Below are 121896 nucleotides of genomic sequence, written 5' to 3'. Positions count from 1 at the left end.
GCCATCTGGTGGTTTAGTAGCCCCACAGCAACACCGGCTAATGCCAAAACCTACAGAAACTGGAAATTAACTGATGCATTTTTGAAATTTTTCTACTGCATTTTACACATTAAATCCATCATTTTCATTGCTGTACAAGTCTGCACAGATCCTCATTCATGCACATTAAGCATGGACTATGCCCCAATTTCGTCTGCCAGGGCCCCATATTATCAATGCAGGCAAGCCATTTTTCAGGAAGACTATGACAGGATAATCCTTTGGAACAGCTGATGGGCATTTTGATGTCCCTAGTGAGTGTATCATTAACACAATTACTGAAGCCCCTACAGCAGCTCCGTCCGGTCCCCTGAAACGTCTTTGACTTGTCTGGTCATGCCACACATTCTGGTAACCACCACCACAAACGTAAATCTCGTGTCGTACAGGGTCCACGCTGGCGCGAACTGCGCGTGGGTAACGTGCAGACTCCTCAGAGGGAACAACTTTCTCGTCAGCACAGGAAGGAGAATAATATTCGATGAGAAACCCTGCACGGCCTGTGCTGGGGGGGCAGCTTTCCTTTTAACCAGTTTTGCTGGGAACAAGTGGCTGGGCAGATTGGATCTTGTATCGTTTGTGCGGCTCAGGCTACAGAGGTCCGCAGGCCCAGTTCAATAACTCTAAAGCACAAATCAATCTGACAGGTGGACCCTGGGGCTTTATCCAGTGAGAGGATGCAAGGGTTTGAAGCCTGTTTAGGTGAAAAGTGCTTTGGGACGGGATTAAACCGTCATGGCTGGGGGTTATGAGACAGGAGGAGCATCTCCGGCCTTACTTACACATGACGAGGCACGGTGCAGGAACACGCTACTAACTTTCATCTCCTCACTTTCTAAAATCCACCTGGCATCAGGGCTCGCTTTGAGGCTTGCATTCAGTCTCTGTAGGATTACATCTTCTTGTATTCCACAATAAAGCTACTGAACGGGTTTGGGCTTTCTTGATGTGCACAGGGAAATGCGAGGTGTATCCTAGTCCTGTAAACAGGAAGGAGGAGTACCGGGGGGGGGGGTGAGACAAGGGCCACGAGCCTGCTCTGACCAGCTCTCTGCTGCTGGGCCAGGACCATACCGAGCCGCCACAGGAAAAGATGATGCAAGCCCCCGCCCTGGCTACTGGTCCCAAATGCTTCCTGCAGGCAGGTTTCAGTGACCGCTGAATATACAATAACTGTGTGACCCTGCTGAAGGCCAGGACGAGGCAGCATGATCATATAAAGCTTCCCTGTTGTTATCACTCGAGTTTTAGTGACCTTACCTTTGGGCGTGTGGTTTCAGCTGCACGACAGTTACAGCCTTACTCAGGCATGGATGTGCCTTCCATAGAAAGCAGCTTTGCACGTATCCCAAAGGTGAACACTACAAAGAATATGGAAAATGCTTGGATTTCCTCACTGCCTCTGGCTGCCGAACTAACAGGGCCACATCACTGACCATTAAAATGCATTTATCGCAAACCAAAACTGTCAGGAACTAGTCACCATTTGAATCATGCGGCACGCTATTAGCATGACTGTCGCAAGATCACCACGTAGACGTGACGTGATGAAACGCCCGTACACCACTGACTCGGGACCTGCAGCTCACGTCTGCCCTGTTTCATGGGTCCAAAGCCAGTTTTTCTTATCCGTTCATCTACTGCAGAAGGAAAATGGCATAGAAAGCGCGGGATGAGTCCTGGAACATGGGTGATAATCCTGCTGGTTGATGGCATAAGCCTTCTTGGGGACTCCCCTGCGATCTCTCTTCAGCCAGTTTGCACTGCAGCAAAAATAAACTTTCTGTAATCTGGCCAGAGCGGGAAAATGTTAACAACACATAGCGCAAGGCAAGCTCTGCATCACAGTGGTCAGCACCAAATCTTTATAAAAGATTCATAAAGTCAGCACTACACACAGAAAGTGCAATGTGCACCGTGGAGACAGAAGTGGGTAAGCGTGTGTACATCATTTAAAAGAATAAAATGTATACAAAGATAGGTTCAAACTGATAATGAATGTTCCCTGTACGTACCCAGACCAGTCCAGACCGTGGGTTATGCCTCCCTGCCAGCAGATGGAGACAGAGAAAAACTTGAAGGGCGCCCTTAGTTAACCTGGTGTGCTCACTGTATCCCTTCAGTCTCTCTCTGTCTCCAGCAGGAGGTGGTGCAAACCTGCAGTTTTACCCTGATTTAGGGTTGAGGCGTAATCCCTTAAAAAAAAAAAAAAAGTATAGCTTTAATTATTTCTTGCTCTCAGGCTCCTACAACGAATCAAGCTTTAAAAAAACAAACAAACAAAAAAATAAAGAAAGAGTCACAATGATTTCAGGAGATCCTCCCAGTGGGTAGTTAGGTTCTTTCAGCCATCCCTCCTGGTAGTAGGTTTGGGAGCCGGGGTTGGTTACCCCATGGGGCTCCTCACAGGTAAGACGCTGACGGTGAAACCGGTGGTCCGGTCCCTCTCCTTCCTTGCGCCCCCGATCGAGTTCTGTTAAAAAAAACAACAAACAAAAACCCACTGAAGCAGCCTGCCGGTTTCTTTTTCTTCACGGCTGCGCTGCGTTTTACTTCTGGGGCTGTCTGGGCGTCAGCAGAGCTTCTCGGGCACCCTGTCTCGCTGCTTCTGCCGGGTTTTTCACACACCTCCCCCCCCCCGAAACCATGCCGCGGCCATCATCCTGTATAGCCTGCGAGGAGTCTGTTTCCAGACTCTCCCGCGCAGGCCTTTGCCTGCAATGTATTTCGGGGGGGAAGGCAGCTCCTTTCAGGATACCAGCAGCTTTACTGAGCCCCGAGGTGCAGTAAAAATTACAGCACCTTGGGAGGTCCGGGCCAATCCATTCCCTCTCAGCGCGGGAGCGGCGACCATTTTTAAGACTTTTGCCAACGCTGAAGCAAGGGCTATGGGGGAAGGGGAGCTCCCTCCCGATCTTTCCCCAGTACATGCAAGCCCTGGGGATATTTATTTATTATTATTATATACCAACATTTGATCTGAGATATCACACTGGTTTACGTTCAGGTACTGTAGGTATTTCTCTATCCCTGGAAGGCTTATAATCTAAGTTTTTGTACCTGAGGCAATGTAGGGTAAAGTGACTTGCCCAAGGTCACAAGGAGCAACAGCAGGACTTGAACCTTGGTCTCCTGGTTCATAGTCCACTGCTCTAACCACTAGGCTATTCCTCCTCCAGGATGTGTTACAGGATGGCCCCGATCCCCTGGAGGGAGAGGGAGCTGGGTCCACAGTTTTTCGTTTGGACTTTGTGCTTCTTATGCACAAAGCCTTTCTGGCTACTCAGCTCAGCAGGGCTCATCCTAGTCCTCTGGCTCAGCCCCCCCGCTAAGCTTGCTAAACATATGGAGAACCCGGCGTCTCTGCGGGTCGCCAAATTACAGGGTTTGTCCATGGCTGGCGCCTCGGCTCCTGCTACTGGCACGGACAGCGGGGCTGCGGACACTTTGGCTACTCCCTTGTCCGCTGCGGGGGCAGAGGAGAACCTGGTGAAGCAGGCCCCCTTAGATGGTGATGACCCTAAAGTGGTCCGCCTGTTTCACAGGTAAGAGCTAGACCCACTAATTCCCTCTGTGTTATCCGAACTTGGGGTGGATTTCCCCCAGGATACTCTTCCACAGGACTCCGGTTTTAGTGGGCTTGCGAGCCCCTGCTAAGGCTTTTCTCTTTCATCCCATGCTCCAACAGCTAATGACTCGGGAGTGGGACGTACCAGATGCCGGATTACGAGTGGGAAGAGCTATAGATAATCTTTATCCCCTGCTAGATGATTCTCTGGAGCTGCTGAAGTCCCCTAAGGTGGACGCATCAGTGTCGGCTGTAACAAAGCAAACTATTCCCGTCGCAGGGGCGGCAGCCCTCAAGGATCTGCAGGATAGAAATCTGGAGGTGCTTCTCAAACGGATTTTCGAAGTGTCAGCTTTGGGAATCCGAGCGGCGGTCTGCAGCAGTTATGAGCTGCGGGCGAGCCTCCGCTGGGTACAACAATTGCTAACTTCCAGAGAGCTACCACCGGGAGAGGCGGAACAGGCCGGGCGCTTGGAAGCGGCGGTGGCGTACGGAGCGGATGCCCTCTATGATCTCCTGCGGACCTCCTCTTGTACTATGTCTTCCGCGGTTTCTGCGCGACGGCTCCTGTGGCTCCGTAACTGGTCGGCAGATGTTTCATCCAAGGCTCAGTTAGGGGCATTGCCGTTCAAAGGAAATTTTCTTTTCGGTGATGATTTGGAGCGGTTGATAAAGTCCCTGGGTGAGAATAAGGTCCACAAGCTCCCAGAGGACTGACCGAAACCTTCCAGAGGGTTTCCTTCCACTCTCTCCATGGGCAGCGGAGGTTCCGGCAGAGAAGAACTCAACCTGCGGTGCAAAGGCAGCCTCCAGGTCGTCAACAATTCTGGAACTCTTCCTTTCGGGAATGCAGAACCACTCGCGAAGCAGGTTCAGCAATGTCCCTTGCCTCCAAATCTTCTCAATGAAATCAGGCAGACCTATCCCTTGGTTCCTCGGGTAGGGGGGCTTTTAGCCTGGTTTCACAAGGCATGGGTCAGAATAACCTCCGATCAGTGGGTCCTAAACATCATCGAACACGGCTACGCTTTGGAATTTGCTCAGCCACTCCAAGACTTCTTTCTGGTTTCCCCCTGCGGTTCACGGACCAAGGCTCAGATCGTTCAGCAAACTCTCGACTGTTTCCTTGCTCTCAGAGCGATAAAGGAGGTGCCCCACGAGGATCGGAAGTTGGGATGCTATTCCATTTACTTTGTGGTCTCCAAAAAGGAGGGCTCCTTCCGGCTTATTCTGGACCTGAAGAAGGTAAATAAAGCCCTCAAGATACCTCACTTCTGTATGGAAACCTTACGTTTCGTAATCGCTGCGGTTCGCAAGGGCGAGTTTCTGGCGTCCCTAGATCTGTTGCAAGCATATACCCATTCATGAAGATCATCAGAAATTTCTTTGATTCATGATTCTAGGCAGATATTTCCAATTCTGCGCACTGCCGTTCGGTCTGGCTACAGCTCCTCGCACTTCTCATTCATCCCTACTTGGACGACTGTCTCATTCGAGCAAAGTCAAGAGACCTCTGCACTCAAGCAGTCAGCACAATGGACACTCTTCTGGAATCGCTGGGATGGGTTGTTAATCAAGCCAAAAGCAACCTCGTACCCTCACAGGCGATGGACTTCCTAGGGGCCCGGATCGACACCAGGCTGAGGGTCTCTTTCACCGGACCGAATGTCCAAGCTACAGGAACAGGTTCGTCGCTTGTTAGCGCTGCTAATCCCCAAAGCCTGGGACTACCTTCAGGTCCTCAGCTCCATGGCGTCCACTCTGGAGATAGTTCCCTGGGCCTTTGCTCATTTGAGACCGTTACAACGAGCATTGCTTTCCCGTTGGGATCCCAAATCGGGGGATTTCCAGTTCCCTCTGCCTCTCACCGATCACACCAGGTCCAGTCTTGGCTGGTGGCTTTGCCCCCACAACCTGACTCGCGGAGTAGACCTCGAGATCCCAGATTGGATCGTGGTGACCACGGATGCCAGCCTCTCTGGGTGGGGAGCGGCCTGTCAATCCCACTCACTTCAGGGTACCTGGTCCATGGAAGAATCCAGTTGGACGATCAATCGCGTGGAAACCAGGGCAGTTCGGTTAGCTTTGCAACACTTCCTCCCATTGTTACACAACTGGGTGGGTCAGAGTCCTCTCCGACAATGCGACGACGGTGGCCTACATCAACTGCCAAGGCGGAACCAAAAGTCAAGCGGTGGCTGAAGAAGCAGAGCAGCTCATGGTTTGGGGAGAAAAGCATCTTGCTCTACTGGCGATGTCACACATCCTGGATCCAACAACATTCAGGTGGATTTTCTCAGTCGGAAGCGGATAGATCCAGGGGAGTGGGAACTGTCGGACCTAGCAATGGACCTCATTGTGCAAAGGTGGGGCACTCCCCACATGGACTTGATGGCGACAAAGGACAATGCCAAGGTTCCTTGTTTCTACAGCCACAGAAGAGATCACGGAGCAGAACTGGGTCGACGAGTTGGTTCTCCCATGGCCGGCCTCAGTTCTCCTGTATGTTTCCACCTTAGCCTCTGGTGGGCAAAGTTCTTTGCAGGATAGAAGTTCATCCAGGAACCGTAATCCTAGTGGCTCCAGAGTGGCCCCAACGTCCATGGTTCGCGGATCTAATCAATCTTGCAGTGAACGGGCTCCTGAGGCTCGGACACCTTCCCAATCTGCTTCGTCAGGGCCCTATATTTTTTGACCAGGCAGATCGCTTTTGTCTAGCGACTTGGCTTTTGAGACGAGGAGATTGAGGAAGAAAGGTTATTCAGAAGAAGTGATTTCTACTCTAGTGCGAGCTTGAAAAACTTCTACATCACTATCCTATGCCAGGGTCTGGCGAGTTTGAGACGTGGTGTCGTGGCCATGGCATTCTCCCCAAGCAGTCTTCGGTGGCTCATATTTTAGCATTTTTGCAGGACGGTTTAGCGAAGGGCTTGTCTTTTAATTCCCTCCGGGTACAAGTGGCAGCCTTGGGTTCCCTGGTAGGTAGCTCCTTGGCATCGTTTGAATCCGCCCATCCGTCCAGTATGTCCCTCCTGGAACCTTAATTTGGTACTTAGAGTCTTGTGTGATCCCCCATTTGAACCTCTTAGAAAGGCAACATTAAAGGATCTCACTTTAAAAATTGTGTTCTTGATCGCTGTATGCTCCGCTCGTAAGATCTCAGAGCTACAAGCCTGTCTTGTAGAGAGCCCTTCTTGAGAATCTCGGAGTTAGGCATGTCTCTTCGCACAGTTCCTTTGTTTTTGCCAAAGGTGGTTTCAAGTTTTCATTCTGTTTGTTTTATGGAGTGGACCTAAGAAGGGTCAGAAAGCTTCTAAATCAACAATTGCCCGATGGTTGAAATAGGCTATTGTTTCCACTTACATTTGCAAAGGTAGCCTATTTCCGAGGGGCTGAAGGCCCATTCCATTCATTGACAGTGGGCTGAGTGCCAGCTGGTAGCCCCCCAAGAAATATGTAAAGCGGCTACCTGGAAGATGCTCCATACATTTGTTTGTCACTACCGTTTGGATGTTCAAACCCCAGATGTCGGTAATTTTGGCAGTGGGGTTCTTCGCGCGGGACTCTCATCGTACCACCCTGTTTAGGGAAGCTATGTTACATCCCACAGTCTGGACTGATCCGGGTACGTACAGGGAAAAGAAAATTGGGTCTTATCTGTTAAGTTTTGTTCCCGTAGTACCATGGATCAGTTCAGACACCCACCCATGAGGGGGTTTCTTTTTGTCGAGTCCACGCTTGTTATGAAACTGACAGTGGACCCTTAGTCCGAGGTAGAGTAGATGTTACTTAAAGGAGAATAAACTCTCTTAGGTCCCTACCGTTGGAAGGCAAGGCTAGATAATCCAACGTTGAACAGTTACTTCGCCACTGGAAGCCCACGGTCCCCCCAGGAGGAGCCTGTAGGGACCCGAGCCGCTTGGACTTAGGAGACTTCTTGAAGACTGAAGATAGGTCTGGATGCAGGCGCCTCCTGCAGGTCATGGAGTCCAGGCCGCTGGCACTTCCAGCAGGTCATAATGCAATCCGGAAGTCGAAGCCAAGGAAAGGTCGGAAGCCAGCCCAGTGGTTGAAGCCAAGAGAAGGGTCGAAAGCCGGTCCAGTGGTCGAAGCCAGGAGAAGGGTCGGAAGCCAGTCCAGTGATCGAAGCCAGAAGAGTTCGTCCAACAATAGGAGAAGCAGGAACTAGGACCAGAAGGTCAACACCACGGAACACAAGAAGCGGAGTCAAGCTACAGGAAACGGGAACTCAGGAACACCACCAACCAGGAGCCAGAATACCAAGGCAAGGTCTGAGGGGCAGACCTTGCCTTTAAATAGTGAACCAGCAGGGGAGTTCCCTGGAAGAAGCTTAAATCAATATCCGGTAGTGGTCCCTTTAAGAATCCTGCTTAGCCGCGCACGCGGCTCTAAGCAGGCTTGGAGGGGGAGGAGTCAGCAGCAGAGAATGTCAGCAGGGATGCGGCCAGGTCTCAGCAGTAGCCATGGCCGCGCGTCGAGCATCGGAGCTGGCTGCCTGCTCCCGCGGGCGCCCTGGGAGCGTCCCGATGCCGCGGGTGAGTGGCTGTCCCCGGTCACGGCGGTCCACGACCGGCGGCCATAACGATGCTCATATTCCTGTTTATTGCAGATAGCTACAGAAGAGGAAGAAACCTACAGTTTGCTTATTCACAAAGTTGACTTTAATACAGTTATTGCTTGATTCGTTGTTATAGTTAATATTTTACTTTCTGCTTTGATATTCTTAAGACTGAAGGGATACAGTGGGCACACCAGGTTAACTAAGGGCGCCCTTCAAGTTTTTCTCTGTCTCCATCTGCTGGAAGGGAAGCATAACCCACAGTCTGGACTGATCCGTGGTACTACAGGAACAAGAATTAACAGGCAAGACCCAATTTTCTTTCAACCATCGAAGAGACTGCCAATTCCCAACTACATAAAATCATATAACTTCTACAGAAACACAGGGCGTCTCTCTCCCGCACCGTAGCAAGGAAAAAAGTTAGCTCCTATGTTGGATCTTTTAATTTCAGGCTGAATCTACTTAGTCTGAGGAACACCCGGATTCTGCTTAACTGCAGGAACAGAAGAGATTACTACTAGGTGCCAGCAGATAGCGAGTAATGGGATTATTAAGTTCCACTTGTGTTCTCCCTGCTCACAGTGATGTCGAGAGAAGGGACACGTCAGCAATAAAGTGCACAGTACTAGAAGTAGGAAAAGCTTAAATACAGCCTCAGCTTTACATCGGAATGTGCAAGGTACAGCTGAAGGTGACTGGGCAAGACGGAGTATAAGGAGAACCTGTGCCCACCCCCCCCCCCACAGGAGGGAAGGATCAGAAGCCGCCATCTCTGCGTACATGGGGCTTGAGGCTGGGGAAGCATGGAGAACACTGAATACCCCGAACGTGAGCGGTCCCTGGCCTGACGCTGCACGGGTGGGGGCGATCAGTGTCAGGCACAGCAGAATAAAAAGCCAGGTTCTGTTTCTACAGACAAGCAATGGGAGGAAATGTGCCAAGCAGCGATACAATACACTGCTCTCGCAAGGGTGGACAATGAAAGCCCCGACTTCCCCTTCCGCCCTCAGCGCTTAAAAAATACACAGCTCCTGCTTCAAACTTAACATTTTGTTAGGAGACGTCATTCTCCTCCTTGGACTGTGACAGGACACAAGGAATGAGACAAAGGGCTGCCACAGTCGGCTTTGTCCCTCAGCTTCTGGCAGGTGCATGGCTTATTTGGGGACCCATGGAAGGCGAGTGAGGGGAGCTCCTAGTGAAAAGTCTGCATGCGCCCAGGTAAAACAAGCATGCGATGTGATTCTGGGGAGATGCTCTGCGTCGCCTTACAGCAGACCTGAACACGGACAAATCCACAGCTCTCACGTGCAGGAGGCTGAAACTTTTCCCTTTTTTTCACCCATGTAAGGGTGGTCCGAGGATTATTACCCCTCCCTCCAGAGCCAGCCACAGCCTCCTGCCTCGTTCTAGCAGCCAGCACTGTAGCAGGCTATCCTCCCCCTCCACAAAACGCTTGCAGCTGGCTGGTGTCTGATCTATATACTCGTGATAATGCCCAGGAGGCAGTCCATGTTGGCAGAAACATTTCTGGACTCCTATGAGCTTCACTAAGAGGTGATGATAATGGCACAAGGTGGCACCTTCCAGCAGCTGCTGCTCCGTCTCCAAGCATGCAGCTCTGTTGGTGTTTCACTGTGCTGAATTTTTATTTTTAGAGAATGCCAGTAGTTTGTTAGGGTGAAGTTGCGGCACCCGCTCTGCTATCTCTTTAACATAGTATTGAGGTGGGATCTGCCATATCCTAATTTGTTTATTTTCAGAAACCGACATAGAAAACAGAGACAAACCACGGGAGCAGTAGGGATTGTTTTATGGTACCAGAGGGTTCCCGAGTCATCAAACATCCCTAGGGCAGGAGCTCACGTGCCACGTCTTCATTCCCGTGCCTGCCAGCTCAGCCTGCTAGCAAAGAGCCAAGTTCTACTCCAACTGTTACTGCAGAGTGAAGGCGGCATTAAAAATAAATCTCACAGCTTTCTGCACTTAGTGGTTATCACCTGATGACCGTTTGGCTTCTCAACATGGACCCCCAGCTTCGGAGCACATCCCTGGCCCAGCTTCCAGGCCCATTTCCCCAGTGCATCAATCAATCGAGTACTTAAAAAAACAAAAAAAAAACCCAAGCCACAAAACGTAACGGCTAGCGAAAGAAGTGAGCAGAGATCATGATGGAGTCATGCACATGCAGTCCGGAGCCGTGGTGCTCTCTTTTTCAATGCAGAGAGAGGTTTCCCCTGCGAGAAAGACACCAAGTACTACCGGACTGCAGTGGTCTGAAGCCAGTCCAAAGGCACAGGTGAACGCGGCCTCTCGCTCTCTCTTTCAACATCTTAATTCAGGTATGTGAGTATTTAGCTGTTTATTGTAACAGCAAGAGTCAGCTTATTCTCCGACAAGGGATCCAACTTTACACAAATATTATTTATCTTAGCACGGCAAGCCCCAACAGCTCTCAAGAAAACTCAATTAGGTATTCTGGATAGATCTGGTTTGCATCGAAAATGACGAAAATGTTGGGATTCCAGGTATTGTCCACGCAGCTGTCGTACAGGTTCACAAAGCTGCCGTCCTTGGAAGGAGGCCTCATGTACTTGCCGTCCCCGTTGATGTAGTCGCCCACCAGCACTCTGGCCAGGAACATGGCCTTGCAGTAGTGAAAGATGCGCCGTTGCTCCACGCTGACCCCGTGGATCTGAAACGTGTCCCCGTGCTTCCCGTCGTTCCGGCAGTAGCGGCTGGAGTACAGGGCGTCTCTCGCAAAATACGTCCCTTGGGCAGGGGGATTGGGAAGGAAGAAAGAAAGACAAGAGTACGGCATTACAACCCAAAAGCGCTGGTGGGCGGGGGGCTCTGCAATGAGATGGAAGTCTCAGCTTCCCAGGGCCGGAAGCGAAGGCGCGGGGGGAGACTCAACTCCTCTCCCAAACCAGGAGGAGAACCCTTTTCAACAGGGCAGACGCAGGCCAGTAGGACGGCTGAGGGAAGCTTGCACTGCTGCTGAAGTGGCACTCGAAGGGGAAGGGTGGGCGAGAGAACGTAAAGGTTGTCCATGTTCACTGTTGTGTTTTTTGTGGCTGCATGGAGTGGGTTTTTATTGCACCCCGCCCTGAACTATGGAAGGGAGGGTAGGAAACCTTTTAAATAAATACATTTTAAAAAGCCTACAGTCGCACAAGTGCAAGCTCTGAGAAGTCAGGCGGGTGAAGTGCTGAACGGGAGAGCTCCTTACAAATGTAAGGGGCGACGGGGGAAGGGCGCATGGCGTGGAGGGAAAGCATGCTGCCCCCCTCCCAGCATGTTCTCAGCGGGCGCCAGGCCGGTGACTCTTCTGTTTTCTGGACATTTAACCAAGCTTCTGCCTCCTTTCTGGACATTCAATGGCATTTCCACACATCAAACCTTGCTTTATGCATGTAAAAGGCTTTGGAACATTGCCTGGGGGTGTGGAGGGGGATGACTGGATATAGAATGGAGTGAGGGGGGAGCAGCCACTCCGGGTGACCTCTGGCTACTCACTTTACCCTCCATTGCCTCTGGGGACAGGGAAATACCTACAGTGCCAGACAAAGTGAAATATATATTTAAAAAAAAAAAAAAGCGAATGCATGGAGGAGATTCCATAGGTAATTTTATGGGCTTTCCGAGGGGGAGGGGACACACGCGTGACATGCGTGTAACTCTGCTTGCTCACGTTTACATGCGCTACCTCCTGGGAAAATGGAAGATGGATGAGTGCCACTGCAAAGGTATTAGGTGCCCTAGGCAAACCTTACAGCCTTGCCCCCAGCCCTCACCACACACAATTAAAAATCATGCACATATAGTAAAGCAGAGTTGCTTACCTGTAACAGGTGTTCTCCAAGGACAGAAAGTTATTAGCCCTCACACATGGGTGATATCATCAGAAGGAGCCAGGCATGGAAAACTTTTGTCAAAGCGTCTAGAAACTTTGACTGGCACACTGAGCATGGCACTATCCACGCTGGGTCCCTCTTCAGTCTCGTAATATAGAATTAAGAAGAAATAAAATAAACTAGGAGAAAACCTAACTCTGTGGGGTGGCGGGCGGGTTTCCAGAGGACTAACATCCTGCTGTCCTAGGAGAACACCTGTTACAGGTAAGTAATTTTGCTTTCTCCTACGACAAGCAGGATGGTAGTCCTCTCAAGTGGGTGAATACCTAACTACGGCCTGTTCCCGAAGCAAGAAGAGCAACAGTCACCTAACCAGGTGTCAATGGGCACAACAACCAGGGTGCTATTGGTAAGAGAGGGAGATAGCCTGAACCCGAATAATGGGCCTGAGGCAGGAAGAGTTGGGTTTTACATCTGAAAGAGATTCTGGAGGACAGACTGGCTGAAATTGCTATCGCATTGGCCAACCCTGTCCAGACAGTAGTGCGAGGCAAAGGTGTGGAGGGAACACCATGTTGCCACCTTGCAGATCTCATCCACGGGAACTGCTCACAAGTGGGCCACCAAAACTGCCATGGCTTGAACAGAGTGAGCCCCGACATGGCCCCCCAGCTGTAGTCCTGCCTGCGCATAGCAGAAAGAGATACAATCCGCCAGCCAGTTGGACAATGTAGATTTTACTTACCTGATAATCTCCTTTTCCTTAGTGTATGCAGATGGACTCAGAACAAGTGGGGTATAGTGTGCTCGGGCTAGCAGTTGGAGACGGATCTGACGTCAGCAGGGGGACATATACCCCCACAGGAAGTGAAGCAACTCAGTAATCTTCCTTGCAAAAGCTGTTATGGATATATGTGTACTGACCGATCAATGAATTAGTGAAACAGGATTCCCCTGACCGATTGATAGTATCCGGAGACCGCCAGCGTTCCCAACCGGAAGATGTCGACACCTGGTGGAGTGGACGTTCTCGTGTAAGAAAATACATGCCTTACCTTGAATTGATGAAACCCCATGTACACTGGCAGCCGGGCGGGATGGTGAGTCCATCTGCATACACTAAGGAAAAGGAGATTATCAGGTAAGTAATCTCAACATTTCCTAGCGTGTAGCAGATGGACTCAGAACAAGTGGGATGTACAAAAGCTACTCCCGGACTGGGTGGGAGGCTGCCTGAGGACCGCGTAGGACTGCCCTCGCAAATGCTGTGTCCTCCCTGGCCTGGACATCCAGACGGTAAAACCTGGAGAAGGTATGGAGGGAGGACCACGTCGCCGCTTTACATATCTCTGCGGGCGACAGCATCCTAGATTCTGCCCAAGAGGCCGCCTGCGCTCTGGTAGAATGAGCCTTGACCTGCAGAGGCGGTGACTTCCCGGCCTCTACATAGGCTGCTCTGATAACTTCTTTGATCCAGTGGGCGATGGTGGGCCGTGAGGCCGCTTCTCCTTGCTTCTTCCTGCTGTGAAGGACGAACAGATGGTCCGTCTTTCGTACTGCTTCTGTCATTTCCAGGTATCTGGGCAGCAATCTGCCGATGTCGAGATGGCGTAGCAAATGCCCTTCTTCTGATTTCTTCAAATCATCCGTGGTTGGCAAGGATATGGTTTGGTTGAGGTGAAATTGTGAGACTACTTTAGGTAAAAAGGAGGGAACCGTGCGAAGATGGATAGCCGCAGGAGTGATTCTGAGAAAGGGATCCCGGCAGGACAGCACTTGTAGCTCTGAGATACGGCGTGCGGAACACACTGCCAGCAAGAACACCATCTTCAAGGTCAATGAACGGAGAGACAGGCCCCGGAGGGGTCTGAAGGTGGATCCCGCGAGGAAATCCAAAACTAGGTTGAGGTTCCACAGGGGCACTGGCCACTTCAGCGGCGGACGAATGTGCTTAACTCCTTTCAGGAAGCGTGAAACATCTGGGTGCATGGCAATGGACTTGCCATCCCTCCTTGGACCGTAACAGGACAGCGCAGCCACCTGAACCTTGATGGAGCTTAGGGAGAGACCCTTCTGAAGTCCATCCTGCAGGAAATCCAGAACAATAGGGATTGTGGCCGCATGTGGATTGGTGCCATGAATGTCGCACCAGGCTTCAAATACTCTCCAGATCCTTATGTAGGTGAGGGATGTGGAAAACATGCGGGCTCGGAGGAGTGTATTGATCACCGGCTCCGAGTAACCTCTTTTCCTCAGTCTAGCCCTCTCAATGGCCAGACCGTAAGAGAGAATTGAGCCGGATCCTCGTGGAGGATGGGACCTTGACATAGCAGGTCCCTGTGAGGTAGAAAGTAGTATTGGAAAACACGTTCAGCGAACGTGCAGGCGCTCCAAACTGCTTTGGAGATGGAAATTACTGAGTTGCTTCACTTCCTGTGGGGATATATGTACCCGTGCTGACGTCAGATCCGTCTCCAACTGCTAGCACGAGCACACTATACCCCACTTGTTCTGAGTCCATCTGCTACACGCTAGGAAATGTCTACTTGGCTACTGCAACTCCCAATTGATTTCTGTCAAAAGAGAGAAAGAGTTGCATAGTTGGTTCAGATGGAAATCCATTACCACCTTCAGCAAGAACTTAGGATGTGAATGCAGGACCACCCTATCGTGAAAGAACTTCATGTAAGGTGGGTATGACATCAAAGCTTGAAGTTCGCTGACTCTGAGCACCGAGGTGACCGGCACTAGGAAGATGATCTTCCAGGTCAAGAACTTTAGGTCACAGGAGCACAGAGGCTCAAAAGGAGCCTTCATAATTTGGGCCAGGACTACTCTGAGGTCCCAGAACACCACAGGAGGGCCTCAGGGGAGGCTTCAGTTGAAACAGACCCCGCATAAAGTGACCCATGATAGGGTATACCGAGAAGGGCACACCATCCTCCTCCTGGTGGTAAGCCCCATTAGCAATAAGATACACCCTGAGTTGGTTTTTAGACCAGACTCCGAGAGGTGTAGCAAGTAGTCCAGCAACTTCTTTTGATACCATATTTCTAGCTTTTGATTCTTACACAGACTATATTATTGATTCTTGGACATCTCCGCAGCCTTTGACACGGTTGATCATCAGATTCTCACCTTTGGACTCAAATCTATAGGTATCTCTGGCACAGTTTTACAGTGGTTTTCTTCATTTCTCACAGATCACACTCAGCAAGTCAATATAGGTAATCACTCTTCTGATCCTTCCACAATTGCTTCAGGTGTTCCTCAGGGTTCTTCATTATCTCCTATTCTTTTCAACATCTATTTGTTACCACTCTGCCGTATTCTATCTTCTTTAAACGTACAGTTCAAAATCTATGCTGATGATTTACAGTTCATGGTTCCATATAATACTTCATGGTCAGACACTCTCTCTTTAGTTTCCTTATATCTAACAACCATTAACACATGGCTATCACACAACCGATTAAAACTAAATCCAGTAAAAACCAAAATTGTTCAACTCACCTCTATCTCAGAATCTTCTATTGGTCCCCCCTCTCATTTTCTCTTCAATGGTACCTCTATTCCAATTTCTAATCATGCAAAAAATGTAGGTGTAACTATCAATACAGACCTAACCATGAAACAACACAATTCAACTTTCTATAAACTACAACTTCTGTTCTTTTGGGATTTCCCTACTATCCTTCAATCTCTTATTTTTTCAGGTCTCGATTACTGCAATTCTCTTTATCTAGGTCTCCACGATAATACCATCCAACCATTACAATTAGCCCAGAATGTGGCAGCACATATCCTATCAGGTACTTCTATTAGAAATCACATCACTCCAATACTTCAGACTTATCATTGGTTACCAATAAAATTTAGAATACAGTACAAAATCCTTACCATTATCCATTTACTTATCCACAACTTTTCTTCCACTTGGCTTTGCTCTCTACTCCGTATTTACAAACTCACTAGACATTTGAGATCGCTAACAAAAAACTTCTTAGACACTCCTTCACCTCAGCAAGCACAATTAGATATCACAAGAAAAAGGGCCTTTTCAGTAGCAGGTCCCATCCTTTGGAATGCATTGCCAGATTCATTAAGATTACTATCCAATCCAATTCACGTCAAGAAATCCTTAAAAACCCACCTGTTTCAGATTGCTTTCAAAATTACTTCAAATACACATTAACCACTTTACACACCACATAACCATCCATTTTTCAGTTTTCCCCTCACATACCGCTATAATGTAGAAGATGGCACTTATCTTGTTTTTGTTAGGATTTAATAATTTATGAACTTGTTTTATTGTATTTTTATTTTATTATAAGATTTGTGTAATTTTTAATTATGTTATTTTATTTTTATGATTTGTATCTTTTGTACTCCGCTTTGACTAAACCTTGTTTGGAAAAGCGGTATAGAAACATTTTAAAATAAATAAATAAATAATAGAGCAAGAGAACGGATATAAACCGTGACTCGTACAAGCGGAGTACCTCTTCTACTTCAGGTCATATAGACGTCCTAGTAGATGGCCTCCTGGGCTCCAACACGACCCAAGAGAAGTCCAAGGGCTGTAAAATCAGCCATTCAACATCCACACCACGAGGGATAAGGCTTGGGGTTTGGGATGATGCAAGGTGCTTTCTTGATTTCCCACAGTGTTCGGCCCGATCTTTCCCTACCGCCGAGGGAGATGGAGATGACTCGGCCCTGGAACGAGAAGAAATGGAAGTAGGCCGGTCCCCAGTGTCCATTTTGACCTGGGGGTCAGGTGCAAGAGAAGACAGCATGGGGCTGGCAGCTACCGGCTCCCTTTTCCCTAAAAGTGTCAATGCCGAGGAACCAGACATCCCTGGGGCCAAACAGCTTCTTCATTTTGTCAAGGCACACGTGGTGACCCTTGGGGGTCATTTGGGTACAAAAGTAATACCCACTGACATTGTGCGATGCTCCCAGGCACAAGATACAGACCTCGTGAGGGTCTGTAGTGGACATGGTCTGGGGGCACCGGCAAAACCCCGATGATGCTATTTAAAAAATTAACCGACGAGAGGTCGATGGTCGGCGGTCACCGGAAACCAGCACTGTTGGGGATCGACCGCAAGGAATGCAAAACTCACCGCAACGCCCACTAACTAGGGCCAAGACTATGTCGAGGGACTCTGCGCAGGAACAGAACCAAGAACGCGAGCTCCATGTCTGCGAGGCGACAGCTCTGTGGAAGAGAGACTGAAGAGGGACCCCGCGTGGACGTGCTCAGTCTGCCACTCATACGTTTCTAGAAAATTTGACAAATGTTTTCCGTGCCAGGCTCCATCTGATGATGTCACCCACTCGTGAGGACTCACATCCTGTTTGTCCTGGGAGAGCAAATTTTACATGAAAAAGGTCATTCAAAGTGCAGGCTTCTGAAGTAAAAATATAGTTTACAACGATATGCATATTATAATTACATGCACTGCTGTGATGCCAGTGAGGAAGCCCTACAAAAAAAACCCCCCTTGGACCCATATGGAATTAAGCCTATTTAACCCTCAGAAAGCCATGAATAAAATGACCTGCAAATTACAAATACAGTAAACCTCCCATGCTGAAACAGCACTAACTGCCAGCACTCAACCAGTAACAATCCCTCCTATGAAAAGACAGCACTGCAAATATTTCAATTCATTTTTATATAATCACCTTTACCACCAAAACATGGGACTCAAAGCAGTTTACAGAAAACATTAATCTATATTTATATCTATATCTATACACACATACGGTACATATACGATATATCTATCTATCTATATACACACATTTACGGTATATATACGATATATCTATCTATATACACACATAAGGCTTGTGTCAGTTGGTCTGTCATAGTGTGGCACTCTGGCCAGTAGATAGCATACGAATATTGGAAATTGTTTAGACTGAATATAGCTTATAATGTTAAAATATGGAATTTTCCAGCTTTAAGGGTCAAGTAGAGAGCATAGAAAACTGTGCTAGGCCCTAAAACACCAATACACATCCTATTAGGAAAAAACAGAACAAATCAGGCTGCTATAGATCCCTACACAGAAATTACATGGTAGCAGAATATCTCACCTTGATCACACATGCAGAACACAGACCCTCACCAAATACAGAATAAACAAGCTGATACAATACAGCACGCTCAGCTGAGCACACTGTTTAACCAGCGGTTGGACGCACATGTACATCCCCTTATACTATATGGGGATCAGCATGTCCAAAACGCGCAACCAAACCTTCACGAAACTAATAGCGCTCATCACATGCAAATGCATGTTGATGAGGCAATTACCTATTCCCCCCAAATACAAAAAAAAAAAAGTGCGTCCAATCTGCACATTTTTACATCAGAAATTAATGCCCGAGAGCAGGCAATTTCTGAGCAGCCAAAAAAAAGTGTATAGAAAAGAAGAAAATACTGCTTTTCTGTACGTCCTCTGACTTAATACTGTGGCAATATTAAGTCGGAGGAATCAAAAAATTAAAAAAAACAAAAATGTGCTGGCAGTCAGGTTAGGAAAAGGGATGCTCAATTAATGAGCGTCCATTTTCCTAACTGGCTGACAGCCACCTCTCCTGGGCATCCACTGCCAAGGAGGCGCTAGGGGTGCACATTTGTCCCTAGCGCCTCCTTTTTAGCGCAACCCCTCATTTAAATATTCCATCGCGTGCCTAGGGGAGGTGGCTGGGTGCACGTTAGGAAAGTGGACACTCAACACTGAGTGCCCGTTTTCCACGCGGGATTATTATATCGGCCTGAAAGAATCATAAAGTAGAAATAGAAACTGCAACAAGCCAGACTCTGCATGCAGTGCAACAATGGAAAAACAGATAGATCATCATTACTCATAAAACAATAATAAAATCAGGAAATATAAAACATCATTCACAACAGTAAAACCATATTAATAAAAAGAATAAATATTTCAACACAACTGATGAATTGAAAAATATTCAATAATTAAGCTCATATACATATCTTTTAAAGTTCCCAAAAATAAAAATTTCAAAACAGCAGACACATTAAATAACATACAATAATAGTCATTAAAATTAATAAAAGGTTTCTTGCTCTCCATACCTGGAATCTTTTGATTTCCAGTCACCCTGAGATTGCCCTGGAGTGGGGGGGGGGGGGGGGGGCTGCAGACAAACTTTGCCCATGCTCTCTCTCCTATACACACATTAACACCATAGGTTCCTTCTCTCATACACACACTAACACATAGGTTCCTTCTCTCATACGCACACTGTGTTAGTGTGTGTATGAGAGAAGGAACCTAACACAGTGTGTGTATTAGAGAAGGAACCTATGTGTTAGTGTGTGTATGAGAGAAGAACCTGTGTTAGTGTGTGTATGAGAGAAGGAACCTATGTGTGTTAGTGTGCATATAAGAGAAGGAACCTATGTTTTAGTGTGCATATAAGAGAAGGAACCTATGTGTGTTAGTATGTGTAAAGGGAGAAGGAACCTAACACACATAGGTTCTTTCTCTCATACACACACTAACACATACCGGTAGGTACCTTCTCTCATGCACACACTAACACACATAGGTTCCTTCTCTCATACACACACTAACACATAGGTTCAGGAAAATTAGTTCTTACCTGTTAATTTTCATTCCTGTAGTACCACGGATCAGTCCAGACCGTGGGTTGAGCCTCCTGTCCAGCAGATGGAGACAGACCAAAACTGAAGGGTATCCTATATCAGGACAGAGCCTACCCTGCATCCCTTCAGTCAAAGCAGAAAAGTATAAGGACAACGAGTATAAGGTCAAGCAAGTAACGAGATAACCAATAAAATTGTTAAGTGAGCAATAGAATAATTGAATGAACTCTGTAAATTAGCACTCTTGTATCCAGTGTCATCTTAAGAGATGCTTCCGGGGCCATTAAAGAGAATCCAAGAAAAGAACTTTCAAGAGAACCTGTAAGGACAAGAAGAAAACTTCGAGCGGAAAGTAAAGACGGGAGGGCGTCTGGACTGATCTGTGGTACCACAGGAACAAAAATTAACAGGTAAGAACTAATTTTCCTTTCCCTTTACGTACCCGGATCAGTTCAGACCAAGGGATGTACCAAAGCTTCCCTGCATAGGGTGGGATCAAGACAGTCCCACTCGAAGGACCTGCTGTCCAAAGGACGCAAATACTGGTGCCCGAACATCCAGACGGAAAAGACTAACAAAGTATGGAGGGGCTTCCACGTAGCTGCCCTGCATATCTCCTGAGATCACCAGACTCTCCGCCCATGACGTAGCCTAAGAATGCAAAGAATGAGCCTGAAAACCATCCGGAATCGCTCGGCCATGACAGATATCGCTTCCTGCAATCAACGAGCAATCGCGGTCTTGGCAGCCTAGATGCCCCTATTGAGCCCTCTCCAGAGGACCAAGAGCTGAGCCATGACTCGGGACACATTGGTAACCGGAATAAAAGGCCAAAGAGCCCGCTGCACAACAAGACACCTAAGAACAACCCCCGACGTACCCGCTATATCATCAGGAGGAAACTGGGAGGTCCACCGACTGAGTTACATGGAAAGAAGAAACAACCTTGGGCAAGAAGGAAGGTACCGGCTAGGGAGAAGGAAACCAGAAACGCAGCCTTAAGCATCAAATCCTAAGGAGTAGGCCAGCGGAGAGCTTCGAAAAGGTGCCTCACAAGGAGCCCGAAGAATCAAGTGAAGACTCCACGAAAGACAAGAAGCCCGAACCATCGGATGTAAGCGTTTTGCCCCTTGGAGGAACGAACGACACCCGGGTGAGCCGACACTGAACAACCAACAATGCTGCCTAAGTGGGAGCCGAGGGTGGACACTTGGACTCACAGGGAGCTGAAAAACAACCGTTAGATAGGTCCTTAAGAAGAAGAAAGACAAAAACCTGGAGTATCGGGGCTTTACAAGCTGGTATGCCAGAGTCTGCACATGCAGTCTCGAAAGCTTCCAGACCCGGTCATAAGCGAGAGAAGTAGATGGCTTCCAAGCCAGCAGCAGAGTGGAAATAACTTCCTCTTTGTACCCCTTCTTCCTCAATCTCCGCCGTACCCACCAGGCAGAAGCGATCCACCTGGTCAAAAAATACGGGACCCTGCCGGAGTAGGCATGGAAGATGGACGAGCCAGAGAGGACTATCTGCTGCCAGGTTTATCAGGTCCACGAACCATGGTCTGAAGGGTCACTCGAGTGCTACAAGAATGACCGGACCCCTATGAAGCTATATTCTTCTGAGAACGGTGCCCACTAGCGGCCACGGAGGAAACGGGTACAGAAGGATGTCGTGAGGCCACGGAAGGCTCAGGGCATCCATTCCCTCCAAGCAGTGCTCCCTCCGGCAGCTGAAGAACCTGGGAGCTTTGGCATTGCGCAAGATAGCCATGAGGTCCAGGCGAGGAGGATCCCACCTGCGAACAATTTGATCCATTGCTCCGTCTGATGACTCCCACACGCCGGGATCGAGGCGGTGACGACAGAGGCAATCGGCTTGCCCATTACTCTTGCCTGCCCTGTGGAAGGCTGTCAGACGACCCAGGTGCCGTTCCGCCCCCGGCGAAGAGGTTGCCAGTTGTGAGAGCCACCAGGCAACTCTTGGGGCCCCCCTGCCGATTGATTATAGAGCACCGTGGTGGAATTGTCTGAGGGAACGCGCACTGTATGTGGCGGATCAGAGGAAGAAAAACCGTGAGGGCCAGAAGCACCGCTCAAGCCTCCAGGCGATTGATGCGCCGGGGGACTGGACTGGGGACCAGTATCTCTGCGTAGCCTGGGAGAGGCCGACTTCGCTCCACCCTAAGAGGCTGACATCCATGGTGACTTTGAGTAAAGGCCTGTCCTTGAAGAGGGGCGCTAGCAACAGCCACCACTGTATGTCAGCGATGGTAGAGTCGGGAAGTGGTAGCACCGTCTGAAAACCATTCAGACACGGGCTTCAAGTGGGAGAGCGAGGCATTCTGTAATGGTCTCATATGCGCAAAGCTCAGGGGACCAGGCCGAGAACGGAGGCCATGGTCCCCAGAACCTGGAGATACTCCCCTGCCATGGAAAATGGGAGCGAGAGAAGGTTGAGCACATGGTCCATACGATTAAGCGCCCGGGCGTCCGGGAGGAATACCATACTGACTCGGGTATCAAAGCGTGCCCCCAAAACTTCCTGGACCTGGGAGGGATGAAGGTTGCTCTAGGAAAATTGCCTATCCCCGCAAGGGAGGAAAGAAGAGCAAGGAACCGGTCGACCGCCATTCCAGAGAGACAACTACCTTGCCCGCACAAGCCAATCGACCAGGCAGGGATGGACTAAGATTCCGGCTCGGTATTCCTTCCAGAATAAAACAAGCTTTTTTTTTTTTTTTGGCTTACAAAAAGCATAGTTGAAGGCACTGATGAGAACTGAACTCAGGACCCCTGGTTTACAAGAGCAGTGCTCTAACTGGAGAACGGCCACCAATACCATCATGACCTTTGTAAAGATGCGCGGAGCGGTGGCGAGTCCGAAGAGTAGGTCCCGGAACTGGAAGTGTTGGCCCAGAATGTGGAAGCGGAGATACTTCTGGTGCTTGCGTTGAATGGGTATGTGGAGATAAGACTCCGGCAAAACGAGGGAGACCAGATATTCGCCTGGGCGAACCGCTGCTATCACCGCCCTCAGGGTTTCCAGGCAGAGACGGGGTACCCTGAGGGCCCAATTGACCCTCCTGAGATCCAAAATGGGACGGAAGAACTGTCCTTCCTGGGCCCGACGAAGAAGATGAAATACTGGCCGACGCCTTGTTCCTCCACCGGAACAGGGACTACGGCTCCCAGATCCTGGAGCCTGGTGAGAGTCTGGCAGATAGCCGCCTGCTTCCAATGCCTGCCAGGAGAGATGATGTGCAAATCCGGCAGAACTCGAGCAAGCTCCGAAAGCATAAATCTTCTCTATGACCTCGAGGACCCACTGGTCCGATGTGATCTTTGACCCACTCCTGCAAAAAACGGGAGAGATGTCCACCGGAGGCTGGCCGGATCTCATTGGGAAGCGGGCTTTGCGGAAGAATGTGCAGGAAGAAAGATCCTGCTGAGGGCGGTCCTCCGACAGCTTATGGAGCAAATACTCACCCCAGGATTCAATAAGCTGCTCCAGGTCCTCACCAAAAGCAACTTACCTTTGGAAGGAAGTGTGCCCAATTGAGACTGGAAAAGGGGGTCCGCCGACCAGTTGCGCGGCCAGAAGAGGCCTGTGGCTGACACAGGGAGACCATTGCTTTGGAAAGTACACGGAGGTCGTAGAGAGCGTCCGCCCCATACGCCACAGCACCCGCCAGTCGTTCAGCCTGCTCCGCCTCTGCAGACGGGAGGTTCTGGGTGCCGAGCAATTGTTGAGCCCACCTAAGGCTTGCCTGCTGCATGAGACTGCTGCAGATCGTCATCCAGAAGCCCAGAACGAAGACTTCGAAGATTCGCCTGAGGAAAATTCAGGCGTCCGGTCTTGGCCATCGTTAAGAGCGGTGGAGCCTACCACCTGGATAGTGGTGGGCTCGGTGACCGCAGAGATGGAAGAATACACCTTAGGAATTTTAAGCATCTCCAGGCAGTTGCCGGGAAGAGGATAGAGCTAGTCCATAGCCCTCCCCACGCGGAACCCCATCTTGGGAGCTTCCCATCCCAGAGGAGCAGCAGCTTGTGCATGGGATGGAACCGGAAGGTACGTGGAGGCGCCCTGAGTCCCGCCAGGACCGGACCCACATGAGCTGGCATCGTGACTGAACCGCCGCATCTGGAGGGACCTCGACATCCTGTTCCATTAGTAGAAAAGGAAGGAGGGGCTACAGCTCCACCCCTTGAAACCAATGGAGCACCCGGGGAGTCATCCCCTCAGAGGGGGACCCGGGAGAGATAAATCCGCATCCGGATCCTGGCCCGGAGCTGAGGCGGATCTGGGGGGGGGGTGTACCCCCGGAACCAGCCTAATCCTGACTGAGCTTGGCGCATCCGGCCCCACCGTAGCGAGCGGAGTGGGCATTCGTGGAATCTGTTCTGGTCAAGATGGTGAGACGGACAGTGAAATGCTAAGAGAAATTAGGGAAGCTAACCAAATTGGTAGTGCAGTAATAATGGGAGACTTCAATTACCCCAATATTGACTGGGTAAATGTACCATCAGGACATGCTAGAGAGAAGCGTTGAAGACGCCATTAGCATCTCAGTAAACTACCTAAAATCGATCAAAATATTTCTGAACCAAGTAAAGCTATGCTTAAATATGAACAAAACTGAATGGATCCTAATAAAAAGAAACCACTCAGAACAATCTTCTCAAATGCCCTACATTCAAATTGACAACATTAACACTCAAATGAAGAATCCAATAAAAGATCTAGGTATTTGGCTAGATAATGAACTGAACCTCAAAAAATGCATAGCAATAAAAACGAGAGAAGGCTTTCACAAACTCCAGATTCTCAAACATCTCAAACCTCTTCTGTACCCGAACGATTTTAGAACTGTTCTACAAACTCTCATTTTCTCTAGCCTTGATTATTGCAACGCACTTTTCATTGGGCTACCTAAATCCACACTGAAACCTTTACAATTACTGCAGAATGCCGCTGCTCAAGTTCTCACTGGCAAGAGGAGATATGATCACATCTCACCAACCCTAAAAAACCTACATTGGCTACATAATGAAATTTACAAAGGTAACAATTCTTCCCTGGATAATATGATCGCAATTCACAAATCACCCCGCTCAACAAGGACTAATGACAAATTGCAATTAATCATTCCCCTCCTATCATCTGCGAAACTTGCCATTACGAGAAATAGAGCCTTCTCCATAGCAGGTCCTAAAGAATGGAACTCTATTCCATCTTACCTAAGTTCTATCAGAGACTCCAAATCATTCAAAAAAGAACTCAAAACATGGTTGTTTAGACAATCATTCACAGTCTGATCTGGATAACCTTAGCCTTTATCATTTTGTATCCCAAACCTTCCTTACTAAGAACCATCTAAATTGATTTGTAAATTGTTATCTACTAATCTGTTATTCTCTGCCTTTACAGAGATGTTAACTAACACTTATTTGTACTGACGTTACAACATGTTTCATGTACGAAGTTGTTTTGCTGTAAACCGGGGTGAAGGCACTCTGCTATACTTCGGCATAAAAAAAGAATCTAAATAAATAAATAAATAAATAACGTTCCTGGATAGAATAAATGATAGCTTTATGGAGCAATTGGTTCAGGAACCGACGAGAGAGGGAGCAATTTTAGATCTAATTCTCAGTGGAGCACAGGACTTGGTGAGAGAGGTAATGGTGGTGGGGCCGCTTGGCAATAGTGATCATAATATGATCAGATTTGAATTAATGACTGGAAAAGGAACAGTATGCAAATCCACGGCTCTCGTGCTAAACTTTCAAAAGGGAAACTTTGATAAAATGAGAAAAATTGTTAGAAAAAACTGAAAGGAGCAGCTACAAAAGTAAAAAATGTCCAAGAGGTGTGGTCATTGTTAAAAAATACCATTCTAGAAGCACAGTCCAGATGTATTCCACACATTAAGAAAGGTGGAAAGAAGACAAAACGATTACCGGCATGGTTAAAAGGGGAGGTGAAAGAAGCTATTTTAGCCAAAAGATATTCATTCAAAAACTGAAAGAAGGATCCAACAGAAGAAAATAGGATAATGCATAAACGTTGGCAAGTTAAATGTAAGACATTGATAAGACAGGCTAAGAGAGAATTTGAAAAGAAGTTGGCTGTAGAGACAAAAACTCAGTGTAAAAACTTTTTAAATATATCCGAAGCAGAAAGCCTGTGAGGGAGTCAGTTGGACCGTTAGATGATCGAGGGGTTAAAGGAGCACTTAGAGAAGATAAGGCCATCGCGGAAAGATTAAATGATTTCCGCGATTGACAAACTGAAGAGCAGTAAATCACCTGGACGGGATGGTATATACCCCAGAGTTCTGAAGGAACTAAAAAATGAAATTTCAGACCTATTAGTAAAAATTTGTAACCTATCATTAAAATCATCCATTGTACCCGAAGACTGGAGGATAGCAAATGTAACCCCAATATTTAAAAAGGGCTCCAGGGGTGATCCGGGAAATTACAGACCAGTTAGCCTGACTTCAGTGCCAGGAAAAATAGTGGAAAGTGTTCTAAACATTAAAATCACAGAACATATAGAAAGACATGGTTTAATGGAACAAAGTCAGCATGGCTTTACCCAAGGCAAGTCTTGCCTCACAAATCTGCTTCACTTTTTTGAAGGAGTTAATAAACACGTGGATAAAGGTGAACCGGTAGATGTAGTATACTTGGATTTTGAGAAGGCATTTGACAAAGTTCCTCATGAGAGGCTTCTAGGAAAAGTAAAAAGTCATGGGATAGGTGGCGATGTCCTTTCGTGGATTGCAAACTGGCTAAAAGACAGGAAACAGAGAGTAGGATTAAATGGACAATTTTCTCAGTGGAAGAGAGTGGACAGTGGAGTGCCTCAGGGATCTGTATTGGGACCCTTACTTTTCAATATATTTATAAATGATCTGGAAAGAAATACGACGAGTGAGATAATCAAATATGCAGATGACACAAAATTGTTCAGAGTAGCTAAATCACAAGCAGATTGTGATAAATTGCAGGAAGACCTTGTGAGACTGGAAAATTGGGCATCCAAATGGCAGATGAAATTTAATGTGGACAAGTGCAAGGTGATGCATATAGGGAAAAATAACCCATGCTATAATTACACAATGTTGGGTTTCATATTAGGTGCTACAACCCAAGAAAGAGATCTAGGCGTCATAGTGGATAACACATTGAAATCGTCGGTTCAGTGTGCTGCGGCAGTCAAAAAAGCAAACAATGTTGGGAATTATTAGAAAGGGAATGGTGAATAAAACGGAAAATGTCATAATGCCTCTGTATTGCTCCATGGTGAGACCGCACCTTGAATACTGTGTACAATTCTGGTCGCCGCATCTCAAAAAAGATATAATTGCGATGGAGAAGGTACAGAGAAGGGCAACCAAAATGATAAGGGGAATGGAACAGCTCCCCTATGAGGAAAGACTAAAGAGGTTAGGACTTTTCAGCTTGGAGAAGAGACAGCTGAGGGGGGATATGATAGCGATGTTTAAAATTATGAGAGGTCTAGAACGGGTAGATGTGAATTGGTTATTTACTCTTTCGGATAGTAGAAAGACTAGGGGGCACTCCATGAAGTTAGCATGGGGCACATTTAAAACTAATCGGAGAAAGTTCTTTTTTACTCAACGCACAATTAAACTCTGGAATTTGTTGCCAGAGGATGTGGTTAGTGCAGTTAGTATAGCTGTGTTTAAAAAAGGATTGGATAAGTTCTTGGAGGAGAAGTCCATTACCTGCTATTAAGTTCACTTAGGGGCGGATTTTAAGAGCCCTGCTCGCGTAAATCCGCCCGGATTTACGCGAGCAGGGCCCTGCGCGCCGGTAAGCCTATTTTACATAGGCCTACCGGCGCGCGCAGACCCCGGGACTCGCGTACGTCCCGGGGTTTTCGGAGGGGGGCGTGTCGGGGGGCGGGCCCGGTCGTCGTGGCGTTTCGGGGGCGTGTCGGGAGCGTTTTGGGGGCGGGTACGGAGGCGTGGCTACGGCCCGGGGCGGTCCGGGGGCGCGGCCGCGCCCTCCGTACCCGCCCCCATGTTGCGGCCCGGCGTGCAGGAGGCCCTCTGGCGCGCGGGGATTTACGTCTCCCTCCGGGAGGCGTAAATCCCCCGACAAAGGTAAGGGGGGGGTTTAGACAGGGCCGGGCGGGTGGGTTAGGTAGGGGAAGGGAGGGGAAGGTGAGGGGAGGGCAAAGGAAAGTTCCCTCCGAGGCCGCTCCGATTTCGGAGCGGCCTTGGAGGGAACGGGTTAGGCAGCGCGGCTCGGCGCGCGCCGGCTATACAAAATCAATAGCCTTGCGCGCGCCGATCCAGGGATTTTAGTGGATACGCGCGGCTCCGCGCGTATCTACTAAAATCCAGCGTACTTTTGCTTGAGTCTGATGCGCAAGCAAAAGTAGGCTGATCGCGCTTCTTTTAAAATCTACCCCTTAGAGAATAGCCACTGCCATTAGCAATGGTTACATGGAATAGACTTAGTTTTTGGGTACTTGCCAGGTTCTTATGGCCTGGATTGGCCACTGTTGGAAACAGGATGCTGGGCTTGATGGACCCTTGGTCTGACCCAGTATGGCATGTTCTTATGTTCTAGGGGAGGGTCCTCATCCTTGTGAAAAATTAGCCAGAGGAGCTTTGTGCAGCAACAGCACAAAATCCTTAAGAAAAAACATGGCCTTAGTTTCCTAGGAGGGGGGGGGGGGTGGTGTCAGGGTCCTCATTAGGAGGGCATCGGACTCAAATTGGCTAGGGAAACTTACAAATCAGAATCCCCTCCCCCCTGCAGCACCAAATCGGGAGTTGCACGAAAAACTAAAATGTCCGCGGTTTGCTGAGACGGGAACGGCCTGGCCATGCGACAAAAGAAACGCCTCAGGTCACTGACTGACTCTGTGCCATGGAGGGACCCTCCCCGCACGGCAGGCAACCAGCACAAACCCCCTCGCGGAGGAGCCGTAGCGAAAGCTCCCCGCGGGATAAACAGGAAAGAGCTTGCGGCATGACTGACAGGGCCGAGCCGCGGGAAAATGCCGAGCAGGGGAAAACAGCTGAGCAGTGCTGGAGAGAGGAGCGAGTGCAGGCGATCGAACCCTGCCCGCTCCCTTCTCTGACTGAACCAGAGGTAAACCATCTGCCTTCTGTTACACTTAAAGATCTCAACTTAGAGTTTCTCTTTTTTTTTTTTTTGTAAGACAGGGGAATGAGCTTCTCTGTTAGTGCTGCCGGGGAATTAAAATGTCCCGGAGCCAAGGCAGGTATTTAGGGGGAGTGACTGGACCACCAGTACTGCCCCAATTACACTGGTCACCGGGAAGGGAGCCTAGACTGAGGTAACTCAAGGGGCAAGCCCATCTAGGCCCCGCCAAAGCGAGGAGACAGCGCTATCCGGGCCAGGATCCGGATGCGGATTTCTCTCTCCTGGGTCCCCCTCTAAGGGGATGACTCTCCGGGTGCTCCTTTGGTTTCAAGGGGTGGAGCTGGAGCCCCTCCTTCCTTTTCTCCTAATGGAACTGGGGGTCGAGGTCCCTCCAGATGCGGCGGTTACAGTCGCGAAACCAGCTCATGTGTTTTAAGACTTCAGAAAAAAACATTTTTTTTTAAATATAAAAATATAAGTTAAATATAAATGAGAAGAATACTTGCTTGAGCAATATAGAGAAATAAACCCCGCAGGGTAAAGATAAAGTAATGAAGAAAAGGAACCGCAAGGTGAGCTGCCTACATCTGCTGGAGACAGATAAATACTGAAGGGATGCAGGGTAGGCTCTGTCCTAATATAGGATACCCTTTTAGTTTTGGTCTGTCTCCATCTGCTGGACAGGAGGCTCAACCCACGGTCTGGACTGATCCGGGTACGTACAGGGAACTTCTCTAATACACACACTAACACACATAGCGGTAGGTTCCTTCTCTCTAACACACATAGGTTCCTTCTCTCATACACACACTAACACATAGGTTCCTTCTCTCATATGCACACACCAACATACATAGGTTCCTTCTCTCATACACACATTAAGACACATAGGTTCCTTCCACATCCCTGTTTATTGTATTTCACTCTCTTGTTAATTTGTTACAATGTAAACCAGCATGATGTTCCGACGAATGTCGGTATATAAAAATCAACAAATAAATAAATAACACACATACTGGTAGGTTCCTTCTCTCATGCACACACTAAGACACACAGGTTCCTTCTCTCATACACACACTAAGACACACAGGTTCCTTCTCTCATACACACACACTTGCTCACTCTTCTCCATTTCCAGAAGGCACAAGCAGCAGGCAGCAGCCTCCACCTTCAGCCCACATAGCCGAGATGACTCCTCAGGCCGACCTTACTCCTGCTCCTTTCTTCTAGCCATGTGCGCTGGTGCTGCTCCTGCTTCTTCCGACCCCAATGACTGAATCTCCTTCCCCTTACCAATGTGGGCCCGCGAGACACAAATTCCTCTTCCAGCCCCATGCTGGAGGGAAGAACAGAAAGCCGCAGTCGCTACAGTCTTGTCACTACTGTGCTACCCCCAAAACTGATGTTTTAAGCAGCCGCCCAGCCCTTCCTCTGCACTCTCTCCCACTCATAACCCCTCCCTCCATGCAGTGTTGCTCCCCACCATTGTTCCCACATTTCTACCTCATTAACAACACCTTTCCATTCATTCACACACCCTCCCCTTCCCACTCACCTCCCAGTCCTTTTCCTCCTCTCCCTCTCTCACCCCCCTTTCCATGTCTTTTCGCTCATCCCTTCTCTTCCCAGTCGCTCACCCCCGTCACCCCTTTCATCCCCACTCACTCTCCAAGTCACATCCTCCCAAGCTTTCATTTCCTTCTGGCCCGTTGTGGATGGGATCCCCATGGGCACTTTCACCTTCTGGTGCCGCTGCCCGTCTTCCTGCCTGCAATCGCCGGGGATCCCCACAGGATGTTATCATTTGGCGGCGGCAGCAGCAGCACCACGCATGTCTTCTTTCTGCCTGCGAGGTATGGGAAATCTGCAGACAGCTCATCTTCCCACGCCAGCCATGGCGTGTCCTCTTCCTGCCCGCGGAACCTAAGATCCCCACGGGTAGTTCATCCTACGGTGCTACTGCAGAACGCCATCATTTCGGGCGGTGCCGATGCGCGGGTCTTCTTGCTATCTGCGGCGTGCGGGAAACCCACGGGCACATCATCGTCCCACTCTGCCGGGCGTGCTACGTTTGAATGCAAGGTGAGGCAGCCAGCACAGGGGTATTTGGGTGGACAATTCCTGCTGCCTTGAAATTCTGCTGCCTGGGACTGTCGCCTCACCCCTGCCTGTTCTCATGACTGTGTAACGCTATTAAATGGTCTGTATGATGGCTTAAAACAAATGAATAATAAATATCTATAACCTACAAGCAACAAAAATTTTACTAAATGTGGAGATGAGAGAACAGTGCCTACCTTTTCCATATATAGCGGCGTGGATGCCATTTACTCTCCAATCAAAGTTATGAATGCATATCGCTTCCACAAACTCGTTACTGGTGCCGTGAAACAACATCTTCTCGTTAATTTCAGAGACACCCCTTTTCTTCTTCAGCTGAGCTTTTTTCCTGGAAAACGATTCACTGTTTTACATCCATGCGCCTTTTACACAAACTGAAGCAGAAAACACCTCAAAGGACAGAATATTCATAAATGTGAGAATCTCTGGAACAAAAATCCTTCTTTAGAGGGCTCGCTGTCTCCCACTAATTATCTTACCTTGAAGGGTTTCCCTTATGGTGCTGCCCCCTCCTATTCCCCTGCCTGAACCAACACGAGCAGCCATGACATGGGACCAATCCCACAACACCTGATGGGTCTCATTAGCAAAATGTTTCTCCTCTCGTTATAAAATAGGGACATCAGGTCACGACTGACTTTTGTGAGGGCAGCAGTGTAAAGACTTCGGCTATAAAAGGCTTTCACCTGAAGCAGAGTCATCACTGCTGCCTGCCACCTGCATTCGTCAAACACTACGGCGCGCGAGCAACAGATATGCGCTTCCTCTCAAACACTGCTGCTTTACCATTCTTGCAACTCTTGTATTCTTGTAAATATTTCAGCAATCACCGGCAGTCTCTGATCTGTAATCCGGACAGGGAATTAGCTGACAGCAATGCACCACAGGAAGGAATTACTATTATAAATACACTTTGAGGTTGATTCTCATTGCCAAAGAGCTGGATAAGTTGGGACTTCGGCTAAATGACAACATCTTTATATCAGCCCTGATCAGTGGCCAACACTTCGCCAGATAAATACTTAGCCAGCTAAGCAGTGATCAGAGTAAATGGTGGCTGGGACAGAGGCATAATGGGGAGGGGCAAATTAGCTGGATAAGTGGTGATATCCAGCCTTACCTGGTTAAATTATAGCTGGGTAAGTGGTGATGTCCAGCCTTACCTGGTTAAATTAGCTGGGTAAGTGGTGATGTCCAGCCTTATCTGGTTATATTAGCTGGGTAAGTGGTGATGTCCAGCCTTATCTGGTTAAATTAGCTGGGTAAGTGGTGATATCCAGCCTTACCTGGTTAAATTAGCTGGGTAAGTGGTGATGTCCAGCCTTACCTGGTTAAATTAGCTGGGTAAGTGGTGATGTCCAGCCATACCTGGCTAAATTAGCTGGGTAAGTGGTGATGTCCAGCCTTATCTGGTTAAATTAGCTGGGTAAGTGGTGATGTCCAGCCTTACCTGGCTAAATTAGCTGGGTAAGTGGTGATGTCCAGCCATACCAGACACAATCAGAAACATGCTAATTCATCTCAAACTATGTCTAAATACCAGCAAAACTGAATGTATCCTAATTGCCAAAAAAAGTCCTGATCATAAAACAATTCCTCCCTTCCACTTTGATAAGACCCTCGTCCATCTTAAAGAGAGCGTTAAAGACCTGGGATTTTGGTTAGACATTGACCTAAACTACAAAAAACACATCGCTACAAAAATAAAAGAAGGCTTCTACAAACTTCAAATATTAAAACATCTAAAACCTCTGCTTCACCCCCACAATTTCAAAACCGTCCTACAAGCCCTCTTATTTTCCAGTCTGGATTACAGCAACTCCCTTTTGATTGGCCTTCCTAAATCTTCTTTGAGACCCCTACAGCTCCTTCAGAACGCTGCAGTCAGAGTACTAACAGGTAAAAGAAAAACCGATCACATTACACCTGTTCTCAATCAATTACAATGGCTCCCTATTGAAAAAAGAGTAGAATTCAAAGTTCTCTCTATTCTTCACAATGCTATATACAAAGCCGATTACTCCACCTTTGATGACATCATTCACTTACATTGCTCTCAACGAACAACAAGAACGACTAGTAAAATCCAACTTGTGATTCCCTCACTCCCACAGGCCAAATTATCCTCCACCAGAAACAGAGCCCTTTCCATTATTGGCCCTAAACTTTGGAATTCATTACCTCATTTCCTCACCAATCAAGAAAACTTAAAATCATTCAAAAAAGACCTAAAATCCTGGCTACTCAGCCAATCTTTTAAAGACTGCACTCAATGAACTTATAGTACATTAACATATCCTGCTATCTTTCAAAATCTCCTACAATCAATCTCCCTGTTTCATGATGCAGATGTCCTCTGTTTTTCATTGTTCCCAGATATCTCTGTTCACCTACTCAGGGTTTCCACCCTGTGTTATCCTGTTATACTCATTCTCCTTGTTATGTCTTTGCTCATCATTGTTAATTTTTTATATTTTTCAATTTCAAACATCGTTCAATGTAACAAGTTGTTCTGTATGTAAACCGGAGTGAAGGCAACTCTGCTATGCATCGGTATATAAAAAAATGCTAAATAAATAAATAAATAAATACCTAGCTAAATTAGCTGGATAAGTGGTGATGTCCAGCCTTATCTGGTTAAATAAGCTGGATAAGTGGTGATGTCCAGCCTTATCTGGTTAAATAAGCTGGATAAGTGGTGATTGTCCAGCCTTATCTGTTTAAATTAGCTGGATAAATGGTGATGTCCAGCCTTATCTGTTTAAATTAGCTGGGTAAGTGGAGATGCCCAGCATTATCTGGTTAAATAAGCTGGGTAAGTGGAGATGTCCAGCATTATCTGGTTAAATAAGCTGGGTAAGTGGAGATGTCCAGCCTTATCTGGTTAAATAAGCTGGATAAGTGGTGATGTCCAGCCTTATCTAGTTAAATAAGCTGGATAAGTGGGGATGTCCAGCCTTATCTGGTTAAATAAGCTGGATAAGTGGAGATGTCCAGCCTTATCTGGTTAAATTAGCTGGATAAGTGGTGATGTCCAGCCTTATCTGGTTAAATTAGCTGGGTAAGTGGAGATGTCCAGCCTTATCTGGTTAAATAAGCTGGATAAGTGGTGATGTCCAGCCTTATCTGGTTAAATTAGCTGGGTAAGTGGAGATGTCCAGCCTTATCTGGTTAAATAAGCTGGATAAGTGGTGATGTCCAGCCTTATCTGGTTAAATAAGCTGGATAAGTGGTGATGTCCAGTCTTATCTAGTTAAATTAGCTGGGTAAGTGGTGATATCCAGCATCATCTGGTTAAATTATTTATTTATTAAAAAGTTTTTATATACCGTCATTAAGTTATTTACCATCATAACGGTTTAAAATAGGGCACATATCTCAAGGAAATATAGATCATACTTTAAATACAGGGTGCCATTATTATTCGGTAACAATACGACATTAAGTAAAGTATGGTTTATGACGTGGAATTTTCATTGATGAAATTCTCATGGGGGATTGTATGTTTTATTGCTATTCAACCTATCGGTTTGACTACAATTATACGAGGGATAAAATAATTTCCAGGTAGAATCTGGAAGTTGTGAGCTGGGTGCTCTAAGTCCGCTTATCCTTATTTATTTGCTTGCGTCGTTCTCTTTCTTGAAGGCTTGTGTGAAAAGCCAGGTTTTGAGGTGTGTTTTGAAAAGTTTATGATTTCTCTGGAGTCTTATATCAAGGGGCATTGTGTTCCATAATATGGGACCTGCCAGGGACAGTGCGCGTTCCCTAACCTGGGTTAGTCTTGCTGTTTTCACAGGAGGAATGGTTAAGAGGGCTTTGTTTGCTGATCTTAAATTTCTATGTGGAATGTGTACTCGAAGTGCTGTGTTCAGCCATTCTGCTTTTTCATCATGGATTAGCTTATGTATTGTGCAAAGAGCTTTGAACATCACTCTTTGTTCTATGGGTAGCCAATGTAGTTCGGCCAGTGTATCTGTGATGTGATCTTTTCTACTTTTTACAGTGAGAATTCTAGCTGCGGAGTTTTGTAATATTTGCAGTGGTCTTATCGTAGTGTAGGGTAAACCAAGTAGTAAAGCATTACAGTAATCGGTGCTTGCAAATATCAGTGATTGGAGCACTGTGCGAAAGTTTGGTAGTGAGAGCAATGGCTTAAGTTTTCTGAGTATCATGAGTTTAGCATACCCTTCTTTAACCTTTAGTGTTATGTGCTGTTTGAAGTTTAGCTCTGTGTCGATTATTACTCCAAGGTTGCATACCTTGTCGGCTAATTCAATTTTTTGGTTACTGTTAAGAATTATTGGAGTTTGTGTGATATTCATGCTCTTTCTTTCTAAGTGTATGAATTCAGTTTTATCGATGTTAATTATCAGCTCCATTTGGTTGAGTAGGTGTTTTATAATGTCTAGATACATAATGGCTAAACTTATTGTTTTTTCAATAGTGTCCTCTATTGGTAGGATTAATTGAATGTCATCGGCGTAAACATAGTGTAAGATTCCTAGTCCTGCAAGGAGATAGCATAGTGGAAGTAGATATACGTTAAAAAGAGTAGCTGAGAGTGCTGACCCTTGTGGAACTCCTGATTTTAGAGTAATTTTTTCAGATAGAGTGTTTTTAATTTGTACTTGAAATGTTCTGTTATTTAGATATGACCTGAACTATGTGATTGTTTTACCATGTAATCCAATTTCTTCAAGCCTTTTTATTAGTATTTTGTGATTCACTGTGTCAAATGCTGCTGATAAATCCAGTAATATCAGAATGTAATGTTTTCCGCTGTCGAATCCTCTTAGTATATCTGTTAGTGCAAGTAAAAGTGTTTCGGTGCTGTAGTGCTTTCGGAACCCATGCTATGATGGGTAAAGTGGTGATATCCAGCCTTATCTGGTTAAATTAGTTGGGTAAGTGGTGATGTCCAGCCTTATCTGGTTAAATAAGCTGGGTAAGTGGTGATGTCCAGCCTTATCTGGTTAAATAAGCTGGACAAGTAGTGATGTCCAGCCTTATCTGGTTAAATAAGCTGGATAAGTGGTGATGTCCAGCCTTATCTGTTTAAATTAGCTGGATAAGTGGTGATGTCCAGCCTTATCTGTTTAAATTAGCTGGGTAAGTAGAGATGTCCAGCCTTATCTGGTTAAATAAGCTGGATAAGTGGTGATGTCCAGACTTATCTGGTTAAATTAGCTGGATAAGTGGTGATGTCAAGCCTTATCTGTTTAATTAGCTGGGTAAGTGGAGATGTCCAGCCTTATCTGGTTAAATAAGCCCGATAAGTGGTGATGTCCAGCCTTATCTGGTTAAATAAGCTGGATAAGTGGTGATGTCCAGCCTTATCTGATTAAATAAACTGGGTAAGTGGTGATGTCCAGCCTTATCTGGTTCAATTAGCTAGATAAGTGGTGATGTCCAGCCTTATCTGGTTCAATTAGCTGGATAAGTGGTGATGTCCAGCCTAATCTGTTTAAATTAGCTGGATAAATGGTGATGTCCAGCCTAATCTGTTTAAATTAGCTGGATAAGTTTATTTATTTATTTGTACAGTTTTTTTTTATATCGTTGCACAGTACATAAGAACATAAGAAATTGCCATGCTGGGTCAGACCAAGGGTCCATCAAGCCCAGCATCCTGTTTCCAACAGAGGCCAAACCAGGCCACAAGAACCTGACAATTACCCAAACACTAAGAAGATCCCATGCTACTGATGCAATTAAAAGCAGTGGCTATTCCCTAAGTAAAACTGATTAATAGCCATTAATGGACTTCTCCTCCAAGAACTTATCCAAACCTTTTTTGAACCCTGCTACACTAACTGCACTAACCACATCCTCTGGTAACAAATTCCAGAGCTTTATTGTGCGTTGAGTGAAAAAGAATTTTCTTCGATCAGTTTTAAATGTGCTACTTGCTAACTTCATGGAATGCTCCCTAGTCCTTCTATTATTCGAAAGTGAAAATAACTGAGTCACATCTACTCGTTCAAGACTTCTCATGATCTTAAAGACCTCTATCATATCCCCCCTCAGCCGTCTCTTCTCCAAGCTGAACAGCCCTAACCTCTTCAGCCTTTCCTCATAGGGGAGCTGTTCCATCCCCTTTATCATTTTGGTTGCCCTTCTCTGTACCTTCACCATCGCAACTATATCTTTTTTGAGATACGGCGACCAGAATTGTACACAGTATTCAAGGTGTGGTCACACCATGGAGCGATATAGAGGCAGGCATTATGACATTTTCCATTTTATTAACCATTCCCTTCCTAATAATTCCTAACATTCTATTTGCTTTTTTGACTGCTGCAGCACACTGAGCCGACGATTTCAATGTATTATCTACTATGACGCCTAGATCTCTTTCTTGGGTGGTAGCTACTAATATGGAACCTAATATCGTGTAACTACAGCAAGGGTTATTTTTCCCTATATGCATCACCTTGCACTTGTCCACATTAAATTTCATCTGCCATTTGGATGCCCAATCTTCTAGTCTTGCAAGGTCCTCCTGTAATGTATCACAGACTGCTTGTGATTTAACTACTCTGAATAATTTTGTATCATCCGCAAATTTGATAACGTCACTCGTCGTATTCCTTTCCAGATCATTATATATATATATTGAAAGCACCGGTCCAAGTACAGATCCCTGAGGCACTCCACTGTTTACCCTTTTCCACTGAGAAAATTGACCATTTAGTCCTACTCAGCTGAAAAGAAGATTAATTTGGCTGGCTTGGTCGGGTATTAAGAAATTGCCATGCTGGGTCAGACCAAGGGTCCATCAAGCCCAGCATCCTGTTTCCAACAGAGGCCAAAACCAGGCCACAAGAACCTGGCAATTACCCAAACACTAAGAAGATCCCATGCTACTGATGCAATTAATAGCAGTGGCTATTCCCTAAGTAAAATTGATTAATAGCCATTAATGGACTTCTCCTCCAAGAACTTATCCAAACCTTTTTTGAACCCAGCTACACTAACTGCACTAACCACATCCTCTGGCAACAAATTCCAGAGCTTTATTGTGCGTTGAGTGAAAAAGAATTTTCTCTGATTAGTCTTAAATGTGCTACTTGCTAACTTCATGGAATGCTCCCTAGTCCTTCTATTATTCGAAAGTGAAAATAACCGAGTCACATCTACTCGTTCAAGACCTCTCATGATCTTAAAGATCTCTATCATATCCCCCCTCAGCCGTCTCTTCTCCAAGCTGAACAGCCGTAATCTCTTCAGCCTTTCCTCATAGGGAAGCTGTTTCGTCCCCTTTATCATTTTGGTTGCCCTTCTCTGTACCTTCTCCATCGCAACTATATCTTTTTTGAGATGCGGCGACCAGAATTGTACACAGTATTCAAGGTGTGGTCTCACCATGGAGCGATACAGAGGCATTATGACATTTTCCGTTCTATTAACCATTCCCTTCCTAATAATTCCTAACATTCTATTTTATTTTTTGACTGCTGCAGCACACTGAGCTGACAATTTTAAAGTATTATCCACTATGATGCCTAGATCTTTTTCCTGGGTGGTAGCTCCTAATATGGAACCTAACATCGTATAACTACAGCAACGGTTATTTTTCCCTATATGCAACACCTTGCACTTGTCCACATTAAATTTCATCTGCCATTTGGATGCCCAATCTTCAAGTCTTGCAAGGTACTCCTGCAATGTATCACAGTCTGCTTGTGATTTAACTACTCTGAATAATTTTGTATCATCCGCAAATTTGATAACCTCACTCGTCGTATTCCTTTCCAGATCATTTATATATATATTGAAAAGCACTGGTCCAAGTACAGATCCCTGAGGCACTCTACTGTTTACCCTTTTCCACTGAGAAAATTGACCATTTAATCCTACTCTCTGTTTCCTGTCTTTTAACCAGTTTGTAATACACGAAAGGACATCGCCTCCTATCCCATGACTTTTTAGTTTTCGTAGAAGCCTCTCATGAGGGACTTTGTCAAACGCCTTCTGAAAATCCAAATACACTACATCTACTGGTTCCCCTTTATCCACATGTTTATTAACCCCTTCAAAAAATGATGCAGATTTGTTAGGCAAGACTTCCCTTGGGTAAATCCATGTTGACTATGTTCCATTAAATCATGTCTTTCTATATGCTTTACAATTTTGATCTTGAGAATAGTTTCCACTATTTTTCCAGGCACTGAAGTCAGGCTCACTGGTCTATAGTTACCTGGATCACCCCTGGAGCCTTTTTTAAATATTGGGGTTACATTGGCCACCCTCCAGTCTTCAGGTACAATGGATGATTTTAATGATAGGTTACAAATGACTAGTATTCAGGGCCTTATTGAAAAGTGACCTCACCCTGCCCACCTGGAAGAGAAATTTGTCTTTCCAATATCACATCACGGATTCTCTCATTCCTACCAAACAGAAAAATATAGCTAAGCTTCCTGGGTCAGATCTGGAGACCCGCTCTAACTGATCCTACAGAGGAGGCGGCACCACTTCTAGCCATGTCCTCCTTAAAATGATCATGGACTGGCGTTAACAAGTATCTTTGACTTAAAAATCGCACCTAAAGGGTTCCCTTGGCTCAAGATGCCAAGAGTGGATTAGCCAGACGATTCTCGGAAAGCAAAGCCCAGACTTTTCTGATTCCCCTTGCGGAGCTGGCAGACTCAGGCAGCCAAATGGCTTTCAGGTGATTTCTGAGTCATCCTGCTTGCCCCAAAACTGTTAATACACGATAAGCAGCTAGCAGAAATCACATTTACAGTAATAATAAACTCCCCAAAACTCTCCCCCACCTCCCTATTAAAACACTCTCCTTTTGGGGTATTAAGCACATCCTTGCCTGGCTCCAATATGAAAGGCTGCAATACATTTTTTTTTGATGCATGACATTTCTTTTGAATTTTTTTTTTTAAGCAAACCGAGGCTGCAGTGCACTTCCTACAGGTAAACTCACCAGCTGGTCACACCGTGCCACATGAGGGGACCTGGGAGCCTGAAAGCTGATTTCCAGGCTGGACCCATGAGAAAGCCGAGCCCTTGACTCAAGAGTAATTACATGCAATGTTAAACAGGAAACGCAGGGAAGCAAACAGAGGTAGCAAGGACAGAAGCAAAGCAAGCAGCAAGTGAGATGGATGAATGTAACGAGTTTAGGAAATTGTTTTGAACCATGAGCACAATGGAAGAGCAATAGCGGCATGCCAGCTGGTAGAGTTTGCATATCACCTACATTGAAAAGGGTCACACTTCTAGCAGCGCAGACGTTCTCTCACCTGCAGAAAAACTCCCACAAGTCTATGTTTTGAATTCTCTGAACGCGTTTAATGCGGTCGCTAGGCACTGTTTTGCCAAAACGATCAGCAACTTCATTGTACTCGTGTGTCTGCTTGAGCAAGGGAACAAGCTGGAAAGAAAGGTGAGCGTCAGGTCATTTCTGTCCTCCTCCGGCGCTCCTCGCACTGTCATGTAATGCTTAGGCCTCACCTGGTAAGGCTCCTCCGTGTTCACGTTCTCCCAGTGCGCTGGCATGGGGATAGCCTCGTTTTCACAGATGTAACTTCAGGCCACACCACAGAAACAAACAAACAAAAAATATTAAGAAACAAACCCAACCTAGGACTGGCCCTCCACTGCCTCCTCCGCCTCTGTTTTTCACCCATTATCAGAAATCTCCCTCTGAAATTTATTATGACCACTCTCCGATGAAGAGCGTTGGCCAAATTAGTTCTTAGGGTTGCCAATAGGGAACTGGAGCAGAAACAGCTTTGCGGCTTGTTGCCATTTCGGCCTCGTTGGCAGAATGGCCAAAGGGGTGCGACAGCAAGAGCCCTGCAGAGAAGCGAATCCAAGTGCGGTGGAAAGTCAACCTTTAGGCAATGCCTTCCACTGCAAACGCCCAGGCCACTGAACGCACACGAAACGGAGGAATATGAGAGACGGAAGGGTCTCATTTTTACCAAATGACCTTACCCTTCAAGGTCATTTAATTCTGCCTCCTTGCTAGGAATGGCGACGTGAACATCTTAAAAGAAACACAAACCATTTCGGAGCACAAAGAGCTCACCCAGAGTTGGGTCTTCAAAGTAGAGGAATTCCAGTACAAAGTGATTGACCTGTTTGGTCACCAGTTTAACCAGTAAGGAGCTGCAGTGACTCAGCAGCTCCTGGGAAGAGCACAGGCAGTTCCCTCCCCCCTTCCACTGTCAAAAGGGAAAATTGGTTTGCTTCTTACCTGAAGGCAGTAATCGAAAAGGGAGCTCGCTTTACTGGACGCTGCTTTTCAGTAGTTAAATTGATTTGTTTCATCACTGGAAGGCAAAACACGACAATTATAAAAGGATGTAAACACACTTATACAGAGCAATCCAAATTTTTAGCAGGGGTGCTCAAACATCCTGGGCTCCCCCCCATGCCAGTCAGGTTTTCAGGATCTCTCTAATGAATTTATCATGAATATTCATTAGGGAAATCCTGATTGGCTTGGGGTATTGCTTTAGCGGGAAATGAACGTTTGACGGCAGCAGGCATGACTATAACAGACAAAAATAGGTGGGAATGTGCCCATCCCTGCTCTACGATCTTCCACACATGAGTTTCTGAGCTCAGGGTAGGGTTCAATGAAAGAAGGTGAATTTAAACTTACCCGTTAACTTCCTTTCCTTTAGTCCTGACAGACCAGTCCAGACAAGTGGATTATGCCCCCCCCCCCCCCCCATCAGCAGATGTAGACAGAGAAAAAAAGAACTCAAAGCAGACTTCACTCTCTTTATAGGGGTCTGCTGTTGCCTTTTGTCAAAGTATCTTTTGTAAAAGTTAAGACAACAAAAGGCAAGTGCTTGCTTTGGTTTCCAAATCACCAGAACCAAAAAACATCATTCCATGTACATTAATCCAAGAATAAGATAATCACTAAACCAAGATCACGATTAGGCCAGATGCCTTCAGCGTGGCAAATAACATACTCATTTGTCAGTTTTCTGAACTTATCAGACTGAGAGCCCTTGATGGTCATGGCTTCACTGGATGGGTTTTGGATTGGTCTAGCAGGACTAAAGGAATGGAATTAACAATTAAATTTAAATTTCATCTTCCTAGACCAGTTCAGATAAGTGGGACGTTCCTAAGCTCCACCCAGACCAGGTGGGAGAAAGCCATGATAGCTTTCAGAGCTATGGCCCTGAACTAGCCCAGGCCATGCCATATAGGGGATCCAACTGAAGGAGCTCCTGGCATCACTTTGCTCCACCATGCGAGACTGACCAGCCATGAATCCATCTGTGACCTTTGGGTCCCCAAGTAGGGAGGTGTGAGACCTCCTCCCTCAGCACACTTAGCTATGGGAAAGGTCACCATGGCAGCCTCCAAGGGATGTTGGACCCAAAGCAGGAGAACTTGAGTTACAAACCCACTGCACAGAGCTGACTGGGTTAAGAAACTACAGAAGCCGCCTCGTGCAAAAAAAGTAGGAGTGTGGGAGAGAAATATTTTAAAATAAATAACAAGAAAAAAAGATCATTTGAATAGAGTCAATCTTTCTTTCAAGGGGGTCCCTGAATGCTGTGTGTTTCCCTCTTCTGATTGTGGTCTTAAAAGACAAGCATGGATGGCCGTGAGTTGGTGAGGCGCACTTGGAACGGCTCCGCAGGTCCAGATTTCCTGTGATAATGCCGCACTCCGGTAGAAAACGGAGAGCTAAAGAACGCAAATGGCAACTACCTGTGGTAACGGGCCTGATGGATTTAAGAACATAAGAAAATGCCATACTGGGTCAGACCAAGGGTCCATCAAGCCCAGCATCCTGTTTCCAACAGTGGCCAATCCAGGCCATAAGAACCTGGCAAGAACCCAAAAACTAAGTCTATTCCATGTTACCATTGCTCGTAGAGAATCCGGGAGTCGGCTCGCTGGGGAATAATCGGGAGGAAGCTGTATTAGGTGCTCCCCCAGAGCTACAGGCATCCCTGTCCCCGGAAGAGTGGTGTGCCCTGGCCAATCCAGCCAAGGCTGGAACCCAAAGCTTACCTTGGGAGTCAGCATCGCCGGAAGTATGCAGCACTGCTGAGACCCGAGCAAAGGGAGTAAGCCCTCGAAAGGGCCCCCAACGACCAGGGGATCTGATGAAGAGTTTCACTTGCCAGAAGTCCAGCAACAAGATGGAGGCGCAACCGGCAGGATTGAGTCACGATTTGTCGAGTTGGTGAGACCTGCTCAAATTACACTTGACACAATTTGGGATGCAATATGTTTACTGAATGGGAATATTGCTAGTCAATTGAAGCCTATAATCAATTCCCTAAATGGGTTGGAAGATCATATGAGAAATGTGGAAAGGGAGGTAAAGAAAAATCATGAAGAATGTGAGATTATAGTTAGTACAACTAAAGATGTTCAGTATTCCATTATAAAAGAAAATTTAAGTATGAAAATGGAGTCTATTGAAAACCAGGCTCGGGCAAAAAATATTCTGCTTATAAATGTTTCCTAAAAATCCTCTAATTACACTGAGGGCTATGTGGAAGAGGTGCCTTCTAGAAATTCTTCAAATACCTGAAGAGACTTTACCTTTAATCTCAAGGATTTACTATATATCACCCCTAAAAAGGGGAAATGAAGAGCTTCATGGGGGACAGATTTGCTCAATTCTAGAACCTCAATTGAAAATACGATGAGTGAGCAGGTGACTCCGGCTACACTTATTGTGTCATTCCTGCTGGAGACTGATCTGAAAGTTCAAGTTTTTCTGGACTTGGCAAAAGAGACTCAAAAAAGAGAGGAAACAGGTTTTTTTATTTTAAAACCTAAGGTGTTAGAAATGGGGGCTGCATTTTTTCTTAAATTTCCGTGCAAATGGCTTGTAAAGTATCAAAGTGTCTCATATACTTTCTATAAAACTGGGGGGAACAATTTTCCTTGAGTTAGATCTGACACTTGTTTTTGACTAACTTTTGACATCTGAATCCAAAAATGACCCCAGTTTTTCTCTATCAAGTCAACCTTTTGTCCCAAAAATCATACAAAATGTACAAAGGAAATAAAAGAAAATATTACCTGAATATACTGTTTTTTTAGAGATATTTTATTCATACAAAGGCTATATATTGTTACTGTAAGTCAAATTGTGTAGAAGTAGTAAAGTTCTGCTACCAAACATACATATTAAGGTAAAAATTTACGCTTATTGCTTTTCCGGCAGTGTTCAATCTGTGGACAATCTCGCCTGATGCTCCAACAATAGTCAGCCATCATATGGACATCCCATCTACCCTGATACCGTGCCTCCATGACCTTCAAATCTTGGTGGAATCGTTCACCTTGCTCATCACTGACTTCACCAAGGTTTTTCGGGAAGTCAGCAAGATGGCTATGCAGAAAATGCACCTTGATGCTCATGTTGCAACGAAGCATTTTGAAGCTCTCCAAGTGTTTCTGGACAATTTCGGTGTAATTCTGTGCTCGTGTATTTCCAAGAAAGTCCTTGACAAGGTTTTTGAATGACAACCAAGCATTCTTTTGGAGTTCTGACATTGTCCCGATGAAATGTTCATCTTTAATGAGCTGCCGAATCTGTGGACCATCAAACGACAGGCTAGGAAATGCCAAAATGAGATACTTGAAACAGTCTCCTTCAGTTGGCAAAGCTTTAACAAACTGCTTCATGAGGCCTAAGATAGGCTGTAGAGAAAAAACTTGACGTGATAGTTGCAGTTAATTAGTTTTCTTCTATGTACAAAGTTATGTTACAATTGTATTTGCTGTTTACTGGTCTGCACTTGCCTCCAAGCAGCCCGTTGCGTTTGTACTCTCACGTTCATTGCTATTTCTCTGTTCCTATGTAATCCCCCCCTTTTACCTGTTTATTGTCATTTCCATTCTGTAGTTGTGCTGTAAACCGATGTGATGTCGCCACTAATATCGGTTTAGAAAAATTCTTAAATAAATAAATAATTGCAGTTTTGCAATCAGCATGCCAATTTAAGTCTAAAACAGCTGAAAAATCGAACTCAACAGGAATTATGTTAAAAATTGTTCCCCAGTGTAATCCATCACAGCTTTACTCTTTTATAAGTGATAGATTTTCCCTAGTAGCTAGATCATCCCCCGACGTTTGAAAATCTGTAAGCACAACGGCTTAATAAGAATGAGCCTTGTTAACCAGCTTATTTCCTTGCATTTAGTAATACTATTTCCATGAGGTAGTGGATTGGATCCCAATGTTGAGGACTAAATACATTATTGACTAAAATTGTATTTCCTGATTTTTTATTTGTATAAGTATTTTGGGTGGTCATTATGATTTTCCATTCAAGTGTATAAATTCTTGAATAGGTAATGGAAATTGATAAAGAATTAAAAAAAAAAAAAGACAAGCATAAGCCCTGAAAGGTGATCCAACACCATATCCTGCTCATCCTTGGGATGGGAATTTGGATCCTTCATCATCCTGGCCACCTTAAGGCTGGAATCAGGAGATTCCATCTCCAACAATCAGATGTAGAAACAAAGAAATGTGACGACAGAAAAAGACCGTATGGCCCATCCACCCAATTATGTTTATTGATTTTTATATACCGATGTCTCGGTAGGAACCTTCACAACGATTTACAAGCAAATGGAAGCCAGAGAAACACAATAATTCAATTAAAAATAGTTACATGTTATAAAAATTAATAGTTAACATATAAGAATATAAAAAATACTTAATAACCAATCATCAAAAGTAAACATAAAAGCATAAAAAGAGTATTAAGATAAGGAATATTAAATATTATAAAACAAATATAAACACCGTAAAAAGCCAAAGATCTTTAGTTAGTTGTGTCTGCAATAAAAAGAAATGTGAAATTCATTAGTTAGCTATGTCTGCATATGCGCATTCAAACAGCCATGTCTTACGGTCTTTCTTGAAGTCTTAATTGGGTAGGTAATGTGTTCCAGAACTTTGGTCCCACGACTGATATTGCTCTATCACAGACCTGGCTTAGGATGGGCAGACCTTATAGATGGAATATTTAATAGAGCTCTGTTTGCAGACCTGAGGTTTCGCTGTGGGACATGCAGTGGAATGGCTGGATTGAGCCATTCCGTTCGTTTGCCATAGATGATGTTGTGAATGATGCAATGGAGTTGAATTAGAACCGGGGTAATGTGGTCACATTTCTTGTCTGTTTGTCATTATTCTTGCGGCTGCATTCTGTAACACCTGTAATGGTGTTAATTAATTAAGCATTATAATTCTCATGACTTCCTTGGAGATCTCCTATATTTATCCTAAGCTTTCTTGAATGCAGATACTGGTTTTGCCTCTACTACTTAGAGGCTGTTCTCTGCATCCACCAACCTCCCTGTAAAGAAATATTTCCTAAGATTACTCCTGAGTCTAACACCCCCCCCCCCCCCCCCCCCAATCTCATGACCCCTCGTTCTAGATCCTCCTTTCCATTGAAAAAGACACCTCCTGTGCATGGAAACCTTGGAGATATTTGAATCTCTCTGTCATCTCTCCCAAATCCCACCTTTCCTCCAGGGTGTACATGTTTAGATCTGTAAGTCTTTCCCCATATACTTTAGAACAAAGACCACTGCCCATTTTAATAGCCCCCTCTGGAGCGTCTCCCATCCTGTTTATATCCTTTGGCAGGTGGGGTCTCCAGAACTGTGCTCAGTATTCCCAGTGAGGTCTCACCAGGGACCTGTACAGGGGGCAGTGTCACCTCCCTTTCTCTGCTGACCCTTCCTCTCACTATGCAGCCAAGCAGCTTTCAGGCTTTTACCATCACTTTATCCACCTGTTTGGCCTCCTTAAGATCATCAGATACAATCACCCCAGATCCCGCTCTTCCTTTGTGCTTAGAAGAATTTCACCTCCGGTACTGCACCTTTCCTTGGGTTTCTGTGCATCCTGAATGCATTACTCTGCGTTATTTAGCAGTAAATCTTAGCTGTAAGACCTTAGACCATTCCTCGAGCTTTGCTGGATCCCTCCTCATGTTTTCCACTCCTTCCTGGCTGTCCACCCTGTTACAGATTTTGGTTTGTTCGGCAAAAAGACAAACCTTCCCTACAGCCAAACATTATGCTGCTCACAAAAATGTTGAAAAGAAACCGATCCAAGGACCCATCCCTGAGGCACAGCGCAAGTAACACCCCCTCCTCCCTTTGTTGCCTCCCACTCGGCCATTTTCTAACCCAGTCAGACACTCCAGGATCACTTGAGGAGGTGGGAGGTTATTGTCTCTCACTGGGGCTCATGCCACGGAATTACGGGTCACCCTCTCCTCTCCCCTGAACAGCCTAGGACTGTCCCAGCCAGTGCAATGCTCCAGCCTTCCAAACGCTGCACGGCTATGACAGTCTTCTGCGCAGGAACAGGGATAAGGGCTGGGGAGCGCTCGAGGGGGAATCCGAGGGCAATGCCCAAGCAGGAACACTCTCGGACATTTCCTTTTAAACAGGCTGCAGCAATCTTCAGCATCAGAAGCCTAATTTGGCCTTAAAAGACCCTCTGGGAAGTTTGATTTGTGAGGGGAGGAAGAGAGCTGTTTCTGCAGGCTGTTCCCTCCATCCCTACCCTAGCAGAGGCCTGCTGAAATGGCTTGGTAGAGACCCGGAGCTGCACAGTCTCCACACAACTTCTCTGTTTGACTATCAGAGGGAAGAGAGAAGTAAACAGCATTAGCAAGCTTGAGTACTTATTTTTGGCACGAAGGGTAAGTAAAATGGCTGCTGATTCCACCAAAACAGGGGCACCCACCAGGTCCTGTTCCCCATGCACTCCAGCAGTGCCTTCCACTGTAGGAGCCAGGAAATGGTGCTGATCCTCTGTGGACTGTAGCTACTTGCCTGGCGCCTGTCTACGCACCGGCCAGGCACTGGCTGGGACGCTGGCTGCAGTGCCATGCCTCTCTCTTTTTAGGGCCATACTGGAAGCAAGCAGAGGAAAAGAGAGGGATGGGTGATCATTTCAGACCCCAGACCAAGTCCAAATAGGATACAGCACCATAGGAGACAAGGAGGCAGACCAGGAAAGCAGCCACACTAAAAGCTTCTCTCTTTTATTCTTTTTAAAATAAACTTTACTGCCTCCCCAGTGCTCTCCAAGAACAGAGGGCGAGCATGTTTTTAGTAGCTCCTGCTGCCAGAAACACCCGGTACTTGACCAGTTCATGTGGGAACTCAGACCCCAACTGAGTCAGGTGCCGGGGGGGATGAGAGAATCAATCATTACAGGACATCACTCGGCCTACGCTCACAAAAACATAAGAAGTGCCATGCTGGGTCAGACCAAAGGTCCATCGAGCCCAGAATCCTGTCTCCAGTAGTGGCCAATCTGGGTCATTAGGAAGGACCTGGAGTAGATCCAGGTCCTTCATGCTCACTATCAGTGAAAGAGTAAAAGGCTCTACCAGAAAGCTCAGCCTATATCCTTTTCGGGAGTGGCCCACACTTCTGCACCATCTGCTGGAGACAGAGAAATACTGAAGACCTGAAGGCAGCAACAGATTCCTTTATGAGGACTGAAGTCAGCTCTGAGCTTTTTTGCTCTGTCTCCATCTGCTGGCAGAGAGGACATAACCCACTTGTCTGAACTGGTCTGGCACGGACAATAAAGAATGCACAATTGCTATCACAAACTTAGTCAATCAAACTGCTGGAATCACTCAAGCAAGTACATGTCTTATTCTTTTAAAATACTCTTGAGCAAGTGAGTGATATCAGAAAGTATTGTCCAGGTTTGTTTGTTTTGTTTTGTTTTGCTTATTACAACCTGAAAAAAAAAAAGAGAAGACCCATGCTGGGTCAGATCAAGGTCCATGAAGCTCAGTCTGGGCCTAATTTCACCAGTTCTCATGCCCAGAGATATCGCCCGATGAGGCAGAAAATTGGTCACCTGTAAGTCCACTGAACTATCACAGGTTGAATGGTCACCTCTAAGTCATTAGCTTTTGCAACTATGAATGTGTCTTACATATGGGATCAAATGCACACAATTAATAAGCTATTCTGAAATCTTGTGCCATGCAGCGGCTTTAGAATGAACACAAGATCACGGACACTCTCTCTACAGGGTAATCCAGGGGGTGGTGAGGATCTCCCCCTCAGAAACAGGGGAAGCGCCACTGAGCACTTAAAAAAAAAAAAAAAAAGGATGCTTAAACTACTTAGTAGTTTAATAATTTATTGACAAAAAGTGGATACTGCACTTTCCCAAATACCAATCTAAAAGGCAATTTTAAGAAAACAGAGACTTCTAAATAAAACTGACAAGGAATGGACTTAAGAACCTGCCACACTGACTGCACCTGCTTTAATGCCTTCTCCGGGTGTACTCTTCACATCTGGCTCAAGTCTCTACACACCGACTGTCCCGCGTAGGAGGAAATGCCGGGTGGGCCGGGAGCCGCATGCAAGCCTTATTTTCAGAATATCCCGAACGAATAACTCCCGCTGCACGCGTAGGCAGTGGGTGATCTGCCTACGGCAGGAGGGAAAATGAAATCTGCAAGGCCCATCCAGTTTGGCCCCTGTCTCTTTCTGGTCCCAATACAGCAGGGCTAGCTGATCCCCCAAGCGTCCCCCGTCCTCCCCCTTCCTCACCAGCCGAGGTGTCTCTGTGCTCGCCCTGCGCCGACTTGAATTGCTCTCACCACCTCCCCCGGGAGGCTGCTCTCGCTCGCTCTCTCTCTCACCCTTTCCTTATTTTCGCCCGTGTTTGCCCCTCCCCCCCACCGGCGAGCCTCGCATTGCAAACCTTTGCTCCTGACACGGAGTCTGCGTGTTCTGATTCCCTGAAACCGGGCCCGTTTTTCATCCACCCCCCCCCCCCCCCCCCGCTACCCAGCGAGTCCTGCACGGAGACAGCAGATGAAAGGTGAAATCCCGAGCACAGAAGGGCGTACCTGGAAACTCTATCTTGTAGTTGTATTTTGTAGTCTTGAAGCAGATCGATCCACCCGGGTCCAATCTGAAGCTCCTCTCTATGTCCTCACTGCTGACTGAGCACAGGGCATTCGAACTGCTCTTCATAGGGGGGAAAAAAAAAATTAAAAAGGAGGAGGAGGACTGTTTTAACCCTTTAAATGCAATTTATTTTATTTTTACTGAAAGGAAGTGCAAGCTTCCTGCGTGCGGGTACCTCAAACATGTGCCATTTCCCGCACTCAGCCAGGTAGAACCAGCCCCACTGCGTGTCAGACGTGTCCATGTCCTCCATGATGGCATCGCTCACTTTCGGACCCGACTCTTCAGATGCTCCCAGAAACGACCATCTGAAATAGAAGAGGGAGGCAACAGCGAGAAGACCCTTCAACAAAATCCAGTACCTGAAGAAAGGAGCGGCTGCTGCCGGGGGGGGGGGGGGGGGGTACCGACGCGTTCCCCCACACAGCACGCAGCAAAGCTCCCTCAGCTGTAACGTTTGAAGCCCAAACTGGCGTGCAAGCCGGCAGCCTCGAGAGTTCCTCTCTCCACCACGCCTCATGTCGGGGTTTGCTGTCATTGTCTTATTTCAAAATGAAAGTCTATTACTGGTGGTGAATAACTTGCTTGGTTATTAAAAGCGGACAGCGGCTCCAACCATCTGGAACTCCATGCCACCAGACCTTAGACAAGAACCTTGCATGCTGACATTCAGAAAGAAACTCAAGACATGGCTATTTCTACAAGCCTTCCCTGATCTATAACCGCCCCAACTATAACAACTCGCCATGGTTCTCCAGTCGACGTACCACATCCCTGACTTGGCTTCTGACTACACATTAATTAGTCCCGAGTTTTATGAACTGACACCATTTAGTCAGGAACATTTGATATTATTACAGCCCTGAGTATATGATATTTACATATTTGAAATAATCCAGTCCTGAGTACATGTTTTATTATAATCCTGAAAATTTGACTAGATATTATTTATTTCTGAGACTATATATTATTTATTTCTGTGTTAGCCATGTCTCTGGCTCTTCCTCCTCCCAGTTCATGTGCCCCTGTTTTATTGTAACTTTTGTTCACTTGTTCTCTCTTCGCCTATTGTTCATGTTGATGTTAATGTTTTTGCACCATTGTTTCTTGTAAACCGATATGATATGATTGGTATCATGAATGTCGGTATAAAAAAGCCCTAAATAAATAAATATAAATAAAAGCTCTTCTTGCATGTGTACAATAACTGGTGATGGTGGGAGGAAACGGGGAAGCAGGCAGAGGGCATGAAATTCACCATTTTAATGGATTTCCTGCAGAGTCGTGATTGGAGGACAGACTCCGGGAATCATATAATCGGCATGTGAGCAGAGCTACAAAGCTCGTGCATAAATCTTCCGCTGGTCACTTACCCAATTCTCAAGCAGAGGGGTAGATAGTTACTCAGTTTATCGTGTTATTGTAAGTTACTGTACACTTTGTTCCTGTTCTATGTAAGGGCATTCCCAACTAGTTATAAGTTACATGTGAAGCGATACGATGTGCAAACGGCTGCCGGTATATAAAATTCTCTAAATAAATAAATAAATAAATAAATAAATAAATAAATAAATAAATTATTTCACAGTCATGAGGGTAAGAAGCCAGGACAACACTAAGAGGAAAACACATCAGAGGCCATTACCACGCGGGCTGCTTAAAACAACTAAAGCTAAATTAATTGTTTGCTGGGTGGTATCTAAGCATCCATCAGCTTTGCAAATATGCCACATATCAAATGAGTAAAACATTACCAGGCATCAGACAGATACTGAGGAGCAGCCTAGCGGTTAGAGCAGGGAGCTGAGAACCAGGGAAGGTCAGGGTTCAGATCCCACTGTTGCCCCTTGTGACCTTGGGCAGGTCACCTCACCCTCCACTGCCTCAGCTACAAACTTAGACTGTGAGCCCTCTGGGGATACAGTAACACTTATAATATCTGAATGTAATCCATTCTGAAATGTCATAAAAGGTGGAATATAAATGGATTATTATAATTACAGCAAACAACATGTAAAAGAGAGCATGGCAACATCACAGGCCTGACTCACCAAGAGTTTCCTGCTCCCTTCTCTCGGGGGGAAAGACCGTTTATGGGTGGGATATGTTCAGCGCTATTCTTAAACAAAATGTAGAAATTACTTACCTGATAATTTCATTTTCCTTAGTGTAGACAGATGGACTCAGGACCAATGGGTATAGTGTACTCCTGATAGCAGTTGGAGACGGAGTCAGATTTCAATCTGACGTCAGCACTACATATACCCGTGCAAGAGGTTTTGCTTTCCAGTTTTCCTCCTCGAAAAGCAATTATGGATATGTGTGTGTTTGGATAATTTTGATTCACTTGATTAACTTGATTACTCGGATTGGTTGACGTGGTTTCTAGCTGGAGACCGCCAGGGCACTCAACCGAGAAGCGCCGACACCTGGTAATATGGGTATCTGAACTAGAGATAAGGGTTAAGAACATAAGAATATGCCATACTGGGTCAGACCAAGGGTCCATCAAGCCCAGCATCCTGTTTCCAACAGTGGCCAATCCAGGCCATAAGAACCTGGCAAGTACCCAAAAACTAAGTCTATTCCATGTAACCATTGCTAATGGCAGTGGCTATTCTCTAAGTGAACTTAATAGCAGGTAATGGACTTCTCGTCCAAGAACTGATCCAATCCTTTTTTAAACACAGCTACACTAACTGCACTAACCACATCCTCTGGCAACAAATTCCAGAGTTTAATTGTGCGTTGAGTAAAAAAGAACTTTCTCCGATTAGTTTTAAATGTGCCACAGGCTAACTTCATGGAGTGCCCCCTAGTCTTTCTATTATCTGAAAGAGTAAAAAACCGATTCACGTCTACCCATTCTAGACCTCTCATGATTTTAAACACCTCTATCATATCCCCCCTCAGCCGTCTCCAAGCTGAAAAGTCCTAACCTCTTTAGTCTTTCCTCATAGGGGAGCTGTTCCATTCCCTTTATCATTTTGGTAGTCCTTCTCTGTACCTTCTCCATCGCAATTATATCTTTTTTGAGATGCGGCGACCAGAATTGTACACAATATTCAAGGTGTGGTCTCACCATGGAGCGATACAGAGGTTCCCCCGAGGATTCTTGATTACGAGGCAGCCATGGGCGGGGTGCTGAGTCCATCTGTCTACACTAAGGAAAATGAAATTATCAGGTAAGTAATTTCTACATTTCCTAGCGTGTAGCAGATGGACTCAGGACCAATGGGATGTACAAAAGCTACTCCCGAACTGGGTGGGAGGCTGCCCGTGGCCCATTTAGTACTGCCCTTGCGAATATTGTGTCCTCCTTGACCTGAACCTCCAGGCGATAGAATCTCGAGAAGGTGTGGATGGAGGACCACGTTGCTGCCCGACAGATCTCTGCGGGTGACAGCATCTTGGTTTCTGCCCAGGACACTGCCTGGGCCCTTGTGGAATAGGCCTCGACTTGTAGAGGTGGAGGCTTGCTTGCCTCTGCATAGGCCGCCTTGATTACTTCTTTGATCCAGCGGGCTATGGTTGCCGCTTCCCCTTGCTTCTTCCCGCTGTGAAGAACAAACAGATGGTCCATCTTTCGTACAGGTTCCGATCTTTCCAGGTATCGGACTAGGAGTCTGCCGACATTCAGGTGGCAAAGAAGGCGTGAGTCTTCCGAGTCCTTATGCTCGTCTGGAGATGGCAGCGAGATGGTTTCGTTTAGATGGAAGTGATAAACCGCCTTTGGCAGGAAGGAGGGTACACTGCGCAGCTGTATGGATCCCGGCGTGAATCTGAGGAACGGCTCCCGGCATCATAGTGCTTGAAATTCGGAGATTCGACAGGCTGAGCAGACTGCCACGAGGAACGCAGTCTTCAAGGTCAGGAGCCGTAGGGACAGACCGCCAGTTGGTCTGAACAAAGTCCCGCTAGGAAGTCTAACACTAGATTGAGATTCCATAGGGGTATCGGCCACTTTAGAGGTGGCCGAATGTGCTTGACCCCTTTTAAGAAGCAGGAGACGTCTGGGTGGGCTGCTAGGCTGGTGCCGTCCGCCCTGGGTCTGAAGCTGGCCAGGGCGGCCAGATGTCCTTCAACGCCATCAAGGTGCAACCCTTTCTGCATGCCGTCCTGCAGAAATTCCAGGATCATGGGGATTTTGACTATCCGTGGAAGAATGTCGCAGTCCTCACACCAGGCTTCGAATATTCTCCATACTCGTATATATGTTAAGGAGGTGGAGAACTTGCGCGCTCGGAGCAGTGTGTCAATCACTGGTCCCGAGTATCCACTCTTTTTCAGGCGAGACCTCTCAATGGCCAGACCGTAAGCGAGAATCTCGTTGGGTCTTCGTGGAGGATTGGTCCTTGCTGGAGTAAATCCCTGTGTGGAAGTATGCGTAGAGGGTTTCCCGCCAGAAGTCTTCACATGTCCGCGTTCCACGGTCTTCTTGGCCAGTCCGGGGCTACTAGAAGTACCAGTCCTCTATCATACCACAAAATTACTGTCCTTGCAATATCCCATTCTCGAAATCTATTCATATGACCAACTGGGAAAAGGATTTACATAACCACCTTTTCACAGAAAGAATGGGAGGCAATTACATCCCAGATGGGCAGAGGCCCGATTGTGGCCTCCATGATTGAAAATTCTCTCAAATTGTTCTACAGATGGCATATCTGCCCGTCTCGTCTTCATAGAATTCGACCCACCTTCTCAGACCGGTGCTGGAAAGGCTGTGGAGGAGAGGGTAGTTATATACATATGTGGTGGGAGTGTCCTGCGATTTGCGACCTATGGCGGGCCGTGGAATGCTGGATTGGTCAACTCTTACACACATCAATAGCGATTGCACCACACCATGCGCTACTGGGTGTTCACCTTTTACCAACTAAGAGGGGGGAGAGCCATCTAATTAATTACATTTTCACTGCCAGCAGTGAAATCCCCACTTACACCATGGATTACTGAAATTCAGCATAATTTTGGGAAAATGTATCTATTAGCGGAGATCACTGCCCAGACAAGGTAAACTCTGGGAAACTTTCAAAAGGTATGGCAACCGTATACTGTGTGGAGGGCATCTTTAGTTTGATTAGTTTCATCGATTAGCTTTGGGGCATACTTGGCTAGATCACATCCTACCATGCTGGTAATGGTATTTTGAAACATCTTGACATATTGTATTTTCTTTTTCTTCTCTTGTACATGTTAATGATCTTCTCCATTCATATTACTCATATTTAGCAGGGTATTAGGGGAATGGGGTGGGGGGTTGGGGGGGTTTATGGGGACTTAAATTCAAAGACACACCTTGAGGGTTAAAATGGTTTATTATTTCATGGTTTTGTACTTTTATTCCATACTACCATTGTTACATGCGTACATTGTTATGTTCATGCTGGTTGTTGTCTCAATAAAAACTTAAATTACAAAAAAAGAAGTACCAGCCCTCTGTGGTGTTCTATCTTGTGGATGATTCCGCCCAGTAGTGGCCATGGAGGGAAGGTGTACAGTAGGTTCTCATGTGGCCAGGTCTGGATGAGGGCGCCGATTCCCTGGGACAGCGGTTCCCGTCTTCGGCTGAAGAACTTGGGAACCCAGGTGTTGGACCCGGTTGCCAGAAGATCCATGGCTGGGGTTCCCCAGTGGTTTACTATCCACTGGAAGGCTGCTGTAGACAGTGTCCATTCCCCTGGATCCAGACTCTCTCTGCTGAGGAAGTCTGCAGTGACGTTGTCTTTTCCCGCGATGTGGGTGGTTGATATCCCTTGTAGGTTTGATTCTGCCCACGTCATTAGGGGCTCTATTTCCAGAGACACCTGCTAGCTTCTGATTCCCCCCTAGCAGTTGATGTAGGCCACTGTTGTGGTGTTGTCCGACATGACTGATTTGTCCCGGAGTTTGTAACTGAACCGTAGGCAGGCTAGTCTGACTGCTCGGGCTTCCAGTCGGTTTATGTTCCATGCCGACTCTTTTGTCCCATTGCCCTTGAACCATTAGCTCCTGACAGTGGGCTCCCCATCCCCACAGGCTCGCATCTGTGGTGAGCAAGGTCCATTCCGGTGGGGATAGGCTTGTTCCCTCGCTCAGATGGTCTTCTTGTAGCCACCACTGTAGCTGGTTCTGAACCTTCGCGGGTAACCGGAGTAGTTTTGAGACATCGGGTTCCACCGTGACAGTAGGGAATGTTGCAGGGGCCGCATGTGGGCCCTTGCCCACGGGACAACTTCTATGGTTGATGCCATGAGTCCGAGGACTTAGAGATAGTCCCATGCCGTGGGAAGAGTAGAGTTCAACAATGCTCGTAGTTGTTCCATCAATCTCCTTCTCCTTGTAGGGGGAAGGGTGACTTTGTTCCATTTGGTGTCGAACCGGACTCCCAGGTACTCTAGGGATTGGGAGGCTGCAGGTGGCTCTTGGGTGTGTTGACGACCCACCCGAGGCTGTGCAGTAGTTCCTTGACTCCGGTGGTTGCTTGATGGCTTTTTTCTGGCAATTTCGCTCTGATCAGGCAATCGTCCAGGTATGGGTGCACGAGGATTCCTTCTTTCCTCAGTGTCACCGCTACTACCACCATGATCTTGGTGAATGTTCAGGGAGCCGTAGCTAGCCCGAATGGTAGTGCCTGGAACTGGTAGTGATGGCCCAATATCGCAAAGCATAGGAAACACTGATGGATGCGATGGATGGGTATGTGGAGATAGGCTTCTGACAGATCCAGGGAGGGCAGGAATTCTCCCGGTTGTATCGCCTTTATGACTGAACGCAGGGTTTCCATGCAGAAGAAAGGTACCTTCAGGTAGCGATTGATGGTCTTGAGGTCCAGTATGGGCCGGAATGTTCCCTCTTTCTTGGGCACGATGAAGTAGATGGAATAATGCCCAGAATTTTGTTTGTGCATGGGCACCGGTGTTATTGCCTTTAGGGCGAGGAGTTTTGATAGTGTGGTTTCCACTGCCTTCCTCTTTGAGGGGCCGTGGCATGGAGAAATCATCTTTGGTAGAATAGGGCGAGTCTGCCCCCTATGATCTCTTCCTGTAGGTGGGTCTGCTGATTCTCATTGCATGTTGCGGCTGGGGCCTGGTCCCGGGCTGGCTCCTCTTTGTTGTGTCTGTTCCGAAAGGACTGTACCCTGCCCGCGGGGCAAGGGGCTTGGTAAGTGTTTTTGTATGTTCTAAAATGCTGGGATCCTCTGTCCTTGGGTGTCCGGGGATAGGGGTGTTGGTTCCTCGTTTCTGTCCTCCGGTAGACAGGGTACTGGGGACTCGACCCATTTGTCGGCTAATTTGTCCAGTTCACTTCCGAACAGGAGTATTCCTCTAAAGGGCATTCTCGTGAGCTTCATCTTAGAGGTCGGTTGGCTGACCAGATTCGGAGCCAGAACTGTCTTCTGGCTGCCACTATGGACGAGAGGCTCCTGGCTGAGGTGCGTACCAGGTCTGAGGTCGCATCCGTGAGGAATGATATTGCCGGATCTAATGCCTCGATTGGCGTAGTTGCATCCCTGGCCATAGCCAGGCAGGCGCGTGATACCACGGCGCAGCAGGCTGCGATCTGTAAGGTCATAGCTGATACATCGTAAGACTGCTTGAGGATGGATTCCTGCTGTCTGTCATTGGCATCCTTGAATGAAGCTCCTCCCTCGACTGGTATGGTAATGCGTTTTGTGGTGGCGCAGACCAGGACGTCGACCTTGGGAAACCTCAGGAGTTCCTTCGTTGCAAGGTCCAAGGGGTAGAGAGCTTCTAGGGCTTGCCCTCCCTTAAAGGTGGCCTCTGGAGCGTCCCATTCCAGGTCGATCAGTTGTTGTACGGCCTGTAGTATAGGAAAATGACTTGAGGTCTGGCGGAGCCCGGCCAGGAAGGGGCTCGCCTTGGACTCTGTGTTGCATGTGTCTGGGATGACCAATGCCTTCAGACTCTTGGCTACAAGATCTGATAATTCGTCTTTTGGAAAGAAGCACATCATGGTTCGATACGATTCCGTTCCTGGAGGGATTTCCCCCTCTTCCAGGGGTTCTGATTCCTCCTCCGTGTCCCCTGAAGGGAGGTATTTGTCCAGGGGAGGCTCATCTGGTGGAGGCCGGGAGGGGCCTGGGAGGTTCTGGACCACTGGCAGGGGTTGTGGTTATGCCGCTGGTGGTCCTGCTGTGCATGGATGTAGGATTGCAGCTCAGCAAATCCTACATCCTACATCCCAGGAGAAGTTGCCTAGGACCGCATTGGTTCTGACGGCGCTCCCCAAGGGCCCCCACTGTGGAGGGCTGAATCGGGAATAGAGAGGTCCGGGGTAGTCTCGCTGTTGGATCCGGAGTCCTCTACAGGCTGAGGGGGACCTTGTCTCGGTTCCCCCGAGCTTCTTAGCATAGCAAGCACAGGGCGGAAGTCATCTCGGGCTGCACCGCTCTCAGGTGGCATGCCGGACAGAGGGCTTGACCTTAGGTGTCTTGGGACGGCGGTGCCATGATTTGCGTGTGTATCCTGTACAGGTGCGGGTGCCGGGAGGCCTGGCTATGCGCTCCGGGTGCGCCTACGTTGTGCGCGTAGGAGCGGAATATGCGAGCGTGGCTGTGCGCGTGGGCCTAGTTGTGCGCCCGGCACCCTTGAGTGCGATGCTGTGCGCCCGGCCCCGATGCACGCACCGCTGTGCGCACAAGTACTTTCTGCACCCGGCTGGCCGCTGTGCGCACGGTTCAGTTGTGGGAGGACCCTCTTGCCGGATCGGGGTCTAGCCCAGACGGGGCTGCTCAAACCGATTGTACAAACACCGGAGGGACGAACTGTGCGGCTGTCCGAGCCTCGGAGACTGGAGACTTAAGAGAAAGTTTTCTACCTTACCTTGTCTCGGCGCTTCCTGGTCCTCTGCCGGGCAGTCTCCAGCTGCGGGGGGGAGAGGGAATTACCTTCACTGCCGCGCTCGGTTCTGCACCCACTGCCTCTCAGTCGCTCCCTTTCCCGGGGGCTAAGTCCACGCCAGGACCGAGGCTTTACTTCTGAGGGATCTCGGAAATCACCTCAGGAAATCTCTACTTGGGGAGGGACCCTTAGGTATCACCGCAGGAGAACGGGGCTCGTTTTGGAGGTAAGGTTTTCTTTGTTCCTTCTTTAAATTTGGAGTTTGGTTTTCTAACGCTGTGCAAGCGTGTGTGAAGTCCCGAACTGCTATGGAGACGGAAAAAACTGGAGAGCAAAGCCTCGTGCAAGGGTATATGTACTAGGGGCTGACGTCAGACTGAAATCTGACTCCGTCTCCAACTGCTATCAGGAGCACACTATACCCCTTGGTCCTGAGTCCATCCGCTACACGCTAGGAAATAGTTTATTGCTTTACTGGGGAAATGGAAGAGGATTCGCTCCCTTCTGCCTTAAAGCCTTTTTCCCTTGCTGTTCCCTCACTACCCCCTTCCTGCACTTTCAAGGTCTCCCTAAACAACCTTTCTTCCACGAGGTTACTTAACATGATTTATAGACCGCACACTTCAGAGATTGCGGCGGCTTACAATAAAACGTGCACAAATCATGCAGCTGCAGCAGACATGCCGGGAATTAACCACAATATTCCTGCGCGAGCAGCACACGAAACACCAGCCACTCATCCTAAGGGTCTGCTGAAACAGCCGGGGCTTTAGGGCTTTCTTTTCCCGAGCTTGACGCCCATGGGCGTCAAGCTCAGGAAAAGAAAAGCCCTAAAGCCCAGGCTGCTTGACGCCCATGGGCGTCAAGCAGCACCACCCCGTCAGCCCTCAAATTCACGTCCTCGATCTGACGTCCTCGTTCTTTCTCAAAGGATTACGTTTTTGAAAGCCTATTTCTTTAAAAATAGCTTTTTTTTTTAAACTTATCTTGTAAGTTGAAACCGCTCATTCCACAAAGGAGGGCTCTGAACACTTAACCCAACACCGACAACGTTTTGGCATCCACGAATGCCTTAATCAGGGGATCAATCGAAATAAGTGCAGTGCAACCTCACTCGGCTCTACGGAACTTCTCAGAAACGTCTGAATCGTTGCGGGGGTTGCTGTTCAGTATCTGGGGGGGTTTTTTTGTGATTGTAACTTATATTTTATGCCTGTTTTATCTGTGCATCGCGGAGAGTACCGTTTTAGGCGATTCATAAATTCACATAAAGATAAAACAAACAAAGAAAAAAAAAAGGCCATTGTTAAAGAAATAAAGAAGTTTTGAAAAATGAATCCTTTCAGAAAGAATAAGGAGAATATAAGATCACGGGTAGAGAGGTGGAAAGGTAGATGAGGTGAATTCGAGTGCTCACTTAAAAATCGGATACCATTCTTAAAAGAATAAAAACTAAGTTGTAGTAATTACCTCTAAGTTCTTTTGTATTTCTTACTGCTGATCCTGCCCATGGTGCACCTGTATTGTTGTTCAACTCAGGGCTTAATTTGTAGACAGAAAGGAAGTGGAACTGTGGAGGGGGTGAGGTGGGCGGGGCCAGGTTTCACCTGTGCAAAGGGGCGGGGCCAGGGCCAGGTGTGAACTCTCATACACAAACACACACACACACACACACACAACCGAATGAAAGCCATGTGGCTGCCCCTTGTCTCAGGGTGAGCAGCTCTGCTTCCTGCAAGGGTCAGGAGGTCACAGGGGATCCCTGCAAGTACTGCTTCCCCAGGGAGCCAGAACGGACAGACACTGCCGGCTCTGCTTCCTGCAAGGGTCAGGATGCCACAAGTGATCCCTGCAAGTGCTGCTTCCCCAGGGAGCCAGAACGGACAGACACTGCCGGCTCTGCTTCCTGCAAGGGTCAGGAGGCCACAAGTGATCCCTGCAAGTACTGCTTCCCCAGGGAGCCAGAACGGACAGACACTGCCGGCTCTGCTTCCTGCAAGGGTCAGGAGGCCACAAGTGATCCCTGCAAGTACTGCTTCCCCAGGGGGCCAGAACGGACAGACACTGCCGGCTCTGCTTCCTGCAAGGGTCAGGAGGTCACAAGTGATCCCTGCAAGTACTGCTTCCCCAGGGAGCCAGAACGGACAGACACTGCCGGCTCTGCTTCCTGCAAGGGCCAGGAGGCCACAAGTGATCCCTGCAAGTGCTGCTTCCCCAGGGAGCCAGAACGGACAGACACTGCCGGCTCTGCTTCCTGCAAGGGTCAGGAGGCCACAAGTGATCCCTGCAAGTACCTGCTTCCCCAGGGAGCCAGAACGGACAGACACTGCCGGCTCTGCTTCCTGCAAGGGTCAGGAGGCCACAAGTGATCCCTGCAAGTACTGCTTCCCCAGGGGGCCAGAACGGACAGACACTGCCGGCTCTGCTTCCTGCAAGGGTCAGGAGGTCACAAGCGATCCCTGCAAGTACTGCTTCCCCAGGGAGCCAGAACGGACAGACACTGCCGGCTCTGCTTCCTGCAAGGGCCAGGAGGCCACAAGCGATCCCTGCAAGTGCTGCTTCCCCAGGGAGCCAGAACGGACAGACACTGCCGGCTCTGCTTCCTGCAAGGGCCAGGAGGCCACAAGCGATCCCTGCAAGTGCTGCTTCCCCAGGGAGCCAGAACGGACAGACACTGCCGGCTCTGCTTCCTGCAAGGGCCAGGAGGCCACAAGTGATCCCTGCAAGTGCTGCTTCCCCAGGGAGCCAGAACGGACAGACACTGCCGGCTCTGCTTCCTGCAAGGGTCAGGAGGTCACAGGGGATCCCTGCAAGTACTGCTTCCCCAGGGAGCCAGAACGGACAGACACTGCCGGCTCTGCTTCCTGCAAGGGTCAGGAGGCCACAAGTGATCCCTGCAAGTACTGCTTCCCCAGGGGGCCAGATCGGACAGACACTGCCGGCTCTGCTTCCTGCAAGGGTCAGGAGGTCACAAGCGATCCCTGCAAGTACTGCTTCCCCAGGGAGCCAGAACGGACAGACGCTGCCGGCTCTGCTTCCTTAGGTCCCAGAGAAAAGGTGGTACTACGCCATCCTGGGTTGTTCTGCCAGAAATTAAGCCCTCGCTAATGGACACAAAAAGGGTTTGAATTAGCACGAGCTTGAAAGTTGTGAGCATTAGCGTCATTCATCGAGGCCAGGGCGGCAGCCTTGACAACTGGCATTGCTGCTCACCACTTTCAGACTCGCGCTAAGTCAAACCTTTTTTTTGTGTCTGTTCATTGCTCTGCAGTGCCTGCTTCAGTATCGCCCCTTCCCCTTCTGTTCCCTGCAATACAGGAGGAGAGGTAGGGGGGAGGGGAACAAGAGAGAAGGGGCTGGGTAGGGAGCAGAGTCGCTGTGCACTGGTTTACCCGTGGTTGGACACATGTCCACAACCCCTTATGCTATAAGGGGATTACCAACCCCCTGCGAAGCTAATAGCGCTCGACGCATGTAAATGCACGTAAACGAGGCTATTAGCTATTTCCCCCAATGATTAAAAAAACGTGCACCCGAGGCACACATTTTTACCCTCAGAAATTAATGCTTGTCCAGAGCAGGCAATAGTTTTTGAGCAGCCCAGAAAAGCAGAAAATACTGCTTTCCTGTCATTCCTGCAACTTAATATGGTGGTGATGTTAAGTCAGAGGAAGAAGAATGGAGAACCAGCGGAGAGGTTAGGAAAAGGGCTGCTCAGTTAACAAGCCTCTGCTTTCCTAACCCGCTGACAGCCACATCCTGGGCGCACAGGCTCCCCGGCGCCTCCTTTTTACCATGGCGGTCCATTTAAATATTTACTTGGGTGCCCCAGAAAGGTGGACTGACTCGTGTTAGGAGAGCGTCCGCTTTCCCCGTGCCGATATTGCACTTCAGGCTTCAGCCCCTTCTCTTTCATGCACGCTGCCTGGAGGGGGAAGGGGCTGGAGCTGCTCTGCTCCGTTCCCCCGCAAATTAAGCCCTGGATCAAATGAAGCAGATTTGTGAGGCAAGACTTCCCTTGGGTAAATCCATGTTGACTGTGTCCCATTAAACCATGTCTTTCTCTATGCTCTACGATTTTGATCTTGAGAATAGTTTCCACTATTTTTCCTGGCACTGAAGTCAGGCTCACTGGTCTATAGTTACCCGGATCGCCCCTGGAGCCTTTTTTAAATATTGGGTTTACATTGGCCACCCTCCAGTCTTCAGGTACAAAGGATGATTTTAATGCAGGTTACAAATTTTAACTGATCAGAAATTTCATTTTTTAGTTCCTTCAGAACCCTAGGATGCATACCATCCGGTCCAGGTGATTTTCTACTCTTTAATTTGTCAATCTTGCCTACTATATCTTCCAGGTTCACAGTGATTTTGTTCAGTTTGTCTGACTCATCACCCCTGAAAACCATCTCCAGAACTGGTATCTCCCCAACATCCTCATTAGTAAACACGGAAGCAAAGAATTCATTTAGTCTTTCTGCAATGGCCTTATCTTCCCTAAGAGCCCCTTTAACCCCTTGGTCATCTAATGGTCCAACTGACTCCCTCACAGGTTTCTTGCTTCGGATATATTTTAAAAAGTTTTTATTATGAGTTTTTGCCTCTATGGTCAACTTCATTTCAAATTCTCTCTTCGCCTGTCTTATAAGAAAATTGGTTCTTACCTGCTAATTTTCGTGCCTATAGTACCAAGGATCAGTCCAGAGAAGTGGGTTGTGTATCCCTACCAGCAGGTGGAGTCAGAGAACAATTAGAACTTTGGGCACTGCTACATAACGAGAGTGCCACCTGCAGTCCCTCAGTATTGACCTGTACCCAAGCCAAACAACCAATACTAATGGGTAAAGGGGCGACCAAAAACCACTGTCCCCCACTTCGCCCCAAGGAACCATGAGTAAATAAACCGTTAGGAAAAAACTGCTCCAACAATCGTAATCTAGAAAAAAGGAGCTCTATGAAAAACTAGGCAAATTGTAGCCAACACAGTCTTTCGGTAACTGAAGTAAAGGGTGGGCCTCTGGACTGATCCTTGGTACTATAGGAATGAAAATTAGCAGGTAATAACCAATTTTTTTTTCCCTATACGTACAAGGATCAATCCAGAGAAGTGGGATGTACCCAAACCACCCTACACTGGGCGGGAACCCGAAAGACCCGCACGTAGAACACTTGCACCGAAGGACGCCTCATCAGAGGCCTTAACATCCAAGCGATAATGCTTAGTAAATGTGTGCAAAGAGGACCACACTGCCACCCAGCAGATCTCCTGAGGTGATAGCAACTGATACTCCACCCAGGAAGTAGCCTGAGCCCTGGTGGAATGAGCTCGGAGACCCAAAGGCACTTGGCGGCCACGGACAAAGCATGCTGAAGTAATAGTCTCTTTAATCCATCGAGAAATGGTCGCTTTAGACGCCTTGTCCCCTTTCTTTGCACCCCCGAAAAGAATGAACAAATGATCGGAGCATCTGAAGTCATTGGTAACCTTTAGATAAAGCAATAAGACCCGATGCACATCCAAAAGAAGAAGATCCTTGTCCTGAGGTGACCCCTTGGAACCCTGCGGGAACGCTGGAAACTCCACTGTCTGATTAACATGAAAAGCCGAAACCACCTTAGGAACAAAGGAAGGAACCGTGCGTAACGTCACCCTATCGTTGTGAATCCGCAAAAAAGGGTCACGGCATGACAGGGCCTACAAGTCAGAAATCCGACGCGCCAAGCAAATGGCCACCAAGAACACCATCTTCAAGGTTAGATCTTTCAGGGAAGCGGTGCATAGATGTTCGAAAGGAGTGCCACAGAGCACACGCAATACAAGATTTAAACTCCAATCTGGACACACCGCATGGACGGGAAGTCGTAAATGTTTGACCCCCTTGAGAAATCGAACAATGTCAGGGTGTGCTATAAGCGAACCACCGGCAAACTTTCCCCGCAAGGCTCCCAAGGCAGATACCTGGACCCGAAGAGAATTGAACGCCAAACCCTTCTTGAGCCCCTGTTGCAGAAAATCCAGTACCAGAGAGACCTCGACCGTTAAAGGATCGCAAGAGTGCTGATGACACCAGGTCTCAAAGAGCCTCCATACACTCACATAAGCCAGGGAAGTGGATGGACGTCTTGCCTGCAATAGAGTGGAAATAACTTATTCAGAATAACCACTCAATTCTAAACGTCGCCTCTCAAAAGCCAAGCTGCGAGAGAGAAGCGATCCTCCCGATCCGAAAAGATGGGACCTTGACGAAGTAGATGCGGTAGATGAGCCAGCTGCAAATGACCCTCTAAAGTCAAGCGAATCTGATCCGCAAACCATGGATGACATGGCCACTCTGGAGCCACCAGCACCACCCTTCCGGGGTGGAATTCTATGCGACAGAGAAGCCGACCGATGAGAGGCCAAGCAGGAAAGGCATACAACAGAACCCCCGTTGGCCAGGGGCACACCAGAGCGTCGAGACCGACTGAGCCTTGTTCTTTGACGGCTGGAGAAGCGTTCTGTCTTCGCATTCTCCCGCGTTGCCATCAGATCCAACTGTGGGACCCCCCCCCCCCCCATCTGGCACAAATGCGGTTCCATGCTTCGGGAGACAGTTCCCACTCTCCCAGGTCGAGTTGTCGCCTGCTGAGAAAATCCACCTGCACGTTGTTCACGCCTGCGACATGCAACGCAGCAATTCCCCTGAGATGTCGCTCCGCTCAAGCGAACAGAAGACGTGCTTTGAGCGCCACCGCGGGACTTTTCGTCCCGCCCTGTCAGTTGATGAAGGCCACTATCGTCGCATTGTCGGAGAACACTCGAACTATGCGTCCCTGAATCCAGGGTAGAAACGCTTATAGGGCAAGATGTACCGCTCGTCTCGAGATGACTGATGGACCACAAGCCCTCTGTTGGAGACCAAAGCCCTTGGGCGGATCTGGTGTCGCACACAGCTCCCCAACCTGACAGATTCGCATCGGTGGAGACTATCAGCCAACTCGGTGGGTTCAAATCCACCCCCTTCTCCAGATTGTCGTGCGAAAGCCACCATGAGAGACTGGCTTTGGACTCTGGAAGCAGAGACAAGGGTAAGTGGAACTACTCCGACACCGGACTCCACCATGACAACAGCGCACGCTGTAGCGGACGTAAGTGGGCAAACGCCCACAGAACCAAGTCTAAGGTGGACGCCATGGATCCCAGCACTTGCAGATTATGCCACACAGTGGGTGTTTGTCTGAGAAGAAGTGCCTGTATCTGGCTCTGCAACCTGGCTACCTGGTCCGACGCCAGAAAGACTCTGCCTCGCAAGGTATCGAAACGGGCTCCCAAGTAGGTCAGCTCTTGGGTGGGTTCCAGGTGACTCTTCTGAAGATTGATGACCCATCCGAGCAATCTCAAGGTGAACATCACCATGCGAACCAATCTTTTGCAGTCCTCCCTAGTCTTGGCGTGAATCAGCCAGTCGCCCAGGTATGGACGGACCAGGATCCCCTGCTTGCGAAGGAAGGCTGCTACCACCACCATGACTTTGGTGAAAGTTCGAGGAGCCATCCCCAGACCAAATGGAAGGGCCTGAAACTGGAAGTGTTGTCCCAAGACCTTGAAGCGTAGAAACCTCTGGTGACATAGCCGTATCGGAATATGCAGATAAGCTTTCATAAGATCCAGGGACACAAGTAACTCCCCCGTCCGTACAGCAGCCAGTACCGTCCACAGGGTTTCCATGCGAAAACGAGAGATTCAGAGACAACGGTTCATCTTCTGTAGGTCTAGGATGGGATGAAACATACCCTCCTTTTTGGGAACCACAAAGTAAACCGAGTAACGTCCCCGACTCTCTTCTGCCTCCGGAACCGGGACAAAGGCCTATAGCTGGATCTGGCGTTGCAGGGTCTCCCGTACTGCTTGCTGCATGAGGCCACGCAGGACTCCACGAACACCTCTTGCATGGGACATGAAAACTCTAGAGCGTAGCCTTCTCTGATCACCTCCAGGACCCAACGGTCTGAGGTGATCCTTGCCCATTCCATGAAAAAGCTGGAGAATCTTCCCCCGACAGCTTAGACGACGGAATGGGGACTCGTGGCTTCATTGGGAGGGTTTACTACCTCCTGTCCTGAGGTGTCCAGAATCCAGGCCGGGACGACGACCCCCTTGAAAGGACTGTTGCTGTCCTGAGGTCTGCTTAGACGCGGAAGGCGAGGAATACCTGCCGGAACGAAATCGGCGTGAATCCCAAAAACGTGGCCACGAAGGAAACACCTTTCTGGTGGGCCTTTTATCTTCCGACAACTTATGCCCCTTAGATTCTCCGAGTAGCTTTATCAACTGTTCCAGTTCCTCACCGAACAGGAGCTTACCCTTAAAACGGGAGGTTACACAGCTGAGATTTTGAAGACAAATCCGCTGACCAATTGCACAGCCACAGCAGTCGGCGTGCAGCCACTACAGAAACCATGCTGCGCGCTGAATTTCGCACTAGGTCGTAAAGTGCATCTGCTACATATGCGATGCCCGCCTCCAAACGAGCGCCCTCCAAGGCGGCACCACTGCCAGCTCCTGTAGTGGTGTTAGAGGCCTGAACCCAGCACAAACACGCCCTCTGCATGAGGCTGGCGCAGATCGTGGCCCGAAGACTCAATGCAGCCACTTCAAAGACTCGCTTCAATTGGATCTCCGGCTTACAGTCCTGCATATCCTTTAAAACAGCAGCACCCGCTACCGGAATAGTGGTCTTCTTTGTCACGGCCGAAACCGCCGCATCCACCTTCGGAATTTTCAGAAGATCCAAGACATCCGTTGAAAGAGGATAGAGCTTGGCCATAGCTCTGCCCACCTTGAGCCCCGCATCCGGAGCGTCCCACTCGCGGGTCACCAGCTTGCGAACCTTTTTAGGCAGTGGAAAGGATGAAGTGGGACCCCGTATTCCGTCAAGAACTGGATTAACCCCATCACTATCTGATTCTTCCTGAGAGATCCTAAGCCCCAGAACTTCCAACACCTGGGGAATAAGGGGTCGTAGTTCCTCCCGCTTAAAAAGGCAGACCACGCTGGGATCATCCCCTTCTGTGGGTGGCAAATCATCATCATCTGCAGCATCTTGATCAGGGTCCCCAAGATCAGGAACCAAATCCGGAACCTGAGCCGAACCCAGATCCAGAACTCCGGAGGGTGGGGGAGGGGTCTGCAGCCCCTGGGGACCATCACTTCCCCCGCGGGCCTGCTGGTCCTCGAGTCGACCCTTCTAGAACGGTCCCCACTGACTGAACGGAAACACCCACTGACTGAATTTGCCTCCTGAAGCCCGCCTGCTTTCTGGCCAGGAAAGCCTGGTGCATTAACAAGACAAACTCCGGCGAAAACCCCTCCGGGTCTCCTTCTGCCGGAATGGGATCCTGAGGAGCCGGTTCACCCAGTCCCCCAGCACTGTCCTCCGCCACAAGGGCTAAGACTGGAGGGGATCCCTCCTCCCTTGAGCCTCTGCATGAAGACCCCCCCCCCCCGTCCCGGGGGAAAGGCTCAGGGCCCGACGAACTCTCCATCCCTAGGAAGGATAAGGGAGGGAAAGAACAAAACTAAATTCTGCCTTCGCGCCCACACGCCTGACAGAGCGCGGAGAGAAAGCGAGGGCCCCTTGAAGGAAAAAAAAACCGCGCAGCCACGCGGCCCAGGAGCTGAGGGGAGGAATGGAAAAGATAGAAAAAAATGGCACGCTGCCGGCGGTCCGATATCGGGAAGGAGCAAGGCTGTGATAACCTCCCCCACCGAAGCTGAAGAAAAAAATGCGCACCGAAACTGAGGTGGGAGAAAAAAATGCCAACAGACCCGTTGCAACGGGTTGCGCTGCCGAGCCGCGCCAAAAACTGGCCGGCGAAGAAAACACTTACCGCATCCCTTCAGAGCAACCCGGAGCCCCGGGAGTAGAGGGAAAGGGGGCCGAAGGGTTGCCAAATACCCCGGAGTGCCTGCAAGGCTGGCTGTACCGACCCCACTCCTTACCTCAGCTCGAAACCACAGAGGAAGTCTCACTCAGTTTTACTTTTTTTTTTTTTTTTTTAAACTTTACTGAGTCCGGTAGAGCAGAGAGGGTCGAAGGAGCAGCTTTGGGAGAGCAGCCACGGAGGTGAGTAACCAGGAGCCCCTGGTCTTCACACTCCGAGTGGTGACGGATGAAACCCAGACGGAAGTAACCAACCCCCCCGGACGTCCGGCTTCGATGGAGGGATGGCCCACAAAGGTGCCTAACACCTCAGGAAGCAATCCTGAAGAAAAAAACCCGGAGAAAAAAATCTAACTAAACTGAAAAATTAACTAAGACTGCAGGTGCCTGTCTTCCAGCTGCTGGAGTCAGAGAAATACTGAGGGACTGCAGGTGGCCCTCTCCTTATGTAGCAGTGCCCAAAGTTCTAATGTTCTCCGACTCCACCTGCTGGTAGGGATACACAACCCACTTCTCTGGACTGGTCCTTGTACGTATAGGGAACAATGTTTTACACTTAACTTGCCAATGCTTATGTTTTATCCTATTTTCTTACAAGTTTGGTTCTCTCTTTGACCGGTAGCCAATATAATGATAAGACTGGAGTGATATGATCACAAGTTCAGTGAGCAGTCAGCACGTATGCAGCAAAATTCTGCAGTAACTGAATTGCCTTCAGAGAGCTATCAGGGAGCCCCAGTAGCAAGGAGCCGGGACAGTCAATTCCAGAAAATATCATCCTCTAAAAGGACCAACATAAAATCATCAGGTTCCAATATGGAGTTTAAAATATCCAGATTTCATTTGGTTCTGTATGTGTGCTTTCATGAATACCTGGGGATCACGTAAGCACGCTGAGGCCATGTACACAAGCTGAGATTTTAATTTTCTGCCCTGCGAACTCAAACTACGGAAACTGGTCTGTATTTCTTCATGGCAAAATGATTTCAGTTTTAGAGATTTTCAAAGAACCTGTTCTAGAGCAGTCATATTTGTATGGCGTAGAGATAAATTTCCAGATATTTGAGTGTGGTAGATAGAGAGTTGGTTACCAGAATGAAGAACTGTATGTCATCTGCATATATACGAAAGTTCAGACCCAGACCTGCTAACTACCACTAAACCAATGCTTGCAACACTACCATCCTCATGCCTCTTGCATATCTCACTTAAGAGAACAAACAGGAAATGCTATTCTGGGTCAGACCAAGCATCCATCAAGCCCAGTATCCTCTTTCTAAACAGTGGCCGAGCCAGGTCACAAATGCCTGGAATATCCCAAACAGTAGATTCCAAGCTGTTTATCCCAGGGATAACTTTTTCTTCAAGTCTATCTGGTTAATAAGTTTATGGACTCCAGGAGCTTGTCCAAACCCAGCTATGTTAACTGTGTTTACCACATTCTCCAGTAATTAGTTTCAAAGCTTAATTGGGCGTTGAGTGAAAATGTATTTTCTCTGACTTATTTTAAATGCGATACTTAACGTCATGAAGTGTCTTTGTATTTTTTGAAAGAATAAGCAACTGATTTGCATTTACCTATTCCACACTACTCATGATTTTACAGACCTCTATCATATCCCCCCTCAGCCGTCTCTTCTCCAAGCTGAACAGCCCTAACCTCTTCAGCCTTTCCTCATAAGGGAGCTGTTCCATCCCCTTTATCATCTTGGTCGCCCTTCTCTGTACCTTTTCTAATTCTGCTATATCTTTCTTGAGATGTGGTGACCAGAACTGCACACAGTACTCAAAGTGAGGTCGCACCATGGAGCGATACAGAGGCATTGTGATAGTCTCTGTTTTATTCTCCATTCCTTTCCTAATAATCCCTAGCATTCTACTTGCTTTTTTGACCATTACTGCACAGTGAGCTCTTTGGGGTAGGGAAATCATCTACTGTACAACTGGTTTAAACAATTTTCTGTATAGCCACAGTGTGCCTGATAAGCACATTTCACATACTTACAGTACCCCCAACCTCAACGTACTCACAAGCTCAGTCTGTATGCAGGGAGGTTAAGGGATGCTCAGCTTCAGAACACTGACCTCTAACCACTACCCTATTAACCCTAAAAAAAAATTTTTTTTTTAAAGCGTACGAGCTTTGGGCCTCTCAGGTGGCGTGATCAGGCCAGACAAACAGAGGATACAGTTGAACCGGGGCTCTCTAAGCTTGGAATCCAAAACTTACAAGAATATATTCTAAAATGGCAAAACCCTAATTTCAAGGAACATTTGCATAAAGTTATAGATGTATTTCAAATAAAGCTGCGCAGTTGCTGTTATCAGTCTACCCAGATCTGTAGAAATAAAAGTCAAACAATTTGTAGTTGAGATCTTTTTATTGGACGGACTTAGTACATTTGGGACTAGCTTATGCCCCTCATCGATTCTGCAGTGACCCAGTGATAATATGGAAGGGCCCCGAATTCAGCAGCACCTATCCAGCTAAATGTCAGCATTCTAATATTCAGCCATCACTTGACTGGATAACTATTTATCAGGCCTTTAAGTAGTAAGTGGATGTGGTGTAACTGGGGGAAGCTAGTTATCCGGCTAGCTTAACCCTAGATTACTCCTGGGGGGAATTCTGCACAAAAAAAAAAAATTAAAATTCTGCACACAAACACTTGAAATTCTGCAAACTTTATATTGGTCAAAATAACACAATTTACATGACAGTCTAAATAATTGCATTTTAAATTAATACAGATAAAAGTTATTCCTTAAAGATGCAGAGTTTTAAATATTTTGAGCAGAATTTCCCTAGAAATTCACTGTAAGAGGCTCCCTTCCACTCGCTCTCCCTACTCCCCTGGCCACTTTGCCCTCTCAGGCCCCAACTCCTCCACTTGCCAGTATCTCTCCCCTCCACCTCTAGGCTCAACCCTTTCCACTCTATCGCCAGTCCCAGAGTTTGATGCCATTCGCAGTACTGCCCCTCACACAGGCTCCCTCTCTCTAATACACATACACACACCTTCATACAGGCTCTCTCACTCTCTCGCACACACACATCCCCTCACACAGGGCCCTCTCTCTCTCTTGCATACACACCCACACAAGCTCCCTTTCTCTCTCACACATACACCCTCACACGGGCTCCCTCTGTCCCTCCCTCTCTCACAAACATGCTCCCTCTCTCTAATACACATACACACATTCTCATACAGGCTCCCTCACTCTCACATCCCCTCATACAGGGCCCTCTCTCCTGCATACACACCCACACAAGCTCCCTTTCTCTCTCACACATACACCCTCACACGGGCTCCCTCTGTCCCTCCCTCTCTCACACACATGCTCCCTCTCTCTAATACACATACACACCTTCATACAGGCTCCCTCACTCTCTCGCACACACACATCCCCTCATACAGGACCCTCTCTCTTGCATACACACCCACACAAGCTCCCTTTCTCTCTCACACACACATCCCCTCACACGGGCTACCTATGTCCCTCCCTCTCTCACACACATGCTCCCTCTCTCTAATACACATACACACCCCCTCATACACACACATCCCCTCATACAGGGCCCTCTCTCTTGCATACACACCCACACAAGCTCCCTTTCTCTCTCACACATACACCCTCACACAGGCTCCCTCTGTCCCTCCCTCCCTCTCTCACACACATGCTCCCTCTCTCTAATACACATACACACACACCCTCATACAGGCTCCCTCACTCTCTCACACACACATCCCCTCATACAGGGCCCTCTCTCTTGCATACACACCCACACAAGCTCCCTTTCTCTCTCACATACAACCTCACACGGGCTCCCTCTGTCCCTCCCTCTCTCACACACATGCTCCCTCTCTCTAATACACATACACACCCCCTCATACACACACATCCCCTCATACAGGGCCCTCTCTCCTGCATACACACCCACACAAGCTCCCTTTCTCTCTCACACATACACCCTCACACAGGCTCCCTCTGTCCCTCCCTCCCTCTCTCACACACATGCTCCCTCTCTCTAATACACATACACACACACACCCTCATACAGGCTCCCTCACACACACACATCCCCTCATACAGGGCCCTCTCTCTTGCATACACACCCACACAAGCTCCCTTTCTCTCTCACACATACACCCTCACACAGGCTCCCTCTGTCCCTCCCTCCCTCTCTCACACACATGCTCCCTCTCTCTAATACACATACACACCCTCATACAGGCTCCCTCACTCTCTCACACACACATCCCCTCATACAGGGCCCTCTCTCTTGCATACACACCCACACAAGCTCCCTTTCTCTCTCACACACACATCCCCTCACACGGGCTACCTATGTCTCGCTCTGTCGCACACACACAGCTGCGCCGACGCTCAGTTGGCTAACTTCGGAGGGCCTACCTCAAAGAAGTAAGGTTGCCTAGTAACAAAGTATCGCCTACCACCTGCCTGCTCACCTTCCGTGCCAGAAAGGGCTTTCTAAATGTAATAAAACCGCGTCTGCTGACTGCTAACAGGGGGCGGGGCCGGGTGTAAAGGCGACACGCGACGTCAGCAGCCCAGGGGGCTCGCACTCACCCTCTCCGGGACGGCCACCGGCCGCCACCGCTCCGAACCCCGGCGCTCTCAGCCCTATTGTGCGGCCGGTTACACTGTTACCAGCTTCCGCTTCCCGCTGACGTCACGGCGCGGCTCCGCCCACTCCGAGAGTACCTGCGCGCGTGGGCTCCCGGAAGTAGTGCAGGAATGCCGGGGCCCCCAGCGGTTGCACGCAGCCTCGCTCAGGCCACCTCCCTATGAATAAACGGAGGTTTAGCTCACGTTTTCTTTACCCGCGGTAAATACTGAGTTGACTCCCGTTGCAGTAAGACTAAGCTAATGCATAGGGAGTTAAAAAAAAAAAAGCCTGCAACCCTCAAAATTTTGTGCAGAGGGCATACCATAAAGGAAATATATTTTGTAGGCACGTATAAAAAAAGATTTATATGCACTAAACACAATTTGTACGCATCTGCCACCAAAACCTGGATTTGTGCATAATTTCTGAGTGCAGAAACCCTGCATCATAAACTTAGGTTCAGCAGTACAGAATCTATTTATCTTTTAAATTTTGGAAGCCAGGTACTTCTGAAAGGCCATTGTTGGAAACAGAATGGTAGGCTTGATAGACCCTCGGTCTGACCCAATATGGCAACTTCTTTTGTTCTTATTAGCCAGATTAACTATTAGGAATTATTAGGAAGGTGAATAAAACGGAAAATGTCATAATGCCTCTGTATCGCTCCATGGTGAGACCGCACCTTGAATACTGTGTACAATTCTGGTCCCCGCATCTCAAAAAAGATATAATTGCAATGGAGAAGGTACAGAGAAGGGCGACCAAAATGATAAAGGGGATGGAACAGCTCCCCTATGAGGAAAGACTAAAGAGGTTAGGGCTGTTGAGCTTGGAGAAGAGACGACTGAGGGGGGATATGATAGAGGTCTTTAAGATCATGAGAGGTCTTGAACGAGTAGATGTGACTCGGTTATTTACACTTTCGAATAATGGAAGGACTAGGGGGCATTCCATGAAGTTAGCAAATAGCACATTTAAGACTAATCAGAGAAAATTCTTTTTCACTCAATGCACAATAAAGCTCTGGAATTTGTTGCCAGAGGATGTGGTTAGTGCAGTTAGTGTAGCTGGGTTCAAAAAAGGTTTGGATAAGTTCTTGGAGGAGAAGTCCATTAACGGCTATTAATCAAGTTTACTTAGGGAATAGCCACTGCTATTAATTGCATCAGTAGCATGGGATCTTCTTGGTGTTTGGGTAATTGCCAGGTTCTTGTGGCCTGGTTTGGCCTCTGTTGGAAACAGGATGCTGGGCTTGATGGACCCTTGGTCTGACCCAGCATGGCATGTTCTTATGTTCCAGCTCTGACCAGGAGTTAAATTTCCAGCGTTAAGATACCATGGCGGGTCAATAATCAGCTTGTTTGTCTGGCACATTTAACATTTAGCAAGACAAATGGGATTTAATAATTTCTGTTTTCTGAATGCCTCCAGTTTATCCAACTAATTAATTAGCTGACTAAATTTTAGCCAGATAACTCGGAGGCATTCTGGGGATGTAGTTATCTAGCTAAGGGGGTCATTTTTCAAATTGCGATGGTTCGTTATCGCAGGTGATACCGCATCGCAAGTTGAAAATTCAAATTAGGGAAAGGGGATGAGTTTGGTCGAGGTTTAGGAAAGGTTAAGGAAAGTTAGGGGCTTATAGTGCTGCGGGCGATAATGTATTGCACTTTATTGCCTGCATTAGCACCGGAAATAGCTACAGCTATTTCATTGGCACTTCAGGGGTGATAGTGTGAAGTGTGGTTGCAACTGCGGAGGACGAAAATAGACTGCTTTGATGTGGCCGCCTGCTCACTCTCACCCCCCCCGGCCCCTTGTTTTCCTGCGGGCGATCATTTTGCTATTATGGGTTTAACCAGGGATTCCTAGTTAAACCCATAATAGCAAATGATTTAAATCCCGCTCCTCTCAGGCGCCATCTCTTCTTCCTTGCCGCTCCAGACGGGAAAGCCTGCGCAATCGGCGCCTCGACCTGCCGGGGTAAGGCTCTAAATATTCACTTACCCCAAGCCGTCTCAGCGCCGCCTGCGAGCTCCGTTTTCGCCGCTGCTCCTCTTCAGCGCGAGCCTGCCAGCTCGGCCTGCCGCATCGCCATAGCCCGCCCAGAGCGAGGCCACCTCCAGCAGCCAATCAGCAAGCGGACAGCGGGGATTTAAATCCCGCTACTCTCAGGCGTTGCGCGCCGTGCGTCGCGCGACAAAGGGGCCTGCCCCTTTGTGCGCCCCTTCGTGCAGCCCCGGAGGACCTTACTACCAGCCACAGCTCCAACGTACCATAGCACACAACGTTTGCCCTCTACCTCCGGTCCTCCGTCAGCACTAACACAGCACCATCACAACACAAGAACAACCTGCTAAAATGGCTCCTACCTTCCCAATACCTATACTACAACATAACCTTTCATCTATAGATAAATCTAACATACCATTCTTACCGTCTACAAAACAATCTAAACGACAGATCCTACATCGTAACCTTAAATCACTCACCCCAATTTTGATAACACCTATCACCCAACTCTTAGGCCTCACCCTATTCTCACTGTCATTATTCAATGCTCAATCTTTATCCAAGAAATCTCTAATCCTTAACGACTATCTCCTCGACATCAAACCTGATATATGTGCCATAACGGAAACATGGCTCAAACCCACGGACACAGCAATCATAAACCAACTTCCCACCTCAAACTATGACATCTTCTCCATCCCCCGTCTGAAAAAAAGAGGAGGAGGACTCCTACTTGCATCTAAAAAAGACCTCAGGCTCACCCTACACCCATTCACCTCAAAGTCTAAACTAGAAATTGGTTTCTTCACCTCGGAACAATTACAAATACTACTTGTCTACGCACCTCCAGGCTTCCTTGAGACGGACCCCTCCCCCCTAGTAGAAATAATCACAACCCTAATCAAACTGGACGCTCCAGCAATCATCCTAGGAGATTTTAATCTGCATGTGGACAATCCCACCCTCTCACCCAGTTGCGAATCCTTTCTCACAGCCCTCTCAGCCCTGGGTTTTAAACAGATAGTTAACAAACCCACACACAAAGCGGGACACACGCTGGATCTTATCTTTATTAATTCAAGCATCAAACACTCTTCGCGCCTCAAGAGCAAGAAGGTCCCCTGGTCTGATCACTCACTTATCTCAACTTCATTCTCATTGAAAAAATCCTCCACCCCCAAGGGGCCCTTACCATCCTTCCCTTACAGAAGATCCTGTTCTACAGAGGACCTTAGCTCACACCTAGCCTCCCAACTACCATCCATCGATCTTTCAAATCCGAACACAGCTCTCCGCTCTTGGAACGCCATCACTGATTCCATAGCTAACAAGCTATGCCCACTAGCAACCAAAAAACCATTGCCAAACGCATCCAAAAGGCAACCATGGTTTACAGAAGAACTAAGAAAGCTAAAGCAAAGTCTAAGACAGAAAGAGAGTGACTGGCGCAAATCCCCTAGCACCCATTCACGATCCATCTACAAAGCCTCACTCCACCAGTACAAGTCTACTACCTCTAAATGCAAAAGGGACTACTATGCATCCAAGATACATCACTTAATCTTCGACGCAAAAGCCCTCTTCGCCTATGTCTCCAATCTCACCAAAATCAACCCACAGGAGATTCCAAACAACCTAGCACAACCCAAAGCTGAAGAACTTGCTCTTCACTTTCACAATAAAGTCAACAGCCTTTTAATACAACTGCCCACAATCCCCACCAACCCCACTTTGTACCAGTCTCTTCAACAGTCATCCATCAATAACAATGGTCTGGAAACACTTGAACCCATCTCTATCTTAGAGTTACAAACTCTTTTAAGAAGAATGAAACCTTCCTCCCATCCTTTGGATACCATCCCCACCAAACTGCTCCTGGCTATCCCTGACTCCATCGCAAAATCTTTAACGGACATCATAAATTGCTCACTCACCCAAGGTCTATATCCTGACGACCTCAAATTGGCCTCCATCAAACCTCTACTTAAAAAACCCAACTTGGACCCCAAAGACCCTAACAATTTCCGACCCATCGCCAATCTCCCATTTATAGCCAAGATTCTAGAAAAAGTTGTCAACACTCAACTCTCCGACTACATTGAAGAAAATAAAATCCTATTCCCATCACAATACGGATTTCGCAAATCATTGAGCACAGAGTCCCTCCTCATCTCTATGTCTGATTTCATCTTAATGGGCCTTGACAAAGGCCAATCCTTCCTCCTGATTCTACTAGACCTATCAGCTGCCTTTGATACAGTCAACCATTACACTCTCATTTCCATTCTGGCTTCTATAGGCATCTCAAACACCGCACTCTCATGGTTTAAATCTTTTCTTTCCAACAGAGGCTTCAAGGTTAAGATACAGGACAAAGAATCTTCAAGAATGGACGCTCCCATAGGAGTCCCTCAGGGCTCCTCCCTGTCACCTACCCTCTTTAACATCTACCTCTTACCAATCTGCCAACTCCTCTCCAACCTCAACCTCAAACATTTCCTTTACGCTGACGACATCCAAATCGTGATACCCATTAAAGAGTCTTACACAAAAACACTGAATCACTGGGAAAACTGTCTCTTCGAAATTAAACGCCTCCTATCTAACCTAAACCTAGTACTAAACTCCTGTAAAACAGAACTACTATTCATCTCCTCAGATAACAACAACTCCATCTCTAATCTTCCAACCACCCCCACTACTACACATGTGAAAGATCTAGGAGTGTTAATAGACAACCGGATGAACCTTAAAGCTTCCATCAACAGAACCACCAAAGATTGTTTCTATAAACTTCAAGTTCTGAAAAGAATTAGACCACTCTTCCACACTCAAGATTTCAGAACCATCCTTCAAGCTGTCATTTTCTCTAAGATCGACTACTGTAACTCTATCCTTCTGGGCCTACCCTCCTCCTACACTAAACCCCTACAGATGTTACAAAACGCTACGGCAAGATTACTGACAAATTCCAGGAGGAAGGACCATATTACTCCAATCCTAAAAGATCTCCATTGGTTGCCGATTCATTTTAGAATCCTCTACAAATCTCTTTCCATAATACATAAAACCATTCATCAACACTCCCCACTCGACTTACAAATCCCTTTCCAAAAGTATAACTCCTCCAGACCAACCAGAGACGCACTCAGAGGATCCCTCCAAGTACCCCCAGCCAAAACTACTAAACACATCACTCTAAGAGATCGGGCCTTCTCAACAGCCGGCCCCCTTTTATGGAACTCCATCCCACCAGACCTCAGACAAGAACCCAGCCTCCCAATCTTCAGGAAAAGACTTAAGACCTGGCTGTTCAAAAAAGCATTCCCAGACACTGATTAACCCTTGCAGCCTGTTGAACTACCTCCCATTGTAAAAATGTTAATTTAATGTAAATATCTTTATCTAATGTTATCCTCTCCCTTTCTTCTCTACTCCCAGTTCTAGTACCTTGTTATTTGTAACTGCTTCCTCCTCACTAATAGGTTACTCATTTGTTCTTTGTACACCCCTGTTCTATGTAAACCGGCATGATGTGATTGTATCATGAATGCCGGTATATAAAAATTTTAAATAAATAAAATAAAATAAATAAATGATAAATAGCAAAATGATAAATTCTCCAGTTAGCCGGATGAGACAAATATTCAGCATTATCTGCATAAATTTGCTGGATAATGTTAGGGTTATCCAGCTAATTTATGCAGAAAATGCCTAAGGTTTATTTTATTTATTTAAAAAACATTTTAAACCGCCTTCCTAATCCAAGTATAGTTGCTCTATGTGATGTACAAATAAAATCTCAACATCAACAATGCAAATAAACAACATACCAAAATTAAAACCCATACACATGCCTGCCATCCTGCATGTTAAAAATACTATATCTTCTCATACCAGAAAATGGTGAAAATAACCAGCTTTGACTATTTTCTGAAACAGGTGGTTGGACTCCAACCTGATGTCCACAGGGAGCATATTGCAAAGCATAGGTGCTGCAAGTGAAAACATCCTAGCCTGAACTCTAGATCTCCTAATAACCTTACAAATAGGAAGAGAGAGCACCTTGCTCTGGGCAGATAGATGCCAGGATAATCAATCCTTCCAAAATGCAACAATTTGAAAATCAAAATCAGGATTTTAAAATGCCTTCCACAGCCTACTGGCAACCAATGTAAATAACAATCTGATCATCCAACAGAATCAAGCCCGACCCCCAAGGATTTAACCCCCAGTTTAGCTGGATAAACGTATCTAGCTAGGTTCCTGATAGTCGGGTATAGGTGCACTGGTGAATATCTGATAAAAATGTATTCTACTAACTTATCCGCTCCCTGCCCAGTTGAATATTGATCTTCATGAGTTAACCCTACATGCTTCTCTGCTTCGGCGCGTAATAGTTAATGCCTTCAGTAAGACGGGATTTAAATGGAGAAGCGTTGGTTTGTGTACACATTTCTGGAAGCAAAATGCATCAGGAGAAAAATCTGCACACAAAAAAAATGTATGCATATTGTGGTGATGTTCCAGTCTGAGGCTTAGTTCCTGCACAGGAATCCCTGGTTAAACCCATAGGAGCCATGCAAGATTGGGTAGAAGTAAGAGAAAAGTGAAAGTATTCCTGTGCAGGGAACTACATTTCCCAGAGTGCCTCTGCCTAGTCTCCTGGATCAGCGGACATCACACCTGACTCAGGATTGGGTGGCTTGATTAACACCTCTCAGAAGGCTGGGCTCAGGGAGTCTTGTGGAGCAGGGGAAGCAGGCTGGGCTCAGAGATCAGGGGAACAGCTGAGCAGACTTACCACAGAGGGTGACTCAGAGGAAGAGGACCCTGAGACAGGATTCCCCACACAATGGGACTTTTAAGTTAAGTTACAGTTTTCCTTTGTCGTACTGCCTGAGAAGGAGACTGCTGTAAACTGGAGATGAAAGGGAAGGTTTGGTGGAAGTGTGTGAGGGAAGCCACACAGGTAGGTTGAACAGATCAGAAGCTAGCGAGGCTGTAATCTGGATGAAGTTTGGGGTTGCTGGTTATGCTAAATCCTGCCCAGGTTGGATTGGTATTCAGAAGAATAGTGAATGTGGGCAATGGTAGCAGCATACAACCTGGTCTTATAAGTGCATAGAGACTCGGTGACGTGCACAGGAGTAAGCCGCTTCTCAGTTTATAAACTGTAGGGAGAAAATGCATAGGAACGGTGCTTTGTCTGAATTTAAATTGTATCTGTGAGACACCCAGAAGCAGAATACCGCGCTTAAATTAGTAAACTTTATGCGGGAACCACACAGGGGCAGATCATCCCCTCCTAATGGAGGGAATGGAGGGAAGTGGAACAGAGGAAAATCCATTTACAGTAGAGAATGTATGGGAAGAGCTAAAGAATCTGAAAGTGGACAAAGCCATGGGGCCTGATGGGATTCATCCAAGGATACTGAGGGAGCTCAGAGATGTGCTGGCGGGACCGCTGTGCGACCTGTTCAATAGATCCCTAGAAACAGGAGTGGTGCCGAGTGATTGGAGAAGAGCGGTGGTGGTCCCTCTTCACAAGAGTGGGAACAGAGAGGAGGCTGGTAACTACAGACCAGTTAGCCTCACTTCGGTGGTGGGAAAAGTAATGGAGTCACTGTTGAAAGAGAGAATAGTGAACTATCTACAGTCCGGAGAATTGATGGACCAGAGGCAGCATGGATTCACCAGAGGAAGATCCTGTCAGACAAATCTGATTGACTTTTTTGACTGGGTAACCAAGGAATTGGATAGAGGAAGAGCACTCAATATCATATACTTGGATTTCAGCAAAGCTTTTGATACGGTTCCGCACAGGAGACTGGTGAATAAAACGAGAAGCTTGGGAGTGAGTGCTGAGGTGGTGACCTGGATTGCAAATTGGTTGACGGACAGAAGACAATGTGTGATGGTAAATGGAACCTTCTCTGAAGAGAGAGCGGTTTTAAGTGGTGTACCACAAGGATCGGTGTTGGGACCGGTCCTGTTCAATATCTTTGTGAGCGACATTGCGGACGGGATAGAAGGTAAGGTTTGTCTTTTTGCGGATGACACTAAGATCTGCAACAGAGGGGACACGCCGGAAGGAGTGGAGAGAATGAGACGGGATCTAAGGAAACTGGAAGAGTGGTCGAAGATATGGCAGCTGAGATTCAATGCCAAGAAGTGCAAAGTCATGCATATGGGGAGTGGAAACCCGAATGAACTGTATTCGATGGGGGGGGGGGAAAGGCTGATGTGCACGGAGCAGGAGAGGGACCTTGGGGTGATGGTGTCTAATGATCTGAAGTCGGCGAAACAATGCGACAAGGCGATAGCTAAAGCCAGAAGAATGCTGGGCTGCATAGAGAGAGGAATATCGAGTAAGAAAAGGGAAGTGATTATTCCCTTGTACAGGTCCTTGGTGAGGCCTCACCTGGAGTACTGTGTTCAGTTCTGGAGACCGTATCTACAAAAAGACAAAGACAAGATGGAGGCGGTCCAGAGAAGGGCGACCAGGAAGGTGGAGGATCTTCATCGGATGACGTACGAGGAGAGATTGAAGAATCTAAATATGTACACCCTGGAGGAAAGGAGGAGCAGAGGTGATATGATACAGACTTTCAGATACTTGAAAGGTGTTAATGATCAAAAGACAACGACAAACCTTTTCCGAAGGAAAAAAATCAGCAGAACCAGGGGTCACGATTTGAAGCTCCAGGGAGGAAGATTCAGAACCAATGTCAGGAAGTATTTCTTCACGGAGAGGGTGGTGGATGCCTGGAATGCCCTTCCGGAGGATGTGGTGAAGACCAGAACTGTGAAGGACTTCAAAGGGGCGTGGGATAAACACTGTGGATCCATAAAGTCAAGAGGCTGCCAATGAAGAGTGGGTGACTCGCCAGAATGATGGCTACTGCCTGGAGTCAATACCCTTATTAAATAAACATACACAGGCTTACGGTGACTCCAACATCGCTCTAAGCTTCAACAGCAAGAGGAAATGTGGAAAAAAGGATTCACACTCACAAAGAGGGGAGTAGCTGGCTTGTTACGGCGGTTACTACCCCAAATCAAATAAGCCTGATACTTCACTTTCAATGCATATACAGCAAAGTTCTCTGATTCAACGGCAGGGGAGAAGAAAAACTGATACTTCACACATCCAGCAGAGCTCTCTGCTTCAACGGCAGGGGAGAAGAAAAGAGGGTTCGCACTCACAAAGCGGGGAGTAGCTGGCTTGTTACGGCGGTTACTACCCCAAACCAAATGTGCCTGATACTTCACTTTCGATGCACATCCAGCATGGCTCTCTGCTTCAACGGCATGGGAGAAGACTTATACGTCACGCATATCCAGCATAGCTCCCTGCTTCAACGGCAGGGGAGAACAAAAACAACCAATAAGGGCTAATAACATAGTCTGGGTAAAACAAATAAGCATGGGTGCAGCTTGCTTATTGCGGCGGCTACTACCCCTAACGAATCAAGCTAGATATTTCACTTGGATGCAGCTCCATCACTGCTCTCTACATTAAAGGTGGGGGTGGAAGGGAAATAGAACCAAGAGCTAAGAGAAACAGATAAGTATGAGAGAAAATATGTGTGAAGCTTGCTGGGCAGACTAGATGGGCCATTTGGTCTTCTTCTGCCGTCATTTCTATGTTTCTATGTTTCTATGTAATTAGAAAGTAGGAATGTAAAGCCTTGGAGTAGGAAAATCTCTCCCTAAATCCCTAATCCTACCTAGGATCTGCAGAGGGGTAAACTGTTCCCTGCTTAGGAAAGGAAGGTGTCGAAATGAGCTCAGTCCCCAGTGATTAAGCGTTTGGCATCACCAGCCAGGGCTGGCTGTATAGTATGGATACTCCTGATTAATGGTACTGGTTGCCTCAGTGATACTTTTGTGTCCCAGAGAAGCAAATAATAGGCTGGTCTAGATAGCTTCCCAATACTGCTTAGACTGGTGGAAGCCACATTGGTCTCTGCCGTAGAATCTGCTGGGGCTAAAATGACAACTGCTTTGTCTGAACCCAAGAATTGTGCCTGTGATTTGTTATGGAGGAATTTATAAGGCTGCAGGGGTAGTAAAAGCTGGGATTTGTCTGAACGGAGGTGGCACCCGGGAAGTTTATAATAAAAGTAACTCAAAGAATGCTTCTGCTTCATGGACTTGTTTTTGGCTATTGAGAGACAGTTCTGGATTTGCCAGCCCGAAGCTATCATTGTGAAGGTGAAGTAAAGGAAGGCTTCGGTGATCCCCAGTGAGAAGAAAGGGTGGGTAGTGATATCACCAAGAGCTCTGCCCAGTGCCGTGAAAGCAGGGATCCTGGGAGTAGTAAACTGGAATTCAGGGCACAATGTGCCGGGTAATAGATTAGCCGGCACCCGAGCATAGCACAGCGAGAACCTTAAACCCACTGGACTTGCCGGCCCCAAGGCTCCCGCCTCACTGCAATATGTTCACAGATAAAGCTCACCTTATTATATCAGGGCCTGTAGTACAAACAAAGCTCACCACACCCCAACTCCAAGCATCCTCATTTTATTACTGACGCTGCCCGTGTTGCTATGTGCGCGGCTGCATTCCAGGGCTTGTGAATATGCAGAGGATGGATCAGGACAGGATCCAGCAAAACGCAGTTACGGAAGCCCCGGAGCCAACGCCTGACGTCTTGACAGAGGGAGCAGAGCTCCTTATTTAAAAAACGTTTATTTCCTGCTTATAACAAGCCAGCCATGCTAAGCGGGTTACAATGCACAAAACCTACACACGGAATAAAAACATTATCATTAAAAACTAATACAATAAAAGGCACACAATAGAAAGTGAGTCACCGCTCCCCAAACTGCTTCCAAAAACAGATAAGCCTTTACTTGCTAACTGGAAATATTTACATTGGTGAATGAATGTAAATCAGTGGGAAGCCAGGTTGCAAACAACAGGACCACAAGTGTAGTGAGTTAGTCTAAGAAACAGGTCTCGCCCACAGCTTATTTTGACATAAGAGTGCGTTAAACATAATGGCAATGTTTCCAAATGAGCAGACACCCTCCCCAGTGTGCGCTTCAGGCTGCTTAAAACATTGGTTGTAGTTACAGCAGAACTGCTAACGGCAGAGGGAAAAGCCAGGGCCGACTCATCTCCCAGCACCCACCCTCTCACAATCAGTAACAAACAAAGACTTGGGCAATGAGTGGGGAGCAAACAGGTGGCAGGTGCAATTTATATGGGCCTCACTTTGCACCAGCCAGCAAGGGGCGCAGATGCATATACCCACCCACGACCCCCCGCCACCATCCAGCAAGGGGTCATGGCAACCAGCTCCCGCCACTCTCCAGCAAGGACAACTGCGCCCAGTCTGCTGTGAAACAGGAGGAGACAGCCAGCCGTCCAACTTCCTGGGGAGAGCCAGGGAACAGCTTAAATTAGCCAAATCTGGGGGAGGGTCTGCTCAAAATCAATAGCACAAGCAGTGTCCAGTGAACAGCCCTGGCCAAGGGTTAACTCTTTAACTCCCGCCCACCCCTGGGTTTGTTTTTTTCTGAAATAATCTGCCTAAACACATCGGGCTGGATTTTAAAGGCACGGCGACGCACGTAAAGCCCCAGAACGGGTATAAGGGGGTGGGGCCAGAGGCAGGCGCTAAAGGTAAGATAGAGGTCAGGGGGGATTAGAGTAGGGCTGGGGGGGGGGGGGAAAGTTAGGGGAAGGGGTGAGAAGGTTAGAATAGGGGGAACGGGGGAAGGCCGGGTAGTGAGCGCACATGTACGCCCGTGCATAGGTTTGAAAATTTATCTTGTTGCCAATTATGTGGTAAATTGGAAATCTGGTAATTCCTTAGGTGTTATACATCAAATAAATTTACCAAAATAAGGACTATCCAATGTAACTATTGTGGAGCCTTTATTCTGAGGGAAATCATCTGGAAACTTAGGGCTTGCCCCATTTGTTCAGAACTCTCTTCCTTGAAAAAGGAGCTGGCCGAAGTTAAAGCTGAATTAGCTGCAATAAAGAAAGTTTCACCCACTTTACATTATTCAGGAATTAATTCCCCATTACCACAGAAAAAACAAAAGTCAAGGAAAAGGGGTTTACAGTGGGTTCAGGTAGGATAAGACCTGTGACCCACAGATACCCTCCCCTCCCCCACCATCCCCCCACTCACACAGGGCATTAAGGAACCCAAAAAACAACGGGATTACAGTGGGCTCTGGTAGAGTATGTGATGCGGAGACACATGCTCTTTCAAGTGACACAAGTACAAAACACCTTCTCTGTATTAGGTAATGAAGAAGCTCTTGTGAAAGAGATTGAAGTGTTATCTGAAAAGAAAGAAGAAACCCAATGCATACAGAAATTCCATAATACAATCATTAACCAAACGAAAAAGCTCATTGTGCTGGGTGACTCTGTCATCAGAAGCACTAATTTGGGAACGCTTTTCGAGGGAAACACTACAGTTAAAAGCCTCCCAGGATCATCGGCCGGCAGAAATGCTATTCAGATAGTCAAAGCAATCAAAGAAGAAAGCAAATACTCTAAAGTTGATATTATCATCCATCTGGGAACCAATGACCTTGCTAGAAACACATCCAAGTGGTACGGAGAGATTTCCAGTCTCTAGCGAAGCAGATAAGTCACATGGCGACAACTATTGCCTTTTCAGAAGTGTTACCTGTTCATGGAAAGGGGAAGGAGAGGCTAAGCCATATTAATAACTTCAATGCATGGCTCAAATCCTGGTGTAAGGAACAAAGTTTTGGATTTATAGGGGGCTGGGGCCCTGTATGGAACAGTAAATAGCTAAGAACATAAGAAATTGCCATGCTGGGTCAGACCAAGGGTCCATCAAGCCTGTTTCCAACAGAGGCCAAAACCAGGCCACTAGAACCTGGCAATTACCAAAACACTAAGAAGAACCCATGCTACTGATGCAATTAATAGCAGTGGCTATTCCCTAAGTATAATTGATTAATAGCCATTAATGGACTTCTCCTCCAAGAACTTATCCAAACCTTTTTTGAACCCAGTTACACTAACTGCACTAACCACATCCTCTGGCAACAAATTCCAGAGCTTTATTGTGCGTTCAGTGAAAAAGAATTTTCTCCGATTAGTCTTAAATGTGCTACTTGCTAACTTCATGGAATGCCCCCTAGTCCTTTTATTATTTGAAAGTGTAAATAACCGAGTCACATCTACTCGTTCAAGACCTCTCATGATCTTAAAGACCTCTATCACTCCATGAAGTTAGCATGGGGCACATTTAAAACTAATCGGAGAAAGTTCTTTTTTACTCAACGCACAATTAGACTCTGGAATTTGTTGCCGGAGGATTTGGTTAGTGCAGTTAATATAGCTGTGTTTAAAAAAGGATTGGATAAGTTCTTGGAGGAGAAGTCCATTACCTGCTATTAAGTTCACTTAGAGAATAGCCACTGCCATTAGCAATGGTTACATGGAATAGACTTTGTTTTTGGGTACTTGCCAGGTTCTTATGGCCTGGATTGGCCATTGTTGGAAATAGGATGCTGGGCTTGATGGACCCTTGGTCTGACCCAGTATGGCATTTTCTTATGTTCTTATGTTCTTACGATATCCCCCCTCAGCCATCTCTTCTCCAAGCTGAACAGCCCTAACCTCTTCAGCCTTTCCTCATAGGGGAGCTGTTTTATCCCCTTTATCATTTTGGTTGCCCTTCTCTGTACCTTCTCCATCGCAATTATATCTTTTTGAGATGCGGCGACCAGAATTGTACACAGTATTCAAGGTGCGGTCTCACCATGGAGCGATACAGAGGCATTATGACATTTTGGGGTAGATTTTATAAATTTGCGCGAGCGTGTACTTTTGTTCGCACACCAGGCGCGAACAAAAGTATGCTGGATTTTATAAGATATGCGCGTAGCCACGCTTATCTTATAAAATCTGGTGTCGGCGCGCGCAAGGGGGTGCACATTTGTGCAACTTGTGCGCGCCAAGCCCGGCACGCGCTGCTTGTTCCCTCTGAGGCCGCTCCAAAATCAGAGCGGCCTCGGAGGGAACTTTCTTTCCACCCCCCTGCACCTTCCCCTCCCTTCCCCTACCTAGCCCACCCCCCCCGGCCCTATCTAAACCCCCCCTACCTTTGTTGGCAGATTTACGCCTGCTGAAAACAGGCGTAAATTTGCGCGCGCCATCACCCGACCCGGGGACTAATCTGGAGGCCTTGACCATGTCCCCAGGCCGGCGCCACGCCCCCGGTCCCGCCCCAAATCACCCCTGACCCCAGACACGCCCCCTCCCTGCCCCTTTTACGAAGCCCCGGGACTTACGCGCGTCCCGGGGCTGTGCGTGCGCCGGCGGCCTATGCAAAATAGGCACGCCGGCGAGCGAGTGCCCTGCGCGCGTAAATCCGGCCGGATTTACGTGCGCAGGGCAACAGCAGGGATTTGCCGTTGCTGGATATTTGGCTCAGAACAGCTCCGACCGCCATGACGGAGGTGTCAATTTCCACAATCAACTGACGTTGGGGGTCCGGGTGATGGAGACAGGTGTCCTGCTGGAAGGCTGCTTTCAGTTCCTGGAATGCTTGTACTGCCGCAGCAGGCCAGTTCCTGGCGTCAGCCCCCTTCTTGGTGAGGGCCGTAAGCGGCACCACCATCGTGGAGTAGTGTGGTATAAATTGCCTGTAGAAGTTGGCGAAGCCAAGAAAGCATTGGAGCACCTTAATCCCCACAGGTTGAGGCCAGTCCTTGATGGCCGTCACCTTCTCAGGGTCCATATGGAAACTCGTGGAGGACACAATATACCCAAGGGAGGGTAAGGATTCTCGCTCAAATTGACATTTTTCCATCTTAGCGAAGAGCCAGTTGTCCCGAAGCTTCTGCAGAACTCTGAGGATATCACGGCAGTGCCTGTCCAAGTCCTTCAAATAAATCAGGATGTCATCAAGGTAGACAATGACCGACATGTGTAACATGTCCCTTAGTACCTCATTCATGAGGTTCTGGAAGACAGCAGGAGTGTTGCAGAGACCGAAGGGCATGACCAGGTATTCGTAGTGGCCATCCCTTGTGTTGAATGCGGTCTTCCATTCGTCGCCTGGCCGAATCCTCACCAGGTTATACGCCCCACGGAGATCCAACTTTGTGAACACCTTGGCTCCTTGTAGCGTCCAGAAGTTCCAGAAACAAGGGCAAAGGGTATTGGTCCCGCCGGGTAATATTGTTCAGGCAGCTATAATCTATGCAGGGTTGGAGAGTCCCGTCCTTCTTAGCTATGAAGAAGAACCCTGCTCCAGCCGGGGATTTGGCTGGTCGAATGAACCCTCGGTCCAGGTTCTCCCGGATATATGCGGACATGGCCTGCATCTCAGAGAGGCAGGAGGGGAGTGCCCGTTTCGGGAAGGTGTAGTTCCAGAGCTCCCGGGTCTCTGAGCAGGCTTCCTCTCCCGGAACCGGCGTTGGATACGGCGGTCTATGCGACCCGTCAGATCGATGAGATCATTCAAGTCGTCCGGGAGATCCCTGGCCGCCAACTCATCCTGAAGTCTAGGGGAGAGACCCTCCAGAAATATGCCGTGCAGGCTATCGCTTCCCCAGTTCAACTCGGCAGCAAGAGTCTGAAACTCTACAGCGTATTCAGACAAGGGCCGGTTACCCTGACGTAGCTGAAGTAATTCTGATGCGGCCGTAGGCCCGCGGAAAAGCTCATCGAAGATCCGTTGGAAAGTAGAAACAAATTGCACCATGTTGGCGAGGCGGGAGTCCTGTTGCTCCCATAGCGAAGAGACCCATGCCAGTGGTTTCCCATCCAACAACGAAATAATGTAGCTGGTCTTGATCCGGTCCATGGGAAACTGAGCTGGCAGTAGTTTGAACTGAATAAAACATTGATTAAGGAACCCTCAGCATAGCTTCGCATCCCCAGAGTACCACGATGGTGCTGGCAATTGTATGGGCGTGGTCAGTACTGTGACGGCTCCGGCTACTGGTACCGGAGGGCTGGATGCGGTGGTTCCGTCGATTCGGTCCACGGTTGTCATCAGGGATTCGATGCAAGTTTGCTGCTGTTGCAACCTTTGTGCAATACCTGGAATGGCTTTCAGACTCGAGAGATCCGCTGGATCCATGGACTTGCAAACTGTTGGGCGTGGACCCTTGGGCCAGCTGAGACTTATGTTGTAGCACAGTGGGGGACCCACAGTGGACGTTGCAGCCGGGAGGCGGCGCTGGAGAGGTACTCCGGAGAAGGCTTCACAACCGGAAGCCCGAGGTCCCCCCAGGAGGAGTCCGTAGGGACCCGGACCTCTTGGTCTTAGGTGCGATCCTCTGCGACCAAGGATCAGAAGAGCAACCCGAGGAGGTAATCCAACGACGAGGCGGTGCCCAGGAGGTCAGAAGAGACTTCACTCTTGGAAGCCCGCAGCCCCCCCGGGAGGAGCCTGTGAGGACCCGAGCCGCTGGGACTTAGGCGAAACCTCCGGGCGAGTGAAGAACCGAATACCTGCGGAAGCGGAAAGAGCTGAAGCCGGAGTCCAGGGACAAGCCAAGGTCGAGAGCCAGAAGTCAGATGTCGGAAGCCAAAACCAGGAACAGAAGCTAAAGCCAGAGTCGATGAATGAAGCAAGGTCAGAAGCCAGAAGTCAGAAGCCGAAGACAAACCGAAGACAAACAGGAACCAGGAAGCACAACTAGAGAGGCTTCTAGGAAAAGTAAAAGGTCATGGGATAGGTGGCGATGTCCTTTCGTGGATTACAAACTGGTTAAAAGACAGGAAACAGAGAGTAGGATTAAATGGACAATTTTCTCAGTGGAAGGGAGTGGACAGTGGAGTGCCTCAGGGATCTGTATTGGGACCCTTACTTTTCAATATATTTATAAATGATCTGGAAAGAAATATGACGAGTGAGATAATCAGATTTGCAGATGATACAAAATTGTTCAGAGTAGTTAAATTACAAGCAGGAAGACCTTGTGAGACTGGAAAATTGGGCATCAAAATGGCAGATGAAATTTAATGTGGATAAGTGCAAGGTGATGCATATAGGGAAAAATAACCCATGCTATAATTACACAATGTTGGGTTCCATATTAGGTGCTACAACCCAAGAAAGAGATCTAGGTGTCATAGTGGATAACACATTGAAATCGTCGGTGCAGTGTGCTGCGGCAGTCAAAAAAGCAAACAGAATGTTGGGAATTATTAGAAAGGGAATGGTGAATAAAACGGAAAATGTCATAATGCCTCTGTATCGCTGCATGGTGAGACCGCACCTTGAATACTGTGTACAATTCTGGTCGCCGCATCTCAAAAAAGATATAGTTGCGATGGAGAAGGTATAGAGAAGGGCTACCAAAATGATAAGGGGAATGGAACAGCTCCCCTATGAGGAAAGGCTGAAGAGGTTAGGACTTTTCAGCTTGGAGAAGAGACGGCTGAGGGGGGATATGATAGAGGTGTTTAAAATCATGAGAGGTCTAGAACGGGTAGATGTGAATCGGTTATTTACTCTTTCATATAATGGAAAGACTAGGGGGCACTCCATGAAGTTAGCATGGGGCACATTTAAAACTAATCGGAGAAAGTTATTTTTTACTCAACGCACAATTAAACTCTGGAATTTGTTGCCAGAGGATGTGGTTAGTGCAGTTAGTGTAGCTGTGTTTAAAAAAGGATTGGATAAGTTCTTGGAGGAGAAGTCCATTACCTGCTATTAATTAAGTTGACTTAGAAAATTGTCACTGCTATTACTAGCAACGGTAACATGGCATAGACTTAGTTTTTGGGTACTTGCCAGGTTCTTATGGCCTGGATTGGCCACTGTTGGAAACAGGATGCTGGGCTTGATGGACCCTTGGTCTGACCCAGTATGGCATTTTCTTATGTTCTTATACTCAAAAGGGTGAACCTCGTTGCAAGGCGAGGTTTAGCTGTGGCTGCTGGGTTTAAATAACCCGGCAGCGTCTGATGTCATCGAGGAGGCTGTCCTCCATTTCCCGCGCTGGCCCCTTTAAATCCAGAGCCCCGGCGCATGTGCGCGCCTAGGGGGCGGGGCCAGTGGCAGACGGTCGACGGCATCTCCCTCGCAGAGGGAACGCCGCAGCAAGCCGCGTTTCGGGCCTGGACGGCCGGAGGAGGGTTCCCGCCTCCCGGTCTGGCCGCGAGGTAAGTGAAGGTCTCGGGGCACGACCCAGGACCGTAACATTAAGTCAAGCCAGTTCTTAAAACAGAGAGTGGTACAGTCCTGAGCACCCCTTGAATTTTGCCGGGGTAGCTACATAACGTCTCCCAGTCTCTTTTCAGATTGGAGAGAGAGGCGTGAAAGAGAAACCTCCCCAGGAGAATGAAGCAAGAGGAGCCAAGTGTTAAGGATTTTTCCTGCTCCGCAGGCTTATCCTACCTTCATGACACCTCCCCACCAGCAGAGGTCCTCAGTATTCCTCTTCTCTGGCCTTCTCAAGCTCCTCCTCACTGATCTTGCCACGCGCAGACTCCCAGTCCTATATAAACCCACCTTGCCTGCTTCTCCTTGCTTCTCATGGTGTCTCATTTGGCTCCATGACCTGACCCTTGTTCCTTGCCTTGTGGCCTTTGAGCCTTCTTGCCTTGCCTGGCCTGGCGTTCGGGTCTTCTAGCTTCTTGCTTTGCCTTGAGACCCTCGTGCCTGCCTTGCCTTGTTCCCTGTCTTGAGGCCTCTGGCCTATTCTCTCTTGTATCCTGCCTTGGGGCCTGTTCCATCTGCTGCCAGCCGTGCTGCCTTGGGGCTTCTGTGTTCTTTATTCATTGTTTGCCTTGTCTAGTCCTGCCCTAAGTCTGCCTTGTTCATTTTGTCCTGTCCTTGCCGTGCCTCAGGTCCTGCCAGCCTGCCTTGCCTGTCCAGCCTTCTCGTGTTCCTGCCGGTGTGGGCTCACCACTATGATGTACTGCTCCCACAGAGACCCTACTGGCCCCCAGGACCCAAAGCTGCAACCTGCGGGGGAGGGGGCCGGCGGGGCGGAAGACCGGCCCTTGTCTTGCTCTGAGTCCTGCCTTGTGGTCCTGTGCCTGGTCCCCAGGTGGGTGTCCCGGACTCCGGGGCCCGTCCCACCAAGAGAGTTCTGTACAAAGTTAGGAAGAGAGGCCTTCTTTAGACCAGAAAGAAGAGAAAAGCGTGACGCCTGGCGCTGAGGATCTCTGGGTGCTTTCCTGTTTGGCAGCAGTATGTCTGATCAGCCAGTGCTCATGAGGTGCCCGGAGAAGAGTGAGAATCTGAAAGAATTTTAGGGGTGTCCAGATAATAATAATCATCCCCCTCACTGGGCTGAAAGTAAGTGTCTAAGCAGGACAGGCTTTGCTGCTTCTTTGGGAAGGGTGTGAGATGTGAGCAGTACCTGCCCTGCCTGCACAGAGCTGCAGCAGGAAAACGCTGAAGTGTCCTTGGTAAATGCCCACCACTGCCTGCCGGGTGGGTCTCAACAGAACGTCTGAACAACATTTCCCGGAAAAAAGACGAGTTCTCGTCAGGCCACTAGGAGGAATGTTTCATAAACAGCGGCCCACAGCGATCAGCTTATCCGCTTAGGCCTCGCTTGGCTGCCCCCTTGTCTCAAAGGCGGAAGATACCCTAAAACAGAACCAGAAAAGGTGCAGAGGAGAGCGACAAAAATGATAAAGGGGGATGGAGCATCTCTCCCGTGATGAGAGGCAGCGCAGGCCAGGGCTCTTCAGCTTGGAAAAGAGACGGCCGAGAGGAGGCATGAGAGAAGTTTATAAAACCATGGGTGGAAGGGGTTAATAAAGGACGGTTATTTACCCTCTTAAATAATACTAAAACAGGGGGACGCTCCATGAAGCTAAGACCCGACAGATGTAAAACAGATTGCTAAGGTACTTAGTCACTCAGCGCACTATCAAGCTGTGGAGGACGTGGTCAAGGCGACGGGCGCAGCAGGGTTTAAAAGAGGCTTGGACAAGTTCCTGGAGGAAAGGTGCAAGACACATTATTAGCCAGGGAGACTAAAGAAAGCTATTCCTGTCCCTGGGAGTGAGTGACAGGAATTGGATCTACTTGATGGGATCTGCCGGATGCTTGAGACCCGGACCGGCCACTGTCGGAGACGGGGTGCTGGGCTCCATGGACCTCGCTGTGACCCAGCAGGGCACTCCTTATGTTCTTATGCCTCGTGCTACATATGTAAGGGCTTGGAAAAGCAGAAAGTGGTCACGCTTTCCTAATTCCTCTCTCCCCCCCTTGGTTGCCAGCCTTGAGTTGATCTGTTGTAACAAGGCAGCCCTGCCGTGCTGATAGGACCAGGAGGAGGAGGGGGGGTGCCCTGTTTGCTAGGACGGGAGACTCAAGTGTGAGCGGTGCTCTGCCTGATGCCAGATGTTCCTGCCGTTTTGGAGTTGCTGGGGAGGAGGTTAATGTCGCAGTGAGTGCAGCTGGGGTATGGGTGCGAGGTTTGTCTCCAGTCCATGAGGAGAATCTGAGCTGGAAGGGAGTGGGGGCTGATGTGAAGGCTCTGCAAGGAGAATGTGAGCAGGGGATGATGACAGGGCCGGTGCAAGGCTATCTGGCACCCTAGGCAAGCCTTTGGTCACTCACACACACGCACACCCACGGAGGCAGTGGCTATAGCACTGTGCTCCCCTCTTTCCTGGTATTGGCTCTGGGACAGCGCGCCACTGGAGATTATGCTGGCACGAATTTGCCGCCCCCAAAATCTTGCCACTCTAGGCGACCTCCTAGCTTGCCTAATGGAAGCACCAGCCCTGGTTGTGGGGTGAGATGCAAGGGGCCAGACAGAGTGGGGAGTCAGGGCTACCCAACTCCATAATAGAGTTGTGTAGCCTTAAAGAGGGGTAACTTTGTAATATTACACGTTAGCCAGCAGAAACACACCTTTAGTTACATCAGTTTTCTAAGCAGACATATGCATAACTGTACTTTGAAAATTATCCCACCCGCACACTTAGACCTTCTAAAATGCCCCTCACCCACAGTTCTCTGGAAATTCAATCGGTGAATACATTGGCCCCCTTCCCAGCCCTGCCCCCAGGAATGCCTCTGCTCAGGCTGGGCAGACTTATGTAGTAAGATTGCCCGCATGTCAGGTGCGCAGTTTTGTAAAAGGAAAGCACTGCTTCACCCGCAGACATACTTTTGAAAGTGACTGAAAAAATGCAGATACCTGTTACAAGTGGAAGAATATCAGAGTGGTTTGTTTTCATTTCCTTAAACCTTGTTTTGGTGTGTGTGTGTCTGTGAGTGTGTATTTGTGTACCTGTATGTGACAGTCTGAGGCTGTGTGTAACTATGAGTATGAGACTGTACGTGAGTGGGGTATGTATGAGAGTGTCAGACTGTGTATGTGAATGTGAGAATGTATGTGTGTAGGTATGTATGAGAGTGTCACTGTGTGTCAGTGGGTGTATATGTGTGTGTATGTCAGTGTAAGACTGGGTATGTATGAGAGTGTGAGACTTTGTGAGTTTGAGACTGTGTGGGTATGTGTGTGTATATGTATGAAAGTGTCACACTATGTCTGTTTGTGAGTATGAGACTTTGTGAAGGGGTATATGTGTGTGTGTGATAGTATGAAAGTGTGCATGTAATGTATGTGAGTGAGATTGTGTGTATGATAGTGTAAGACTTTATGTATGAGAGTGTGAGAGTGTGCGTCTGGGTGTATGTGTGTGACAGTGTGAGAGTATGTATGAGACTATGAATGGGTGTGTATGTGTGACAGTGTGAGGGTATGTATGAGACTGTGAGTGGGTGTGTATGTGTGACAGTGTGAGAGTATGTATGAGTGTGAGACTGTGAGTGGGTGTGTATGTGTGAGACAGTGTGAGGGTATGTATGAGACTGTGAGTGTGTGTGACAGTGAGGGTGTAAGTGTCAGACTGTGGGAGAGGGTCAGACTGTGTGTGTCTGAGTTTGTGTGACAGTGTGAGGGTATGTATGAGTGTGAGACTGTGAGTGGGTGTGTATGTGTGACAGTGTGAGAGTATGTATGAGACTGTGAGTGGGTGTGTATGTGTGAGACAGTGTGAGGGTATGTATGAGTGTGAGACTGTGTATATGTGACAGTGTGAGGGTATGTATGAGACTGTGAGTGTGTGTGTATGTGTGAGACAGTGTGAGGGTATGTATGAGACTGTGAGTGTGTGTGACAGTGAGGGTGTAAGTGTCAGACTGTGGGAGAGGGTCAGACTGTGTGTGTCTGAGTTTGTGTGACAGTGTGAGGGTATGTATGAGTGTGAGACTGTGAGTGGGTGTGTATGTGTGACAGTGTGAGAGTATGTATGAGACTGTGAGTGGGTGTGTATGTGTGAGACAGTGTGAGAGTATGTATGAGTGTGAGACTGTGTATATGTGACAGTGTGAGGGTATGTATGAGACTGTGAGTGTGTGTGTATGTGTGAGACAGTGTGAGGGTATGTATGAGACTGTGAGTGTGTGTGACAGTGAGGGTGTGTCAGACTGTGTGAGAGGGTCAGACTGTGTGTGTCTGGGTTTGTGTGACAGTGTGAGGGTATGTATGAGTGTGAGACTGTGAGTGGGTGTGCATGTGTGAGACAGTGTGAGAGTATGTATGAGTGTGAGAGTATGTATGAGTGTGAGACTGTGAGTGGGTGTGTATGTGTGAGATTTGTATGAGACTGTGAGTGGGTGTGTATGTGTGAGACAGTGTGAGGGTATGTATGAGTGTGAGACTGTGAGTGGGTGTGTATGTGTGAGACAGTGTGAGATTTGTATGAGACTGTGAGAGTGTGTGACAGTGAGGGTGTGTCAGACTGTGTGAGAGGGTCAGACTGTGTGTGTGACAGTGTGAGAATGTGTGTATGTATGAGAGGGTCAGACTGTGTGTGTGACAGTGTGAGAATGTCTGTATGTATGAGAGGGTCAGACTGTGTGTGTGACAGTGTGAGAATGTGTGTATGTATGAGAGGGTCACAGTATGTTGCATGCCTGAGCACGAGATATAAAGGGGGGGACACATATTAAGCAGTAACATTTGGTTTCGTGTCCTTTCTCCATGGCGACCGCACTTGGGACTGGGGCCCACTGAGCAGCCTATTACAGATGTGCACTAGGTCAGCTGGAGGAAAGGGGGCTTGCATTTCCAAAAAGCAGACCTTAAGTCAGCAAAGCCCTTGAAAATGTAGGTAAGTGGCTGGCACGTGCTGAGTGCGTGGACATTTATCTGCACTACCTTGGAGGTGAAAGCACAAATAGGGGGCACGAGTAAAAGGTCACGGAGCAGGAAACCTTTGTCTTGACCCTCGTTTCTGTCATTGTCATTGTCCTTGCTTAAACTTTGGGCACCGCAGGTCTCCATTTGGACTGTAAGCTCTTGGGAGAAGGGAACCTGCACGTCGTATGCTGGCAATGTGTGCATATTAATGGGGGCTCAGAATGGGTGCCTGCATTTCCAGTCAGTGGCACTAGGTGGCGCCAGCGTACGCTGCAAACACATTCCTAACAGGAGCCTGAAATCCCGAGCACACAGCTCCTCAGCACTCAGCAGCAGCTCCTCAGCACTCAGCAGCACCTCGGACCAGCTTTCCACACGTTGTTTTCACTGTTTTTCTAAGTGCAGGCTTCCCTGTGTATCTGAGAGCGGCCTGGATCTGGCGGTGTGTGCCTCGCCTCGCTCCCAGAATCGCCTGCCTCTTACCCCTCCTGTAAACCGGTTGGCACATCACTCTCCTTTATGTATTTATTTAGTCAGTTTTATATACCGATGTTTGGTTTTTCGAACCTTCACAAGGGTTTACAGTTATACAAAGACCAAGAACTGGGTCCAGGCTCTTCTCGCGCCATTCCCTGGCTCTGTATGGCCTGTCCGAAGCGCTCTCTGCTTTCTCCCGGCTCTCTGACCAGGGGGGAGCTCACTCTGCAAGGTGCGGGAGGAGGCCCCGGGTCACAGATCAGTAGCACGTGTGGCATTCCTTGGGTTGATGTGCGCCGCTTCCTCGCTTCTCGGTGTCATCAATGTGATGGCTCGATGTTCCCTTCTTCTGACCGAACTTCCTCAAAGCGTCACCCCCATTTGCTAAAGGTCCTGGAACCCATCTCCTGGGCCCCTGCTCTTCCCCAGTCCTCTCCTCTTCCCACCCCACTGCTGCTCCTCCTCCCTCTCCCCAGCCGGTACTGATATTTGGCGTCCCTATCCCTTACACAACAACAAGACAGAAGTTAGACAGAGAAAAAAGCAAGCCTGGAAAACGACTTTGTCTTTGCTAGTGTGCTTCAGAATATTCAGATTTTTTAGGACAGATCCTCATCCCCCGAGCTGTGCCTTAGACCTTCTGCTCCCTCTGGTCCAACTTTACCAGCAGGGGTGGCTAAATCCTGAATCCTTCACCGGTTCGGGATACATGTGAAGACTGCATTGAAGGTTCTCTGCATGGCTGGAAGGCAGCAAATCTTCAGGCACAAATCCTGGCCTGTCTTCAAGTGAATCCCTTTGATTTCCCCACTTCCGCTAGCTCGGATGTGCAAGGCGTTCATGCCACAGCTTGGCATTACTTGCCTGTGCAATATTTGCATGATCACTCACTGGGAGAGCCTTGGTGTTCATCCAATAAATGCCACAGCACTTTATCATTTATTTTGTTCTCTTATTCCGCGAGCTCTCTGATCCAATTGTTTGACGCAGATCACAAAATGAAACATTCAGTGAACAAACTTCTCTGCCGTTTTTACTTCATAGCTGTTTTTTTTTTTTCAAAAATCACTTTCAATCCAGCATCTGATACGAGATTCTCAGCTAATTCAGAGGCCTATAATACATCTTCAATACTCAGACTTTCAGAGTCGCTCTCTCCATGTGGCTTGCAACTCCCACTGATTCCCTGGACGTGCCATCTGCCGTTAGAGATCTGTTCTGTGCTGTCCAGCTAAATGACTCGAGGCGCCAGAATCTGATGAAAACGGCTTTATGTTGGCAATCGTCTCTTCATCTCTACGACTATATGTCGCTTCTTGGTGGATCCAGTGGCGTTCTTGTCATTAGATGATTCTTTGACTGTTTTTGCTCTCTGATTATATTTTCTTTCATCTCTTTTATTGCTTGAAAAATATTTAGTCCTGTTTGCATTCTAAGGATTTCTATTTCTCTTGGGTGAAAAATAGCAATCCCTTGCAAAATGTCCAGATTTCTCCTCGTTTTTAACAGATCGCTCTTTTTCATGTCAGAATTGACAATTGTTTTTTCAAATACAGTTACATTATCGGCCGGGCTCTTCTGTATACATGTACCCATGCTTCCTCTATGTAGATTGCTCTCTAGTCTGCGTCTTACCTACTTTATTTACGCAGATGACGTACAGTTTCTCATCCCTAGAGAAATATCAATCGAGCATTCCCTAAAGTTGCTAGAAATATACTTTACTACGTCCATTCAACGGTTATTTGTTTACTGAGCTTCGATTTCATATGAACTAATAACTGAAATAATTTTATTGAACAGAAAGATCCCCATCAATACTTCGAATTGCTTTACAATTGATTCTGTTCACGTACGCATAACTGAACAAGCGCGATATCTAGAAGTGATAATCGACAGCAATATGACTATGAAGAAACATATTAGCAGCATCATAAACGATGGTTATAACAAATTGCAGGACTTACGATGTTTCAAATCATTGTCACACCAAGACGAATTTCAGACACTTCTTCAGACCTCAATATTTGCTAACATAGACTACTGTAACACACTTTTATTAGGCTTACCAGCCAATAACTTACTTCAGAACGCCACTGCACAGCCTTAACAGGCAACAAAAAATATCACCATATAACTCCAATCCTGATTTCATTATACTGGCTACCTATTAAATTCAGAATTCAATATAAAGTACACAATATAAAGTACACAAAATAATCAATTCAAATACTTCAGAGTGGTTAAGTGCAACACTACATCTGTATATACCTCAAATGCTGCGCTCGGAGGTGGACCCTTGTCCACCTCTAAGCGCGAGCCAACTTGCAGCTGGCTCGCGCTTAGAAAAAGGACATGCACGAATTATAACTTCAGTTTGGATTATTCTTCTTCCTGAATTGGATTTCATCTTCCAGCGTTTCCCCTGAAGCAGGACTACGGTCCAAAACATTTATTTATTTATTTGTTATTTTTATTATACCGAGTTTCATGATAGGAATCACATCAACCCGGTTTACAATTAACAATGTGAGTAAAGGCAGAGAGTAACAAAGTAAAGAACATTTCCCAATACAAGAACAAATATAGTATGAAACTTAACAAATATTATAACAATATTTTGGATGTGAGAAAGTTACAAAAAACATGGAAAAATAACTTGGATATGAAAGGGGAAGAATTGTAGAATGACTATAAGCATTTTAACCAGCTGTATCAATTAATAAATATGTATAATATTATAAAATGTAGATGTGTAGCAAAATGATTAGATAAGATATTGTTGTGAAGTATAATAAAATGTTGCTGTGACTGCGTGTGAAGTTAGTGGGATTATTTTTTTTTTTTTTTTTTTTTTTACAGTTCCTAACTTTTGTGTTTATGCTGATGATGAGTGGGGAATTTAAACATGATGATGAGTGGGGAATAAAACATGATGATGAGTGGGGAATAAAAATTTAAACATGATGATGAGTGGGGAATAAAACATGGCCATGTCGAGACGTTTTGGGACCTATTCAGTGTAGATAAGTATCTATATTACCGTCATTGGATTTATTAATTGGGAGTTTTTTTGCCCCATGAATTTTTTGTCGGGACTGTTTTTAAGAATATCTTTAAAAAGCAAAAAATTCTTTGAAATTGAAAATTAAAGTAATGAGACACTTTACAAAAAACGAGATGGATTTCTTGATACCTCCTTGTGAGTAAATAGGGTCTAACAAAAGTAAATTCGGCATTAAGGTGCATTGTAGTACATTATTTTTTGTTTTGATTGCTGCAAACAAAAGTACGCCAGATTTTATAAGATACGCGCGTAGCCACGCGTATCTTATAAAATCCGGGGTCGGCACGCGCAAGGCTGCGCAAAATCGGCAGCCTGCGCACGCCGAGCCGCGCAGCCTGCCTCCGTTCCCTCCGAGGCCGCTCCAAAATCGGAGCGGCCTCGGAGGAAACTTTCCTTCCGCATCCTCCCACCTTCCCCTCCCTTTCCCTATCTAACCCACCCCCAGCCCTACCTAAATCCTCCCCCCCCACCTTTGTTGTGCAAGTTACGCCTGCTTAAGGCAGGCTTAACTTGCACGCGCTGCCTCGGCATCCCCCGGCACAGGCCGCAGTGCCGGGGGACTCGGGACCGTCCTCCCCCAAACCGTCACCACACCCCCGGACCCGCCCCAGACCGCCCCTGACCCCGGACACGCCCCCTCCCGCCCCTTTTACGAAGCCCCGGGCCTTACGCGTGTCTCGGGGCTTTGCGCGCGCTGGCGGCCTATGCAAAATAGGCCGCCGGCACGCGAGTGGCCTGTGCGTAAGTCCGGGAGGATTTACGTGCGCAGTGCTTTTAAGATCTACCCCAATGTGTGGAGAAAGATGATGAAATAGCAGAAATACTAAATAAATACTTCAGTTTGATGTTCACTGAAGAAGACCCTAGAGAAGAACCATTGCTGGTTGACAAGAGCATGGATGGGAGTGGGATAGCACAACCCTGCATACAGAAGAGAATGTATGGGAGTAGCTAGGAAAACTGAAAGTGTACAAGGCCATGGGGCCTGATGAGGTTCATCCCAGGATACAAGGGAGCTCAGGGATGTGCTGGTGGCCCCGCTGAGAGATCGTTTTCAATAGATCCCCGGAAATGGGATTGGTGCCGCAGGACTGGAGGAGAACAGTGATGGTCCTGCTTCACAAGAGTGGGAGCAGAGAGGAGGCAGGAAACTACAGGCCGGTTAGCCTCACCTCAGTGGTGGGAAAATTAATGGAGACTCTGCTAAAGGAAAGGATAGTGAGCTATCTACAGTCCGGAGGATTCCTGGATCCCAGGCAGCATGGACTCACGAAGGGAAAATCCTGTCAGACATCAGATTTTTTTTATTGGATGACTAGAGAATGGGATCAAGGAAGAGCGCTCGATGTGATTTACTTGGATTTCAGCAAAGCTGTTGATACGGTCCTGCAAAGGAGTCTCGTGAATAAAATGAAAAGCTTGAGTGTGGGCACCAATGTGCTAGAGTGGATTACAAACTGGTTGACTAACAAGAGACAATGATTAATGGTAAATGAAGCCTGCTCTGATGAGAGAATGGCATTAAGTGGCGAGCCTCAAGGATCGGTTTTAGGACCAATTGTTTTCAACGTCTTCATTAGTGACATTGCAGAGGGGTTAGAAAGAAAAGCATATTGATTATAATTGGTAGTGGAAGCATATTGATTATAATTTGTATATAATTGGTAGTGGAAGCATATTGATTATAATTGGTATATAATTGGTAGTGGAAGCATATTGATTAAAACTGGTATATAATTGGTAGTGGAAGCATACTGATTATAATTTGTATATAATTGGTAGTGGAAGCATATTGATTATAATTGGTAGTGGAAGCATATTGATTATAATTTGTATATAATTGGTAGTGGGAGCATATTGATTATAATTGGTAGAGGAAGCATATTGATTATAATTGGTAGTGGAAGCATATTGATTATAATTGGAATATAATTGGAATTGGAAGCATATTGATTATAACATATATAATTGGTAGTGAAAGCATATTGATTATAATTGATATATAATTGGTAGTGGAAGCATATTGATTATAACGTATATAATTGGTAGTGGAAGCATATTGATTATAATTGATATATAATTGGTAGAGTAATAAACAAAGAACTGTACAGTTATGATATAAAAAACAATACTCAATTCAGAACGAACATCATAAGTAGTAGCTGTTTTATAGAATGTGATACCTCATATCAAATTGGAGCCGCTCTATATTTGTCAGAGGGTACTCACTTCAAAAGGTGTCAAATATATAACGTTAACCAAATTCTGAAGGCTGGTTTAACGCAAGAAGACCTTTTTTATAATCACTGGTATCAACATTCAGTTTTTACGTGCTTTGCAATTTTTTTGAAAATTTTATACTAGAATGTATATGAAGACAGATCACTTATCATTTGTTATGCGCTTGGCGTGGAGAGGTGACAGCTTTTTCCAACACCGGCATGAACCCGACACGTCCGTGTTTCGTGGACTTCTTCAGGGGTAAAAACTTGCAACGGTGTCTATGACAAGAATCAAATATTGGTTAGTTATAAAACATATTTACCAAAACAATACTAGCCATCAGTCACCTAACGCTATAAGCATATATTTTTTGAAGTCTGTCCCGTCGTGTAACGCTTTAAGCATGATCACAGCTTTAAATGAAGCAGGATCCACCATTAGCTTGCCGCGCTTTATTTAAAGAAAAAGTTTAGTGTTAGGCAGACCAATCAGATGAAGGCAGGAAATTATGTCAGCCAATCACAGGCTAAAGTAATGATTACCACTCAATGTTATCATTTAGACCCGCTGGAGCTTCTATTGCAAGGGTGAAAATCCACCATTGTTCACGATAATTGAGGTGGCTGATGACGTCACCTCCTCTTACATTTGTTTTTACCTGTTCCAGTATTGTCCATTGTAATTGATCGAATGTATGTGCACACTGAAAACAATGTTTGACAATAGGGGCTTCGATATTGGCAGTATTAATACAGCTTCTGTGTTCACGTAATCTGATTTTTATTTGTCTTTTTGTACGGCCCACATACAACAGTGGGCATGGGCACTGAATGAGGTATATTACCTGTGTTGATTCACAGGTGGTATTAGCGTTTTTTGTATATATTTTTTGAGTGACAGGATGTTGCCATTCATGTCCTTCTATTGTCAGATTACACATATCACATTTGCCACACTTAAGATGTGCCCCATTGGTAACTTGGGATCCGCTGGTCGATACAGATGCATGCACCACATAATCTTTGATGTTTCTACTTTGATATGATATAAGCGGAGGTTCTGAAAAAGTAGGATGTAGTGGCAACACGTGCCAATGTTTTTTTATGCTTTGGACTATCAAATATGATTTTTCTGTATGAGGCATAACGCAAATATTAGCTGTAACAGGTGCTCGTGAACGATATTGAAGTAGCGAATCTCGTGGGGAGTAATAAGCCCGTTTATAGGCTTTGTATACAGCTGAGAATGGATATACTCGTTCAAAAAATCTTTTCGCTAAAATTTGCGCTTGTATCTTAAAATCCTGATTGGAAGAACACAGTCGCCGTATTCTAAAAAATTGACTGACCGGGAGGCCATTTTTAAATGCCCAGGGGTGGAAACTATTGTATCGCAGGAGGTTATTCCTTTCAATCTCTTTGCGATATACAGCAGTGCTAAGAATGGTGGATTGTTTATTGATGAGTATATCTAAAAAAGGAAGCTATGTGTTGCTGGACTGGATGGTAAATTTTAAGTCTGGGTCCAGTTTGTTGATCCAGGATAGAAAAGTTTGTAAACTGGTTTCTTCGGCTATCCAAAAAAATAGTAAATCGTCAATGTAACGAATCCAAAAGTAATATGAGAAAACCAAGTTGAAGAATAAATGAATAAACAATCCATAACCAGATTGGCTATAGAGGGGGCAACTGAGGACCCCATTGCTATGCCGTGAATCTGCAAATAAAAATCGCCATTAAACTGAAAATAATTGTGTTGGAGAACTAGTTGTGCTATTTCAAAAATGAATTTGAATGGAATACGACCACCCTTTACTTTTTCTTTGAGGCATTCTTCCACAATTGACATCGCTGTTAATTGGGAGACATTTGTATATAAGGATATGACATCCATGGCGACTAACAGGGTCGAAGGTGATGGTATCACTACTTCTTGAAGCTTTCTCAAGACATGGGTGGAATCTTTTACATATGAATGCATTTCTTTAACAAAGGGTTGTAAAAAAGAGTCCAAAAAAATTGCTAATGGTTCCAATGCTGATCCATTACTGGAAATGATAGGTTGGAGAGGGGGATTATCCATGGATTTATGAACTTTTGGCACCCCATATAACATGGGGATACGTGGGTGATCCACTTTGAGATATCGGCGTTCCTTGCGTGTCAAAAACGGAGTTGTTTTTTCATCCAAAATATTTTTGATAGTGTTGACTAATTGGGATGTAGGATCCTCAGATAGGCGTCGATAATAATTGGCGTCTGTCAATTGAGTTGTAAGAGACTGAATATACTGTGTTCGATTCTGCACTACTATGCTGCCGCCCTTATCAGCTGGCTTAATAGTGATGTTTGGATCCTCCAAAAGAGTTTGAAGTGCCAATTGTAATTCTGATGTTAGATTAACATATGCGTGAGTAAATACTTTTTCAAAATCCTCTATGTCTTTGAGCACTAATGATTGAAAAGTGCTAATATTTGGATCCATAGGTCCTGGTGGGACCCAATTAGATTTAGGACGTACTATAGATGTGGTGTCAGGGGGGACCATATTTACATCGCAGTACAATTTAACTTGCAATTTTCGAATGAAGCGGGCAATGGCTATTCTACTTTGAAAAGGATTGTGGCTTTTGAAAGGGACAAAGGATAACCCAAGATTTAATACTTGGGTTTGTGCCAATGAAAAGATATGATTAGAAATGTTTATGATTGCTGATCGTGACGTGTTCGTGATCTCGTCTGTGGGCCTTCCCACTGTGAGTGGGCTTGAGATATCGGGTCCGTGCGGTTTGGTCTGCGGGGCTGCCATCTGCCACGTCAGCCGCGGTTGCCCCGTCCTAAAAAAGGTTGATTGTAAGTGCCTCGTTTCTGATATCTATTGAAATCTCCTTCATCGGAGTCATTAGATCCGCTGCTATCTGAGTCGGCAAAGGTGACATGACGTCCAGGTTTGGCATTATCAGGGTTGAGCCAACGGTATACATTGTTGGTGGAGTAATCTTCTTCATCTCTTTTAAGTTTCTTGATTTTAAATTGTTTAATGGATGCTTTGAATTCATCAAGCTTGGCGTTGTGCTTATCAATGATCTCTTGAAGATGTTCAGGTGAAGACTCATTGGTTATGCGCTCTTGTACAGATTTGATTTGATCTGTTGTTTCTTGAATGGATATTTTGGTCCATTCCACTATTAAAACCATTAAATCAATGGAACATTTGTTAAGGATGGATATCCATTTTGCCATGAAGTCTTCATCTTCTTGGAAGACCAGAGGGGCTTTGTTCATTCGCAAGCCTCTCGGAATCATTTGTTGGCGCAAATACTGAACTAGTGTTGCCGAATGCAGTTCCGATCTTATTAGTTTTTTTTGTAGATCAGTATACTCCGTTTCAAAATCAGTTTTTTTAGGAGCCACTTCCGTGGTTAATAAGGCTTGATGTTGTAGCAGGTGGGATACATAGTCTGCTGAATAACTAAATGTTTCTTTAAGTTTCGCCGGATCCATTATACAGTAATATTTAACACGAGTAATAAACAAAGAACTGTACAGTTATGATGTAAAAAGCAATACTCAATTCAGAACGAACATCATAAGTAGTAGCTGTTTTATAGAATGTGATACCTCATATCAAATTGGAGCCGCTCTATATTTATCAGAGGGTACTCACTTCAAAAGGTGTCAAATATATAACGTTAACCAAATTCTGAAGGCTGGTTTAACGCAAGAAGACCTTTTTTATAATCACTGGTATCAACATTCAGTTTTTACGTGCTTTGCAATTTTTTTGAAAATTTTTATACTAGAATGTATATGAAGACAGATCACTTATCATTTGTTATGCGCTTGGCGTAGAGAGGTGACAGCTTTTTCCAACACCGGCATGAACCCGACACGTCCGTGTTTCGTGGACTTCTTCAGGGGTAAAAACTGGCAACGGTGTCTATGACAAGAATCAAATATTGGTTAGTTATAAAACGTATTTACCAAAACAATACTAGCCATCAGTCACCTAATGCTATAAGCATTCATTTTTTGAAGTCTGTCCCGTCGTATAACGCTTTAAGCATGATCACAGCTTTAAATGAAGCAGGATCCACCATTAGCTTGCCGCACTTTATTTAAAGAAAAAGTTTAGTGTTAGGCAGACCAATCAGATGAAGGCAGGAAATTACATCAGCCAATCACAGGCTAAAGTAATGATGACCACTCAATGTTATCATTTAGACCCGCTGGAGCTTCTGTTGCAAGGGTGAAAATCCACCATTGTTCACGATAATTGAGGTGGCTGAGGACGTCACCTCCTCTTACATTTATTTTTACCTGTTCGAGTATTGTCCATTGTAATTGATCGAATGTATGTGCACACTGAAAACAATGTTGGACAATAGGGGCTTTGATGTTGGCAGTATTAATACGGCTTCTGTGTTCATGTAATCTGATTTTTATTTGTCTTTTTGTACAGCCCACATACAACAGTGGGCATGGGCACTGAATGAGGTATATTACCTGTGTTGATTCACAGGTGGTATTAGTGTTTTTTGTATATATTTTTTGAGTGACAGGATGTTGCCATTCATGTCCTTCTATTGTCAGATTACACATATCACATTTGCCACACTTAAGATGTGCCCCATTGGTAACTTGGGATCCGCTGGTCGATACAGATGCATGCACCACATAATCTTTGATGTTTCTACTTCGTTGATATGATATAAGCGGAGGTTCTGAAAAAGTAGGATGTAGTTGCAACACGTGCCAATGTTTTTTTATGCTTTGGACTATCAAATATGATTTTTCTGTATGAGGCAAAACGCAAATATTAGCTGTAACAGGTGCTCGTGAACGATATTGAAGTAGCGAATCTCGTGGGGAGTAATAAGCCCGTTTATAGGCTTTGTATACAGCTGAGAATGGATATCCTCGTTCAAAATATCTTTTCGCTAAAATTTGTGCTTGTATCTTAAAATCCTGATTGGAAGAACACAGTCGCCGTATTCTAAAAAATTGACTGACCGGGAGGCCATTTTTAAATGCCCGGGGGTGGAAACTATTGTATCGCAGGAGGTTATTCCTTTCAATCTCTTTGCGATATACAGCAGTGCTAAGAGTGGTGGATTGTTTATTGATGAGTATATCTAAAAAAGGAAGCTATGTGTTGCTGGACTGGATGGTAAATTTTAAGTCTGGGTCCAGATTGTTGATCCAGGATAGAAATGTTTGTAAACTGGTTTCTTCGGCTGTCCAAAAAAATAGTAAATCGTCAATGTAACGAATCCAAAAAGTAATATGAAAAAACCAAGTTGAAGAATAAATGAATTTGCGTTCAAAACGATCCATAACCAGATTGGCTATAGAGGGGGCAACTGAGGACCCCATCGCTATGCCGTGAATCTGCAAATAAAAATCGCCATTAAACTGAAAATAATTGTGTTGGAGAACCATGCCATTTGCTATCCTCCAGTCTTCAGGTACAATGGATGATTTTAATGATAAGTTACAAATTTTTTCTAATAGGTCTGAAATTTCATTTTTTAGTTCCTTCAGAACTCAGGGGTGTATACCATCCGGTCCATTTGATTTACTACTCTTCAGTTTGTTAATCAGGCCTACCACATCTTCTAGGTTCACCGTGATTTGATTCAGTCCATCTGAATCATTATCCATGAAAACCTTCTCCATTACGGGTACCTCCCCAACATCCTCTTCAGTAAACACCGAAGCAAAGAAATCATTTAATCTTTCCGCGATGGCCTTATCTTCTCTAAGTGCCCCTTTAACCCCTCGATCATCTAACGGTCCAACTGACTCCCTCACAGGCTTTCTACTTCGGATATATTTTAAAAAGTTTTTACTGTGAGTTTTTGCCTCTACAGCCAACTTCTTTTCAAATTCTCTCTTAGCCTGTCTTATCAATGTCTTACATTTAACTTGCCAATGTTTATGCTTTATCCTATTTTCTTCTGTTGGATCCTTCTTCCAATTTTTGAATGAAGATCTTTTGGCTAAAATAGCTTCTTTCACCTCCCCTTTTAACCATGCTGGTAATCGTTTTGCCTTCTTTCCACCTTTCTTAATGTGTGGAAAGGATCATCTTTGTGTTTCTTCTGTCTTTCTTTTTTGTTGGGCTTTCCTTCTTAGCTCTCCATATAGACCTTGTTCTAGTGCAAGTTCAATATTATATATTTGATCCATTATGGTAGCAGGGTTAGCCAGTAATTAATGTTATTATCACTTCAGGCTTGCCCTTCACGGACACACAAAGGGGCAAGCTCCTTTGTTGTGCTCCTTCGTGCGGGTGCCTCCTGGTACAAGCGCCTTTTGGCATTGCCGCCGGGTTTAGATCACCTGGGATGATGGGCGGGCAGGCGGTAGGCGGGTTTGCCTGCCTGGCCCTTGCCTATGGAATTTGTTACTACTTAGTATACGCCTTGAGAAAGAGTTCTTGAAATTCAGAAAAGCACTCAAATCTCACCTGTGTGTATAAGCCTTCCCTCATCTGAATACTACTAGATTTTATTTTTTTATTTATTAGATTCTGCTCTATTTTATTGTACTGTATTGTTTTAGCCATTTTATTCTGTATTTTATTTATATTGGTCTTTAAGTTTTGTTATGTTATTTGTTTAAATAGTTTTGTTGGATGGTAGCCAACATAATGCTGGTTTTTAAAAAGAATTCCAGGGGTGATCTGGAAAACTACAGACCAATGAGCCTGATGTTAGTGCCTAGAAAAATGGATGAAAATATCCTAAAGAACAAAATTACTGAACATAAAGTAGATATAGTTTAATGAGACAAAGACAACATGGATTTAGCAAAGGAAAGTCTTGCCTCACCAATTTACTGTTTGTTTGAAGGCATAAATAAATGTGGATAAAGATGAGCCAGTTGATAATGGTGTATCTGGATTTTCAGAAAGTGATTGACACAATACCTCATGAGAGATTCTTGAGGAAATTAAAAAGTCAGGGGATAGGAGGCAGTGTTCTATTGCGGACTGAGAACTGGTTAAAAGATAGGGAGCAGAGAGTAGGGCTAAATAGTCAATTTTCTCAATGGAAAAAGGCAAACTAGAGGAGTGCCCCAGGGATCTGTACTAGGACCACTGCTTTTTAACATATTCATAAATAACCTTGAAATGGTAACAAAGAGTAAAGTGATCAAATGTACTGATGATACAAAATTATTCAAAGTTGTTTAAATCACAGGAGGCTTGTGAGAAGTTGCATAAAAATGGCAGATGACATTTGATGTGGACAAGTGCAAAGTGATGCATGTAGGGAAGAGCAACCCAAATTATAGCTACACAGTGTAATGTTCCACATTGGGCGTCACCACCCAGGAAAAGGATCTAGGCATCAACATGGATAATACGTTGAAATCCTTTGCTCAGTGTGCAGCAGCAGCCAAGAAAGCAAATAGAATGCTAGGGATTATTAGGAAAGGAATGGAGAAGAACATAGAGAATATCATAATGCCTCTGTATCGCTCCATGGTGCAACCTCATCTTGTGTTCATATATCATACACAAACAGAATGCTGGGGATTATTAGGAAAGGAATGGAGAATAAAACAGAGACTATCATAATGCCTCTGTATCACTCCATGGTGCATCCTCATCTTGTGTTCATATATCATACACAAACAGAATGCTGGGGATTATTAGGAAAGGAATGGAGTATAAAACAGAGAATATCATAATGCCTCTGTATCACTCCATGGTGCATCCTAATCTTGTGTTCATATATCATACACAAACAGAATGCTGGGGATTATTAGGAAAGGAATGGAGAATAAAACAGAGAATATCCTAATGCCTGTGTATCACTCCATGGTGCGACCTCATCTTGTGTTCATATATCATACACAAACAGAATGCTGGGGATTATTAGGAAAGGAATGGAGAATAAAACAGAGAATATCATAATGCCTCTGTATCCCTCCATGGTGCATCCTCATCTTGTGTTCATATATCATACACAAACAGAATGCTGGGGATTATTAGGAAAGGAATGGAGTATAAAACAGAGAATATCATAATGCCTCTGTATCACTCCATGGTGCATCCTAATCTTGTGTTCATATATCATACACAAACAGAATGCTGGGGATTATTAGGAAAGGAATGGAGAATAAAACAGAGAATATCATAATGCCTCTGTATCGCTCCATGGTGCAACCTCATCTTGTGTTCATATATCATACACAAACAGAATGCTGGGGATTATTAGGAAAGGAATGGAGAATAAAACAGAGAATATCATAATGCCTCTGTATCACTCCATGGTGCGACCTCATCTTGTGTTCATATATCATACACAAACAGAATGCTGGGGATTATTAGGGAAGGAATGGAGAATAAAACAGAGAATATCATAATGCCTCTGTATCACTCCATGGTGTGACCTCATCTGTTGTTCATATATCATACACAAACAGAATGCTGGGGATTATTAGGAAAGGACTGGAGAATAAAACAGAGAATATCATAATGCCTCTGTATCACTCCATGGTGCATCCTCATCTTGTGTTCATATATCATACACAAACAGAATGCTGGGGATTATTAGGAAAGGAATGGAGAATAAAACAGAGAATATCATAATGTCTCTGTATCACTCCATGGTGCATCCTCATCTTGTGTTCATACATCATACACAAACAGAATGCTGGGGATTATTAGGAAAGGAATGGAGAATAAAACAGAGAATATCATAATGCCTCTGTATCACTCATGGTGCATCCTCATCTTGTGTTCATATATCATACACAAACAGAATGCTGGGGATTATTAGGAAAGGAATGGAGAATAAAACAGAGAATATCATAATGCCTCTGTATCGCTCCATGGTGCATCCTCATCTTGTGTTCATATATCATACACAAACAGAATGCTGGGGATTATTAGGAAAGGAATGGAGAATAAAACAGAGAATATCATAATGCCTCTGTATCACTCCATGGTGCAGCCTCATCTTGTGTTCATAAATCATACACAAACAGAATGCTGGGGATTATTAGGAAAGGAATGGAAAATAAAACAGAGAATATCATAATGTCTCTTTATCACTCCATGGTGCATCCTCATCTTGTGTTCATACATCATACACAAACAGAATGCTGGGGATTATTAGGAAAGGAATGGAGAATAAAACAGAGAATATCATAATGCCTCTGTATCACTCCATGGTGCAACCTCATCTTGTGTTCATATATCATACACAAACAGAATGCTGGGGATTATTAGGAAAGGAATGGAGAATAAAACAGAGAATATCATAATGCCTCTGTATCACTCCATGGTGCATCCTCATCTTGTGTTCATATATCATACACAAACAGAATGCTGGGGATTATTAGGAAAGGAATGGAGAATAAAACAGAGAATATCATAATGTCTCTGTATCACTCCATGGTGCGACTGCATTATTGCTCTTTCAAGAAGTACAAAGACTAGGGGGCATTCAATGAATTTATTAGGTGATACATTTAAGACAAATATGAGAGAACATTTTTCACTCAATGCAGAATTAAGCTCTGGAATTTGTTGCCAGAGGATGTGGTAATAGCTGTTAGTATAACTGGGTTTAAAAAAGGTTTGAACAAATTCCTAGAGGAAAAGTCCATAAACCATTAAGGTGGTTGGGAAAATCTCTGGGATAAGCAGCATAGATTCTATTGACCTTTTGGGATCCTGCCAGCTACTTATGACCTGGATTGGCCACTACTGGAAACAGGATACTGGGCTTGATGGACCTTTGGTCTGACCCAGTTTGGAAAATCTTATTTTCTGTTTCATCCGTCGGTTGCAAACGGCTGCGACCGCTCTGACTTACCTCTTTTCTTCCTTTTTCTCTCTCCTTCGGCAAGATGGCTGCCTCCGGTGCCGAGTGCCGAGGGTTTTGGCGTCTCCAATCTAGCATGGGCGTTCCAGTCCACCATGTTCACTCCCGTGGCCTCCTAGAGCGCGAGCGTGTACATCTCCTATGCTCAAATACACGTCATGGTGGGAACCTCGGGGGTGGCCCCACCGCATGACATCAATACCTCCAGGTATATCAAGCCTCCGTTTCGCTACGACCTTTGAGTTAGCAAGGACTTCGGTTTAGCTACTCTGACCGCTCTAAGCTGCACGCTTAGACGCTGCTTTCACTCCAAGGGCCTCATTCCTGTAGAAGCTCTAGACACCTGCTCCTCGGGGGTCTCTCGCTTCCATCTACCCTTCGGGGCCTCTACTAATTAAGACAACTGCTCCTCGGGGGTCTTTCTTTCTCTTCTCCATTTCAGGATATTGGATTATCAGGTACTTGCTCCTCGAGGCCTACCAGCCTATGTTTCCAGCACCACGGACCTTCGGTCCCACCAATTCATCATCAGGAAGATGCCTATATTCCTATGAGTACCTCTACGATCCGGTGCTCCAGCTCCACCCACCAGCTGCGGCGTTACCCGCACTGTGGGCTCCCACCTATCATGAACATCTGGGTGAGACTTCACATCCGAGCCTGTTGAATGTATTGGCACCTCGTGGATCTCAGTGCCTACATCTTCTATCTACAGCAGTACAATAAAGCCCTCCATCCATACTGTGTCTGCTATTTGAGTTCAGCCTATCACAATGGTTCCCCACGGGGCCCCTCCCCGTGGGCAGAGTCATCTCCACAGCGACCAAGGGTCCACAATGCCACAAACACAACATTTTCTTAGGTATTTTTAACTTTTTAATGATAATTTGTTTTTAAATAAGGGGGCAACATTCCTATCAAGGTACACGTAGAAAAACTATCCAAAATGGATTTCTCTGATTTAGAGAAAATGACCAACTACATTGCAAAACTTTTCTCTGTATCTTTTTCAGGTTTCGTGGCACACAGTAATAGGTAAAGGTACAGCTACCATATATTTCACTATTGAAGAATGGATTTGAAAAGAAGAGAGAAAAAAAATGGAACGCAAATAAAAAGAGATGCATAAAGTAGTGTGGCTGTGTGATCCCTTGTTGCTGTGGAGTAGTTGACGCAGCCTCGTAGGGAAACCTATGAGGCCTACGTCGACAGCTGGCGAATGCGCTCTGTGGCAGGACAGGCTGGAGCTTCACCTATACCAGCCGCCTCCCCCAAGCCAGCAGGGCGTAGGTGGATCCCTAGGGCAGTCTGGTAAGGAAGAGTCCAAGGGCACGATGGGGTCAGGGCATGCAGCAGACTACAGGAGCCGAGGTCGGGGCAGGCGACAGTCAGGGGTGGTCAGGGTCAGATGCAGGAAACCGTGGTAGGATCCACGCACAAGGTCAGGTCCAGGCAGCAGGCAGTTGTTAGGTCCAAGCAAGAGGGCAGAATCTGCCAAGGGTGGATGAAGACGTGCAGAAGATGGATAGGATGAGGCACGGCTGAACAAGGGATGCTGGACGAGGCAGTGCTGGAGACACAAGGCTGAATGAGACAAGAATCAGGAAAAAGCTGGAAGACCCGGGAACGCTGGGATGCTGTAGCAACATGCACTGCTACTAGGCAGGAGACCCGTCGCTGAGGTCTCTGATGCTCCTTGGAAGGAGCTCGGATAGTGGACCGCCAGCGATGTCATCAGAAGGCGCCATGGCTGGGGGTCCTTTAAGAGGGGAGACGTTGGACGCACGAGTGCCTAAGAAGAGCCAGCGAGGTGACAGTCACGGCGGTGTCCTGTGCTGCGTGAATGAGGCTGGGCCGCTGGTGACGTCCCGGCAGCGGGAACGCTGCTGGTGGTGTCAGGGGCGGCTCGAGGGCCTAACACATAAATTCATTTAAAGCAAATTTACCAACACAAACCATGGCAAGTACAGGAAAACAAAACTGTGGTGCTATTTGACACATTCCCAATCGATACAGGTGTCCCCCCCCCAAGGCTCTGTTCAACATTTATATGTTTCCTCTATGCAAATGACTAGCAGTACTAGGAATCAACTTCTTATAGCTGATGACATACATTTCTATATTCCTATCGCCAAATCAATTGGAAATATAGCATCTAAACTCTCAACATACATGAAGGCAATGCAACAAAAGCTACATCAGCTTAAGCTAGCACTAAATACAAAAAAACCCTGAAATTGCGTGGCTAAGGAGAAACCAATCTATAATTAAACTAATTTTCACATTACACTCTCTGAACAAGTGCGGGATCTAGGAATACAAATCGATGAGCGCATCACAATGAAAAAGCACATAAACAAATTAATTAAGACAGGATATTCCAAGCCGCAAAATTTACATCGGCTGAAACCTTTACTAACATTCCAGGACTTCCAAACTGTTTTACAAACACTAATATTCTCAAACTTAGATTACTGCAACTCCCTTCTACTAGGCCTACCCTCAGGATTATTAAAACCATTACAGCTTCTACAAAATGCCTCAGCCGGACTATTACTAGGGACAAGGAAATTCGACCACATCACCCATCGCTGATAAGACCTACACTGGCTGCCAGTACAATCAAGAATCCACTACAAAGTACTAACATTAATCTTCAACATAATCAATGACAGAAACTCCTGCTTATTAGGCGTGACTCTCCAACAATACATACCACAGCGAACACTAAGATCACAAAACTAAGGACTGTTAACCATACCTACACCACGGAGCTCTCATCTTACGCAAATAAGAGACCGAATGTTCTCTATAGCAGGCCCCAAAATTGTGGCACTCCCTACCCGAGTCGTTACATCTGATTACAGAAGAAAAGAGCTTCAAACGCGAGCTGAAAACATGCGTATGACCTAACATAAAACAACAACTTGTGGAAAACTACATAGTTATCTTTGTTAAACGAGTGACAATCATTAAGAGACATAAAGAGTATTACGAAGAGTCACTGACTACCGAGTGAACGTCATCTAAAAGGAACTTATTTACTACAAATTATTACTAATTTAACAATCCAGTTAACATGTTTTGATGTTGTGTTGACCTTTAATGTAAATGTTGCTTTTGTAAACTTTTGTGATCTTCTTTAGGAACGATGGTATATAAAATGCTTAAATAAAATACATTTGTAATTATCTGTTTATTTGTTGCATCCTGTCTATGGGTTATAAATCTATGAAATAAATATAAAAACGAATAAAACTGATGATTCACTCTTTCACTCTCCCCACCAAACCTTACTGGGGCTGCTTTGCTCGTTACTCAACACCAGACAGACTTTGAATGCCCACTTTGATTTCTATTATAAGTGGACTCTTAAAAATAAACTGTCTGTTTCTAGCACAGAAAGCTGTTGATGCTGCACACTCTGTACTCGGTTACTAGCAGACCGGACAAGAGGGAGTTATTTACCCCAGGACTCAATCTCTCAGGTCAAGCCTTTGGAAAGCGAGACGGGCATTTCTGCATCGGTCATGTCCCGACCTCACGCCTCTTCCAGGACAAAACAGCTTTAAAGTGTCCATTCAGTGTTCGATGCTCCGAAGGGCAGGAACGAAGTGGCATGTTCGGGGTCTGACACGAATTCACAATGTCTGTGTAAACAGTGATTGGAGCCACAGTGAGCTGCCGGCACTGAAGCACTTCTTTGACAGGGTATCCTACCCGCTTACGTCAACAGGACTGAGAACTGCAAATTGTTGCACTCTCTCCACACCGCAGACACTAAGGCACTGTATCTTCTGATCACTTATCTCCTTTCCAAGGAGGGCTTGCTGTACTAGCCATCATGTTGACAAGTAGGGTTAATTAGTTCATTAAAATGTGGGTTTTGTGTGGTGGACAGCCATCATAACTGGGAACGCTCTGGATTTGACCCAGAGACTCCTGAATTGTAAAGGAATTGTGGATCTGCAGGAAAACACTGAAACACTCTGGGTGCTGCTGCTGGCCCTGGAACAGGAAGTCACCCGGGCCCCTGCGCACAGGAAGGAGGAGCAGGGGCAGCATCAGCCCTGGAAGAGGAAGTCGTGCGAGTGGAAGAAGAAGAAGAAGCAGGGACAGAGCCTGCCATGCAGCTGAAAGAAGGAGCAGGGAGAGCATGGGCCCACATGGCAGAAGAAAGAGGAGGAGTCCCTCTGGCTGTGGGGGCCTGCAGGAGGAGACTGCTGCCACTGGTGGGTATGGGACAGGGAGTGAATGAGAGAGAATGAGCAGCTTGTGTGTGAGAGTGAGAGAAAAATTGTGTGTGTGTGTGTGTGTGAGAGGGAAAGAAGTGAGGGTGAGTGAGCATAAGTGTTGGGGGAGGGGAGAAGCAAGTGTGAGTGAGTGAGTGTGTGAGAAACAGTGAGTGAGCATGTGCATGACAGTGTGTGTGAGAATGAACATGTATGTGTGAGTATGAGAGTAAACATACGCACGTGATAGAGTGTGTGTATATCAGAGAGAAGAACGTGTGTATGCATGCTCCCTCTTCCCTCCCCCACTAATCCACGACAATCTCAAGTTCCCAGAGATGATGGCAGGTCAGACCCAAGCGCCGTTCAGGAGGCACTAGCGGCTCACCCACATCAGATCTGCCACCAGGGCACACATGCAGCGCTTGGGCAGGCTTTGCTTTCTGCCTACTGTGAGAGGAAACCAAAGTTTTGGAGAGGATGTGCTGTCATTTTTTATCATTTTAGTGCATGCTAAATTTAATGCACTAAATCAAATTAACATGTACTAAACTGATTTAGTGTGTGTTAAATCAAGTTACTGTTCATAGCCCCAGCCAGCGAACAATGTATGTTTGAACACCCCAAGTTTAAGTGACTTGCTCCAGTTCTCACAGGGATCAGTGGTAGGGATGTGAATCGTTTTTTGACGATTTAAAATATCATCCGATATATTTTAAATCGTCAAAAATTGTTAGAGCCGCGATACAATAACAATTCCCCCGATTTATTGTCAAAAAATCGTAAATCAGGGGAAGGGGGAGGGGAAGGGGGAGGGCAGGAAAACCGGCACACTAAAACAACCCTAAAACCCACCCCGACCCTTTAAAATAAATCCCCCACCCTCCCGAACCCCCCCCAAAATGCCTTAAATTACCTGGGGTCCAGAGGAAGGGTCCCGGTGTGATCTTGCGTTGTAGAAATGGCGCCGGCACTACCTTTGACCTGTCATATGACAGGTCAAAGGTAGCGCCGGCGCCTTTTCGGAAAATGGCACCGGCCATACAGTGTATGGCCGGCGCCATTTTCCGTACGGAAAAACGATTCGCGGTAGGAGATAGTTCCGGACCCCCGCTGGACTTTTGGCAAGTCTTGTGGGGGTCAGGAGGCACCCCCAAGCTGACCAAAAGTCCCTGGGGTCCGGGAGCGATCTCCTAATCTCCTGACGTCGGGGGACAAAAAAACAAAATGGCGCCGGCGCTACCTTTGACCTGTCATATGACAGGTCAAAGGTAGCGCCGGCGCCATTTCTACAACACAAGGAGGTCCGAGAGGGAAAGATCACACCGGGACCCTTCCTCCTGACCCCAGGTAATTTAAGGCATTTTGGGGGGGTTCGGGAGGGTGGGGGATTTATTTTAAAGGGTCGGGGTGGGTTTTAGGGATGTTTTAGTGTGCCGGTTTTCGATTTACACGATATTTTAAAAACCCAAACTGCGACGATCCGATTCCCTCCCCCTCCCAGCCGAAATCGATCGTTAAGACGATCGATCACATGATTCACATCTCTAATCAGTGGTCCATGGGGTCTCCAGGGTCAGGCCTGGCTCCTGGCTCCGGTAGCATCACAAACTGCGATGCACAGTTAAGAACATAAGAACATGCCATGCTGGGTTAGACCAAGGGTCCATCAAGCCCACCATCCTGTTTCCAACAGAGGCCAATCCAGGCCATAAGAACCTGGCAAGTACCCAAAATCTAAGTCTATTCCATGTTACCATTGCTAATGGCAGTGGCTATTCTCTAAGTGAACTTAATAGCAGGTAATGGACTTCTCCTCCAAGAACTTATCCAATCCTTTTTTAAACACAGCTACACTAACTGCACTAACCACATCCTCTGGCAACAAATTCCAGAGTTTAATTGTGCGTTGAGTAAAAAAGAACTTTCTCTGATTAGTTTTAAATGTGCCCCATGCTAACTTCATGGAGTGCCCCCTAGTCTTTCTACTATCCGAAAGAGTAAATAACTGACTAAAAGACAGGAAACAGAGAGTAGGATTAAATGGGCAATTTTCTCAGTGGAAGGGAGTGGACAGTGGAGTGCCTCAGGGATCTGTATTGGGACCCTTACTGTTCAATATATTTATAAATGATTTGGAAAGAAATACGACGAGTGAGATAATCAAATTTGCAGATGACACAAATTGTTCAGAGTAGTTAAATCACAAGCAGATTGTGATAAATTGCAGGAAGACCTTGTGAGACTGGAAAATTGGGCATCCAAATGGCAGATGAAATTTAATGTGGATAAGTGCAAGGTGATGCATATAGAGAAAAATAACCCATGCTATAATTACACGATGTTGGGTTCCATATTAGGTGCTACAACCCAAGAAAGAGATCTGGGATCATAGTGGATAATACATTGAAATCGTCGGTGCAGTGTGCTGCGGCAGTCAAAAAAGCAAACAGAATGTTGGGAATTATTAGAAAGGGAATGGTGAATAAAACGGAAAATGTCATAATGCCTCTGTATCACTCCATGGTGAGACCGCACCTTGAATACTGTGTACAATTCTGGTCGCCGCATCTCAAAAAAGATATAATTGCGATGGAGAAGGTACAGAGAAGGGCTACCAAAATGATAAAGGTGATGGAACAGCTCCCCTATGAGGAAAGACTAAAGAGGTTAGGACTTTTCAGCTTGGAGAAGAGACGACTGAGGGGGGATATGATAGAGGTGTTTAAAATCATGAGAGGTCTAGAACGGGTAGATGTGAATCGGTTATTTACTCTTTCGGATAGTAGAAAGACTAGGGGGCACTCCATGAAGTTAGCATGGGGCGCATTTAAAACTAATCGGAGAAAGTTCTTTTTTACTCAACGCACAATTAAACTCTGGAATTTGTTGCCAGCGAATGTGGTTAGTGCAGTTAGTATAGCTGTGTTTAAAAAAGGATTGGATAAGTTCTTGGAGGAGAAGTCCATTACCTGCTATTAAGTTCACTTGGGGGCGGATTTTCAGAGCCCTGCTCGCCTAAATCCGCCCAAAACCGGGCGGATTTAGGCGAGCAGGGCCCTGCGCGCCGGGAAGCCTATTTTACATAGGCCTACCGGCGTGCGCAGAGCCCCGGGACTCGCGTAAGTCCCGGGGTTCTCCGAGGGGGGGCGTGTCGGGGGGCGGGCCCGGTCGTCGCGGCGTTTCGGGGGCGTGTCGGCAGCGTTTTGGGGGCGGGTACGGGGGCGTGGCTACGGCCCGGGGTGGTCCGGGTGCGTGGCCGTGCCCTCCGTACCCGCCCCCAGGTCGCGGCCTGGCGCGCAAGAGGCCCGCTGGCACGTGGGGATTTACGCTTCCCTCCGGGAGGCGTAAATCCCCCGACAAAGGTAAGGGGGGGGGGTTTAGACAGGGCCGGGCGGGTGGGTTAGGTAGGGGAAGGGAGGGGAAGGTGAGGGGAGGGCGTTAGAGGATTCCCTCCAAGGCCGCTCCGATTTCAGAGCGGCCTTGGAGGGAACTGGGGTAGGCTGCGCGGCTTGGCGCACGCCGGCTATACAAAATCCATAGCCTTGCGCGCGCCGATCCAGGTTTTTAGCAGATACGCGCGGCTCCGCGCGTATCTGCTAAAATCCAGCGTACTTTTGTTTGTGCCTGGAGCGCAAACAAAAGTAGGCTATTCGCGCTCCTTTTAAAATCCGCCCCTTAGAGAATAGCCACTGCCATTAGCAATGGTTACATGGGATAGACTTAGTGTTTGGGTAATTGCCAGGTTCTTATGGCCTGGATTGGCCACTGTTGGAAACAGGATGCTGGGCTTGATGGACCCTTGGTCTGACCCAGTATGGCATTTTCTTATGTTCTTATGTTCTTATGAAAGAGTAAATTAGGGATTTAAGCTTTCTACCTAAGAGCCTAAATTTGGCTTCCAGAACCTCTCTCCCACATTTTCCTATGTCGTTGGTGCCCACATGTACCACGACAGCCGGCTCCTCCCCAGCACTGTCTAAAATCCTATCTAGGTGATGCGTAAGGTCCGCCACCTTCGCACCAGGTACGCATGTTACCAGGCGTTCCTCACGCCCACCAGCCACCCAGCTATCTACATTCCTAATAATCGAATCACCAACTATGACGACTGACCTAACCCTTCCCTCCTGGGCAGTAGGCCTTGGGGAGATATCCTCGGTGCGAAAGGACAATGCATCACCTGGAGAGCAGGTCCTTGCTACAGGATCCTTTCCTGCTGTATCAGGTTGATGCTCTCCCATCATGAGACCTTCTTCCTCCAAGGCAGCACCAGGGCTGCCAGTCTGAAGTTGGAACTTGACTACTATGTCCCTGAAGGTCTCATCTATATACCTCTCTGTCTGCCTCAGCTCCTTCAGGTCTGCCACTCTAGCCTCCAGAGATTGGACTCGTTCTCTGAGAGCCAGGAGCTCTTTGCATCGCATGCACATGTACAACTTCTCACCGGCGGGTAAAAAGTCATACATGTGACACTCAATGCAAAAGACTAGGAAGCCCCCCTCTTGCTGCTGGACTGCTGCCTTCATCTCAATTTTGGTCAGTTCCTAGTTAAGTTTTAGGTTGCTATGGGAGTAGGAATGTGTCTAATTAACGTCCTTTAAATGTATTAGTGAATTCACTATATGTGGCCTACACGGGAATTATCAAACTCTCAATAAAGTGTTTTTTGTTTTTTTTTAAAGTGCACCTGCCTATAAATTAAAGGATGAGCTAGGGGTGGGTGGGTTGGGAAATCCAAACAGTCTAACCAGTTAGTCAGCCAGAGTGACTCACTGTTCTCTTGATTATCAAATGTTGGTACCTATTCAAAACCCAATCACACTACCTCAACACCTTTCCAAGGTGCGTAACTGAACTGAACTTTTCAACCTTTTTACTTAGGTATAAACTGCTCCTAGCTTATTTCTAGCTTCTGGCTACTTTTTTTTTTTTTTTAATACAAACACTCTAACGTCTGCTTACTAGCTGCCTTACAGACTTTAAAAAATAAACACACTACCTACTGCTTACTAGCTGCCTTACTGACTGACTATTTAAAAATACAGTCTAACTTGTTTATTCCCTGCCTTACTGACTTACTATTAAAAACACAAACACACTAAATAATATTCCGAAATAGTTAACTTTGCCCCAATACTTTTAAAAAAGACAATGTCCCAAGCAACAACTTACTGATTTCTTTCAGCCACCAGCAAGGTGATCCTCTCCTCTCAGTGTTCCACCTCAGGGCTGTGTAAAGCACTAATGAGCACAGCGACTGTGGTGCCCAGGCTCCTGATTCACAGCAAGATTAACGTTCTTTTGAAAGACAATTGAGAACATTAAAAATTTGGTTTACAGGGGAGTTTCACTGATATTTTTGTTTAGTGATAAACATTTGATATTCCACCTTTTTCCTAAAGATAGGCAGAAGGCAGATTATATAGAAAGGAAAAACCACATTTATCACGTAAGTAATGCATACAGCTGGGCCCAAGGCAGAATGTCAGTGAGGTACATTGGGTAGGATGCGTATTATGGGAGTGCAAAGGGTTTTTATTTTTCATTTGGAAG

At 46.6% G+C, this 121896-nt stretch overlaps 1 protein-coding gene across 3 annotated transcripts; it reads right to left on the bottom strand.

The window, feature by feature from the left end:
* Nucleotides 1-1877: 1877 nt before the first annotated feature.
* PARP11 (poly(ADP-ribose) polymerase family member 11) lies at nt 1878-73450 on the bottom strand. Of its 3 annotated transcripts, none has more exons than XM_029597314.1 (8): nt 73290-73450; nt 50103-50235; nt 49867-49982; nt 41202-41277; nt 40454-40526; nt 40243-40373; nt 31156-31307; nt 1878-2512 (listed from the first exon to the last, which is right to left on the bottom strand). In XM_029597314.1, exons 2-8 carry the CDS (start codon nt 50186-50188, stop codon nt 2286-2288), a joined length of 861 nt encoding a protein of 286 aa, XP_029453174.1. In that variant the 5' UTR covers nt 50189-50235; nt 73290-73450; the 3' UTR covers nt 1878-2285. The 3 variants fall into 3 exon arrangements, with proteins under 3 accessions (XP_029453174.1, XP_029453173.1, XP_029453171.1); XM_029597313.1 differs by lacking the exon at nt 1878-2512 and adding an exon at nt 10535-10961 and having other exon boundaries at nt 49867-49987; nt 73290-73430; XM_029597311.1 differs by lacking the exon at nt 1878-2512 and adding an exon at nt 10535-10961 and having other exon boundaries at nt 73290-73430.
* Nucleotides 73451-121896: the final 48446 nt, after the last annotated feature.

The sequence above is a fragment of the Rhinatrema bivittatum genome, chromosome 4 (genome assembly GCF_901001135.1).
Source record: "Rhinatrema bivittatum chromosome 4, aRhiBiv1.1, whole genome shotgun sequence".
In the NCBI taxonomy this organism is placed as follows: Eukaryota; Metazoa; Chordata; class Amphibia; order Gymnophiona; family Rhinatrematidae; genus Rhinatrema; species Rhinatrema bivittatum.
This window is presented reverse-complemented; position numbering and strand designations above follow the sequence as displayed.

What these genes read in the sequence shown, in the direction of transcription:
- PARP11 (XM_029597311.1), bottom strand. Translation starts at nt 50,188, where the DNA reads ATGCCATCATGGAGGACATGGACACGTCTGACACGCAGTGGGGCTGGT. An exon ending in GGAAATGGCACATGTTTGAG is followed by an intron (nt 49,983 to 50,102) that starts GTACCCGCACGC and finishes TATGAAGAGCAG; the next exon opens with TTCGAATGCCCTGTGCTCAG. An exon ending in TTGTGGGAGTTTTTCTGCAG is followed by an intron (nt 31,308 to 40,242) that starts GTGAGAGAACGT and finishes ATCGTTTTCCAG; the next exon opens with GAAAAAAGCTCAGCTGAAGA.